A 118583-nucleotide genomic window follows, 5' to 3' on the forward strand; every position below is an offset into this window, starting at 1 on the left:
ATAAACCAAACAGTATACCTCACCCCTCAAATGAGAACCAAGTTAATGTCTCATTACTGACACATAGCCCACATTCTAAATGACAAATTGAGAGATCATCAATTTCTCAAAGGTTTTAACACGTCTCTCACATTGCCATGATCTCAGGTGATTTCCATGAAAAAAATATCCCCACTTCCTATTTAGCACAATCCTCCATGGGAAACTGACAGCATTCTTATCTGGAGCTTATTGATCCAGACACAAGTACAAACCAATGAATGTCACCAAATGCTTAAGAAGAAATGCTTTATTCAGGAGCAGATAGTTAAGAAACAGCAGTCCCACTTCTGTCTAGAAGAAGCATTGTATAGCCCATACCTCATTTCCAATGCCCTGAGAGTTGATAAGAGAAGTTTGTATTATCCAATCCCTTACCTGTGGTTTACTTGCAAATATACCCATTGTGTCCCTTCAGTGGTAGCTCCTCAGCAGTTTTCAGCAGGCAGTGATGGTTGAAGCAAATATACCGTCTTTAAACTCCGAAGTTGATGAGCAGGTGTTTTGCAATCTGACTTGTAGCTCCACCCCTGCTTAATTCTCAGAAATGAAGCAACCTCTTTCATCATATTATTATGCTAAGAGCAATGACCAAGTACATTAAAAGTCTAGCTTCAATGTAGAAGGCCAGCAAAATCGAGACGGATCCCTTAGCACTGGGCTATAAGGAAAAATGTGGCTGAAGGCAATTTTTTATGCCATTTTAAAGTTAAAATAAAATTGTAAAGTTAAAATAAAAGAATTCGCATACGTTTAATAATTATTACAATTTTCAGCTGCAATGTGCAATGCATTATATTTAAACAGAGTAAACAAATTACTTAAATAAGCTAAAACATAAACCACCTTCTGGCTTATATATCTCTTACACATTTTAAATCATTGATCATCCAGTTTTATAAGAGTCAAATATTCATAATTGCCTCTGAATCCTTCAGTGTTGGCAGCCACAAATTTATTTATTAGAGTGGTCTGGTAAATAACCTCTAAACCAATAGAATAAGCATAGTTTGTGTGAAAAAAAGCGAGTGAGGTGTGTGCACAAACGGTTCATTGTCAAACTGGTTCACGTTGAATCGGGCTGGTTCAGTGGCTCGAGAGCCGGACCAGGGCCAGTTTGGTCTGCAATCAAACCAGAACAAGCCTGGTTCAGTGCAAACTGGTTCAACATCGAAGAGCGGGGGGTGGGGGGGATCAGCAAGAAAGGTTGTCTTAGGTTCTTACCAGCTTGCCACCACTTCCCAGCACACCCCCAGCACACCCCAATCACCTTAGGAAATAGTTATTTAACCCATGCAGTGACATGATTCCAGCCTCCATGCATGCACGGAGAGCATGCAAATGGCCTCTGTGCATGCTCAGAGGCCAGAACCAGGCCACTGTGTGGGTGGCCTGTTTAAATAGCTATTTCTGGAGGCTATTGGGCTGTACTGGGGGGGGGGGCAGAGAGCTGCAGTGAGCAACAGAGAGCTGGTAAGAACCTTGAACAACCTTTCTTGCCACTGCCCCACCGCCCTTCGGTGGATTCCCCCACCCCTTTACTTGTAAAAGGAAATCCTCACTGGATTCACCTTTACAAGTATTGCCCCTCATACTGCCACACCGGTTCGACTGAACAGACTGGACTGGCTGGTCGGTTCAATCAAACTGCTTAAGGGAAATACAGTTCAGTTTGAATTTGAACCGAACCACATTTTTGGGTTCATGTACACCCCTAGAAGAAAGTCAAATTTTCACATGGAGAAAGCACAATCACGTAGAATATTCTGGAATTACAGAGCTGGGTTACATATATTTATCTAAGCACTAGGGTACCACCAGAAATGACATCATAGTGTTTGGAAATTCTTGCCACATGATGTGCATCCCATCATCAAGGCCAGCCTCATCAAGTACCTACCGATTCTTACACCCCAAGAGGGATCTGGTTGTTAACCCTTGGCCCTGCTGCTGCTTTTTGTGACTGTTACTGCTTGTTCACCTGCCCTCTCTGCAAGTGCAAGCAGTGTCAAGAATGAGAAGAAGGAGCATCCGCTTCCACTCACTTTGTCCTCTCTGAGCAATAATTCAGATTAGAGGGAGAGGATAAGCGAATGGGCAATAATGCAAGTACTGAGCAGCAGGAGAACCTACTCAGGGAGGAAATCCACTGAGCGCATCTTGCCCTGGGGTCCCCAAAAGTTCTTCATCAGACTGAATGTGAAGCAAAACAAAAGGAACAGAGCGGCTATGATTGATGTTAAGACCCCAAACCTGTGATTTATAACAGTCATAAGCTCATCCTGTACTCCATTTTGTTATAAGCTGCAGACCTCAAGGTAATAAATGGCACAGGTGGGGACGGGTGGCACACTACCCCTGACAATTCACCACCTGAGGCTGCTATCATCACAGTTTATTAGTAGACTGCTCATGAATTGTGCTTGATCCCCTTCTCATGGGAGAAGGGGATATCCTTCTTTCCCAGTTGCCAAAGACAAACACTCTTGCTCCCCAGATGGATACTTGGGTCAGCTTGGGTCAGTTTGGGCAGCAGGAGCATTTCCTCCCCATTAGACTCTTTCTCACCACATTGGGAACATTGGCTAAAATTCCAGGAGTGCTGATGTCAAGAGAGGCCTCTTCAAGAAATTGCCTATATTACCTTAGGCAAACCTACATCCTCTGGTTTGTAACCCTGTGTTACTGGTGAGTGAAGAGGACACAGTGTCTCTGTGTTTGACTGCTTGGAGGTCTTCAAAATCATGACTCATTTTTCAAGCCTCACCTGCAGAGGTGCTCTTATCCCTGGACTTCTGGGTTGGGGTCCAGGGCCTCCACACCCCCTGGGGGCCCCCAAATCTTCTTTAGGTGGTGTGGTAGCTGTGCTGCCAGCCCATGCTGCGCCGGATAGCTGAGAGTGACTATGACCTGCACCAGGTGGCCAAGCCTTTGTCTTTAGAGACAGAGAGAGGAGTGGGAGACAGAAATATGTGGGATGGGAATATGTTAATTTGTGTGTTAAAATGTTTCTTCGAATACATATTTGATTTCATAAAATATAGCTGTTTTATATTCTTACATTCTTGTGAGTTCAGTTGCTGTTTGTACCCTCAAGAACTCATGTGTTAAAAATACTGCATGTGTCACGGTGTGTGTGTGTGTGGGGGGGGTGATGCTTAACTTGCAGCTGGTGGGGCAGTGTGGGGGCCTCCAAAGAATTTTAGGTCCAGGCTCCAAAATTACCTAGGTTTACCTCAGTACCTATTCCTCACCTGAGCTCTAGCTCTCATTACTCTTGCCATTGGGATACCACTGGAAATAGCATCCCCATTACAAGCTCTCCAGACCATACACACACACACACACACCCCTAAAATGTTTAGATGTTCTTACTGTACAGCATGCAGGGGTGAAACAGCAAATATTCTTGCCCCACCAGCAACTGTCAGAGGCATGAAGCAGGGTCTAGGATATTTACTACATGATGGACAGTGCTGGTGTTGATAAATAAGAGAAGAATTTTGAAATGATTGGCATAGCTTCGAAATTAGAGCAGCATTAGAGCGGCATTTCTTGTATCTAAAGTTCTCTGAGCTGATGAATGGATCTATCCATCTGTCTGCACTCTTTCTCCAAGGAGCTCGAGGTCTTATAAATAGGGACATCTCATTTTTATCTTCACAACAGCTCTGTGAAGTAGGTTAGATTGAGAAAGAGATTGCAAGAGAGTATCACAAAGTGGCTTATGGCTCCATGGAAAATATAGAATGTCAGTTTGGTAGCTGACATTCTCCACATGGCGATGAAAACAGAAGTGGCCTGCAAAGATGCAAACAGACTGTGTTCCAGACTTTCCCTGCAGCCCCAATGATGGCTGGGGGAAGGGGTGGTTTTTGCTGCTTTCTCCTTCCTCAAGTTAGAGGTGGGGTTTTTAAAAATTTATTTCCAAGGATCTGTCCCTGAGGGTTGCAGGGAAAGACTGGAGTGCAGTTAAGTTCCAGTCTGTTTGCATAACTGCAGGGTGACTTTCATTTTTGTAGCCTTGAGGAAAATGTCAGTCGTGTTGTTGTTGTTGTTGTTGTTGTTATATACTGCTTTTCCACACACTCAAATCTTCACAGTCATTTAAAATGTTTTTTAAAAGACCTCACCAAAACCACATAAACAAGCACACCAAGGACACCACCAATGGCCACTGGAGTCACTGCTGGACTGAAGAAAGACAGTTGCTCTGCTCCTGCTAAATATAAGAAAGCCACCACTTTAGAAGGTGACTCTTTATCCAATTAGCCTCTTTATCCATTTAGCAGCCAATTTTACAATTATGGTCACCTTGGGTCAGAAAACATCAAGATCCAGTCCTGATAACCTTTTTGATGATGATGATGATGATGATGATGACGATGATGACAATGACAATGATGACACATTTACTGTAACTACAAGCAAACTGATCTCCTAAAGTATCTCATTCAAATCCCTCTGTGGATTAACAACAGTGAGATAATTAAATATATTTTAAAATTATCTATCATCTGTTAGGAATGTGCACAGACCCACGCAGGGGAGGCTCAAAGGTGGTGGGGGTGCTGCTTTAAGAGCGGGGGAGGGTGCACCTACCCCTACCACCACTTTCCCCCCACCGGTATCTGGTTTTTTTCAAAACTCATCGGGGTGGCAGCATACCTCCATGCTGCCCCGTTGCCCCTGTTGTTTGAATATGACCAGAAGTTTACATGCTGGCATGGGTGTGTGCACATCACACCTGCAGGCATGCATGTGCCAGCGCACGCAGGCACGTAGGAGATTTCTGGTTATATTCGAACAACAGGGGCAACAGGGCAGCATGGAGGTACGCTGCCACCCTGATGGGTTTTGGGGGGAAAGGATACCGGTGGGGGGAAAGCGGTGGTAGGGGTAAGTGCACCCTTCCCCACTCTTAAAGTTAGACTCTCTCACACACACACACACACACCATCTAACTGGTTCCATGCACATCCTTGTCATCTATATCTACCTACCTACCTCCCAACCTCCCACACAGATACATTAATAGTCAGTGGGGGCTGGTTTCAAGAATACTTTCAAACTGGTCCCGCTTCCATATGATTAAGATGCAAGTACATCATAAGAATGCACATCCTACCCCACCCCCACAGTGCATCATTCCATGATCACATGGGAGCACAATTCATCCAATCTGCCTCTCAACACATGCTCAAAATATTGCTTTAAAGAAGCCTTCAAACAAAGCTTGCATGGCTTGGTAACTTATAAGAATGTAAGAACAGCCCTGCTGGATCAGGCCCAAGGCCATCTACTCCAGCATCCTGTTTCACACAGTGGCCCACCAGATGCTGCTGGAAGCCACAGGCAGGAGTTGAGGGCATGCCCTCTCTCCCACTGTTACTCCCCTGCAACTGGTACTCAGAGGCATCCTGCCTTTGAGGCTGGAGGTGGCCTATAGCCCTCCAACTAGTAGCTGATGATAGACCTCTCCTCCATGAAGTTATCCAAACCCCTCTTAAAGCCATCCAGGTTGTTGGCTGTCACCACATCTCATGGCAGAGAATTCCACAAGTGGATTATGTGTTGTGTGAAAAAGTACTTCCGTTTGTTGGTCCTAGATTTCCCGGCAATCAATTTCATGGGATGACCCCTGATTCTAGTGTTATGTGAGAGGGAGAAGAATTTCTCTCTCTTGACTTTCTCCACACCATGCATGATTTCATAGACCTCTATCATGTCTCCCCGTAGTCATCTTTTTTCCTAATCTAAATAGCCCCAAGTGTTGTAGCCTTGCCTCATAAGAAAGGTGCTCTAGGCCCCTGATCATCTTGGTTGCCCTCTTCTGCACCTTTTCCAGTTCTACAATGTCCTTTTTTAGCTGTGGTGACCAGAATTGTATGCAGTACTCCAGGTGTGGCTGCACCATAGTTTTGTATAAGGGTATTATAATATTAGGGGATTATTTTCAATCCCCTTCCTAATGATCCCTAGCATGGAATTGACCAAGGTCACTTGTGTTTTCTCACAACAAGAAAACATAAAGCTAACTTCTTTCACTATACTACTGGTGTGCTTGGTGATCCCCACAGCTCCATCCCACACCACTATAGTCACCTAGGAATGTAGAAACCACATGGGCGGGGCAGGATCGCAAGGGGAGAACCATACAGGTTTTAGAGGCATTCTCATATGAGCCAGCCCTTCCCATCCGCTTCACACGCACTGCAGAGTGGGTGGAAAGGGAATGATGCTGCTCCAGTAATGCAATAATTGAACTGTGGAGAAATCTGGCCAGGGATATCAAGGCAAAGCGCTACATTTAAAAAAACCAAAAAAACATTATTATCCCTGCAAGTTATGGGAATTTGCTGACAAGGAATGTATAACTGGTATAAAGAACATATAAAAGGTATATATACACACACACACACACACACACACACACACACACACACACAGTGGTACCTCGACTTACGTAAATAATCCATTCCGAACACACGTTCGGAGGTCGAAATTTTCGTAAGTCGAGGAGCGCACCACAGAAGTCTCAAAACACTCGTAATTCGAGGAAGCTGCATCTAAACATTCGTAGGTCGAGTAAGCTGATTCTAAACCAGCAACTACTTCTGGTCTTTTTTGTCGCTCGTAACTCGAAAAAAACGTAAGTTGAGTAGTTCGTAGGTCGAGGGATTACTGTATATATATATATATATATATATATATATATATATATATATGCAACATATAATTGGTAATCTACAGGATATATATTATACAAAAGGAGCATATATTATATAAAAGGAACATATAATTGGTAATCTACAGGAAATCTTACTTAAGCGACAACCTTTAAGGATTTAGCCAGAAAAGTAAAAGTAGCACAAAGATTGTTGTCAAGGAACACAGTGAAGTCTGAAATATATCCAGTGCCAAGTCTTATCTTGCTTCTTCTAAGCTGGAGACACAGACAATGGGTTAAAAGCATCCTAAGGTTTTCTTCCTTTGGAGCAAGCAACCTTTCTTTGAAGCAGGGGCTGCAACATAATTATACCACATTGCAGTGGCAGCAACCATGGCGGTTAGCAGGGGGCCACTACAGAGGCCAGCGGGGGGCTGCGGCAGGTGAGGGGTGGCAGCAGGCCACCAAAAATACTGGGACACAGACAACATTGCTACTCTCTGGAGCAAGAACTCCTTCCTCTGAAGGAAGGGACCTTAGGATAAAATGCATTCATTTTTTAGAGAGAAGACAGAACAACAGAGACAGACACAGTTGCCATAGTGAACACACTCACCCGTTATCATTTATGTTCATAGGTTTGACTGGTTTGTACAGAGACAACAATGAGACAGAAATAAGAAGTGTGTGTGCTCCACAGGAAATGATTCCTCTGTCACACACCTCAGCATCCAAATTAGATAACCGATTATTGGGAAGCTGATTGTTAGGCATTAACAGGAGCGCTAAGTAATACAATAATGACTGGCTGATTGGCTGCGGAAATGTACTTATCTTTAAAAGATGAGGACATGGGATAAACAGTTCATCCTGTTTTCCTCTGTGAAAGGAAAGCCAACAACGCCAGTACTGCATGTATCAAAAAGCTCAGCATCATTCTCTTTTCTAATCTATTGTGATTGCTTTTCTGTGCAAAGGGGAGGAAAAGATCTGCTAGTGAGGGAGGAGAGGCTACATCATCTGGGGCTTTTTAGTTCAGATAAAAGATGACTAAAGGTCATGATAGAGGTCTATGATATTATGCATTGAGTAGAGAGAGTGAATAGAGGGAAATGGGCCTCCTGGACCTCACAGAAGCTTTAGATACTGTCAACCATGGTATCCTTCTGGGTCATCTCTCTGGGTTGGAACTTTGGAGCATGGTTATATGGTAGTTCCACTCCTACCTGGAAGGTTGTACTCAGAAAGTGATGCTGAGGGATGCGTGCTCCACCCCTGGGCTTTTGGCCTATGGAGTGCTACAGGGATCTATTCTGTCCCCAATGTGTTTAACATCTCCATGCCTCTGAGAGAGGTCATCCATGGGTGTGGGCTGCGGTGCCATCAATATGCTGATGATACCCAGCTCTACCCATCTTTTAAATCAGCAGACACCAGAGAGGCAGTGGATGCTCTGAACTGGGTCTTGGAGGTTGTTCTGGACTGGATGGGGCCAAACAGGCTGAAACAACCCAGATAAGATAGATGTGCTCTTGGTTGGTAAAACTGATCATTTGAGTAGCAAGATAAATCTGGTCTTGGACAGGGCACACTCCCTCTGAAAGACAAAGACCACAGCTTGGGGATGTTTCTGGACCCGACGCTGTCCTTAGAAGCACAGAAGGTGGCGGTGTGAAGAGGTGCTTTTCACCAGCTGCAGCTGGTATGCTACCTGCGACCCTATTTGGAGAAGTTGGACCTGACCTCAGTCACTCATGTTTTGGTAACATCCAGATTGGACTACTGCAATGTGCTCTATGTGGGGCTGCCCTTGAAGATCATTTGGAAGCTTTAGCTGGTCCAAAATGCTGTGGCAAGGATGCTCATAGGCACAAGTCACTTCATGAGTGTCACATCCATCCTGCAGCAGCTTCATTAGTTAACAGGTCAATTCCAGGCTAGATTCAAGGTTCTGGTCTTGACCTTTAAAACTCTACACAGCTTGGGGCTGGGGTACCTGTTGGACCATATTGGCCCATATGAACCTGCCAGGGCCCTCCACTCAGCATCTCAGGCCCTGCTCATGGCCCCGCCACTAGCAGAAATCCAGTTGGTGGGGACTAGAGTCAGGGCCTTTTTGGTTGTGGCCCCTCGGCTTTGGAACACCTTCCTCAAAGAGCTTCACCATGCTCCCTCCCTCAGTGCTTTTTAAAAAAAACAATTAAACACACATCTTTTTAATGAGGCTTTATAATGTTTTATCTGCTGCTTATATCTAGTAGGTTCTTCAATTTTTATAGTTCTCAGCTTTTAGCTCTTTATCAATAACTTTTAATTTTAAACTTTTTTTAAAATGTAATTTTAAATGTGGTTTTAGCCTGGTCTTTTAACTTGTTTAACTTTATTACGCTTTTATTTTACATTGTATTTATTTTATTAATGTTGTGAGCTGCCCAAGAGGTAGTGTACTGGAGTGGTGGGGTATAAATTAAATAAATAAATAAATAAATAAATAAATAAATAAATAAGTTTCTCTCTTACACACACAGCACTAGAACCAAGGTTCGTCCAATGAAACTTATTGCCAGGAAATTTGGGACCAACAAAAGGCAGTACTTGTCCCACTCAATACTTCTGGAATGCATTATTAATCTATGATTCTTTGCCATGTAATGTGGTGATGGCCAACAGCTTGGGTGGCTTTAATAGCAATAGCAATAGCACTTACATTTATATACCGCTCTATAGCCGGAGCTCTCTAAGCGGTTTACAATGATTTAGCATATTGCCCCCAACATTCTGGGTACTCATTTTACCGACCTCGGAAGGATGGAAGGCTGAGTCAACCTTGAGCCCCTGGTCAGGATCGAACTTGTAACCTTCTGGTTACAGGGTGGCAGTTTTACCACTACACCACCAGGGGCTCTTAAAGGGGGCTTACACAAATTCATCAAGGACAAGTCTATCAATGCCTACCAGCAAAGGCGTATCTAGGGAAAATAGCGCCTAGGGCAAGCACTGAAATTGCGCCCCCTGTCCAAATATCTGACACCCATCTTTCAGATAACTTTACCATAATATCAGCTGAAAAATACAAGTCAAGCTCCTTAATCTTTTAATATTTCAAAAACTTTTTAGCAGTGGATGTAGCTAGACCAAAAAATGCTGGAAAACTACAAATTTCAGGATGCTGGGGCTCATGAAATACCCAAATACTATGTGGAGGTGTACTTGGAAAACTAAACAGAAGTGCCTGTCTAATTCTCTACTATGCATTGTAGCATCACTATTACATAAGTTGTAAAAATAAATGGAGAATTTGACTTTTCCCAGATACTCTGAAAATAATTAAAGGATATGCAGAGTAAACTGTGTCACTGCTTGGAATATATTCTAGTCTTTCAGAAAGACAGTTAAAATGAGAGAAAGAGAGCAAGAAACTCCCAGTGGGCCTTAATATTAAGGATTTCACACTGATTCAAAGACAAATTCACCATTAATAGCCATATTAGCAAGACATCACATTTAACTCACTTATCACAAGAAGCAAAGTAAGAGCAAATGAATACAATCCTAGCTCATAAGCATCAGCTCAGTATTCACAAGCCCTGATTCTCTGTACATAGTGTAAATCTGAATATGTGTACAGTGACATATTATATATTATTAATTTTTTACCTGTAGCCCCTTCGGGGGGCTTCCTAAAGGCTGGGGGGGTGCAAAGTTTCCTCCTCCCCCCACTGGCCTCTAGGGCCTCGCAGGGACCATTTGAGCATGTGCAGTGGCCATTTTAAAAAATCTTTTTTTAAATGGCCACTGAAAACAAAATGGCCACCGCGCATGCTCAAATGGCCTCTGCAAGGCCTGGCATGACCTAGGGCCTCACAGAGGCCATTTGAGCATGCACAGTGGCCATTTTGTTTTTGGCAGCCTTTTTTGTTAAAAAAAATTAATTTTACAAAATGGCGCCCCCCTTCAAGTGGCGCCCAGGGCACGTGCCCTGCCTGCCCTACCCCTAGATACGCCCCTGCCTACCAGACTTGATGGCTATAGGCTGCTTCCATGTTTGGAGGCAGGGTGCCTATGAATACCAGTTGCAGGGAGAGCAACAACAGGAGAGAAAGCATGCCTTCATCTCTTGCCTGAGGCTTCCCAGAGGCATCTGGTGGGAGACTGTGTGAGAAAGGACGCTGGACTAGATAGGCCTTGGTCCTGATTCAGCAGGACTATTCTTACCATATGTTCTTATGATTAGGAAGGCCTATGCGAAACAGAGTAGTCCTTGACCAATCAACTGCCTGTCAATTCCCTATACTAGAAGCAAGGAGATGGAGTCAGAATGCTTAGTGACTCCCTTGAAGCAGAATACCAGCCAGAGATAATTTTAGATCTCAGCACAGGAGTTGTATAAGTAAACCCACTGCAGCATAAGAGGATATCTCAGACCTGGCAGATTTTTCAACAAAGCTGTCAAACAACTTTTGTTTGAAGCCATCAGAGAAAGCAGAATCTGCTACAACCACCTGAGGATCACTTTATCTGCTACTGTAAAAACAGAGGATTCTGCAGAGAGACCCAGCTTTACTCTAACATCTAAAGCCCCCTTATGTTGTACCGGATCCGGATGGAAACAAATTCCTAATGTTTAATATAAAGTGACCATGCTCTGGTTTACATGTGAGTGCTTCACTGCCCTGCCCCAAATAATCCCTGGGCTTAGCTTGCTCCCTTTATATTCTTGTCAATCTTTTTTCCTGTTGTATGCTACTAAGTACCACCGGAGGAAATCTTAAAAATTGGCCAATTCCAGGGCTGCCTGTGTGTGTGTGTGTGTGTGTGTGTGTGTGTGTGTCACTGGAAAATGGGAGGGGGTGTGATACCCGGGTGAGATGTGGTAGCAGTGCAGAGTTCCAGATCTGGCTGGCTGGCCGGCCAGTGCTGGTGGGGGTGGAGGGTGGGGCTGCTGGTTGCAGACAGCAGTGCTGGTGGGGGTAAATAACCACAACTGCATCTGTCTCTTTCTTCCTGCTTCCATCGCTGTGTTTCTCTTTCTTTCTGTTTTTTCACACCTGCCATGTCTGTAAATGAAGGGCAGGAGAGAGAGAGAGAGAGAGAGAGAGAGAGAGAGAGAGAGAGAGCGCACTAGCTAAAGCCTGACAGAAAGAGAGGGAGACACAGCTGGGGCCGTTGGCACCCATCAACTCCACCTGCACTGGCAGCCACTGTCTTCCTCTTCCTCTTCCTCCTCTTTGGGCTGGTCTAGGGCAGAGCTAGGAGGATTGGTGTGAGGCTCGGGTTCTTGCCTCAGTATGCCACCCGCTAAGGATGGCAGCACAATCCCTAGAATGATAGACACATAAAATATGTCAACTATTGGCTCTCCTACAAAGCAAACTCTGAGTGGTAGCTTTTATATCTTTGTGGAAATTTAAACAGAAAATTCCATAATGCCAATTTCATATTAGAAAATTTAGTTAAAGATGCAGCCCTTAAGTGCTCTGACTTCATAGTAAGTCCCAATGGACACAGAATATGTCTAGACAGAAAAATGTTTATTTCCATGGGGGGTGTTGCTGGCTGTATATGTGCCATTTCATATTTTTCTACCACAAATAGCCCTCTAATCCATGGAAAAAGTAAAACAATAACAAATTGTTTTTGCTGTGTTGAACGCACAAGTAGCTCCTGTGTGCATTAGAGTTCAGCATGTGGACACTTAAGAACGAGTTTCCAAGGGAGATGTAGGTGGAGTAACAACCTTCTCTGGGTGGAGAGGGATAATTTTTAACTTATTTTCCTTAAGGAAAGTAAACTTATGAAATCATCCAGCATTGTGTGTGTGTATGTGTGTGTGTCCGTCCATGTCTGTCTGTGTCTTTCAGTGTATTCCCCACCCCCATCAACTTTGCAATGCCTGGACCAATATGAACCAAATTGGATATAGTTGTATCAACACATAGGGACATTTCAATGGCGTAGTTTGTGTTGATGTCATCCATCCCAATTCAAGATGGTGGACACATTAATGTATGAGGCACAAGTGGTCTAACTTGTGAACCACCTAACTAATTGCTAGAAGTATCTAGCAATTAACTAATTGCTAGAGCCACCTAACTAATGCCTAGAAGTATCCAGATCCTCTCTTACAGAAGGGGGGGTTGGCTTTGAAGGAATTGGGTGGGGTGTACCGGCCCATTCCCGAGCCAGGGTGTGTCGCCCAGTAGGGTGCTGGGTAGGACTTCAGAGTTCTGACCTGCTTCTATTGGCCCGCACTGTTCTCTAAGGGTGATTAATCACCTGGTGTTCCAGTCTGCCATGCCTTGTGTAATAGTTAACAAAGTTGTGGCCCTTTTCTTCCATACTAAGTCTACGTGTCTTCTTGAGCTGGGGTCTGCGGACAATGTTTAATTTTTGTTTTAAAATGTTTTTAAAGTGTTAGTTGTTGTGTTGTTGTTTTTAATTTGTTCTAGCTTTTCATTGTTTTATAAGTTTGTTTTAATTGTAAACCGCCCTGAGCCATTTTGGAAGGGCAGTATATAAATCAAATAAATAAATAAATAAATAAATAATTTGAACCAAATTTGCTACAGGTGTAGGGACACATAGGGATAGCTCACAATTGTAGTTTGTAATGATATAATCCACCCTGATTCAAGCTGGCAGACACATAAATAAAAGCCTTTTGGAAGGGTGGTATAAATTTTTTTAATAATAAATAAATAAATAAATAGTTGAGGCACAACTTGTGGGCCACCTAAACTATATAAAAGACAGGAAGGGGCGCCTTGGAGGTGGAGTTGCACTGAATGTTTAAGAAGGGGATACCAATCAGGCAACACAGAACTGTCCACTGATGAGCCACAGCTCAAGGAATCAGCATGGAGTGATTCAGAGACCCTGAGACAGAGCCTCATTCCCCAGATTGAACACAGGAACTTCCAGGTGAACCCCAGTTAGAAGATTCACCAGAGGAGATGAGGAGCACTTCATCTTGCCTGCCACCAGGAACCCCTGAACCAGCAGAACCAGACCCAACACAAACCCCAGAATCAAGCCCTGGGGCTAAGGCGCCCAGCGAAAGAGCAAGAGAGGCAAGCCAGAGTCCAGCAGTGAGGGGGCTAGTGCCAGCCTGGATTGCACAACAGTTGAAATGCACAAGGAGACAAGAAAAGTGCTCAAAGGCAGTAAAACAAACTGAAGTGTGTATACAGCCCACACTCACTCTGGATTAAAGTGTGGAAATCCATTGATCCTGACACAAAAACCACTCTAGTCTCACAGTGCCATTTACTTCTGAATAAACATGTTTAGGATTGTACCAAAATATCCTTTAGTCAACTTTTTAAATTGAGCTTTACCCACAGATCTTCTTGTTCCAGTGAAGAAAACAAATGAAACCCCTTGGAACTGAATTAAATGATCAGTCTTACAGCGTTAGGCATCTTTTCATTATGCCCCCTTAGACAATTGCTCCTGGAAAAACAGTTTAGCCACTTTGCTTTCTTCCATACATTGGTTGACATCCTGACTAATGAAGCCCGGGAACATATTTTTGGGTGGCACAGGCAGCTATAGATGGAAGAGATCATTTTCCCTTTGTCTGGATCTTTATTCTGGAATGCAACACTTTTACACCAATGCATTGTCAGGATGTCAACCATTACATTTTAATCCACAAATTGAAAGTACACTATGAACTTCCACCTTAACTAGTAAGATATCTATTTCAGACATAGGAACAGTGGCTTACATTCACAGCAGCATTTGGAGGATGCAGAAGAAGCTGTGTCTTCACAAAGAGAGTGAGGTGGGCGGAGGGAGAGTTATTTTCATTACTCTTCCCTGCCTCTGCAAGGCTGTGCAAGGACACAGCCTCTTGCTATGTCCTCCAAACAATGCTCTTGATGTCAGCCAGTAGGAATTAACATGATTATGGTGTTTTTTTAAAGAATTTTGGAAAGTAACATATTTTTCAATATTTCAGGGTTTCTTGGGGATGAATCTAAATGGTCCTGATGGTTGTGTGATTTAATGCATTTTTAATTGAAAACATTCCTACAATTTCTTGCCCTCTCTTTAGCAGAAGATATGCAAAATAAATCAGAAAGTTGATACCATTTTTAAGATTGTATTTATTAGCACTATTGAGTGATACAAAGTGTTTTAGTCGACCATTCATCTGGTTTCTCATCAATTAATGGGTTACACCAATATATTTGCTTTTTTCTCAAACCATATGTGTCATCATATATTTTCATTTTACTATGAAAAGTGTTTTGAGAACTTTTTTGTTGTAATAATAAGTAATATTCATAGCAATAATAATAATAGTTTTGATGTCATTGCAGAAATGCATATCTTCTTTCAAGTGTAAGATAACTACCACTCATTTTAGAAAGAGATTTGTATAATCTTTACTATTTTATTTGTCATACAATAAAGAATCTAGAATATTTCCTACTGCAGAATTCCACCTGAATATTCATATTTAAAATACATAGTGATAATTGATTTCAGTGAGCATTGCCCATTTAAATGTCTATTATTCTAGTTACCAGGCAGAATGCCACGTCCCTTGATGCAACAGTTGGATTGACTATGCAGTACTTTATACTCATGGAACTGCTTTTCTCTGTGTGTAAATTCACAATGTATGTTTCTATGCACAGGCGAAAAGGGCAGATCAAAAGATTCCATGTGCATAGGTCATTGACTACTGCATGAGGGTAAGCTAACCAAGAGATGCAAGTCTGGATTCGCTGGCTAACATTTTGATTAATGCTGTGTATGTGCAGCTAAAAAAAAACACATGCATGATGTGATAGCATCCCTATTTCTGAAACATGGGGACTCATGTGTCAGAGGAGCAAATTTGCTCCCCTTCCCCATCAGTGTGATCTTCAGGGCATAACTTTGTGCAGCACAGAGCACTTCCAGGAAAATGGGAGAAAATCGCCCCTCTGCATGAGCTGCCCTGCTTCTGAAGCAGGGATGTTATTGCTGCACACATGTCTTTTCTAACTGCACACACACAGCATTAGTCAGGAAGTCAGTCATTGACTCATATACAGAGGTGCACCTAGGTAATTTTGGAACCTGGACCTAAAGGCCTTTGGAGGCCCCCCTCTGCAAGTTAAGTATCATTTTTTAACATGCCGGTTCTTGAGGGCACAAACCACACCACCCAGGACAGACTAAAGATGATTTGGGGACCCTCAGGGGGTGTGGAGGCCCTGGACTTCGGCTCGAAGGTCCAGGGGTAAGCGTGCCCCTGCTCATATATGCAAAGCATTTACATTCACCTCTTTGGCTTCTCCAAATAAAGGCATGTGAAATTCAGGCCCAAATCTTGTGAAAGGGGAAGTGTGCATTATGCATTTATTTATTTCCTTTGTATTGTGTCCTCCTAGGGTCATAGCTAGGGAGAAGGGGCCTATGTTCACCCCTCTCCCTGGAGGCCCCTCGGCGTGAAGGAGATAATGAAGGTAATAGGAAGGGGTGGAACTGGGGGGCCCTCAGTAGCTGGGGGGCCCAGATTCTTTGAACCCATCCACACAATTATAGATACACCCCTGTGTTGTCCTTCCAATTGGCCCAAAGTGATATACATGGGGAGTATATCCTCACAACAACATCATGATGTAGGTTGGCTATGAGAAAGTGAATGGTCCACTACCCAATGGGCTTCTATGGCTGAACAGGATTTTGAACCCAAGTGTTTCAAGTTCAAGCTAAACTCTCTAAACCCTAACTAGTGCCACCACAGGTGGTTTTCCTCCACATTTTACTAGCTATGCATAATACCATGTCATATGGAATTATTGATCAGGCCCAGTGTAGTTTTATCCTGAAATTCAAAATCTCTATTAACTTTAAATATGAATGGGAAGAAAAAGCCACTGGGCTGGTTTGCATGAGCACCAGCCCACGCAGATGAAGAGGGCAGCAACATGCCAAGAATGAACTCGCCCTGACATCACCATTTGGATGAACAGCTCTCACATGTGATTGAAGGACACCCTGACAGTGTCAGAATGTCCCTCAGTGACATCAGGGTGGGCGGGGTCTCAGAACATCCCTGCCCTCTTCACATGCTTAAGTTGGTGTTCATGCAACTGTTTTGCATCAAATTCAGCATAAAGAGGGGGAGCTGCCTTATCTATGTGGCTCACCCAGCAGAGTGTTCTCCAAATTCAGTCCCAATAATTAATCAGGTAAGTAATTTTAAATTTCAATTAAAACTTTTATTTATTAGTCTACCATTTAGTCCCTTAAAACGTGCAGCCTAGTGATTGTGACTTCTGCTGTTTCTTCCGTTCGACAACTGCCCGCATGGCTTCAAGAATCTTGTCTTTGTTGTTCAGGATGTTGTAATCAGTCATTTTCACCAATCTGTCAAAATTCTCTTCTGAGAAGGCGATTTGACTTGTGGAAAATGGAGAAAAATAACCAGAGACATCTATATTGCCTCCTTCCATATCTGCGGGACTGCGTTCTACACCTGCAGGAAATATAACACAGTTTGTTCACTGATCAGGCTTTAACCTAGGATATTACAATAGAGTTGTCCCAGTCACATGAACTTGACAAGGATAATATATTTTTAGCATTGCTTCAAAATTGATCTCTGAGCCTTGGTAGCGACTTATGACCTAGAAAGTGACCAGAAGACTTCTCTAGGAGTATATAAAACTCAGTATGAAATCATACCAAAATCTACAAGGCATAGACTCCTTAGAGCCTATTTAGCTGAAAGCACTGCTTTGATACAAGGCATTGGGGAAAATCAAAAGCAGCAGAATAGGTCTCTTATTCCACAGACCTCTGGAACTCATGGGAAAGTTTAGGGTGATGTTCTTGCTTTATGCAGCATACTGGAAATTTCAGGAGCAATGTTCATATGCAATGTTCTTGCACACACCACCACCACCACCACCACCACCACCACCCCACACACCCCTTAATGTCACTGAACAGTCAGAATGTATCTTCTCACTTCACACAAGGCACTCGGGAAGAATGGAAAACAAAGTGAGAGACTGTGCTTCCCCAAAGTCCTCTGCAATACACAATGGATGAGAAATGGATGAACTGGAGAGCATTCATAGTGAGGGCTTCTTCCAGAGATCACTGGGCCATTCTCCCATGTCATATGGAATTATTGATTCCATCTGTTCAGTACCTGCAAGTACTGATGAGGAGTATTACTGGGGTCTGACTGAAAATTCTGCTTTTGGGGGGAATAATTGTTTTTCACAGCTTACCAGGTGCTTTGTATTTTTTGAAGGTATCATTTGTCAATGGGAAAAAGAGCACTATTGGAGCAGCAACATCATCTTGATCTTCAAACACGTAGCACTCCTTCAGGTTTTTCCTGTCTTCTTCACTGAGCTCTGTTTTGGGAAAGGGGATTTCCAGCTCAGAGACATATGCTGCAAATTGGTCCAGATTCTGGATAATTAAATCATCACAAAACAAACTGTTCAAGTCAAATAAAAGACAAAACCAATAACCTATCAACACATTTTTGTGTAGCATTATTTATGTTGTGTAGCATTTTTTCGGGGCGAGGGGTTCCTTGTTTTCTCTGGAGCAGGTACTTTTCTTTTTTTAACTCTTTCCCTGCTTAGCATACCATCTGCTCCAGACACCAGTGCAGTGGCTGCCTCCCCTCTGTCCTCTTTCCCTCCCTCCCTTGTTTCTGACCTATTTCCCCCCGCACATTTTTCCCCACCAGCTTTTTATTTGGTTTTATTCAATGTTTCTTTTAATTTGTTTGTGTGGGTGGGTAGCTGGAAGGCTGCCCATTCTGCCCTCCCCCAGGCCCCAGCTAAGTGTGCTGCCAGCCGGCCACTGGTCAGGTAAGGGTGGTGTTGTTTTTTCCTGACCAGGGACTGGGGCAGAAGAGTCTTCAGGACAATGAGGGTTAACAACGAGGGTTAAGTGGTTTCCTTTTTGGAGTCCCCTTTGTCCTTAGTTTCCACTAAATAGGGCCTCCTTTCTTGTTTGGGTTGGGGGAGGTATTTTTTTTCTGTGCTTTTCTTTGCAGGTTGTTTCTTCTTTTTGTAGGTCTCCCTTAGTTGCCCCCCATTGTATTTGTATTATGTTGTTGTGGGGGGAGTAGGTGGGCAGGTGCATGATTAATTTAGGGTGTTTTTTTGTTTGTTTGTTTGTTTGTTTACCTCTCTAATTTATTTATTTTTTAAAAAAAAATCTTTAAAAAAAAAAGAAAGCCCACACCCACAGGGGTCATGTCTGAGTACAGTGTGGCGAGCAAGGCTCGCAGCAGGGTGGCAGGCAGAGACAGGAGGGGTCCCCAAGCTGGTGCGGGAGGCTGGGGTTGGGGGCAGAGAAGACGCTGGCATGGGATCCCACAGGTCCCCATTGGTGAGTTCTTTACCCAGATGAGGTGCTAGTGTGAAGGCTCTTCTATGCAGAGGAGCCTTCTGCCACTGAGCCAGTGGGTCCACCGATGGGTGCACCGCCAGTGCTGCCACCCTGTGGAGAGCCCAGCAGTGGGGGGGGCTCTCCTGCCAGGGAAGCTGCTTCCATGGCAGGGGTGGAGGGGCTTGACAGCTGGCAATGCAGCCAGATTTCCCCTCCATCTTGTAGCCCCACCCCCAATGCTCCTCTCTCCACTCAGTGATGCCCAGGTAATGGTGGAGTCCAGTTCTGGGTCCACCCAGTCTGGCTCCAAGGAGGAAGAGTCTGTTGCCAAGGTGGAGGTGCAGCTGAAGCTAGGCACTTCTTCCAATGCACAGGGTGGAAAGGAGGTGGGTGACAATGGCGGGAGACCACCAGCAGCCCACCTAGAGCTGCCAAAAGAGGCCAAGAGGCCCAAGAAGGCATTAAGAATGTCTGAGGCCAACCAGAGCAGCATTGTTTGGCGGCCTTTTGAAATCCCTCAAGATGACCCAATCGCTGCTCACTGTGTTCACTGCAGGGTACAGGTCAGTCGGGGGAAGAATGCTAAGCATCTGGGGATGACCTCCATGTGATGAGAAATGCGACAGCATCACCCGGATCTCCTTGACTCTGCTGACAGCGCTAGCACACCTAGTGTGCCTGTGACTAGCGCTGACCAGGGCTGTAAAAAGGCTTCCTTGAAGCAGGGCACGCTGCCAGTCAAGCGGTGGACATAGTCATCAGGCAAGAAATGTCCTGGTCATGTGGCCACACGTCTCCTCACCTGCCTCATAGGGGAGATGATGGTAATGGACGACCAACCTTTTCAGGTGGTTGAGAACCCCGGCTTCTGCCAGATTATTCAGATGCTTGCGTCCAACTACAAGACTGCCTCAAGAACCACGATCAGCTAGAATGTGGTTCCCTCCCTGTATGCAAGATGCAGGGAGCTCATGTCAGCCATGCTGACACAGCATGCATTTCACCACTGATCTGTGGAACAGTGTGAGTGGAATACGTGCTGCTCTCCTGGCCCTAACTGCTCATAGGCGGGGCCCGGAGAGAGAGGGGATCTCCAGTGGTGCTGCCTCTGTTTCCAGAGCATTCCACACTGCATTTCAGCTCAGGTGGGTTGTCTTGAACTTGGAGAAATTGGATGTCAAGCACACCAAAGAGGATGTCAAGCACACCACACTCGGCAGACAAATGGAAGAGTGGATAGGTGGGTTGCCACACCTCACCCGGGGCTTCATTGTAACAAACAATGGCTCCAATGTCACCACAGCAGTAAAGCCAGTGTTGGAGTGTGTGAACATCCGCTGCATGGCACAAATGCTCCACCTGGCTGTCAAGGAGGCAAAGGCATCCAGGGAACAGGGTGAGCCCATCCAGGGAGCTGTTGCTGCCACGGCAGCCCTTGTGGACAAGGCCTGCAAGATAGCAGCTCACTTCCACCGGAGTGAGAAGTCCAGGTGCTTGCTCTGCAAGTGACAGCATGAGCATGGCCTTCCTCACCCCCGCGGATGTAGCTACCTGGTGGAACTCCACCTTCCTCTTGCTCCAGCACCTGTTGGAGCAGGAGGTGGCCTTAGATGAGGAACAAGGCCTTGGGCGTTTGCAACCTCTCCAACCCGGAATGGAAGCTTTAAAAAAAAAAAAACCATGAATCTCACCAACTTGGGGCTTCAGTTGTGGCACAATGTGCCTAGCCCCCAAACCCACTTGGGTGCCCAAGCACCCCCCAGGGGGGCAGATGGGGCACCCTCAAATCCCCATTATTCCCTATGGAAAAAAATGCAAAAAATGTTTTTAAAAAATCTCCCCCCAAAATCATTCAAAATCACTGGAGTATCCGATTGATTTGGGGTTTTGTGGGTGGTAGGCACCTAGCCCGTTTTTGTGCCCCTTGGTGCTCTGCATAGGGAATAACGGGCCAGATCGAATCCCCATTATACCCTATGTAGAACCTTTTAGAACCAGTTCAATTTGGGCTCGAATTCAAACTGAATCAGGGGGATGGGGGTCGAGCAAAACCAAAACTGAACCTACCCACCCTGGTTTGAATTGGGTTCAAATTCAAACCAAAGAGGCCAAGCTGATTTTGTGCACACCCCTACTATTGAGTTAGTGCCTGCCCATGATATTCACACAATCACATTCCAGGTAGCACTCAAAATCTTGATGGCCACAATATCTGTTGGGATTTTTCCAAAGACATTGTCTCCATTATTTGTATTTGTATCATGCTTCTTTGTTTGACTGTGTCTATGTACTGGCTTGTGGGTGGTGTCACAATGTTTGTTGTCTCCTCCTCACTCGCTGTTTTGAATTTCAAACTGAGAGGTTCTGTCTCTCACTGCATAAGAGACTGTTTATTGTTTTCTTGCCCTATGTTTAGTTAGTAATAAATATCAAACACTTGTTTCTCAGTTAAAGTAAGCTTCCTGTTCAATTACTTACAGTAGATAAGTAATTTCTCTGCAACAATATCTAGGGAAAGATACTACCATTTCCAATCAACAATATATTCCAGGTTATGTATACCCTGGCCTTAAAAAGAAAAAGAAAAGAAAAAATATGTGCAAAGATAAGCCAAAGTCTGCAGTAAAAAGGCTAGGTTTGCAAACTATTTGAAAAATGGGCAAAGTATTATCTTTTCTGATATCAGTTCAAATATCAGAAAACTGCACTGGAGCTGATAAAAGAATGGCAGGGATAGTTTGATACTTACCCAGGTCTGTGATCCTCCACTGTAATTTAAATGTAGTATAATGTCCACTTTCCTCTGAGGTCTCAGAAGGGGTGGAAAGCTGGTATTGATGAAAAATCCACTATCTACTACAGACAGAGCCGTCTCCACTGTTTCCATGAGTCTGTTAGGTTGAGAATCCAGCACACTATCTGAAAAGGAAACACAATTCAGATCAGATTTGTATAAGGACAAGTCCTTGAATTATATAAGGACAAGTTACTAAAGGAGTAACGCTCTGCTTCCTCCCAAATTTCCTTTATTACTACTAAGCAATAGTAAAAAGTCTGAAAGTGGGGTACAAAACACACATTTAGAGGAGACTGTCCTTTCAATTCCTTCATGGGCAGCGTGCAACTGTGTTACTGTCACGGTCTCTAGATATTGTATTAGGAACCACATGGGCTGAGGCTGGGATTCAGCCTAGTGAGCTGCTGTGGAGCAGAAGATTCATAGCTCTTTTCCAACTTAAAGAGCAGAGATGTACAGCATCAATCCCTGTCTTCAGCAGGCAGTATATAATCTCTGCATTTACCATGTTTGGTATAAAACTAGAAGACTGGTCTTCTGTCTTTGCATGGCAAATAAGCAGAACTTTCTGCTTGCTGTACTTCGGACTCCTTTCTCCCCCATTCCTCCAGCTGATCTCAAGACTGGTGAGCAAAAGAACACATCTACTGTAGGTCTGGCTACTCACAACCACAGTCTGAATTGAGAGTTGCCCTCGACTAATCCAGAAACAGCCCAGCACGCATCTTTTGAAATATAATTAACTTCAATCTTTAACTGATTAATCAGATAGCAAAATCAATTTTTAAAAGTTCAACTGACTCAAAAGGTGCTACAATTAATCAGGCAGCAGATTTTTTAAAAAGAAAATGTATTGTTTTTAATGCAAAAACTTGCAAAAGCTAGAGAAGGCAAGCACCACCTTGTTTGACATGTCAGTCACTGTTTTTACTCATATGCACATATATTCAATTTCTTTATTTAGCGGGGGGTGGGGGAGCAACTGGTCCTATCCAGGCTCAATATAGTACCCCTCAGTAGCTATTGCTGGTATCTATCTTATGTTTCTTTTTAGATTGTGAGCCCTTTGGGGACAGGGAGGGATCCATCTTTATTTCTTTTTTTATCTATGTAAACTGCTTTGGAAAGTTGTTGAAAAGTGGTATATACAGCAAATATTTGTAGTAGTATTTGCAGTGGAGAAGTAACTTGCCTCGGGAGCCAGAGGTTGCTGGTTCAAATCCCTGCTGTTTCCCAGACTGTGGGAAACACCTATATCGGGCAGCAGTGATATAGGAAGATGCTGGAAGGCATCATCTCATACTGTACGAGAGATGGCAATGGCAAACCCCTCCTCTATTCTACCAAAGACAACCACAGAGCTTTGTGGTTGCCAAGAGTTAACACTGACTAGACAGCACAACTTTACCTTTACTTATTTGTAGTAGTAATTGACTAAAACTCATAAGATCTATTGACTTTCTTTAATTGGGTGACATCATAAAATCATTTACACAGAAGGAGTGCTGTGGTTATCCCCCAACAAAATAGTTCTAGTCCACCGTCCAACTCTACCTGTTTAATATCACCTATTAGAGATGTGCACAAACTGAATTTTTGAATTTGTTCCTAACTCAAATCAATTTCCAAAAATTTGTTTTGAATTAGAATCAAATTAGAATCTGGTCCAAAAATCTGAATTGAATTCAAATTTATTCAATCCTGTTTGGCTGCCTTTTTGACCAATCAGTTGGCCTGAATGGGTTTTTAATGGTACTAAACTGCTCTCGAATAGAATTCAAATCAAATTTAAGAAATTTGAATTGAAATCAAATTTCCCTTTTAAGGGATGATTCAAATTTGAATCACCCAGATTTGAGTTGAATTGATTTGTATTTGAATTAATTTGCACAGCCCTGTTTAATAGGTGCCCTTTCTCCAGGCTATACAGAATTCATAACGAATGCAGGTATTTACCTTCTAACTGTATACTATCCATTTTATCTAAAGGAAAACCATTTGAAGTGAAATGAATATGATATATTCACTAGCAGATGCTGTTTTTCAGCACTGAGAATGTTGGAAGATATTGTGTGAACAATAAAGATGTACACATGTCATTCAAATGTGGAAAAACTCTCTGGACCGAAGAAAGTTTTAAGGCAAAAAAGAATGTGGAACAATGCAGTTGCACAACCAATGTAATGGCATCCATGCAAATTGATGTACTGTAGCAAAAACAGTTACAAAGTCTACATTTTGCCACAGCTATTTTGCATGTTATTTGACATAGGTTTTCCAGCTGCTTTGACCCTCTCCTTATCGGAAATGTGTATTCTGAAATTAATCTTCCAGAATGCCTTTGGTGGAGCAAGCTGCCAGTAGAAATGATGTTCTGCTAGGCTGCTTTGTGTCGCACAATGAACTCCTAATTCACTTAATATAAAATAAGACTGTTTGCTGCTGTCAAATATGGAAGGTTACATCCTTATCAGGTTTGTGGCCTGAGCAGGCTAGACTCTGGTCATAAGCATGTGTTCTTTCTGATAGTTGACAGCACCCTAAACAGCTAACAAAACACCAACACCACAAATCTAAGTTTATTACTGTGCCTTTCCATGCAGAAAATGCCTCACTCCCCAAGTAGTCATCATGCAGCTGGAAGCCTTTCAGGAAGTTGGGATACTCTGCCATTGTTGGGCGCCCTGTTAAGACATCTCGGAGAGTAGAGGAAAGCTGGCCTTGGGGCACAACCAGGTGAGTTTTTATATCAAGGGGTGAAGGTAGAAGAGAGTCATCTGCATAAAGACAGAAATAATGGTTAAAGGCCCTTGCCTATATGTGCTCTTGCTCATGGGTCCCAGCAACAAGCCATAGGAATGTTGAATAACTCAGTCACATCCTTTGCTTGCAGGTCCTAGTTTCTGTCCTAGCATCTTCTCAAGATCTCAGGAAGCAAGGCTGGGGAAGACTTTTTTGAGACTTTGGAGAGCCATTGCCGGTCAGAATAGTTAATACTGGATGATGTCATGATACCAATGATCTGACTCAGTAGAAGGCAACTTTGTAAGTGGCAATACATTTAACAGTTAGCAATGGATATTAGCTCTAGACATTAAAATGTGTGTGTGTGTGTGTGTGTGTGTGTGTGTGTGTGTGTGTGTGTGTATAAATTTAAAGACACCTACGCAAGCTGTAACCACTGTGGGTACAAAATGAAACGTGCATTTTGACTGTAATCACTGCTACTGATAAATAAAAATGAATATGAAACAAGATCTCCAAGTTCCAGCTTCTGAAAATGTTTGTTTTATTGTTGTTCAATTTCTATACTGCTTTTCATTAAAACTAGCTGATCTGGCACAGAGCATTGCACCTCTAGTTCACTGCCACCGCCGCTTTCTCCCCCCACCCCTCTTGCCCCCGCTTTTTTGCCTGCCCATCGTCCTCCCCCCCACCGCCTTCTTCTTACCCGTCCATCACCCCATCTTTTTCTTTTGCACCACTTGCCCTGCCACCGCCATTTACTGGCTGTCTGCCGGCCAGCCAACTACCAGTCACAGACACTCGGCTGCCTGCCTGCCACCCAGTTGCAGCTTCCCGCTCACCACCCAGTCGCAGTCGGCCAGTCACAGGTGCCAGCCCACCTGCTGCCCAGTCGCAGCCACTCGGCCGCCACCATTTTCTTCGGCCAGGCGCCACAACCACTGCAGCCACCATTTTCTTCCCTCCCCCCCCATCCCATGGCTATCTGGTAGCTCTCAGAACTCTCACGAAAGCTGCCATGCATGGGATAAGCCATTCTCTTAGTTGTACGCATCGGGTACATCTAAGAGAATTAAATATATAGAAGATAATCTTGGTTGCCACATGTAGTCTGAATATGCAGTGAAGGTAAGAGCCCTCCATTATTGTGAGATAGATATGAAGACAATTTTGTCTCTCGCTATACTTGTCAAGGTAGCTGGGAGAATTTTGTCTATAAAATATACTGTAGTATATGCTTTCCACTCTTCATGGGTCAGTGTGTCTTCTCAATCAGCTTGGGTATGTTCTTTTTTATATGATCATACAAGATTACATTGGAACTAGCTAATTAATCTAACAAACAAGGACCATCATGGCATAATTTTAATAACAAACCAAGAAAGGAAATACGGGGATGCGGGGGGTGGCAGGGTAGCATTACCAATGTCTTGTATTCTGTCTCTTGTCCAGTTATGCCAGAAGTCTTCTGAGCTATTGGCCATATTCCAGAAAAACATAAAATCAAATGAAAATATGCTGCTCCACGTCCCTATAAAATAGAAGATTTTGGAAGACAACAGATTGTTTCACTGTTGAGCTGAAACCCACTGCATATCTGCATTCATTCATTATTATATTTACAGTATATACTGCCCCATCCAGATGGTTCTGGGCATTGCACAACAACAAAGATAAAACCCACAAAGTGATTATTTTAAAAACCATCAATACAAATGAATCTTAAAAACAGTTTAAAACCAATAACAATTAAAACATTTGAAACAGTTTTAAAACCCTGGAAGTTCATACCAAACAGATATGTTTTATGGGCTCTCTTGAAGGCCAACAATGAGCTCAAACTACGGATTTCTGCTGGAAGCACATTCCACAGCCCAGGAGCAGCTACATAGAAAGCCCACATATGAGTCAACACCAGATGTATCAGTGGTAACTGGAGACGACGGACCTCCTTAAAAGACCTTAATGTGCAGTAGGGATCATGCAGAAAAAAGTGCTCTCTAAGGTAACCTGGATCCAAGCCATTCAGGGCTTTAAAGCTAATATCCGGGTAGGGATGTGCGAACCGGTTCGTATCCAAACCGGTTCCGGTTCGGAGGTTCGGATCCAACAGAACCACCCCCGGTTTGGTTCGGATCCGAACCGAACCGGGGGTGGTTCGTTTTGAACTGGTTTGGACTGGTTTGGATCTCAAAAAGTAGCTAGGATGGTAGCTGGCACCCAGGGGTACCTGTCACCCAAACCCCAAAGCAATCGGACACTCGTACAATTTTTTATGAATTTTTGAAAAATATTTTTATTTTTTCTCATAGGATATAATGGGACTCGAACCAGGCCATTATTACTTATTGTGTAGCAGCCATGGGTGCCAACAACCATGCAAACCCTGAAGCAATCAGACACCCCTATGATTTTTTTATGAATATTTGAAATATTTTTAATTATTTTTCACATAGAGTATAATGGGACCCGAACCAGTCAATATCCCCTATTGTGGAGCACCTAGGGGCACAAAGGCGGGGTGGGTGGTAGACAGACAGGGCTGCCTACCACCCAAAAAATCCCAAGGCAATTGGACACTCCTCTGATTATTGGTGAATTGTTAAATTATTTTTAAATTCCTCATAGAGAATAATGAGGATTGCAGCAAATGTATAGCTTCACGTCGGGGGGAAAGGGGTGTCGTAGAGTGGATTGTGGTGGGTGGTAGTTCCTAGGGTGGGCAAGGAATCTACCTGAATTATTTGAAAGGAATTGGGCAAAGGGGTGATTTTTGGTTAATTGTTGAAGTTTTGTTTACGTGTCTTTAAGGTTTTCCCCCATTAGATATAATGAAGGGTGTATCACTTCACGTCGGGGGGAAAGGGGTGGCCTAGAGCAGTGTGGGGTTGGTGGTAGTGCCGGTTAGGGGCAAGGAAGCTACCTGAATTTTTCCAAAGGATTTGGGCAGAGGGCTGATTTTTGGTTAATTGTTTTGGTTAATTGTCTCTTGTTTCTGAGGTATTGAGTGTGGATTCTATGATAGCAAATGAGATTTTCAATGAGACACCATGAATCCACTCTAATATGCTATCATAGAATCCACACTCAATACCTCAGAAACAAGAGAACCCTGTACCCCATGGGTTAGAAACCCATGGGGGTGGTTGGCACCCTATGTGCACTACACCACCACTCGCTCTGGACCACCCCAGCACCCCGCAAGTGCACTTATGGGGCTGCTGAAAGCTCCATTATAACTTATTATGAGGAAAAACCTTAAAGATGTGTAAACTTCAACAATTAACCAAAAATCAGCCCTCTGCCCAAATCCTTTGGGCAGGATTTGGTTCGGTTCGGATCCGAACTGAACCGGGCAAACCGGTTTTGTGCACATCCCTATATCCGGGACTTTGAATTTTGCCTGGAAACATATCGGCAGCCAGTGCAACTTCTTTAAAATAGGCATAATATATGGTCTCTCCGAGTTACCCTGAGACCAATCTGGCTGCTGCATTTTGAAATAAGTGAAGTTTCGAACTACATAAAAAGGCAGTCCCATGTAGAGTGCATTGCAATAGTCAAGCCTGGAGATTACCAGCTGATGCACCACTGTTTTGAGATCATTCTCTTCAAGGAATGGATGCAGCTGTTGGATCAGCCAAAGCTGATAGAAAGCACTCCTGGCTAGGGGTGTGCAAAAAGGTTCGAATCCGAACCAGTTCATAAACTGATTAGGTTCAAAGGTTTGGGGTCAAGCTGAACCACCTGTGGTTCAGCTCGACCCCGGACCGCACACACCCTCCCCTGGTTCGGGGTATTTAAAAAAATGTTTTAAAAAAACTTATCCCCTCCGGGGGACTTCTCTGAGGTGGCAGGGGGGGTCCATGGAGCTTCCAGCTCCCCTTCCTTTATGCAAAAAAATGACCCAGTTCGGGTGGTCTTCTGGGCCTATTACCTGGCACGGTGGCCATTTTGGAGGCTGCGACACATGCACAGTGGGCCCCTGTGTGGCTGGTTCATGACCCAGGCTATGCAGGGTCCCACTGCGCATGCATGGCAGTCTCCAAAATGGCCGCTGTACCAGGGAATAGGCCAGGAAAGATCCGAAGACTGCCTGAACTTGGCGATTTTTGCATCAAGGAAGACTGGCAGGAGGGGACCCTCCACGGACCCCTCACCACTGCCTCATAGAAGTCCCCCAGGTAGATAAGTATTAAAAAAGAATTTTGTTTAAAAGAAGTTCCACAAACCCACCCAAACCAAACCAAACAGGGGGGTTCGATGGGGGGCAAAACCAAACTGATCGAGTCTGGTTTAGGACTGGTCTGAACTTGAACCAAACCTGGCCAGGTGATTTTGTGCATACCCCTACTCCTGGCCATAGCCTCCACCTGGGATACCATGGTGAGGCCTGGATCCAAGAGTACTCCCAAGCTGCATACCTGTTTCTTCCAGGGGAGTATATCCCTGTCTGGCACAGGAAGATCTAATTCACTCCTCATAGTCCAATCTTCTACAATGAGCACCTCTGTCTTGCTTGAATTCTGTTTCAATTTGTTATCCCTCATCCAGCCCATTACTCCCTGTAGGCAGGCATTTAGGGAATGAATGCCATTTCCACCGGAGGAGGAGGAGGAGGAAAAATAGATTTGGGTGTGATCAGCATACTGATAACACCCTGCACCAAATCTCCTGATGACCTCATCCAGCAGTTTCATGTAGATATTAAAAAGCATTGGTGACAGAATGGAGCCCTGAGAGACTCCATATAACAGCTCCTGTTTTGAGGAACAACTGTCACCAAGCTCCACCATCTGGAATCTACCCAAGAGATAGGAGCATAACCACTGCAAAGCAATACCCCCTATCCCCAACTCCCCCATGTAATCCAGAAGGATACTATGTTTGATGGTGTCAAATGCTGCAGAGAGATCCAGAAGAATCAGCAGAGTCACACTCCCTCTGTCAATTCCCCGGTAAAAGTCATCCATCAGGCCGACCAAGGCTGTCTCAAATCCATAACTAGCTCTAAAGCCACTTTGAAATGGGTCTAGACAATGTTTTCTCCAAAACAGCTTGGAGCTGGTTGGCTACCACTCTCTCAATCACCTTGCCAAACCACAGGAGATTGGAGATTGGCCTGTAACTATCCATTATATAAGGGATCCAGGAAAGGTTTCTTAAGAAGCAGTCTAACCATTGCCTCTTTCAAACAAGGAGGCATCCTACCCTCCCTCAGTGATGCATTTATGATATTAACTAGGCGACCTCCAACAATCTCCCTGCTTGATAGAAACAGCCAAGTCAGGCAAGGATGGGGATGTGAGTGCACCCTCCCCCGCCCTTAAAGAGGCACCCCAGTCAGCTTTGAACCGCCTAGCAGTGGTTCCGTGCACTTCCCTAGGTAAGGATCCAGAAAACAAGTGGTAGGCTGCACCGCCCCAAGCAGTCTGTCCACATCCTCAGGAATCTCAGATTGAAACTGATCCAAACTCATACTGCAAGAGGGATTGCTGGACATCCCCTTCATAGACTTTGCAGAAATAGTGGAGTCCAAATCAGCCTGGATACAGGAAATTTTATCTGCAGAGAACCCATTAAAAGAGTTACAGCAGAACAAGGTCTCCGGGGAAGAGAAGGAGCAGAAATTAAACTCCTCACAACCCAGGATAGTTCTGCTGAACACGAACCTGCAGACACAATGTGTGCAAACCTCCTTTTTTTGGCCGCACACAGTGCATGCATCCTGCTGTGTAAAATACAGCCTCGTTCAGGCAAACATATTGTTTTATGCTTCTCTTTAATAAACTGCGGCAAAATTCGGCACAATCTTTATAGATTAAGTTTTCTTTGGAGGAAAACAACACTCATGATGCCTTCATAATATATTTCTTTACAAATGTAGTGGTTGAGCAATGACTACTGAAACAAACATGCATGTAGTATCAGTTTCATGGCAGCTTGATCTGGTCACCCTAGGCATAGTGCCATGTCTAGCTGTTTGGAACAGAAACTAAACAGTGCCCATTGCATAACAGCACAGTATAGCTCACAAGAACAATGTTACCAGTCTTGAGTCTAAATTGCCATCAGACACTTCATTTCAGTATGTGATGGTTTCAGCAAGATGTGGTATACATATTTCAGGGCACCATCTGTCCCTGTAGTAGCTATGCTGGTGAATGGTGAAACAAGAAAAATAAAACATGAGAAAACAAAAATAGTTTAGTAAATAGTTGAGACAAAAAGAGAACTACAAGTAAAAATTATGGGTGGTTGGAATTTTGTCACATGATCTCAACCTATCCCTACTTAGCTTAAAAAACAAACAAACCCCACTTCCTTACTAAGTGACTCCTTTTCCACAGTTAATACATTCACCTTGCATGAAGCAGATCCGAGATTCTGGGAGCTTCTTCATCCGTCGTCCCATGAAGTACTCACTACCAAAATCCTCTGAACGAATGAATGCTCCATATTTAAAGCTTCCTACCTCATAAGGTGTGAATTCCAGCCATTCTGTCAGTGCAACAAAAGGGAGTTTTAATCTGGATCAGAGATTCAGTCAAACTGACTAGACGATACAGAACTTGAAACTTGACCAGACCATAGGAACAGGATACCAACAGGAGACAAGAGAAGCTGCAACCTCGCAGCCAGAGGCTGCTCTTAACACCGTCAGAGGCTTCCTCCACTGCCACTGCTCCCGGGAATGGGGCGCGGGGGAGAGTGATTATGAATGTTCTTATCTACCTCTGGAAAAGCTAGCCGGCCTGAGGGTCATGCAGCCCTATGGGACATAGATTTGGAAGGCACGGGGATTTTCAGGAGGCACAGAAGATTGCCCCAGATCTCACACACAAGACCCCAGCACCCACAAAGGTAGCAGCAGTGGGGAAGCCTCTGGCTGCAAAAAGATAGACCCCTCCTTGAGTCCTTGTATCATTGCTCTGGATGTCAGCCACTGTTCTTAATTTTCTCTGGCAGTAGTCACCCTTGCCTAATAAATGGAGATCAGTTGCAGCGGAGGAGCTGCTGCTTTCAAAAGATAACCATTACGGTTGGGTTAATCTGATGGAGCAGGAGCATTTCCTTTCTCCTCTCCAGAAGCACAGAGTGAGATAATGGTAAGCCAGTGCTGACTGTTCCACTCTCTAATGGAAGGAAACCCCATCCCATCATCAGAATTCCACACAGAGCTCCAAACCATGTATTTTTCATTTGTGAACTGAACATTGAGCTAGACACCACTCCTCCAGTCAAGCCCCTCTCTCTGAACCTCAATACAATCTCAATTATTAATTTAGAATAGCAATTTTACCTCTAAAATCTTGAGCACTGTAGTTGCTTTTGAGGTTGATACCCAGATAAATGGGGAAAGGATTCTGACCCTCAGTCACAGCCGCTTGCTGATCTGAAAGTATATGATTGTCTTTCTGCCAGATGAAAGACAAAAATAATTATGGTAAATATTTAAGGTTCACTCATTTGAAGTTCCGCTGACATTTAAGATCTGAGTGTGTGAGTGTGAGTGTAAGTGTGAGTGTGTATACGCACATGCACAGAAACATACCCAGATCTCTTCAGATCTTAGATTTCAACTGAACATTAAATGAGCGAACATTTAATATTAAATACTAGCTGACCCGAGTGCCGCCGCCGCGGCCGGGCCGAGTGCCGCCGCCGCAGCTGGGTCGGGCCGCCCCCCACCCCGCCGCACCACCACTACCGCGCTGTCGGGCGGGCTGGGGCCCACCGCCGCCTGGCCCGCCGCCGAGTGCCGTGGCTGAGTGTCACCGCCGCGGCCGGGCCGAGTGCTGAGTCCCGCTGCCGCAGCTGGGCCAAGTGCCGAGTTCCGCCGCCGCGGCCGGGTCGGGCCGCCCCCACCCCGACCCGCCGCACCACCACCACCGTGCTGTCGGGCAGGCCGGGCCGCCCCCGCCGCCTCACATCTGCGGCTGGGCTGGGGCCCGCTGCCGCTTGGCCCGCCGCAGCCGCCTGGCCTGCAGCGCAGCCAGGCCCGCCGCCTCGCCTCCACAGCCGGGCCCAGCCAGGCCCGCCGCCTCGCCTCCGCGGCTGGGCCCGCCTGGCTCCCCGGCCATGGCCACCGCCACCGCTGTTCTCCTGGGTGCGCCAGCCAATCAGGCGCCCCACAGCCCAGCCAATCAGCTGGGCTGCCGGGATGCATTTTTCCCTGGCACACCCAGGAGAATTAAATATATAGATGGCATGCATGTATGCATAGATCATGGTGTATAATGGAATTTTATAATAAAGGACCTTCCAAATCCACATTGAATTTTGCTTTAGGTGAAATCTGGTAGCTTATAGATGCTGCAGTGGCCTGCAATGTAGACTGCATGGCCCATGACAATGTAACTCAGTCACTTGTGATGTGGATGGATGGAAACAGGCAGAGGAGCTCAGAATCACTCATGTACATGAACTGTATATGCATAAATGTAGCCTGTGGCCATACCTGTGGCCACACATGAACATAAGAACACTGCTGGATCAGATGGAGGATCCACCTAGTTCAGCATCCTGCTTACCAGTAGTGGCCAACCAAATCATTCCAGGAAGCTCACAAGTAAAGCCTAAAGACATTAGCCCTTTTCTACTGTTGCTGTTGTTCCTCAGCTACTGCTGCTCATAGGACATGAGCCAGCTAGGGTGGTCGGTACCATCCGAGGGGATGGATGCTTATTGTGATTTTTGACAAAGTCTAAACCCCTAGAGATGGAAAGGCGATAGCATTTCAGTACTTCCAGCTTTCAGTGCTTTATCATGTTTTTATTATCCTGGCCACTGGGCCTGCAGCAGTCAAATTTGCAGTGGTGTTTTAAAAAATCAGAACATTTTTTTTTAAAAAAAGAGATATAGGAGGTTGTTTTACATATAACAATATGTGAAAATTAAGTCTATAGATAAAAATAAAAAATAATAAAAAAGAGGGTTGGCCCATTTTAGTCCTGCCTGTTCTGCAGCAACAAGACCTTTCTGTAGCTGCTGCTTCCCTTTAACTTCTCAGCAAAGACTAGATTTTCTCTCCCTCCTCAGATTAAATGGTGAAGGCAGGAAGGGAACCTGACCACTGGACTCGAATGTGTCAAACTGTAGTTCTAAAGAAAAAAGCATGCTTCCTTTTAGTTCTTAGATGATGTACACATGTATTGCAGCTGGCTAGGAGTGTGCACAAAACCGCCTGGTGAAGTTCGGTTCAAGTTCGAACCATACCCAAATCAACTGATGCTGCTGTGCTGCCACCCTTTTCCTGTAGGCAGCTCAGGGGAGGAGCAAGTGGAGAAACCAGAGCCAGGGAAAGCACAGCCGCCGGCTGGTGGAAAGTGCCACGTGTTGTTTATCCGTCTGGACACAGCATGGGTTCAGCGCGCATGGTGGCTGTTGCGCTGGTGGAGGAGAGCTAGAATACTCCTCACAAGCAGACCAGCCCCCCTGTTGTATTGTTTTTATGCCTGTTTTTATTGTCGTTTTATTGTATGTTTTTAACTTTTGTAAACCGCCTTGGGGTTGTCTTTTAACGAAAGGCGGTATATAAATGCAAAAATAAATAAATATTTCCTCTCTCCCAGCCTCGAGTCAGTTTGAGAGTGAGACTCGGTAGTGAGCAGCCCAGCCCCCAAGCTCCCTCCCTCCCAGCCCCAGCTGAGTCAGCTGCAGGTAGTGTGAGGACAGTGACTTGGCAGCATTTCTCTCTCCCTTCTCAACTCTCTAGTGGCCAGGCAGAGTGGGTGATGCCGACGGCATGCCTGCCCTGTGGGCGGGTGAGGTCAATTCAATTCAAATTCACAGGGGGTGCAAGTGGAACCTTGCATCCTCCCCCCCCCCCCGATCCGCCCCTGCCATCCATGGTTTTTTCCATTTCTCCTGTAAAGCAGCGCTAGGATAAATATCCTCCAATCATTTTCTACCAATCCTTTAGTGGTCGGGTTGGGGGAAGGATGTGGTGGAAATTTGGTACTTTTCATGGGGACCCTAATGAGCATGGTGAAAATGTTCAAGGTGGTACATGAGGAAGAAGATATAACTCAGCATTGTCTTAAAATATTTCTTTAAATTTGAAAAAGCTATGCCAGCAGCAGCACTTCAAATGTCAATATTCTTCTCAGTGACTGGCTACTGTTGGCCACAGTTTTTTCTGCCAGAATGCCCTGGTGTGTTATGGGGGTGGTGGGATGGTGGCCATCAGGAGCTGGCTTCCAGGAAGAGCAGCAAAATTTAAAGTGCTACTGACACAGCTTTTTCAAGTTTAAAGAAATATTCAAAATAAAGTTAAGGTAAAAGGTAAACAACGCTACTTCCCCAAACCCCCTACTTTGAAATTTGACACCATACTTTGGTTGGGCTCCCAGAAAATATACAGAAATTTTTCTACTACCCCAACCTCAAACACTGATGTCCCCAAACACCGAAACTAGTCCTGAGGAATCACTGCAGGTCATACTACTGTAAGGCCATATGAGCTGGTGGCCACCAGCACATATTGTGGCAGTAAATTCCACAAACTAATCATACATTATGTGAGAAAATGTATTTTCTCCACACTTCTTTCAAATCACCTTTCTTCAAATCATCTTGGCTGTGCTCTAAATATCTGTCTCCTTTTAGCCCTCTCAGATAGCATGCTTCAAAATGAAAAACACAGCCATTACCTTATCATGTATCATGGACTCAATGACAAGCCCCCACAGGTCTATAAATGAAGTATTGTATCCTTCTTTGGTTCTTTGTTCCAGTTCATTATAATAATATTTCAAACGATCCTTGGAAAAGCAGCTAAACTTGGATTTGGTAACTTGCTTCCGGGCCTCATTAATGGGTTCCTCCAGATATTTTTGTGACCAGTCAGCATCTTCATATAATTTTGCCATAGTCCTGAAGAAACAAAAATATAAGAAAATGATAATAGAGATATGCAACAAAAAAGTATCAATGATCACCTGTAATTCCTGCTTTATTATTTTCTCCAATGAAAGAAGCAGATAGAGGCAGACAACCATATAAAGCTTTATATATTATTTTCAAACTGTCTTGCAATAGCATGTTGAAATATATATAGTGAGAAGGGCAAGCAAGAGATATTAAATGAAAAACAAATCTTCCTTACCATGTGGTGCCAGATAAACCCGTGATGTATGTGATGCAGTCTAACAGATTCAGTTTCTGCAGACCCAGGAGGCTTCCATACATTGCCGTGAATGACCTGGTTCCTCCACCTGTTGTCATGATTGCCACTACAGGCACCTGTTTAGCACACAAAGATATGGAGGCAATGGTAAATGTCAGAGTTCCCACCCCTTGACTATGTCACCTCCCTCTTCTCTGGCCGGGATCCCCACTGACTAGGGAGGTGCACAGAACGGGGCAGGGGTGGTTTGAAGGCAGGTGTGTGTGTAAGAATTTAAGGGCGGATATGGGTGCACTTACCACTCCATCCCCTTTCCCCCTGCCGGCTCTCTGTTATTCAAGGCTCCTTTGGAGCGGCAGCATACCTCCCTGACGCCCCGTCCTCTCTTTGCCCGGAAGTGCCCAGAAGTACCTGGCGCGTATGAGCAAGGCATGCATGTGCACACACCCAGTACGTGCACACACACCAGGTACTTTCCAGCAAAGAGGGGATGAGGTGGCAGGGAGGTATGCTGCTTCCCCAAAGGAGCTTTGAATAATGGAGCGCCAGTGGGGGGGGGGAGTGGAGGTAGGGGTAAGTGCACCATACACCACCCTTAAAGTCCAACCCCCCCCACTTCGAACCAGCCAAACAACCGGTTGTTCAAACCAGTTTGGAGGCCCTTAAAAAGGCCTCCGAACAGGTTCATGAACATCCCTACCAGGGACCCACTCCCCATCCAGCTTCCAACAGCCATCCCCTCCACAGTTGCGTAAGACACAAGGGGCAATGACTGGGAGAACCCAGAAGAAGAGCCAAAGCTGCCGTGCATGCCCAGTTGAACATGCAGGGTTGCTAATAAAGAACAGTGGGGGGTGGAGACTGGGAGTCCTTGTGAGAACAGAGGCAAAGGGGAATCTTGCGAGGATGCAGAGTAGGAGGAGGATATATGAGAGTGAGGCTAAGGAGGAGATTGGCTTGGGCAGCAGATAGTTAATACCTGAGGCACAGGAACAGCCAAGAGAAGTGAGCCCACGAAGAGGAGGAGGAGGGGAAGGATGATGTGATTACCTCCCCTTTCACTACTGAGGCCTTTTCAGGGGGTAAAAAAGAAGACAGAAAGCATGACATAGGTCCCACTCTTTTACAGTATACTAATGAACACTATCCCAAAAGAACAATTTTATGAAAGAAAATGATTGAACGGATGTTTTCTATTACTAGCACTGACAACTAACAGTTTGGGCCCTGGATACCTGAGGGACCACCTGCTCCCAAAAGTCGCTGCCCACGATGAGGTCATTGGGGGGCAGGGCTCTGCTCCGGGTGCTGACAATGAGGGAGGCTTGGCTGTCATGCATGCAGGACAGGGCCTTATCAGTTGTTGCCCCCAGATTTTGGAATGATCTCCCAGTGGCCATCCGCTCCTCAATCACAGTTTTTAGAAAGTGTGTGAAATCTTGGCTTTTTACCTAGGCTTTTATATGATTGTTCCTATTGCTGCTGATTTGCATCTTATGGTTATATTGTGCTTGTTTTTTAATCTTTTAATCAGTTCTGTATTTTTATATTCTAGCTGATATTTTAATTGTGTAATTTTTGTAGTCTTGTTCTAACTTTTGTGCGAACCGCCCTGAGATTGTTTTAACGAAAGATGATATATACATTTAAACATTTAGAAAATAAACTTCTGATTGTAGGCATTGGTCCAATTACATTGAGGCAGCAGCCCATGGGATCATGTATGTAGGGCCCAGTTCCAGAGCAAGAAGATGGCTTATCCTCTCCCACTTCCTCTTCCATTGCCTATAATGGAAGTACCTCCAGTGACTGGTGTCTATCTTATGTTTATTTTAGATTGTGAGCCATTTGCGGACAGGGATCCATCTTATTTATTTATTATTTCTCTGTGTAAACCACCCTGAGCCATTTTTGGAAGGGCGGTATAGAAATCGAATAAATTGTTATTATTGTTATTATTATTATTATTATTAATAATAATAATAATAAACAACACTGCTAAACACTGTCCATATATTCAGTAGCGATATAGCAATCGAGTTTGGACTAGACAAGTGTTTTGCATTAATAATGAACAGAGGAAAAATAACAAAAACAGAAGGAATAGAACTGCCCAATGGAAGCAACATCAAGAACCTGGAAAAGAAAGAACATTACAAATACTTGGGCATTCTCCGGGCTGATAACATCGCACACACTGAAGTTAAAAGAAAAATTGGAAGTGAATACATCAGGAGAGTTAGAAAAATCCCAAAGTCCAAACTCAATGGCGGGAACACCATACAAGCCATAAACACCTGGACTATACCTATTATCAGATACACTGCAGGAATAATAGACTGGACCCAAGCAGAGCTAGAGATACTAGATCGTAAGACTAGGAAAATAATGACCATCAATCATGCTCTGCACCCTCGCAGTGATGTAGATACGCTATACCTCCCTCACAGCTCAGGTGGAAGAGGAATGCTGCAAGTCCATCAAAGAGTAAAGGAGGAGAAAAGAGGCCTTGAAGAATATATCAAGGACAGTGGAGAAGATTAACTTAAAATGGTCAATAATGCGAAACTATTCAACACCAATGAAAAGAAGCAGGCCTACAAGAAAGAACAAGTCAAGAAACAAGCAGAAAAATGGATAAATAAACCACTGCATGGTCAATATTTGCACAATATAACTGGAAAATCAGACATCACCAAGACCTGGCAATGGCTTAAGAATGGCAACTTGAAGAAAGAAACAGAGGGTTTAATATTGGCTGCACAAGAACAGGCACTAAGAACAAATGCAGTAAGAGCAAAAGTTGAAAAATCAACAACAAACAGCAAGTGCCACCTTTGTAAAGAAGCAGATGAAACAGTGGACCACCTAATCAGCTGTTGTAAAAAGATCGCACAGACTGACTACAAACAAAGGCATGACAAGGTAGCAGGGATGATACACTGGAACATCTGCAAAAAATACAAGCTACCTGTAGCCAAAAATTGGTGGGACCATACAATTGAAAAGGTTGTAGAAAATGAAGATTTAAAAATATTATGGGACTTCCGACTACAAACAGACAAACATCTACCACACAATACACAAGATATAACTGTAGTCGAGAAGAAAGAAAAACAAGTTAAAATAATCGATAGAGCAATACCAGGTGATAGCAGAATAGAAGAAAAAGAAATCGAACAAATAACAAAATACAAAGATCTACAAATTGAAACCGTACCCTAACCTACCTCACAGGGTTGTTGTGAGGATAAACATAACAACATATACTGCTCTGGGCTCCTTGGAGGAAGAGTGGGATCGAAATGTGATAGATAGATAGATAGATAGATAGATAGATAGATAGATAGATAGATAGATAGGCAGGCTGTGGCAGAAGAAGACCCAAATAATCCCAGTAGTAATTGGCGCCCTAGGTGCAATTCCAAAACACCTTGAAGAGCACCTCAACACCATAGGGATCAAAATCACCATCAGCCAATTACAAAAAGCAACTTTACTGGGAACAGCCTATTTTCTGCGATGATATCTATAACAACAACAATCATATTGATAATGGGTTGTCCTTGGGAAGGGCTCGATGTCTGGATAAAACAAACCAATCAATAAGACCTGTCTGACTGTGTAAGCAAGAAATAATAACAACATAAAAAGTACTTCTGTGTCATACAAAGGTCTTATTCTGGATAAACCTGGATACCTTTGTCACCAGTTGTGCCCCACTCTATATATCACAAGTCCTCATAGACCACCAGACCTGAAATAGGGGCTAATGCACAACTAACACTATTTCTTTATAATAGGGTGATTTTCTAAGCTTTTCTTACAGAGATTATTGTGGCAAACTATTGCTGACCTTCTCCTCATACTTTAAGCACAATGGCTGGGATCCAGCTCAGGGATGAAAGCAGGAATAGACTTCAAAAGATACAATGAGAACAAGTCCAAATGCATTTTGATTCAGAAGACTAATCTTGAGAAGCTTGATAAGACTGAGTCAGATGCTCCTTTTAAAAAAAGAGTCTTCTGGCTCAAAACATTGGTTGGTTGGTTGGTTGGTTGGTTAAGTGCCGTCAAGTTGGTGTCAACTCTTAGTGACCATATAGATAGATTCTCTCCAGGATGCTCTGTCTTCTTAATATATTGTTTTCAGTGCACATTGCGGGGTGTGGTGGGGTTCTCCTCTCTCTTTCATTTCTGTTCTCCTTTCCTTCCTGAGATCTAAACCTAATAGTCCACCTTGCATGGGTAGAAAACAGCACAAGGGAGAGGGCAATATTTTCTTCTGGTATCAGCCTATTGTACCTCATGGGGTGCCAGCCAGTCTTCAAAGGGTGAGAAGCCCTCACCTAATAAAATCAGAACTTGTATTCTGGAACTCATTCTTCAGCTCTCCCAGACAGTGCATCATTGTGTGACCTTGCATGATGCTTTGGGTCCTGCACATAAATTATTGGTACCTCATAAATTACACACATAAATTATTGGTACCTCATCACAGGACATTGTGCACTAGTCCATAAAATGCAGCTAGCAGACCATTCTAGTCTTACAGAGGAAAGAGGACCAGGGAACAAGGAGGATCCTGCCGTACCTACCTCATCATCCTGTAGCTCTGCATTTAGTTGGAGCACCTTCTTCACAGCAGCAGCAACATATTTCCTTCTCTTGCTTAGGAAATTTTGCTCCTCGACACACAAGTCAGATGACAAGCGTACATCTAGACCTCTCTGCCTGCAACACAGTACTTTAGCGTGTCTCAGAATTTCCAGTTAACATGAGCAGCTGGGGCTCTTGCTCAGAGCTCAACGTCAGAGCAGAGCATGCATGTAAAAAAATAAACTTTTTCCCCCTACTATGCAAGGACCAAAATTGTTCTTCATTGTGTATTCCAAAAGCTAATGTGGCCCATGTACACATAATGCATTTTAGTGCAAACCAAGATGATTTTTTTTTTAAGTTCAGCCAATCAAATTTAAGTTTTAAACTTAGGTGCTAATGTTGAAGTTTGCCTAGGGGACCAAAACCGCTGGTTTTGCCTTTTATATGTTGGGCCTTAACCAGTATTTGTCTTAGCCATTTTTGCACCTAAAGCACCAAGTCAAAATTACAGGCCTCACCTACCTACCTCTGACTAGTACTCTTTAAACACACACACTCAAAGAGATGAAGGCTAGATATAGGAAAACGTCATCTCACATGTCCATGTTACTTTATGGCAAACAGGGGTGGCCCTTCCATGAGGCAAGGTGAGGCAGTCATCTCAAGCAGCAGTTGACTGGGACACCAGCAGGGCGGTAAGATGTTCCCTTGCTTCACTGCCTCACCTATCTACCTCTGCTGCCCACCAGCATGGGAGAAATGGTATAGCCACTGCTCAGCAAAGAGCACTCAGAGATAGCCCTCCTTTTGTTTCTTCACAGTTGTGGCAACCACCACCACTGCCACCTGACTCTACATGCACCCTTCTCCACCTTCTCATCCTCTGCTTCCCTTGCACATGGTGGGACTGGTTATGAAAAGGGGGAGAAAATGGAAGATAAGTAGACTCCAGTACTCTACTCTCCTTTCCGCATTTCCTCTTCCAGTTCCTCCCCCTTTTCATAACCAGCCCAGCAGCATGTGAAGGAGGAAAGGAGGAAGGAGATAACTGAGTCAGGCAGTGGTGGCAGCTATAACCACTGTGGAGGAGAGGACGCGGCAAAGGTGAGAGCTTTGGAGAGGATGCACATGCAAGGGGGATGGCATTTAATGTTCTGGCTCAGGTGCACTGAGGTCCTGGCCATTACTGATGGCAAGGCCAGTCCTGTTCAGGCACCCAAGTTAATCAGGATGGAAGGCACTCATCAAAGCTTACTCAAGATGATTAAGGGGCATCTTTACCATAGCAAGGAACCCTCTTTGCTTGTTTGCTGGCCAACCACATTGAATGTACAAGGCTCTCAGAAATGAAGCTGTAGACCTGGCATGGGGGAGTAGTTGTGAACTGGATGTCTTGGATGCAGAGGCTGGGAAGGAGGATGTTGCTGTGCTGTTGGTTCTTTAGAGGGTGACATCCTGCACTGATTCTACCTTAGGAAAAGCATTGTTTTGGCTGAATGCTAATACCAACCCATTCCTTCTCAATTTGCAAAATGTGTAAATAAGCTGGTCAGATAAAGATAAAAAATCTCCAGTGTCCTCTCATTTGAGAGAAACTGATCCAGGAAATGCTCCCTTGAGTTTTTCTTTAGGGGAAGAAAAAGCAACATAGTTAACCAATAACTACACACCGCTGACTATTTAAGGGAGAGGAAAGGATGTGTGCATACAGAAGCCTTAACTGCTGCAAACAATTACAGTGTGATCTACAAACTTGCTTTGCAGTAATGAACCTCACTTCACTGTGCCTAACCTAATCCCCTGAGCTTAGATAACTTTGGGTATTTCCAAGATCAAGAGACCATATTGTTGCTAGCAATGCTTTTCTGCTGGCTCCCAGGAGCCCCCTCACTTGTGTTTGAGTCTCTAGGCTTGGAGATCTCACTCTTGACATGCTTAGGAGCCTCACATCATCATGAGCTCTCAGTTTATGGCACATGGGGACAGGTCACGTAGTTGACTGTAGGCCAGTCACCCCTAGATTTGTCTAATAACAAGCAAATTGGAAAGGGGAGCAGATGCATGCCCTCCCTATACTGGGACACCCTAAGTAGACCCCAGAAGTTAACTCAAGCAGGTTAACTTCCAGACAAGTCCACTCTGCACTCGGAGTGAACACGCCTCAGCCCCTCCCTTCCTTTTGCAAAGTATAGCAGCAAGCTAAAGCACCAATTAATTCAGCAGGAAGAATGCAGATAAGGCTCATGAGGTAAATCTCCCTCCTCACAAAAGAGGTTGAGTCAGAGATAAGGACCTAGAGATGCACCCATTAAAAGTACTGATTGGATTATTGGACTCTCTGTCCATGCACTCTCTTCTCATGTCTATGCACTCTATTTTCATGATAAACAGCTTTGGCATGCCTCGGCAATTCCCACATTGTTACACCCAGGAAGAGTGATCAGCAACAATGGAATCCTTGCCAGTTTTTACCCAACACACCTATTCAACATAAAATGTCAATTGGAATGTCCCCCCAGGACGTGTTGGGGTATCAAAGCCCAATTCCATGATCCAGTTTCTCTTTGCATACCTTGGAATCACCAGCTGCTTGGGTGATTTCCTGTTCACAGGCCACCACGCAAGGCTGTGTTCAGTTCTCCGTGCCATCCTTCAGATCGGCTTTCTTGCCTAGCCTGATCTGCCCAGTCTTCCTCACCAAAATAGGAAGCTGACTCCACGGAGGAAGCATCCTCATGGATTCATCTCTAGCAACTAACCCCTCCAACCTTCTCGCCTCTGCCTCTGACCGAGCTGTCCCTGAGGGACAAGGTCCTTTGGTTGTTCCAGGAGCCCCAAGGTCTCTTCATCCAGATCAGGTGATATGAACATTTGACCCTCACTGGCCAAACTCTATCCCTATTCCCTTTTCTTAAATCCAACCACCTCCATCTCTAAAAAGCCTCTTTCTCTTGCCTGCCTGGGAATTTAAACAATTAGGACGTTAAGCTAAAATGCCTCTTTGCAGTTAAACGTATTTTTAATAGTAATGTTGCTTTAACCACACATTTCTTTCCGCTGTACCCCTCCCTCCAATAAAGACTTTCTTTTGATTTTCAAACTTAAATCTTGCCTCAGTCCAGTCATTTCCTGGGCCCACAACTTTGCACAAATTTAATCTGACATGGACCTGTCCTCTTTGAGCTAATTTCCCCACGCAAGCCCAAACACAAATTTAGGGTGTACACCAATCACCCCCAGGACAATTTCATTAACAGTACTGCCCACATACTTTGCAACAAGCAACAACAGCACTTTCATCCACTCCCATCCAAGAGGGCAGTCACAGAAACTTTTGAGGCACAAGTGGGCTAACTTGTCAACCACCTAACCGATTTAAACCAAATTTGCTACAGCTGTAGGGACACATAGGAATGCCCAAATGGCATGGTGTGTGATGATGTCATCCATTCCAATTCAAGATGGCGGCCACATGAACATCTGAGGCGCAAGCAAGCTAATTTGTGGACTGTCTAACCAATTTAAACCAAATTAGGTACAATTGCAGTGAGTGACACACAGGGACACCTCAACAGCACAGTGTCATACACACTGATTCAAGATGGCAGACACGTAAACTTCGGAGGGTAAAGTGGGCTAACTTGTGAACCACTTAACCAATTTCAATCAAATTTTGTACAGCTGTAGTAATACATAAGGACACCTCAGTGGTGTAGTTTGTGATGATGTCATTCACATTGATTCAAGATGGTGGACGCAAGTGGGCTAACTTGCATCCTAAACAGTGTAGATTGTGACAATGTCATCCAACCCAGTTCAAGATAGTTGACGTGAGAACTTTTAATGTGTAAGTGCACTAACCTGAGGACTGTCTAACTGATTTGAACCAAATTTGGTACAGTTGTGAGTGACACACATAGACACCTCAATAGTGTAGTTTGTAATGATGTGATCCACCCCGATCCAAGATGGTGAATGCATGAATATTTGAGGTGCAAGAGATCTGACTTGTGGACCTTGATCTGAACTGAATTTAGTCCAGTTGTAGAGACAGTGAAAGGAAGGTAGGCTGATTAGTTTTTACTAGAACAAGTTTCAATTCTGTTTGTTGTCATTGTTTCCGTATATGCCCCTGTTTGGGTATCATTTCTTCTTATACTTGCTTTTTTCTTTCTTCTTCCTGGATTAGTCACATTGGCAATCCCAGTCATCAGTTATCATGTAGTAAATAGGAAGATGCCACAACACATCTACGTATAGCAAGTCAGGCTATGTGACAACATAACTGAAGGCAAATTAAGTTAATTTCACATGTATGAAATTAATTTGCATTGCAAATTAAGTACAGCTTTGGGCAGTGTTTCCTGGATCAGTCAGAAGGGTGATTGCCACAAATCAGGGAATAATGAATGTAACGATGTCACAGTACTATGTAGCCAATCACATTTGGCATTACTTAATATTACAAAAAAATATTATCAGAAGAGAAGGGCACTTCTTATTGTTGCCAAAGCTGTTCCTGAAATACAGTGGCCAACATGATGAACAGTGTGTCAGTGATGGTACAAACCATGCAAGACTGCTACAGACCCATAAGGCAGCCCCAATGCTATGGAGAATGATCATTTGTGCTACCACATTTTTCCCCACTCGCTGCAATGGGAATAACTGCAGTAGTGCTGCTTGTGCAACCACTGATTCCCAACGGGAATGATAGAACACTGCACATCATGTCAGCCAATAAGTTAACTTTCTCAAGAACAGAGCCAGATCATTATGGCTCTGGGGACAAAGAGGGGAGCAAGCTGTACAAAATGCTACTCTTGTATAATCACAAAATAGTCTTTCCAAGTCACATTTTCTGAACCACATTTTCCTGAATAGCAAAAAGAGAATTGTCTGGGTTTAGAAGAAATTAGTACAGAAAAGTAATACTTTACCAGTCTCTTGCCTTCACATGCAAATCAAATGTTTTGTCCTGGAAATCAAGAGAATAAGTAAAACTGCAGAAATATAATGAACTATTCCACCCTTTCAGACTCACAGCAGGATAAGCAGCCCAGTGCTATTACTGAACACCTTTAGCTGCTATAGAAAGTCCAAGAGTTTATGCTGAATGAAATGCTCTCCATGATTGACATTTGAGTCAATTGACTCTCCTAGGCCTGTTTATCACAGCATTCTTCCCCTTCCTACTAGAGCAGAGCAGTACAGTAGTCTTGATTTGACAAAAACTTTGATTTTTATAATTATTATTCTCCACTCGGCAATTTTTTTAATTCAGTGTAAGATTTTTGTCTGAAAGGTAAAGGACTCACCTCTCCTATGCTTATTTTCTCATGTATGGGAAGCTCAGTCAACGGCAAAGTCACAGAAGCATTACTTCTTGCCCTCTCTGTGCATGAAGTCAACTAAATATTTTAAACAATAAAGAGTTATGGAGATGTAGCACAAAAGAATAATTTCTACATTACGCAAATATTGATTGCCATTAATCCATACATTATAAAGTTAAAATGAAATTTGTGAGAATCTGAAATTTAGCAAAACTTCAGAATACAAATTGTGAATTTTGAGATGTTCATATTTTTTATTGGAATTTTTACTTTGAAACATGATTAAAAGTGAATCTGACAAAAACATTGTTGCAAAATGCAGTCTTTGTTTCTATATCTAAATTAAATTCCTTTTTTAAAAATCAGTTTAAAAAACAAGTCTGAAATAGGAGAACTTGCATGCCCCACATTTGTTTCAGGCAGCCAACCAACTACTGATGCAAAGTTATCAATGGTACCTTTGACCATAGTGTCTTCTTTGGCAGTATGACCTCTAGACATGATTGATTATTCTTGATACAGTGAAACTCAATGGAATTTCTGTTGCTAAGGCTGCTGTCAGGAGCCATCGAAATCTTCTGTGTTTCCTCATAGGAACCCTTGATTGTAAGTATCAGATCCCCTTCTATGTAGAGAAAAATGCACAAAGGGAATGTTAAAAATAGCCACTCCATTAATGAAGATTGAAACAATCTTCAGTTGTTTCAAAAAAGCTTTTTCTGACATGCAGCCAAGTCCAGTTACATAAACTCCCAGGAGACAATGATGGAACTACACATAACATGTGAGATTGAGGTGCTCATTTTTTAAAAAATGACATCTCTGTGCTGAGTACTCCCCCTCTCTCTTGGATCATAATTCAGACTGTAAAAACCATGTCATGGCTCAATTCCTTTACACTTTCCTGGTCGGGCCTGGTGGCAGAATAGGAAATCTAATTGTGAGGGGACTTCTTTCCCCATCCTTTCTCCCTTAGCACCTGGAGCATTAGCATCCCAGATAAAAACATATCCTACCAGGTATGAAAGGTATGTGCATATACAGTTTTGCACATATCCTCTGAAAATAGTCAAAAGCAGAAACCAGAAAAATCTTGATAGATAGGATTATATATCTTTCACATGATTCTGAAATAACAGTTCAAAGCAATCTATACATTACAAATCGATGATTCCTCACGTGTATATTCTTGCTTCAGCTTCCCAATATCCACTTGAACCTCCAGACATGAAATTTCTCGTGACTGTAAGAACAATGAGACATAAAGAACACAACGATCCATTTACCAAATACATATCAACATGCAGCACACGTTCTAGCCTGTTATTCTAAATTAGTATACGAAATCCAGGTATCCCTTTCAACTCCTTGGCTCCCCCAGTTAAAGTCCATAGTATAGCTGTTTCTCTAGCTTCCTGCCACTTCACCAGGTGTGCAGTGAGATATTTTTCATTGGGGGACAAAGACAACTCTTGGAGGGAGAGGAGGGTTGGGGAGGGAGGGGGAAGATCACCATAAAGGAGGTTTCTAACCAAAAACACACACCTTATGGAGGAAGAATTATAATTTCCCCCAATTATCCCTGTCCCATTTCACCCCTTGTTGATACACCCCTACACTCCTTCCTTTCTTCCCATGCCATTATAGATCCTTGTCCCAACCTTTTGTACTGACTGTTCATCATCCCTCAGTTCCCTATCTCTGATTCCTCTTGTTCTCAGCCAGGCCTGGGTAAAGGTGTTGTTTACACCTGCGTTAAGGTGCTATCACTATTCAGCCACAGCATAGCATTCCTCTAGTGGTTGTTGCTGGTATCTACCTTATGTTTCTTTTTAGACTGTGAGCTCTTTTGAGACAATGAACGATCTTATTTATTTTCATATAAACTACTTTGAGAATTTTGGTTGAAAAGCAGTATATACTGTAAGTGTGTGTAGTAGTAGTTTGCATGAATCAGTGTCTCCACATGGGATATATATTGGTGCTGGCTTCAAAAAGTGCTACCACCATCATGGATTCAGGCTGGTCACATGCATAGCACCCACATGGGGATTCCTGCAAATGGAACCTCCACAGCACCCCAGCCTAGATGTGAACTACATTGGGATTGTCTCATGTGTGAACTGGCCTGTAATGATGTCCAACTTTTTACCCTATTATATGACATCTCCAACAATGGTGTATATTGGATGTTATAGAAACAGCCATGGGGGTTATCACAAAAATCATCCAGTTTGTTACATCCAGCTCTCTGATGATTAAACCAGCTTGATTAATGGTCACTGATTACCCTACTTTTCATATGATTGTAGATACTCAAGCCATATGAGGATGTGATCCATACATGGTTATGCATCCTGCATCAATCTAAAATAGCATTGTTGATCATTTCTAATCATCTCGTTATCTGTAATTGTTTTTCTTGGAGATTTCTGCCAGGATTGAATACTATAAGATAGCCAGAAGCATATGAAGTGCTCCCATCTAAAAGATGTGTACCATGTGGAAGAAGAGGAATAGATCAGTGAAGGCTAGGGGGAAATAGTAAAAGGCATTGGAAGGAATAGCAGCTTGGCACAAACTTTTTCCCATATTCACAAGCAAATGTCATCCACTGCCGTTCACATAGACTCATTGTACACCAACAGCATATAGGCCCCTTTACTTAGTGCAGGACAGGGTGGCTTACATTTTGCAAATGAAAGTCATTTTAGGAAAGAAGTCTGAAAATGAATCATAATTACCACTAGTGTTCCATTTGTAATGATGTTTTCGGGACGATGTGGACTGAAAAAGAAAATAAAAAATGCCAATATCATATTCTCTTATTTTCTAGGGCACTCTTGAGGAGCAAAATATCTTATAGTAGCAATCTATCTCATTGCCACAGTAGTCACTGTCTTGTTAGATGGAATTGTTAACTACAGCAACCTATTTTGCAGATGGGAAATTAAGGAGGAGGAAAAACTACATTGTGGGCAACTGTGAACATGAGAGGACATGTGAGGACTATAGTTCTTGATATGAAGCTACAGAATCAAGACAGGTACTGGAAATAGCATAGCTTTCCCCCTAACCTCAAATATATCGGCATAGGTCAGACTGCTAATGTTAATTTTTTTTAATGCAGGGGTTCCCAACCTTTTTAAACAAGTGTACCCCTTCTGTCACAAGTTCTATAGGCCTTTTGCAGACCTATTTATAGTTCAGGTTTTATAGACCATTTATAGACCTATTTATAAAAAAAGAGATTTTTGCATTTAAATATTACAGTTATGAGAGAGGCTACTCCAGTTAGGGGTGTGCACAGAACCGGCTGGTCCAGTTCAGTTCGAGTCCAGACTGGACCCAGACAGAACCGCCCCCTCCCTGGTTCGGTCCGGTCCGGGGGGGGTTCATGAACATCGTTGTTTTTTTAAAAAAGTTTTTTTTAACTTACCCTCTTTGGGGGAGTTGTTGGAGGCGGTGGGGGGGGGTCCACAGAGGTTCCCCCTCATCTACTGGCCCCCCTTCATGCTCATACTGGCCAGCCAGCTCTTCAGTCGGTTCGGGCCCTCCCCCTCCAGCACGGTGGCCATTTTGGAAACCAATTGTGCAGGTGCGGCAGCCTCCAAAATGGCCACCGTGCCAGAGGGTGAAGGCCCGAATGGGCCGAAGAGCTGGCTGGATGGCCGGTATGGGCATGAAGGGACACCCTCCCCCCCGAACATTTTTCGAACCCTGGTCCGGCTCTGAGCTGGCCCGGGGGGTTCAGCTCCAGATCAAGCCGAACCAGGCCTGGTCCGGCTTGAGGGCAGACCCTCGAACTGGCACAGTTCAATGGTGAAGCAGCTCAACCTCAAGCCGGTTCGCACATCCCTAGCTGGAGCCATGACACAGCCATCTTCTGGGGCTCCCCTGGCCTCCAAGCTACTCAATGGGAGGTGGGTGGACATCCCAGCCATGCAGGTGGGACGAAGCATGGTAAAGCCGGTGATCTTCGGAGACCAGGGGTACAGCGTGCAAGAGTGGCTTGTGTAACCCCCTACTGTGCTCCAAAGAATGCCTTGAAGAAGCACTTCAACTACCGCACAGCAGCGTCCGAATGGCAGTTGAACACGCTTTTGGGAGAGGGCCTGCCCTCTCGATGGCAGGCCCTGTACAGCCTGCTGGACATGGAGGAGGACCTGCTGCCCAGCGTGCTCATGGCCTGCTGCATGCTGCCCAACATCTGTGAGTCCATGAGCAAAGTCCTGCTTGAGGAGCCAGGGATGCTGGCAGGTGGAGTGGATGTTGGTGAGGGAGGCAGCAGCGGAGACCCGGCACCCCTTGCTGCAGGTTTGCAGCCCCTCAGAATCGCTGCAACTTCAAGGGTGGCATGGGCAGTGAGCGGCCTTCGCAAGACATGCCTGGCAACATCTACCCCGGTAGCACAAATTGGAATTAAGAATTTTAGCTCCAGCAAGTGCTAAATACAGTTACTTTAGTGCTAACTGCAGTTAAAGTGTACATGTGAACCAGGCCATTGTTTTGTGCTACTGTTTTTGACTGTTTGTAGTACTGTATTTGTACTTTTAAAATGTTTGTAAGCATGATATGGTTCATTTCAAAGCAATTGCTTTGCATCTGCTTGTTACTCCCATAACTTTTACCCTGGCTGAAAAGGAAAAGATTACACACAGGGGCAGAGCTCTAATTGTGCACACAAGTTCTTCCATCCTGTTCTGCATGCAGAAATAAATGTGTGGTAGCTTTTCCCTTGGTGTCCATGCTTTCTTGGAAATATTGCCATAGATTTGCTCTCCAGGAATTGAAAAGCTCTGTAGTCTTGCCAGTAAGACAGGAATCTGAGCCACACAGCAGCAGTGGTGGAATGGGACAGTTGTCCCAATAGAGCCTTCCCCCTTATACTTTATTGCTTCTTCCTCTCCAACCATCTCTATTTGTTCTCAGACTGGAAGCTTGCAGGCAGGGCCCGTTTTCATGGGAATCGGAGTTTGAGGGCTCAGCCACACCTAGCCCTCAGACTAACCATCCACTGCCACCAAAAAGACTGTTAAACCTGTGTGACTACTTAGGCTTAAAGTCTCTAAAACCTCTCTCACAGAAAAAAACAAGACCAAAATCTAGTTGTGTTGGGGAAATGGAAGGTAGGCATGAAGTGGGACTAAAGTAACTGACAGAGACACCAGAAGATATATTAAACACAAGAACAGGCTTACTTGTGTTTAAAGGTTTCCAGTACAAGAACAGTCGATGCAAGATTATTCTCTGTAGCTGAGTGTAACAGAGCAGGAACTGTGGCTTGTAAAGTTTATTTAACAAAGTTACTAAGGTTTAACTACTTAACTATTACCAATACCAAATTGTAAACAGTCCTACTCTGAGTGAAAGATTAGCCTATCAGAAAAATAAGTCTCAAACATATGGTACGAAATGCAAACTAACCAATCAGCCTGCAGAACTGATGATTGACACAAACATTCTAAATTCTACCCCAAGCCACACAGATATACATATATACTACATCAGTAGCCAGAACAAAGACAATGTCTATAGACATGAGTCCCAACACTCTCCTCTCACTCTTCCTCCCACCCCCAGCTGTGGCACTGTCTCCCTTTTATTCAGTTCTAAAGGGATACCTTGGCCAATGAGAGAGTTTATCATCTCAGGCAGCTAGAATCTTCTTTCTCTGCCTGGACACTTTCCAGATAAGAAGCGTTACACCTTTAGAAAATAGGGATGTGCAAATCACCCAAATCAGCTAGATTCAGGTACTAATTGATTTGTACCTGAATCTAGCTGAATTGGGTGATTTGGAGACAAAACAAATCACCCCCGTGGTGGTCCACTGGATAGATTCAGATCCAAATCGAATCATGCCTGATACGATTTGAATTGATTCGAGATTCGGATACCTCCTATTAATTTCCCCAGAATCCCAGCTTTCATTTTAAAAAAAAGCTAAGCTCTAGCCCATGTAGAAGTAGAGGTATGGAGCAAAATGTGGTCACTATTTTTCAAGTGTTTGGATTCTTTGGTGTATAACAACATTCCTTCAATGAATCCCTATGAGGATTCATTACACACCTTCATTTCTTCTATTCATTTTGACAGTCTCTTGGACAGTGGAACATAGGAAGCTGCCATATACTGAGTCAGACCATTGGTCTATCTAGCTCAGTATTGTCTTCACAGACTGGCAGCAGCTTCTCCAAGGTTGCAGGCAGGAATATCTTTTAACCCTATCTTGTAGATGCCAGGGAGGGAACTTGGAACCTTCTGATGCTCTTCTCAGAGCGACTCTATCTCCTGAGGAGAATATCTTACAGTGCTCACACTTCTAGTCTCCCATTCATTTGTAACTAGGGTGGACACTGCTTAGTTAAGGGGACAAGTCATGCTTGCTACTACAAGACCAGATCTCTTCCCATGACAGTGCCAACTATCAACTGCCATGTGCCAACTACACCCCGCTCCCAACTGCAAGGCAGTGGGGTACTACTCAGTTTATGTTCTAGGATTTTTTCAAGTGTTTAGGCTCTTTGGTGTCTAATAACCTTTCCTCATAATGAATCCCTATGAGGATTAATTACACACCAAAGAGTCTAAACACCTCAAAAATTCCTAAAATAAAAACTGAGTACCCAGCGGCTTGGGGGGGGATAGTTGGAAAATGCGATACCACTAATTCCCCACCCCCACCTGCAAAGCAGTGGGGTAAAAATGAACAGAAGAAATGAAGGTGTGTAATGAAGACGCCAAGGAATCTAAACTCTTCAAAAATACCTTTAAAATATATGTAGTACGTGTGTGTGTGTGTGTGTGTGTGTGTGTGTACGCGCGCACATGGGGGGACAGTTGACAGTGACTATCACTGTCCAGTGATAGTCAAAATGAACAGAAGAAATGAAGGTGTGCAATTAATCCTCATAGGGATTCATTATGAGGAAAAATTATACACCAAATAATCTGAAAACTTGAAAAATAATGGCCACACATTTTGCTCCATAACTCCACTTCTACACGGGCTAGAGCATAGCTGCTTCTTCTTTTTTTAACAAAAAAAAAGTAAAGCTGGAGATCTGTCTTAGGGTTAGGATATGGCAACATCAAATCCCCATTATTTCCTATGGTGGGAATGTTCAAAATCAGTAAAAACTAAAAAGAAATTCATTACAAATCAACCAAGTGTCCCACTGCCTTGAAATTTGGGTGGAAGGTCGCACCCAAGGGGAACTACCTAACATCCAAATTTGGTGCCCCAGGACCTTGTTAGGTAGTCTGAATCAAGCCAGATCCAAATCCAAATTGAATCAAAGCAAATACAAATCGAATCTAAGGTGATTTGGGGGTGTAGATTTGGACATAAAACAAGTCAGGGGTGATTTGTTTGGGTCACAATTGAATAAAAAAAATCAATTTGTGCACATCCCTAGTAGAAAGTGGTGTAAGCTGTGATGGCTTGTGGTGCCGTATTCAAACCGCAGTCAACATCATGTTAATGATCTGTGGTAAGCTGGCAGCCATTAATATATTTCCATCCATTGCAATGTGTTTTCTCAGGAGGGACAGTGCATATGTTCTACTTAAAACATGTTCTCCGTTCCCTCCTCCTGCCCCATTTTGGCCAATGGAGTTGCAGAGGGGGATGACGTGATGAGGGTTTTTTTTAAAAAATTCTCTAGGTGGTTTTGCATAAAACCACCATCAGGGGGAGCACCACGGTACAAACTACAATTCCTTGATTGCCTCTCTATATAAAGGAAATAGAAAGGGGATTGTGCCATTGTGCAAGAACCTGAATGATTTTTTAAAAAAAAGAATTCATATACGGAAATCAGCTTTAGATATCAACAAATCCTCAAACTACGGAATGAGCCCACCATACCACATTGCCTTGAGAACAGTTTGCAGGCTTGCTGGTAAATGATTCCGTTCACTGGGTTTCCTTGCAGTAAACAAGGGGTAGGGGGAGTCAGTTGCTTTGCAATAAACAAATGGGGTTGCACAGAAGTAAATGATTCAGTTCAATGGGCTTCCTCTTAAGTGACCGTTCTCTCTCCCTGCCCTGGACTGTCCCACTGCCTTGTAGGAAACAAATGGGATTGCACAGAAGTAAATGATTTAGTTCAGTGGGCTTCCTCTTCAGTAAAGACGAAAGAAAGGGTGAAGGCTGGATTCAGAAATCCACTCAACTGCACTAGTATGAGCCTCCGGCCAAAGTAGCAAATTAAAAGAGGATTGCACAAGAACCTCAGTGGAAAAATAAAAAAAGGATTAATATGCGGAAAGAGGCTTTACATAGCAACACCTCATCAAACCGCAGAATGAGCCCTCCACACCACACCACACCACACTAGAATGGGGAAACAGTGGGGCAGCCCTCCAAAAAATAAATGTGATCAAAAACAAAAGCAGGAAGTAAATCAAAATCAGTTTGCAGTGCACTGCTGAGCAAGAACTCAAGTGGAAAAAATAAATACATATATTTAAAGGGGGCTCTAAAAATCAACAAATCATCACACTGCCATTTGAACCATCCACACCACACCACATCGCAACACACAAACAACCGGGCAAGCCTCCCACAATGGGAAAATACAGCTTTTTGTGTGTGTGACACACTATTTGACGTTATAGGGCTGTAACACAGCAATAAAACCTGAAAGAAGGCATCGGAAATGTGAATGGCACAGGGACTGCAATATTGAAACACATGTAGTTCAGAAGCACACTCAAGGGACACGTCATGACACTGTGGTAGTGTGCAATCTGGACAGCGCCCTGGAGACAACCAACAATAACAGTTCACAACTTTCCCTCCAAAACTCTGCAGCTGACAACTTTTACCTGCAAAGCTGCTTGTCAGAACGTTTTTGTCCCTTCAGAACTTAGAATGGACACAGAGCAAGGCAAGTACAAAACAAATTACAAACCATAAAACAAAGTGGGAAGGGATCATTCCTCCACACAGAGGGACATAGATTACAGAATCATCATTTTGCTTTGACGGGAGAGGATTGCTGGAAAATACCATTTACTTATGACTAAAACCTTTCCTGTAGGTGAGATGGTCCAAGGAAAGTGCAATATTTCATTTTTTTAAAATGAAATGAAAGCAAATGAAAGTTTTTCCATTGTCAGAGTGCTGGACATAACATATTAATTTAAAGGGGGCGAAGCTGAATGGGAGAGAAGAAGAGGGAAACAGTGTGGTCAATGGAGGAAGGGGAAGTGCTGAAGGGGTGGGGCCAAAGAGGGCTTAGTGTGGGTCATTGGCTCTGTGCCAGTGGCCCATAGAAATCTGGAGCCAGCCCTAGGATGGGCTCAGTCAATAATTAACTTAGTGATAGTCATCGTGAAGTCCTCTTCAGATATTATAAAAGTGTGAACACTCTGCTAGTACAGCATCTCAAGAATGCATCCTGGAGCCCAGCCTCTCCACTGTCCAGAGTGGCAATTTGTCTGAAGAGACAAATGTTGTACTCATGGTCAGATGCTCCCCATGACCAGGAACTGGAGCACCCAGTGGAGACTTCTGAATGTGCCGGCACAGGGCCTAGGTTTCAGATTGGATTCCTGGAATGCTCCACACATGTACAGCACTCACAATTGTTAAAACATCTGAAGAAGGCTTGAGAATGGGTTTTTAGTGGGCGGGGTGGACAATACTAGTGTTAAAACAGAATTCAATATTATAGACCATTTATTTAATTAAAAAACCAAACATACAATAAAATTTCAAGTTTATAGTCATATTTAATATATATATATATTGTACATTTATTTACATTTCTATACTTTTCCCCCTTTATTTTTATTTTCACACAGACTTCTTGTTGGTCTAGGAAAACATAAATGTGCTCAAATCCAGTTCTGTTGGAAAGACAGGGAGCAAGAAAAAGTCAATTTAATCATCTCCTACTCCACAGACAGCACATCCAGATGGTGCTTTATTTGAGGACCTCAGGGTAGGGGTGATCGCTCAGTGATGCAGGGCATTCTTTGCATGCAGAAGACTCAAGATCCAATCTCTGGCATCTCCAGGTAAGGCTAGGAAAGGCCCCTGTCTGAAATCCTGGGAAGTCACTCACATTCAGTATAGACAATACTGATCTATATGGACGAAGGTTCTGATTCAGTATCAGGCAGCTTGCTATTTTCTGAGTGTTTATTCAGTGCATCAGTCCTCATGAGCTGGGTACACGCTGGTTCCAATTCCACATGCACAGAAAAGATGGCCATAGTATCTCCTGTATTCGGACCAATTTGGACTCCACTATTTCTGCAAGGTCTATGGAGGAGGTGTCCAGCGATCCCTCTTGCAGTATTAGATTGGATCAGTTTCAATCTGTGACTCCTAAGGATATGGACAAGCTGCTTGTGGTGGTGTGGCCTACCACCTGTTCTCTGGATCCTTGCCTGACTTGGCTGCTTCTATCTAGCAGGGAGATTGTTGGAAGTGGCCTAGTTAATATCATAAATACATCACTGAGGGAGGGTAGAGTGCCTCCTTGTCTGAAGGAGGCAATGGTTAGACCGCTTCTTAAGAAGCCTCCCCTAGATTCCTCAGTGATGGATAGTTACAGGCCAATCTCCCTTGGTTGCTCAAGGTGATTGAGAGGGTGGTGGCCAACCAGCTCCATGCAGTTTTGGAGGAAAATGATTATCTAGACCCATTTCAAACTGGCTTTAGAGCTGGCTATGGGGTTGAGACAGCCTTGGTCAGCCTGATGGATGACCTTTACTGTGGAACCGACAGAGGGAGTTTGACTCTGCTGGTTCTTCTGGATCTCTCGGTGGAATTTGATACCATCGACCATGGTATCCTTCTGGATTGCCTGAGGGAGTTGGGGATAGGGGGCACTGCTTTGCAATGGTTCCGCTTCTATCTCTCTGCTAGATTTCAGATGGTGGAGCTTGGTGACAGTTGTTGCGCAAAACAGGAACTGTTATATAGAGTCCCTCAGGGCTCCATATCTACATGAAATGACTGGGTGAGGTCATCAGGAGATTTGGTGCTGGGTGTTATTGGTATGCTGATTACACCCAAATCTATTTCTGCTTTTCATCTTCAAGAAATGGCACTCATTCTCAAAATGCCTGCCTCCAGGCAGTAATGGGCTGGATGAGGGATAACAAATTGAATCTGAATACAAGCAAGATGGAGGTGCTCATTGTGGGGGCTCAGAATCTGAGGGGTGAGTTAGATCTTCCTTGCTGGATGGGGTTACACTCCCCCAGAAGGAGAAGTGTGCAGCTTGGGAGTATTCCTGGACCTAGTCCTCAGCCTGGTATCTCAGGTGGAGGCCATGGCCAGGAGTGCTTTCTATCAGCTATGGCTGATTTGACCGCTGCACCTATTCCTTGAAGAGGATGACCTCAAAACAGTGGTGCATCAGCTGGACCTCCCAGCTTGATTATTGCAATGTGCTCTACATGGGGCTGCCTTTGTACGTAGTTCGGAAACTTCAGTTAGTTCAGAATGTAGCAGCCAAATTGGTCTCTGGGGCAATCCGGAGAGATCATATTATGCCTGTCTTAAAACAGTTACACTGGCTGCCAATATGTTTCCGGGCAAAATACAAAGTGCTGGTTATTGCCTTTAAAGCCCTGAATGGCTTAGGTCCGAGTTATCTTAGAAAGCGCCTTTTTCTGCATGATCCCCACCGCATGTTAAGGTCATCTGAGGAGGTCTGTTTCCAGTTACCACTGGTTCCTCTAGTGGTGACTCAGAGGTGGGACTTCTCTGTAGCTGCTCCTGGGCTGTGGAATGCACTCCCAGCAGAAATCCGTAATTTGAGTTCATTAAGGTCTTTCAGGAGAGCCCTTAAAACCTATCTGTTTGGCCTGACCTTCCAGGCTTTTTAAGCTACTGTAAACTATTTTAAATTATTTCAAATGGTTGTCCTGGATTTCCAGGGTTTTTTTTAGCTGTTTGAATGTTTAATTGGTTTTATTCTGTCTTTATAGTTTTGATTTTAATTGTTAACTGGTTTTAATTGTTTTTATCCTGTTGTAAACTGCCCTGAGCCATTTTGGAAGAGTGGTAAAGAAATTGAATGAATGAATGAATGAATAAATAGTAGGCTCAGCATGGGCTACAATGTTTCCATAACAGAACTCCATCTTCTATGTCTTATTACCTATTTTTTCAGTGAACTTCACTGCCTTTTGGTTTGTTTCAGAGGCATCAAACTAAGCAGGACAGCTTCTTGTGCAGCCAAGCGTTAAACATTACTTAGGTACTTTAGAAATGTGAGGTACAATTTCATTTTCCAGGATCCACAAGAAATTTTTGAGCTTCAGGGCCTCCATTAGAATCCAGGAGGCTTGGGGATATGGACACTGCGTAACCACTTGACCCAGCGAGATCCTAATGCAAGAATACCAGAAGGAGGAGCAGGAGCAGCACGAGCAGGACGTCCAACTTGTCTTTGGACCCTATAAGCGGACGAGAGAGCGAGAGAGAGAGAGAGAATACTGATATTCATGAAATACAACAGGAGAACATATGAACACAAAACATGCCCATCAACTACCTGAATAAAAGAATAAAGAACTCACCTCCTTAACCACTGCCTGCTGGGCATCAGTTGTCACCCTTAAGCAGAATTGGCCTACGTATGCTGATGGTGGCAAAAGCATTCTGTGAACTAGCCTGATCATCTGTTCCATATGGTCAGAACCAATGCATCTGGTTTAGTGATGTTGCCAAAGTTTGTATTTACCTGGTTTGGAATACAGAGGTGCTCTTTTCCCCAGACTTTGGGGACCAGGTCCATGGCCTCACAGCCCCTGCTATCTCTTGGGGGCCTCCAAATCACCCACCCAGCCCCAGTGTGCCTGCCTTCATCTCCTCCCAGCTTGGTGTCACATCTGGGGCCAGATGGGGCTGAGTGCTACTCAGCTGAGTCACACTTTCTCTCTCCGACTCAGAAGCAGAGCATCTGCTCACGGTTCACCTGCCTTGAGTTGACATAGTATACTTCGACTTCCAAGAAGCTTTTGACAAAGATCCCCACCAAAGGCTCTTGAATAAACTTTCCAATCCAATATTGACTGATGGGCACCAGTACTGGCAACATTCTTCATATATTGATAAATCCACCCATATCCCAGAAGACTGGGGTATGGCAATTATTGCCCCAATCTTTTAAAAAAGGGCAAAGGAAAGATCCTGCCAACTACCACCCGATCAGCCTTTTGAATGTGGTCAGCACGTTTTACACAAAGCACCTATTTGTGAAATTCTATGACAGAAGATAACAATATTCCAGCTGAAAAACAAGCAGGTTTTAGGCCAGGAAGATCTACAATAGATCAATGGATGATGCTTTTGCATCATCTAGAGGAGAAATACGCACATGGTTTTAAAAATCCCTTTGTAGATCTAAAGTCTGCTTTTGATTTCATCCCTAGAGAGGTTATGGAAGAAACTATTGCTAATTAATATTGAAAAACATTTCCTATTGCTGATATATAAGCTGCATAGTAACACCAAACTGAGAGTTAGATGTGGCATTCAGGGCCAATTAACCAATTCAATCCCTACAATACGAGGAGTCAAACAAGGATGTGTGCTTGCCCCATTACTATTTCATTGCTATATCAACTCAGTAGTATAATATCTTGATTTAAAAAAAGAGTTCCACCTGCCTAAATTAGCACATAGGCATGTCTCACTACTTTTGTACGCCAGTGATATGGTTATTCTGTCACAGTCTGTGGTAGGGCTAAGAAGAGCCCTAAAATCCTTTGCACAATTCTGTGAGGATGAAAAGCTGCTGATAAACTATCAAAAGATAAAAATAATGACCTTTGCCAGGAGAGTTGAGGACAATAGTTGGTATATTAATGGCAACAAAATAGACCAGGTACACTGTTTTAACTATCTAGGAATAACCTTCCATTCATCTGGTCAGAGAGATGTACACTCAGATAGTGAAGACAAGTAGCACAGAGGAGTGCTTTGGATATTCTATCCTACTATCATACCAAAGGAGGGTGATATGCCCCCAGGGTCTTTAAATTATTTGAGGCAAAAGTAGTGGCGTAGCTGTATATGATGCACAGTTGGGCCCTTACTTTAACCTTGCCCTGATAGAGATTGTACAATCTAAGTTTCTAAGACCAATTATGCCAATCCCTAGATGCATCTCTAATACAGCATTAAGATTGGAATTAGGAGTCATGAGAGTGGAAACTTGAATGTGGATTACCATCCTTAACTATTGGCTACGGGTGGTATTCTCACCAATGGGACTGGCCCCACTGATGCTTGAAGATTTCCAATCACAGTGAAAGTCAGTTGTTAAACTAAAGGTAGCTTTTTATGGCTTTTCCCCTGAAGCACTGCAATCCATGGGTTATGAAAAAGCAAAAAAAGGCTGTAAAGAACATTAGCTATGGAATGGCAACAGGAGATTGGCCCCAAAACGACTTAAATCATGGAGACTTGCTTTTAGCACCAAGCCAGCTGATTATTGTCAAGCCCTAATAACTTCCAAATATCATAGAGCATTTGTGCGGGTTCGCTTTGATGTATTGACCTCAGCGGTCATACATGGTAGATATGGCAGGATTCCTTATTCTGACCATTACTATCCATGTAATACACAGGGCATAGAGGATGTGGGTCATGTTTTATTATACTGCTATTTTGTAGGCATGCACTTCGGCCACTTCCTGGACGAGGCTGACCGGGGCTGCAGGGAGGTACTCAGCAGCCCTGCACCAGCCATTTTGGGGAGAGCGCCAGTGGAGGAAAAGTGGCGGGGATGGTAAGTGCACCCTCCCTGCCCCTTAAAGCCCCCCACCACATTTCTACCCTTTAGATCTCCTGGAATGGCTTGCCATAGGGCTTTGATATTGGGCACAGATGTAGCGGCAGGTTGAGCAGGCTTTGAATCTTGAATTTGAAATTGATTTTTAATAATTTTTCCGATATTGCAGTATAGCTGCCAAAAAAAAAAGTTTCACACCTAGCAGTGTAGGAGCTAGCTGTAAACATCTGAATAAATGTTTGCAAAAATAAATATAGAATCTCTCCACCACCACCACCCCCCCGCCTGTGCACACAAAATGTGATATGTGCTGTGTAGGCCATCAGTGCAGAGTTTCTTGTTCAAAATACCTTCTAAAAATACAAACAATATATAAATCCACCTTTCCCTGAGCGTGTTCTGGTGTAAAAAAAAAATAGAGCATTGCAGATTATCTGGTGGTGAACAAGCGGGCAGTGGAGGTAGGTGGGCTTCAAAAGGCTTTTAGGTCTAGGATCCAAAATTACATAGGTGCACCATTGTTGGAATACAAACTTCTCCAGCTTGTAATGCTTGGCTGCATTCCATAACTCCAGTTCAGAAAGTAAACCAAGCTTCTGGGCATGGCAGATCAACAAGAAGCACCTGGTAGGGATATCAAGCACCCTAGGGCTTCTTGCACTTGAGATGTTGCTGGAAAAGCTTACATATAGCTTTATTCAGATATTAGCCCTATTCAGATGTTATTGCAGAGCACTGTTATGTGATTGGGAGGTGCAAGTGCTCAAGCCACCCAATCACGGAAGTACCTGCCATCATGGATGCAGCATTCATCTCTTCAGACAAACATCACTAACTTGAAGAGGTGTGCTGCCATGAATGAATGACGGGAATGGGGCAGGACTCCTGGCCCCATTTTACATGCTGTACTTGTGTACAGTGCTTTGCAATAACAACTGAATAGGGCTACTACACTGTATGAGTGTCCATACATCTGTACACTCATGTTTTTGTGTGAAAGACTGTACTTGTGTCCAAGTACAGTGAACCCAAGGGAACCCGAGGACAGGCTCATCAAATTCATGGTACAAATAGGAAACTGTACCTGTTATTCACACATAATGTTATGTGTGAATTATGTTATTATTATTATTTTATTATTATTTATTCGATTTCTATACCGCCCTTCCAAAAATGGCTCAGGGCGGTTTACACAGAGAAATAATATAAATAAATAGGATGGATCCCTGTCCCCAAAGGGCTCACAATCTAAAAAGAAACGTAAGACAGACACCAGCAACAGTCACTGGAAGTACTGTGCTGGGGGTGGGTAGGGCCAGTTACTCTCCCCCGGCTAAATAAAGAGAATCACCACATTAAAAGGTGCCTCTTTGCCAAGTTGCCAAGTTAACATTATGATTATGTTATTCACATTATGAATTCACATAATGTGTGAATAACTTGTGTACAGATCTGTACCTGTGTACACTGTACTTTCATTGTATGAGTATCCATCATAATGAACATAATGTTTGTTTTTATGTTTTTTAAACTTGTTGTGCACTGCCCAGAGCCTTTGGATGGGGTGGTCTAGAAATGTAATAAACAAACAAACAGTGTCTGAATAGGGCTAGATTGTACAAACATTGAATATGACATTTGAATAGGGCTTCTGTCATAGGTTCATGAAGGCTGCTAATATATCTACATAGGTACCTCAGAAAACTACATATTGAAGAATTCCTGGTGCATATAATGTAGCCATATTAGTGTCCTAGGGACCAGGGAGGAATGGAGGCCTCTCAGAGAGACACATGTTGATCTTGTTGCTGCCTAGAAAGGGTTGGGATTGCATGGTAAGGATTGGGTGAAGGGAAGCATATAGATAGAACTATGGGGCGCATGTACGGGATTGGTAGGGTCACGAAGTAGTTTTGGGGAGCTCATTGGGGTGAACATTTGGGCCCCATTGCATTCCAAATGAAGTAATTAGCATGATGGTTTTCAAATTTTGAAATTAAACTAGAAGTGGAAATGAGTTTATGATACCATTTCTGAATTGAGCTGAAAGAAATTCACCCATCACTGATTTGATTCATGGACCATGCCAATGCAATGGTACCAACAGCAAAGACTTAGGTTTATATTGGCAGAAAGGAATAGAGCTGTATTAGGCCTAATACCGTAAGCAATTCTAATGTGCATCAGGACATATACATAACGTATAACAACCAAAGTACCAGTGTCATATTTGTGGAAATAAATAATTTTATCTCTGTTAAACCAAACTCCTCTTTGTGTTTAATACATATCTACATAAGAACAAACTAAATAAAACATTGCATCATATTAAATATAATAAGACCATTCACATGACCAAAGTGGGCTAGGCTGTGGGGGAGGCAGGATCCTACCTGTCTTTCCCCAGATGATCAGAGCCTCTTCTGGGCTCCGCCACCTGCACACCCACATGACCAGCATGGTGGCAGACTCCCAAAATGGGATGGGGAGGAGGAAGTCCTCCTGAATCCCACAATGTACCATGCAGGCAGCAGAGAGGCAGCCCTAGGCAATGCAGCAGCATGCCTCTCCCTGGTCCTGCATTCCCTCTGGACTCTCTTGTAAACCAGCTCCCAGAACTGCAGAAGAGGCTCCTATCATCCACATGATCAAAAGCTGAGGTAGGACAGCAGATGTCTCTGTCCTACCTTGGTTAAAGAATGGGTCCAGAAGCTAGGCTACCCACTTTGGTAGGTGCTGGGTAGCAGAGGTTTCTGTGGCTCCAGACAAATCTCTGTACCAGGCTTAACCTTCTCCTAACCTCAAAGGGCTAGTTGTGAGGACAACCTCAGCCACTATATTAAAAATACAGTAATATCCATAAGTCGTACTATGAAGAAAAAGCCTTTGTTAACACTGCCCAAAAGCCTGTAAATCAAAATTAAGTTTAACTTTTGCATTAATTGAATATTGTGTAGCCATCCATGATTTGCACATTTGGTTATTGAGAGAGAGAGAGAGAGAGAGAGAGAGAGAGAGAGAGAGAGAGAGAGAGAGAGAGAGTCGTTCTTAGAGCAAAAAATATCAGTCTCTAATTTCTTAGGTTCCTGTGTCCAAATTCAAATATAAGAAAAAGCCAGGAGCAATTTTCTCTTGCACAGCATTCTATAGTGTCAAATGGGCTCAAGTGTTTCTTTTCTCTCTCAGGTATAGATGGAACACATTTGTGGTAAAGCATTCAGGCCAATAGTCCCAAACTGAATTTATTGCAAATCTTCACAATTGTAATACCCAACTCCAGCTTTTAGAACATTCTGAAATTGTCAGAACCAATGGAATCGCTATGCTAGTTGCTCAGCCTAGGAGCCCACGGTGATTCAAGGGATGAAGACTGGTTGTGAATGGTTGTATGCAGGCCTTCAGTAAGAACAAAGACTGAGAAAGAGCAAAGATGTGACTCTACAGCCACACTGTCTTCTTCTCATATGTGTGGAGCATAATCATTTTTCTTGTATTCATTTGGTATAAACTTGGTTTTTGTTTGTTATTTATTTATTATATTTGTACACCTCCCCAAACTTCCATCTCTGGGTGGTTTATAACACAAAACAAATTAAATCAGAAATTAAAATCTTAAAACAATTTAAAACCACAAGTCTAGTTAAAAAGCTTAGGTGAATAAGAGGCTGTTCTTACAATCAGCCAAAACCAGGCTAAGAGAGCCAAGCCCGGTCTTGGCTGATCAGCAACATGGTGGCAGCAAATCCACTGAAGAGGCCAGCCTCTTAAATGGAGTTAAGGGAGCAAGTGCCTTAAATGGCATTAAGGGAGCAAGTGCTCCCTTAGCCCGGTTTTTTAAATCATCTGCCAGCACCAGCTCCCAGCCAGTGCCAGAGGGATATCCACAATGCAATGCACACTTGTGCAGCACATTATAGGATTTCCAAGGGCTGGGGTGATGCATCCCAGCCCTCAACCCTCTGCGCTGCTGGGGAAAGCCAGTGTCCTTGTGGGCGTGTAATGCCAACACGGGTGGGACAATCGTCTGAGGGGGAGGTAAGTTTTTACAGCCTTGCTCCCTGCATGTCCCAAGCTCTTTCTCACTAATTGTGAGAAAGGGCTCTAAATGTGTCTTTAGAGACTTCTTAAAAGTTTTCAGAAATAGGGAAGCTCTTAATCAGTGATCTATTATTTGAGTTTCAAATTTTCAAAATCTGCCATATTTTGAGTTATGGGGGCTTTTTTGTCAGCTTTAGTTTCGGGCCTCACTCCCCTTGCTTCCCCACAGTGGCCCTTTACTGAGGCAAAGTGAGGCCCCTTGCCTCAGGCACTGCAGTACCTTGAGCCACGCATTGCTTCCCATCACGTGCCCATTATGCAGCCGAACAAATGATGAAAGAGTAACCTCACATCATCCTGGCTGTTATATTTGCTCGACAACCCAACTGCAACAGCTTCCTTTCTTAAACAGGCTCACCTTCAAAAATAGCCTCCAAATCTCCCAGATACCAACAGAATTTTGAGCAGCCTCACCAGCGGATCATCACAACCTCAGTTTACCCACTAGCATCTGTGCTCCACACACATCAGTCAAATATTCAGCACAAGACATCAAGCATTCCACTGCCTACCCCTTTTAGGGCTAGACAGCTCGCTGGAGATCTCCCTCTACCCTACTGGAGACCTCCCTCTACCTTACACTAGGCTCCATGAATGCTCCATCTGCCTCCATGTGCATGCTTTCTTGCACAGATATGGTACTATGTACACCAGTTATTTTTCTAATCATTCTAGTTTCTCTGTAACATCAAGAGTTGTACTCACATGGTTTGTAGTGTGAACTCTACATCCAGTTCTTCATTTGTCTGGAAATACAGGAGGGATAAAGAATTAAACCCTGTGCAAAACTATGATCCCTTCCCAGATATTCATGAATGATATTTTATTTCTTGACACTTAACCCACTTCCCACCTCATAGTGTACAAAATGTACAACATGAAGCCAAATCCTCAATTTTACTACCATTATTAGCATGGGATGCAGAAGGATCATTTTCAGTGTTAGCATCTGTGCCAACACTGCTATTTGGCCACAATGCCTAATATCCATTCTAAAAAGCACTGCTACCATTAGGGTTGTCACCCATTTATGACAATTCTTCTTGATTTCAAAAGCTCTGTCCTAATACATGGAGAGCTTATTACAGAAACTGCCCCTTTTTGTTGTGGTGGTTATTACTCGTATAAAATGAAGTCTCATTCAATGCAGAATTGTGCATCTGAACCCACTTTAATGAGTGCTGCATTCAGTTCCAGAAATATATGCATGAAAACAGAGGGTTCTGGAAGCAACAAATATCAAGAACGCATAGCAATATAATGCACACGGCAGTATTGGTTTGTTTATCATATCCACTGTGAGTGAATGCAATGATCATTAAGCATCTGTGACCTTTTTTACAACTCTGTATTTAACACTGAATGATGTGACTGGACAACCAATCATGAGTGTATTGAAATGTCAACAAACTCCTTAATATCCTGCTCATTTTGCACTGCCAACAAGGCAAATGGCTTGGCAACTGCCGATTTCCCTGTTTACAAGGTAGTAGCAACTAAGTCCCATTTCAGTCTACTTCATTTCACACTTTATAAACTAGCTTCTCTTTCCAAAACTGTATAGGCAACCATTTGGTTGGCTCCTTCAGATTCATCACAAGCTTTTCATTTTGCTTTTTTAAAAACAATACAATAATACAGTGACAAACCCTCCTCAATCTATCTATGCCAAAACTATTGAGATGTTCCACCATCTTTTCATTATTGTCATGATGGTGATGATGATGATTGTAGTCTAGCATGCAGTGCCTAAGAAGCAGCAGTAGGGGGCAGGTTAGCAGTAGGGGGCAGAACAAACAAAGAGGTGTGTGTGTGTGTGTGTGTGTGTGTGTGTGTGTGTGTGTGTGTGAGTGTGTGTGTGAGAGAGAGAGAGAGAGAGAGCGCTGGTGAGACAGTTCCTGTAACTGATCCGGAACAGCAGATATCAGTGTTTTGTTTAACGTATCAGTTGTGACTGAAGTTTTGAGGGGATTTTGTGGGGAACCTCTTCTGTAGCCTTCTTCCACTGTTCTCTCCTGAATAGCTCTTTCATATCTCCCCTCTCAGCTTCTCTTTCTCACAGCTACAGTTAAACAGCTACGCCTGGTTACCTCAGTAGCCTGCCCGGACCCCCTATTGCTTTCTCCTAAGCATTGCTACAGGCTACATTATTTTTGTAGCAGGAGGAGGAGGAAGCATGTGTGCCCAGGAGGTGGCAAATACAGACAGAAACAGAGGAGAGATCATATGCTCTGAAAAAGTCACACGATACAATAAATGGCACTTTTTAACCATACATTTCTGCAATTACTTCACGACTCACTTGTGGATCCAATTTGAAGCTCACACGACTTGTTTGTTCAATACGCAGTTTAGCGACATCAAAGCAAAGTGAGAAGAGCTCATCATCTTTGGTAATGTAATCTTCATCCCAGATTTTCATTTGTATTATATTCTAGGAACACAATATATTCTGGTAAGTATTTTGAGTCTCAGAGGATTTTTTTAAAAAGGAAAGTATTTGGGGTTTAGGTGCACAAGGAAAATAAATAAGAAAGCCTAAAAGAATTATTCCATTTGCTAAGCAGGGTCCATCTTGGTTTGCATTCGGATGGGTGACTACATGTGAGTGCTGCAAGATATTCTGCTTAGGGGATAGGGATATAGCTCTTTGGAAGAGCATCTGCATGCTTGCTTGCAGAAGGTCCCAGGTTCACTCTCTGGCATCTCCAGGTGGAGCTGGGAGAGAGTCATGCTTGAATCCTTGGAAAGCAGCTGTTAGTCAGTGGAGACAATACAGAGCTAGATGGACCAATGGTCTGACTCAGTATGCGGCAGCTTCATATGTTTCTATGCCTTGAAATATATATTGATGCCTGTGCACATGAGCAGCCAAGCCCAGGCTTGGGAAGCCACTGCCTGGATTGAGCCCGATCTCAGCGCTGCCTTGGCCCCAAGCCTGGGTTTTTTATCTGGTCTTTAACCGGGTTTAGAGGGTGCGGGCAATCCCTCCACCCCGGGACTGGGGTCGTGTATGTGCTCAGGCTGCCTGCAGCCTAAGCACACACAGAGTTGGGCGCCTAGAGCACCTGACTCACGGGGGAATCCCCCAATGCTCCATGCTGCTCACCCCATGCATTGTGGGATCTCTGGATTGGAAGCTGGGTCTCATTTTCCCAGCCTCTGGAGATCCACGCTGCTGAATCATGTGGGAGCACAAGCCATGCTCCACATAATGAACTCCTCATCGTCTGGGGGGAAGGTAGGTTCGACCCTTCTCCCCGCCCCCCGGCTGCCCTCCCACCATGGTGGCAGTTGTGAGAATAGCCTTAACATGTCCAGCTTTCTGGCACCCAAATTCCAAACTCTTTGTCTAGAATACAAAGATGTTCCAACATGCCCAGTGGGATAGCTGACTTCCCCCCCGCCTAAGAAACACAAGCCCAAAGCATTCCTGGGCAAAGGAAACTACTAGTTTTCATGGATGCAACTAAGTGGCATAAAAATTGAAGCTAAGTCCAGACTAGTATCTATCTATCTATCTATGGAAGAGATTTTTTCAGCACTACATCTGATTGCCTCCTCTACCTCAACAAAGCAGAAACTTGCCTACAGCTAAGTGGCAGTTACTGTAATACTGCCATACAGTGTGAGGCACTGTTATAAAGCTTAAGGACCTAGTCACTCTCACCCATATTTTGATGACTCCCAGATTAGACTACAGGAATGGAGTTTCTATGCAAGATTGCCCTTCAATATGGTTTGGAAACTACAATAGTGCCAAATGCCTCTGCCTGCCTACAGCTTCAGGTTAGCAAGAACACATTAAACCTGCTCAAAAACAACTGCTTTGGTTACTAGTTTCTTTCTAGACCCGATTCAAAGTGCTGGCTGTGACCCTCCAAGGTCTGGAGCTCAGCTCAGGCATCTGAAGGGCACTTTCTTCCATATGATCCTGCATCATGCTTTTATAGTCAGTCGATGGGGCATTGCTCCCTGTTCCATTCTTGCAGATAGTAGGGCTGTCATCTACCAGGAGTAGGTTATTTTTGGTGGTAAATCCTGAAGCCCCAGAACAATTTTCCCCAGGAGCTTTCCCAGAAGGTGACTTTACTTTGGGAGGGTGGATGTGCGTTCACATATTGGCCAGATTTACCCCCAAAGTCCATGCAATAGAGAACATTCCATGCATGATTTGGGTTTTTCCCTGCATATTGGAGCTTAGCTCAATTAATGTCCGAGGTTAAAAAAAAAAATCCACTTTTTGCATTGGATTTATTATTATTATTATTATTTTTGCAAATTCAGACTTGCAGTAAAGGTTCACAGGAAACCCTCAGTAAAGCCTGCCATTTGGAAAAGCTCCAGGAAGTTTTAGAAACAGGAGGTGTTTTTATTCCACCAGGCATTTGGAAAATAGCAGGAGATGGCTCTTTTATGATTGCCCTTATGTAATTATAAATTGTGGGCTAATATTATTTCGATTTGTTGGATTTTTTTTTAAGCACCTTGTGCACATTGCTATTGAAAGACAGTCTAGAAATGTTGGCTGACATCCACATGAAAGTTGTGCAACAATGAGGGAAAGGAGATTTTGGATAACGTCCCCTCCTCTCAGCAGCCCATGTTGCCTCCCAAAAATATGTCCCAGAGGGTCCCAAAACCTTCAGAGACATATTTTGGGAGGGAAAGTGGGCTGCAGAGGAAAGGAAAGATTGATGAAAATCACCCCCTTCCCCATCACACACTTGCAACATTAGTCTGAATGTCATTATTTAGCAATAATCAATATTACCTTCAGTAATTTAGGTGAGTGTTCCAGCCATATTCCACACACACAGGTCCCCTTCCTTTTCCCCCCTCTCTTCCATCACTATAACTTACTTGGCTCCTGAACAAACCTTCAAGCAACTATTTGCCTCACAAGATGCCATTTGCTAGAGTGGATGGGGAATGGCATGCATTCCTTTTATTTGTTGCTAGAGCCTTTCTCGAATTGTCTCACAGCAACAAGAACTTAACTCTGGTCTTACCTTTACACGACTGTCAATCCTATAGCAGAAGGCATGATTCCACACTGGATCTTTACAGTTGGGGATAGTTTTGGTCCGGGCTATTTCACTTGAAGCAGTTGGAAGCCATAGAGTCACATAGCAATCAGACTCAGTCACTATAATGAAAATAAATTATAATTAGCCATCTTCTAACACTGAGGCAATTAGAGCATTATATAGATTTGTGGGAACATGGGAACTGCCTATACTGACTGACAGTAGTTTCCCCAAGGTTTCAGGCAGGAGTCTTTCCCAGTCTTGCCTGGAGATGCCAGGGATTGAAACTGGGACCTTCTGCATGCAAAAGGAGATGTTCTACCACTGAGCTTTGGCCCCACTTCCAAAGGCGAAATACACAATTCTCCCAGTCAGGCACTGACTAGACCCACTTAGCTTCAGCAAGGTAGCTGTATCATGTGTCCTTAGCCCATGCTCTGGGACCCTAGTGGGATGTACAGTATGTATAAGGAGAAAATGGGGGTGCTGTGTTTGCTATATGAACAAGAGCCACTGGGAAGCACCATACAGGGAGACTCAACTGGACAGGATAAGAAATATTCTCCCTTCATCATGGAGTCCAGACTCTATACATTCTACATGAACTACCAGTCCAGAACATCAAACAGGAATAGTTATACTGGCACAGTCGTGCCAGTATAGTTAAGCTGGAGAGTGTTTTCAACTTCCCACCATTATAAGCCCTGGACATTCTATTGCTTATAAAATCAAAACTATTTGTCCGATCTGCCTGGCCATCAGCACACATTCGCTAACTTACAAGAGACACTGCCCCTGCCAATTTGGTGAAGATCTGTTGGAAGATGGTTTGATCAGGGCTGCTCAAATTTGGCCTTCCTGCAGATGTTGGCCTACAACTCACATAATCCCTGGCTATTGGCCACCGAGGCTGGGGATTATAGGAGTTGTAATCCAAAAACAGCTGCGGGGGGGGGGGCTAAATTGAGCAGGCCTGGCTTAGAACAGTTTGAAGTTTTTTTCCTCTTTTGAACCGGTTTTTTTAAGAGTTGGTGACATTTTTTTCAGACTGAGGAAATGGTACCCAATGATTTTGTAGTCTATTTGCATAGTTTCAGCCTTAAGACTGCATGACAGAAAAGTGGTTTTTGACATTTCCCTGGGACCCAATCAATGGTGATTTCAGAACTGATCCTCAAAGATGCATTTTAAGAGGCAGAAAAAATATTTATTTGTTTGATTTTATTTCTATACTGCCCTTCCAAAAATGGCTTAGGGCGGTTTACACAGAATAATAAATAAATAAATAAGACGGCTCCCTGTCCCCAGAGGGCTCACAATCTAAAAAGAAACGTAAGATAGACACCAGCAACAGTCACTGGAGGTACTATGCTGGGGGTGGATAGGGCCAGTTGAAAATGAATCTTTAGTGCTAACAGAGTGAGTGTGTGGTAGCAAGTTTGAGGTTACAGTGCCCACAGTGCTACTCACAATAAACATGGCGGCTGACTCACCACACTGCCCCACAGCTAGTGCTCAGATTGTGGCTGTGTATGTGCAGATAGCAGCTGGCTTTCCCACCAGCTGCTGCCTGCTGCCACCACTCCTGCCTGATGCTCCACCCCACTGTCTAATCAGATTCCCCTTTTAAAAACACCTGGACATTCATTAATCCAAAAACTTTCCAATTAAAATGAGAGTTAGAGGCTGTTCTCACGAGCGGCCAAGACCAGGCCCAGGCTTGGCTACCTGTGAGAATGGCCAGGATCTGTGCAGATCCAAGCAGTGCCTTGGCGGCAACCCTACCAAAGAAGCCCCCCAGTTAGCCGATGTTAAGGGCGAGCTTATGCCCTTCACCCTAGCTGCTCAAGTGTCAGCACCGGCTGCTTGCAGCCAGCACTGAGATACTGTGGAGCTCCTGCCCAGTGCTGGGGGGATCCCCACAACTCACTGTGCACTCGTGTGGTGCATTGTGGGATTTCCAGGGGCTGGGATGATGCATCCCGGCCCCTGCATATCCGCACTGTCCATGGCAGCTGCGGACCATCTGGGTGCACATTTCATGTGCCCAGCAATCACCCACCCTCAAGCCCTCTCACTTGATGTGAGAAAGGGTTCTTAAGCTGCTTTACGTTTTCACTCATGCTCTAAAAAGAATGAAAATTGCAAGTTGAGGTGCCCATCTTAACTTCCACACTGTAAGCTGTAAAGACTTTGTACAGTCTAATTTATTACAATGGCTTTAGAATTCCAACAGGCAGAAATTCATCAGAGGCATCTCTAGGAAGTGATTAGGGAAACAGCACCTATTAAATATCTACCTGGATGCATCCCTCCCCAGCCCAAAGACCAAGGCAAAGTGTGGGTGTATGGGGCCTCATTTCTAAAGCCATCATCATATACCAGACTGTACAAAGCCTTTACAGCTTTTATGGTGAGAGGTTAAGGGGCTACTTGCTGGCTCCCCACCGTCAACAAATCATCCAACTGCTCAGTGGGGCTGCTAGTTGAATTGGGGCTTTGTCATTATCATTGGCCTTCAGGGGCCGCCTTGAGGGCTGGGCGTGTTGGTGGGGGGCTGCTGGGCCAGGCCTTGGACAGTGCTGTACTTGGGGGGGTTTAAAGGTAATTTTATAACAATCCCTTATTACTTTATAGGAGTAGATTGTCTCAACTGGTTTGTTTGTTTGTTTGTTTGTTTGGCTGTTATGCTGGTCAAAGACCGAAATAAAGACTATGCTATGCTACTTGTGTTCTCTGTGGTTTCTGGGTGCATATATTTGGTCTGGACTCAAGGCATGGGCCATGCCTCCTAAGAAAGCATTGGGTAAGAATGGGGGATGCCCCATGAAGAATCCAAGGCGGCGATCCCCTCAGTTGTCTTCCTCCAAAGATGAGGGGGATATGGCACAAATTGGTGTGCTGAACCAATAGACAAAAGCGCTTGAGGACTTGGAAGTAGTTTTATCATTGGACAGGACTCTTATCTGCATGTGGCACACCATCCAAGGGGCTGACCCACACACACACCCCACACACAGGGGATTAAAAGATTGTGGAAGAGTCTCAACAGCAAGAGCCCCCCAAGGAAAGAGGGGGGAGAACAAGGAAGAAGAAACAGCTAAAGATCGAAAACCTACCCCCCACCCCCCACTGAGGCAGTGACGGGTGATTTGTTTACTGTGAGTACCAAGAACAGGTTCACAGTCCTAGCCACAGAAGTCCCCATCCTGACCCCCTCAGCCAAGCCAGCACCCCAGATACCAAACAACCCACCAAACAACCCACCAAACAACTGTGAGGGACGGAGCAGGCCCTTGACCTATGTATCCTTGGTTCATGCTGCCTTTTGGAGGCTGGGGCTATTGCCCCTTTTGGGCTGCATCATCATCATCACCCCTGGGCTGCTGGGGCCTTCCTGGGCTTCCCTGGTGGGCCTATGTCCACACTGGTATCAGCTGAACAGGTTTGGAAAGGGGTAGCTCCTCAGGGTACCACTGCAACACCAACAGGGGCTGAGGGTGGATATCCCATGGGTGTGGTCCCATCACCACAGCATTCGCCCTATGAGGCTCTGGGTCTCCCGTTTGCGGATCACTTGCTACCAGCCACAAAGGAGAAATTGAAGGGCTAATTTGTAGGTATATGGATATCATTCATCATGCCATCATGGATTTTGCGGGCACCTCCTGGGCCCTTTATGATGAACATTTTAGGATGAGGTCCGCCCTAGACCCTGCCCTCCCATGGGACACCCCACTGAATGAGCTGTGATTACTCATCACGCCCCCATCCCATCCAGTTGATGGCAACAGGGCTGATAGTGGCCATCTTTTGCCCAAGGCACCAGGCTCCTCCAGTGAGTTGGACATTCCATTGGCCAAAAGGTAAGACTGAGGAACCCGCTATGCAACTGTCTTTTTGGGGCACTCAGTTGGACACTGTTGCGGGATACAGCCGCCTCCTCAAGGGTACGCTTAGGGTGCTTTGAGAGCTCATTGGGGCTCTGGAGTCTGTCAAGAAAACCACACTTAGGGAGCTCCAAGTGGTGACTGACCACCTGAATTTTGCAGGTGGGCAGTAGCTCTGGGATGGGCCATTTTAAGGTGACTGTTGATGCTTAGCTGGAATCTCATAAGAACAGCCCGGCTGGATCAGGCCCAAGGCCCATCTAGTCCACCATCCTGTTTCCCACAGTGGCCCACCAGATGCTGCTGGAAGCCACAGGCAGGAGTTGAGGGCATGCCCTCTCTCCTGCCATTACTCCCCTGCAACTGGTTCTCAGAGCCATCCGGCCTTTTGAGCCTGGAGGTGGCCCACAGCCCTCCGACTAGTAGCCATTGATGGACCTCTCCTCCATGAAGTCATCCAAACCCCTCTTAAGGCCATCCAGGTTGTTGGCTGTCACCACATCCTGTGGCAGAGAGTTCCACAAGTGGATCACGCGTTGTGTGAAAAAGTACTTCCGTTTGTTGGTCCTAGACCTCCTGCCAATCAATTTCATGGAGTGACCCCTGGTTCTAGAGTTGTGTGAGAGGGAGAAGAATTTCTCTCTCTCCAAATTCTCTAAACCATGCATGGTTTTATAGACCTCTATCATGTCTCCCCGCAGTCGTCTTTTTTCTAAACTAAAAAGCCCCAGGTGTTGTAGCCTTGCCTCATAAGAAAGGTGCTCTAGGCCCCTGATCATCTTGGTTGCCCTCTTCTGCACCTTTTCCTATCTCGCTGCCTCATCACAGGGTATGGGTTACTAAGGGCATGCACCGACACTCTATTCAAACTGTGCAGGTACACTGGAGCGCCTCGCAGTTCTCAAGGGCCGCTGGACAGGACAGTCAGGCTCAGCAGCCGCTCCCACTCCACCCACCTCTGCTACACGGGGGCTGCTCAGCTCACCACCACCCCCAGCTGTGCACATGGCGGCTAGAATTATTTTAAAGACTGGTGTTTCGGCCTTGTTGCAGCAGCGGGTGGGAGGGAGGAGAGAAATTTTTCACCGGGGCCCAGACCTGTTCTCGGTGGCCCTGGGTGTAAAGGCTCCATGTCTGTTATGTAGTTGAAATAAAGCTCCTAGAAAAGACAGGCTTGTCTCAGCTCTCAGTATAATACACGGTGCCAGAAGATAAATGTAACCCAAGAGCTTATTAACATGATTGTTTGTTGGGTATCTTTTCTTACTATATCATGGGGGGAAATGTTAGAAATGTAGCAGTTTTTTTCCATCCAGTACTGTACAGCGCGCTCAGACAAGACCACTTTGCCTCAAAAATGAAAGGGAAAGTCAGCTTTTAGAAACATTGCCCACTCCTTTAAAGATGGTTTTGTGAATTGTTAACAATCGTTAACAATTTGTTAACCCTAAACTAGTCAATAAATCCAAACCAACACAGGATAATCAATACTGCCCAAGCTTGCCAAAACTGCATTGTGCTCAAATATTATTATGCACAGCATAACATTTTCTGCAAAGGTAAACCTTCTTAACATAGGTGGAGTTGCCTCTCTTGAAAACATTACAGCTGCCTTGCATGTAGTCGTGGTTTCCTAATCCACCACATGTTCTCTAGCAAACGTATTGCTCTGCTCCGTCATCATTTGTCAAGGGTTAAGGATTTTGTAACCTCACGTGTATGAGCAAATGCCTTTTGCATAGTGTTGATCTTGTTCATGTTGTGACTTGTAATTAATCACAATGTCACCATCTAAGTCCGCAATAATTACAGCTGACTTAATACCTGTAGTAATTTCCCAACAGATCATATGCTCATTTCCCCAATGGCTTTGAAAGACATATGCATATAATACCTGGGAAAGAAATTCCCTCCTCGTGTTCTAAACATACTTCAGTATGAATTGTTTACTTCTTACACAATCAATATTTCTCAATGACAAATGCATAAGCAGAAGCAAACTGGCCACCCAGTGACCTCCCCAAGGTCAAGGGAATGCAGCATCAATCCTCTATATGTAATGCCATTTCAGTTAGTAACTTTTGTGCCAAAAGTAACGATTTCTCACCTAATTGTGCCAAAATTCATAAAGACCAAAGAATTCCCAATTTTACCAGCTATGTTTGTGATGTGTGAAATACATAGATAAAATACCTAGATAAAATCAGGTAAAGTAGTATGGGCTGGATTCTGTCTTTAAAGCCAATGTGGGGTTGAGGAAATCTGACACACATATCTTTATATCAAGCAAAGCATTTGTGCCTGTTAAGACATCAGAATTTATCAAGATGCATGGTTTAGCCACTTTAAACTCAGCTCTGTTTGTGCATCTTTAAAATGTGAAGAGATAACGGTATTGTTGGGAACAACCTTCAAGCACAAATAAGTGTGGTATGAATTACACGCTTTGTCTTTTGTACTCTAAAAGAAAAGAAAAAGTGAGACAGGATGAAAACTCCTTGTGTCAACTAGGAATTTGTCAGCTGACCTTGGTTAAATCAGATAATTGTCTTCCTGTATGATGCTCAGCAGCTTTCATGCCATTTTTAGATACTAACATGATTCAATTGGACCCTGTGCTGCTGTGGCACTTACAACAGGTTCCCCATGTAGGAAATTATTTTGAAAAGCAGCAAAATAATAAAGTGTAACCTTCTTTCATATTCTTGTCATGGAAGAAAGCAACATATGTTTCATAGAAAATGTTGGCATATTTATATGAAGCACGTAAGAGGCACCACAAAGTGTGATGCAGTAATTGGGATATGCATTATGTCTCTAATAGCCTTGAAGCATTATGCCTGTTTGGCAACATACCTACTACCTTTGGACTCTAATGTGAAAGGGAGCAGAAGGAATCATACGTGCCCAAATACCTTTAATTGAACATTCACCTTTTTTGCAGCTGTACCACATTGCTAGCTTATGTTCAGTTTGTGATTAACAGCAATTCAAAGGAACTTTTCTTTCCTACTACTGCCAAGCCAATATTTCCCATCCTATAACTGTGCATTTTATCTATCTATCTATCTATCTGCCTAAATGTAGAACTGTGCATTTGTCTCTGCTGAATCTCATTTTCATAATTTCAGCACAGTGTTCTATTCTGTCATGGTAATTTTAAGTTTTGGGTTTGTTTGTTTGTTTAGGTGTTGGCAAATGTCATCTATAAATTTGATGAGGATTCCCTCCATTTCTTAATCTAAGCCATTGATTAAAATGTTGAAGGGGACTGGATTCTGAACATAGGCCTGTAGCACCCTACTCAAAACCTCCTTCCAGTTCGATAAGGAGCCATTGTTAAGCATTATTTGAGTAGTTCCACTTTACATTTTTTGATGTCATTTCTGTTGTATTCTATCTAATAATCTGTTATGTTTTGTTGATTAGAAGTTTGTCCCAGTTGGGATCCTGTAGAGAGTGTGAGGGTGGGGTCAGAAAGAAAAGAGAGGAAAAGGAGGAGAAAAATGGAATTGTTTCTGAATAATGCTTAGTTATTCAAACATAAGATTTCTTTGTATTTATGAGGGAAGCAGCTATAAAACAATGTCTTTGCTCATGTCAAATTATATGAAATGTTCTGACTTATCTAACCTATTGTGAGTTCCCAAATGAACCATAAACCTTTTTGTCTGATCTGATCACACATAAGCAGCTGCCATGTGCTTGGAAAACATAGGCTGCATTCCGACTTATCAGTTAACCATAGTTAAGCATGGCCAAGATTTCAATTTGAAACTCCAAATTGCACTGCAGACGTTCACCAAACCATGGGCCCGCCATACACCAGTTGCAGGAAAAAGGAGCTCCTCCTGCTGCCTGGCTGCTGAAGCACATCCCAGCAAGCGACATGGGCCCAACTTTGGACAAAGCATCAGCATGTCAGCGAAGCATCTGTGATTGCCCACTATCTAATGGGGGGGGGTGTCCTTTGCATTCAGCTAGCTTCCTCGGGCCAATGACAGCTTTAAAAAGGAAAGAAGGAAAGGAAAGGAATGGAAAGAAAAAGCAAGCTTCTGCATTGCTGCATCCACGAAGTGCAGAGATGGAGGAGGAGAGGGAATGGGCAGTGGGGGGCAGATCATGACATGCAAGGATCATTTTCTCATGTACTTCTGTTATGAAGCGATGGTCCACTGTTTTTCCCCCAAAGAGACAATGTTTCAGAGAGAGGAAGTGGAGAGGAGAGCAATCCTAGAGAAGCTTCCCTTGGTCATTCGTCTTCCCCCCTCCACGGCTGCCCCCCAAAATCATTTCCCCTCCCCCTCCAAGGGGGATATGATTGCATTCTCTGCTGCACCAAAGCCCCCCAAAACTGCTGCTTGCCCTCCCCACCTTCCACATCCAAAATCCCAAACCCGCTCATCGCACTCTGCATCCCCACCTCCCTCCCCATCCCTCCACTGCCCAGGTGAGAGAGGGGGTGCTCTGCACTTCTAGTTGAAAAATACAGTGGTTTGAGAAAGAATGGTTTCACTTTACTGGGAAACAAAAGAAAACACTTTACAGTGGCTTGAAGCTGGGAGTAGCAGGAGGGTTGGCTCTTTAAGGTCCCCTGCACATGTCACTATTGACAGGCCTGAGAGAGGCAGGGTGGTGTGGTGCTCCGGCCGATACATGGCCAACGAAAATTGTGGCATGAATATAGCAGCCAGGTCCCTAGGCAGGTTTGCCCCACCACAGACCTGCCCAGGTTTGGAAATCAGCACAAAACTGCAGTTATGGCAGCTCCCAGAGCCAGACATAATGCTTTGGCAGCCAAACCAGAGGTCTTGGTGGCGAACCTTTGTGCAAACCGAAGGTTCATTTGGAGTTTGGCAAGGCAAACCAGAGGTAGCTTTTTACGCTTTACTGTGGTTTCGTACACCTGTACGTAACCTCTGCCCCAATCAAATGCAGTTATCCATTATGTTTGAACTGGCCCATACAAGAATGAGAATGAGAGGTGTATATGGTCTGTATGGTTTTTTCATTGCTGAGTTCAAAACATACATCCATTGGCACCATAGACAATATTATGTTAGGATGACTTCTAAGTGTTAGGATGACTTCTTTGCTCTGCTGAGCTGAAAGATTATGGAATCTGACAGTCCTATGGCTAATGCATTTTATTGTCTACAAATACAATAAATTATGCTCTTCAGATACTTTTTGTTCATTTTTGCCTAGAATAAGCTTTAAGAAAAATGTTTTGCCTAGAATAAGCTTTAAGAGAAATGTTATTATGAGAGCAGCCATAGGGGAAATGGAAACAACATTTGTAGACCTCTAATCAGCAGACTTGATGACGACAACAATTCATGAGCTCCATTTGACCCATAGGCCCCCATTTCTGTGAGACAAACATTATTTTCTAGAAGCATGGAATTAATGTTAACAGAGATACTCACAGGTATCTGCCTTGTGGATATTTCTGGCTCTCATTACTCGTACTGTGAGGAGTCTGAAAGGAGTTTCATTTCTTTGCTAGTACAAGAAACAACATCAACATCAGTGTTTGTACAAGCGTTTTTACATACATACACATATACAAATGAGACTGAGAATGAACAATACAGCATGCAGGGTGAGTCTTTGTCTGTAGAAGTTGACAATTTCTTCGTTACTCCAAGTAAGTTGTAAACAAACCCTGTTTATATTGCATATTTTAGAAAACAGTTTGAAAAAGGGATAAGCAAAAATAGGAATAGGAATATGCCAATTCAAAAATAGGAATAGGCATATACCAATTCATAGGAACATAGGAAGCTGCCATATACTGAGTCAGACCATTGGTCTATCTAGCTCAGTATTGTCTTCACAGACTGGCAGTGGTTTCTCTGAGGTTGCAGGCAGGAATCTCTCTCAGCCCTATCTGGGAGATGCCAGGAAGGGAACTTGGAAACTTTCGCTCTTCCCAGAGCGGCTCTATCCCCTGATGGGAGTATCTTATAGTGCACATACTTCTAGTCTCCCATTCATATGCAACCAGGGCAGACCCTGCTTAGCTAAGGGGACAAGTCATACTTGCTACCACAAGACCAGCTCTCCTCATTCAGAATTCTGAGGTCCTTTTATGTAGCAATAGGATGCATGCATGCTACTGCAGATAAGATTGTTGCCATTAAAGAGATAATCAGAGGAGTGTTGACTTTGAAAACACTGGTGGCACATGAGGTGGAAAAAATAGCATCAGTCCTCCTCCAGACCGGTGATCAGTGCTGTCAGAGTGCCAGTTATCCCTCTGGCAATGTATGTAGCCCTGATCCAGAAAGGGGCACATGCATGCAGCCCTGGCCACAGAATGCAAGGAGATTTTTCCCTCTGTATTTCCCTTTTGTAGAGTGCACAGCAAATTTCCCCATCAGATCAGACCAATTATCTCTAACTATTAAGCAAATAGCTGCACTGGTAGCTGCTGCAAGCCAACCATTAGGAGTAAGCAGATAACTTTCTGAGTGAATAAAACAAGCTGTTATGATATAAATGGCAGTGAGTAAAGGTCAAGTGCTAAAATTTAACCAGTACAAACAAAAAATATTTAAGTGGCTAGTGGCGCAGCAGGGAAATGACTTGACTAGCAAGCCAGAGGTTGCTGGTTCGAATCCCCACTGGTATGTTCCCCAGACTATGGGAAACACCTATATCGGGCAGCAACAATATAGGAAGATACTGAAAGGCATCATCTCATACTGCGCAGGAGATGGCAATGGTAAACCCTTCCTGTATTCTACCAAAGACAAACATAGGGCTCTGTGGTTGCCAGGAATTGAAACTGATGGCACATTTTACCTCTACTGGGGAAATTACTCAGAGTAGTCCCATTGAAATTAAAAGGACACTAAAGGTAAAGTGTGCCGTCAAGTCAATTTCGACTCCTGGCGACCACAGAGCTCTGTGTTTTTCTTTGGTAGAATACAGGAAGGGTTTACCATTGCCTCTTCCCATGCAGTATGAAATGATACCTTTCAGCATCTTCCTACATTGCTGCTGCCCGATATAGTAGCAGTGGAGATTTGAAATGGCAGTCTTCTGCTTGTTAATCAAGCATTTCCCCGCTGTGCCATTAAGCAATGTCTAAGTTGTCATTTTTTCCTTTTAATTCCCATGGGAATACTTTGAGTAATTTTACATATGTCAGCCAGTGGCTAATATTCTCTACAGTACTCTGGCAACAGGAGGAGAGCTGTAGGTCTGCAAGGCGCCTTCAGCACCCCTGCACTGAAGACATCTTGTGCTGTGGACCAGGCATGGAGGGGGAACAGTTTTTGTGTCTGTCCTCCATCCAAAAGCCCTTTCCACTTGTATGAATATATTCCTGAGGGCATCCTCAGGAGCATATTTATACAAGCGGAAAGGGCTTCTGGAGGGAGGAGAGAGACACGCCCATTGCTCCCCCTCCCCTTCCACTTTCATGCCCATTCCATTGAGCAAGAAACTTCCAGCGCAGAGACACTGGAGGCTCCTTGTGGACTCATGTCTCTCCTTCCTGTCACCAGAGGGCTGTGGAGAATGTGAGCCAGTTTTTTTAAGCAATGGTTCTGCTGGCATCTCATTGACATCATCAAGACTCACAAATGTGCAACTGGGCTGTGCACAGATGAATCACAAATACATCCTCATTCAAGAGGTTCGCTTCAGCTTATTGTTCTGTTGCTGCATAGAAGAAGGACTGTGGGCTGGGTCACACAAGTATTTTTACATATTGAGCTAGTCACACAATATTGGTGTGGTCCAGTTCGAATCCCCGTGGGTATGTTTCCCATACTATGTTTCCCATACTATGGGAAACACCTATATCAGGCAGCAGTGATATAGGAAGATGCTGAAAGGCATCATCTCATACTGTGTGGGAGATGGCAATGGTAAGGTTAAGGTAAAGTGTGCCATTGAGTCAGTGTCAACTCCTGGCAACCACAGAGCCCTGCAGTTGTCTTTGGTAGAATACAGGAGTAGTTTACCATTGCCATCTCCCGTGCAGTATGAGACGATGCCTTTCAGCATCTTCCTATATCGCTGCTTCGTGATATATAGGGATTCAATCCGGCAACCTCTGGCTTGCTAATCAAGTAATTTCCTTGCTGTGCCATTAGGTGGCTAACCCCTCCTGTATTCTACCAAAGACAACCACAGGGCTCTGTGGTCACCAGGAACATAGGAAGCTGCCATATACTGAGTCAGACCATTGGTCTGTCTAGCTCAGTATTGTCTTCACAGACAAGCAGTGGCTTCTTCAAGGTTGCAGGCAGGAATCTCTCTCAGCTCTATCTGGGAGATGCCAGGGAGGGAACTTGGAACCTTTTGCTCTTCCCACAGTGGCTCCATCCCCTGAGAGGGATATCTTACAGTGCTCACACTTCTAGTCTCCCATTCAAATGCAACCAGGGTGGACCCTGCTTAGCTAAGGTGGCAAGTCATGCTTGCTACCACAAGACCAGCTCTCCTCTCCTGGAAAGGTGTCAACACCAACCTGATGGCACACTTTACCTTTGAACTTTAAAGTGCAATGGCCCTGTGAAATCTGTGTGGTGATTATAACTCAGCACATCCGGGAATGTGTTAGGAAATTGAGATGAGGCAGGCTTCATCATGTTGATATCACAACTGAGTCACTACATCATGTCCAATTTGGGAGAGGAAAGCAACATGTGGAAATGACTAGGTGACTATGTCATAACAGCTCTGTACCAATACATTGACTGTTGGTGCATACTGCTAATATGAGATTGTGGGGAGAACGCAGGGATGCCAGCATCAGTCTGACCAACATGGCATACAGCTGAGTGTGTTGCTGCCATGACGGAACAGAAGGAGGCAGGGCCCAGGATACATGAGAAATTAAGGGTGTGCAAAACCGGTTTGAATCAAACTGGGTTCCATTTGAACCAACCTGGTCTGATTAGTTTGTGCTTGAACCAAACCAGCCTCAAAAAATGGTGGCTGGTCTGAGTTTGAACTGAACCAGGCCCCATCCATTACAGACCAGTTCAAACCAGTTTGAGGGGCTATGCTTGTAAATAGGGAATCTTGCCTTTATTATTTATTACATTTATACCCAACTCTTCCTTTAAGAGACTTCTAAGGGCAGCCAGGGGTGGGGGTGGCAAGAGGGCACCTTACCAGCAGCGGCAGCTCATCTAAACTCCAGCACTCCCCCCACCAGCAGTGTGATCTGCATGGCAGCAATGTGGTTATGGCCTCCACACATGCACAGAGGCCAGAACTGCACCACCACCACATGAGCGCTGGGGTTTAGAGAGCTGCGGGCGATGGTAATGTGTCCTCTCATCACCTCCCCCATCCCCGACTGCCCTCAAAAGCCTTTTCAAGGCAGAATTCCCCTTTGCTTGTAAAAGGGAATCCTGAGGATTCCCCTTGACAAGCATAGCCCTTCAGACCATTGGACTGGGTCAGACCAGGTCGACCCATTTCGACTAAATGGACCAGACCGCCAGTCAATTCCAAGTGCGATTTGAATTCAGTCTGAATTCAAACCAAATCACTAGAAACTGTTCAATGCATACCCCTATGAGAAGTAGCAAGATGCCAATTCATCCTTCCACTGAACCTTTCTTGCTATGAACTAGGGCAGGGCTGTACAACTTCAGCTCTCCTGTAGATGCTGGACTACAAATCCCACCATCCCTGACTATTGGCCATTGTGACTTGGGATTATGGACCTGTAGCTGGAGGGTCAAAGTTGTGCAGCCCTGAAGTAGGCTATTCCCAAGACCTCCTTCAAGACACTCAGGGAAGGGGCAGAGCTTGGCAAATGTGAAGGATGAAAGAAAACTGGGCAATCCAAAGGAACAGGGCCTAGGAGGTTAGTCACCACAGCCCCTTAAATGAAGCTCACCCAAGAGCTCACCAAAAGTGATCAGCAAGGGAACTGGACAGCTATACCCCTCTTTCTTGGTCTGTGGTTAGGAGTGCTAGTGGAGAGCATGTCAGAGGAAGCTGGAGATCACAAGGCGGCATGTGTACATTAGGTCTGTGTGAACAGGTATGTATTCAGTTCAGTATTCTGAGCATATACTCTTAAAGAGTTTGAATCAATATTCAGAGAATATACTTTTCAACTATTTAGGATTCCTTCTCAATTTGGATTTAGTAATTAGGATCTGAATTTTCCATTTGTCCAAATATTTGTCCATGTGATATGACAGAGAACCAATAAAATTCCTACACTGTGTTCATTTCTTTACAGAAATGAAGGGGTAGAAGCCGCTTAAGTGGGCATTAAGCCAGCAACATTTCAGATAAATAGGTACAAGGGATTTGGTTTTGGTTTTTTTTTTAAACTTTAAAGTTTTGGAGGGAAAAAAGCTTATAATGTATTTTTGTTATTCAGCAATGGGATAAGAATAGCAGGGAATTGGTAGGCCTTTCTGAGGGCATTATTCAAGAGGCATGGCAACTTGCAGAAGGCTCTTTGACTATGAAAATGGAGCTTGATATATTCTTGCCTACATTGTAGGGAAGGGAAGAGGCTGAGGAAAGTAATTGGCCACTTAATATGTCAGTTTCAAAAGACTCTTTCTCCTCTCCCTATTTTCCATATATAGAAGTTCACCTTATTTGCTCTCTTTTGTCAGTGTCATTGTTTGCCACTGAAGAACTGCAAGAAAAAACCTCTGACTATCCGAATCTCTCCAAATGAATTCAGACATTGCTGATTCAGAGAGATATATGGGGGCTATGGGCGCCTTCAGATGTCACGGGGAACCTGAGGCAAACTCACCTCAGGTTCGCCCCCCGTGACATCCGAATGATTGGAACTGCAGTTCCCAGACACAGCTATAGTTCCGATTCTTCCCCCAAACCTGGGAATGAACCCTCAGTTGGAAGTAAGATATACTTAGCAAACCATGGCTCCAACATGTCATCCAGTTTGGGCAGCTTGCACAAACTGGAGTTCAGGGGAGGAAGCTCCTCCCTCTCTCAAGCACAGTTGGCTGCTGCAGTTGTCCTCCTTGTGTTGGAGGAAGCCAGCACAGCCCCCTTTGCAGTCTCCCAGACAGCAAATGACAATCGCCTTGGAGCACACCAGGGGAATGGAGGCAAACTACAGGTCCATTGGACCTGTGGTTTGCAGTTATGTCCGAAGGCAGCATATATTGCAAGGCCTTGTGCCCTTGCAAGGGCTTTATGCCACATACATAAATTTGAATGTAACCCAGTAACTACAGGTACAGTCCCTACACAGAAATACCTAGATGGATAAATTGTGCCTCTAAGTGAGCATGTCACAGCCATGAACTCAACACAGGACAGATTTTCTCCTGAGGAGATTGCCACTGAGCATGAACTCCCCCTTAAGCTTGATTGCTCCCAATATTTTAAAGTCTATCACAAATGCACCTTTCAGTGATACCTGCTAGGAAACATTAAAATACAAGGAGGAAAGCTGGTCTTGTGATAGCAAGCATACATTGTCCCCTTTGCTAAGCAGGGTCCACCCTGGTTTGCATATGAATGGGAGACTACATGTGATCATCTGCATGCAGAAGGTTCTCCAAGTCCACCCCAACCCCAAACAGCATCTCCAAGATAAGGTTGAGAGAGACTCCTGCCTGCAACCTGGGAGATGCCGTTGCCGGTCTCTGTAGACAATACTGAGCTAGATGGACCAATGGTCTGACTCAGTATAAGGCAGTTTCCTATATCCCTGTGTAAAGCACACTAACCCAAGGAACCCACAATGCAATGTGACAAGCACACCAGGCAGGGGCGGGGGAAGCTAGCATGTTCCAGTATTATGCAATACTGTTTTTAAAGCTTTTATCCTGCTTTCCATTTAAGTTAATAAGACACCTTACAAAAATGGTTTAAACACAATAAAACCAATTCCAACATCCAATTAAAACATAACACATGATAAAAATAGAAGGTGGCAGTGAAAAATCAGCTGGGTAGTGCAGGGGCAGGGAGCCTTGAATCAAACTAGAAGACATGAGAAAATGAATCATTGCATGTCCATCATTTTGTTGTTTTTATAAATGGTAGCCATAACCCCCTGAATATGAATCAGGGCCATAGCAAAAGCGAGTGGGGTTTACCTCTCTTAATGCTCCCCTACATAAGCAATCTCCCTTAAGCAGGAAATAATATCACAGGGAGAAGGAGGGCTTAAAATCTTTATCCCTGATGTACTAGTTTAATTTTAGATGAGGGAAATGATCAAAAATGGTATCCACCAAATGCAGTCTGAAGTGTTACAGCTCATTCTATGACCTGAAGATTTCTGTCCCCTCTTTTTGCTACATGTATAATCCTGGCTAGGGTGGAAACCAAAATTTATCCAAAGTGAAATCTGAATAGTAATTTCAGGGTTACTCTCAAGGTGAAACATCAGAAACATTTCTGACAGTCTCTCCACATCCCTGATCCAGGCCTTGGACACTTTGCCACTAATTTGCCTATGCCTGTGCCTCCCTTGAAGCATGTTCAGTGGAACATGAGTCCTGATGTGCCAGGGCAACATCTCAGGTCAACTTATAATGGTCAGTAGCTTGTAGTGTTACACTGGTATTAGGATGACTCTTCCGTTCTTGAATGCTTCTTTACCCTTGTATTGCATTCAGTAATGAACTATAAGCTGCATTACTTTTTCACAACCTTTGAAAAAGGAAGAACTCACAGTGGGAGGCATTCCTCCATTTCCTTTCTGCATCAAGAAATCTGTCATTTAGCCCCTGGGCTGAACTATTCTGCTGCCAAGCCTCTTGGCAAGATCCTATTCAAAAATATGACAATCTGGTCATATCCTTTTGCTTCACGGCTTGCATCCTGTGCAACGTAATGCAGGAGGTTGAGCACTACCAATGCCATTGTGTGTGTCTAAAAACACTGCTGGTGATGTTGTGGAACAAGGCTATTCTTCTGTGACTTAAAATAGCACAAGCAGAGGGGCATGATACAATGTCCATTTAAAGTCATGGATGTCAATATGTGCAACTGGACTTGCATATAAATTTTAAGTCGCAGTGGAACACCAACACTGGTAAGTCACAAGTGGAACACCACCACCACGCAGCAGTGTGGGTGATGCTGAACAACCCACACTATGGTATGTAGAATGTAAACCACACATTTGGCCAAAATCATTCTACCACATAGCAATGTTTCTGAAAGCTGTTCCAAAATCCACATACGCCAGTTAACAGAAATACTATAGATATCAGACAAAGAAATGCCACCTCCATCTGTGACCAACAGTCCTTCAGACTATCATTCTGGATTTGTTCTCTCATATGTCCAAGCTAATTCTTGGATGATACCAAAGAGGAAAAATTGTTCATAATCTTCATTATTCCTGTATAATTAATTAACCAATCAATCAAACAAAGTAAATAAATACCCATAAGGATTACTATACCCACATACACTCATATTTCCATGAAAAGAGTCAAGAAAGAAAGATAAAGAAAGAAGAGATACACTGAGAGAGAGAAAATAAACTGAGAAAAATAAATCAGAATAAAATAAGGGACCTAGTACATGGGCACAAAACAACAGTAAGCAACAAGATGAATGAATGGTTTTTAAAAGTATCCATAAAGCACATATTGCATTTGCAGTTAAACTAGTAGATGGTAATGTGACAACATTCTGGCACTTTTTCATCTTTCAGCTCTCCCCAGTACCCTTTGGACTACAACTTGGGTTTAGCACTGGATAGCATCTAATGATGCTCACCCCATTTAGTACATACCAGTCTTGCCAGATGTTCTGGGTTGTTGGCTAAGCCCTAAAGAAAGAAGCAATAATATATTTAGATAATATATTTAGGGAAACCATTCAATGTTATAAGTCAACATCTGCAAACACACCTACCCTTACCCAAATGCACAAACACTATACCAATCTCCCACACATTGTTGGTTTTTGTTGTTGTTTTGGTGGGGAGTGGGGGCAGGTTGGTAGGGATTTGGTTCTAGCTCTCTGGCTTTAAGTACCACTGGGGTAAAAAGCTTTCTCTGCAATCCACATCCAAAAGACAAACTCTCCCAGATTTAGTACTTGTGGACCTGCCAAGTTGTCAAAACACATTTTCTTACATGTAAAGATGGGTCACAGTGGGCTTCTAAACTGGATGCTCACCAACTCAACTAATATTATTTAGTTCATGGAATTTTCTTACCTCAGGTGAACTTAAATTTGTTCCCATAGTGGTTTCTGCTGCATGAAACGCAGCTGCTTGCAGTGGGAGTGATACAATCCACAACTGACAAGTGTTTCCTGCCTGAAGTAAATGAGCAGGTGTTTTATGAAATGACTCATGACCCCACCCCTTGCTGAATTCCAAAGAAGTAAATAGTCCCCTCCCCTTTCTCCACAGTCTATTGGAGCTAACCATGAAGACATTTACATTCCTATTGTTGCAACTTAAGTGACTGGGCTACTATGACCCATGCTTGGTCAACCCAGAACATCCTTTTCATCATGCCTTTGGTGTACTAGGTCTTTAAAGCATAGGTATCTGGAGATAAGTTGGCAGCTTCAATGACTGAATTCCTATGGGAGGCTCATTGGTCTGGGAGTTCCAGACTAAATATTACCATGATATAATTGTACTGTACTGTACATACACACAGGACTGCCAATGAAGTTAACTTAAGAACATAAGAACAGCCTTGCTGGATCAAGCCCAAGGCCTGTTTCAACATCCTGTTTCACACAGTGGCTCACCAGATGCCACTGGGAGCCTACAGGCAGGAGTTGAGAGCATGCTGCTCCTGCTGTTACTCCCTTGCAACTGGTATTCAGAGGTATCCTGCCTCTGGCACTGGAGGTGGCCTGTAGCCCTCAGACAAGTAGCCATTGATAGACCTCTTCTCCATGAAGTTATCCAAACCCCTATTAAAGCCATCCAGGTTGTTGGCTGTCGCAGGTGCTGCCCGTGAACACACGGGTGGGGGGGGGGGCGGTTGACAGCTTCTTTAAGTGTAAACTGAGTAGGTGCTCCACCCGCCACCCCACCCCACCCCCACCCCAGAGGCGCATTCACAGGCCATGCCTGGGCTGTCACCACATCTTCTGGCAGATAATTCCACAAGTTGCTTATGCATTGTGTGAAAAAGTACTTCCATTTGCTGGTCCTAAATTTCCTGGCAATCAATTTCATGGGATGAACCATCAATTTCATGGGATGGCCCATGGTTCTAGTGTTATGTGATAAGGGGGGAAAAATATCTCTATCCATTTTCTCCATACTATGCATGATTTTATAGAGCACTAGTATATCTCCCCACAGTCATCTTTTTTCTAAACTAAAAAGCCCCAGCTGCTATCATTGAGTGGTACATCCCAACCATCCCAACTCTATGGGGAAAATGGGGGTGGGGGTCAGAAATGGCTAGGAAGAGAGTTCTGAAATTTGGCACTCAGGTAGTGGAGGATGGCAGGACTCTGTGTATTGAGTTTCAAGTAAATGGTCAATCCATTGATTGTTACTGAACTTTTAATATTAAGCTGAAAATGCACCAAATAACATCACATTCGGGATTCACTGGGTATATATATATTTCCAAGGGATAGACCAATTTACTTGAAATTCAACACATAAGAGCCCTGTGTCCTCCACTACCTGTGTGCCAATTTTCAAAGCTTCCTACTGAGCCATTACTGTGTTCTGAATTTTCTCTCCCTTTTTGGTTTGAGAAGGTGCTCTTGTGCACCAACGCTATTGCAAATGGCAGAAAACAATACAGAAATCCATTTGAAGTAGCGGGATTGTGCAAGAGCACCTTCTCAAACCCAGTTTCAAGTTTTGTCCCAGAACCCACTCCAACCTCATTGTGCCCCTGGCACTCAGTTAGGCTATTCTCACGATCTGCTAAAATCGGGCTAGGGGAGCCTAGCCCGATTTTAGCATACCATGAGAAGCAACGGGCTTGCAGCTGAGCCCGGTTGCCAGAAAGTGGGTAACCCACTTGGAAGCCCTCCCCTAAGCCCAGGTTAGTGGACTTTACGATCATGTGTTGCCGTGCTGTGGCAACTCACGAGGAGACCCTCGACGGGGAGGCTAAAAAGCAGCCTCCCGGCTTGGGAGTTTCTTCAGCATGCTCTGCGCACTTGTGCAGAGCATGCTGGAACTTCCAGGGGCCACGTGGCCCCTGATCCCTGCAGCCCCCACTGGCTCTGTGATGGAGCCGGAAGTCGTGTGGGGAGCCAGTCAGGCCACCCAAGGCTGCAGCCTGCTCATGTGTGGGGAGAGCGGGCTAAGCCCGCTCTCCCATTAACCCTCTCGAGGCGGATCTCACTGATCATGAGACTGGCCTCAGTATCTGTATCTGTTTGTTAAAAGTATACTACCATCATAATCATTATTAAAAGGATTGTATGGACATCTAGACACTTCTTTTAATTTTTAGGGTAAGGAGGAACTAGAAGTTGAATTCACAATGGAGAGCAGGTGAGAACAATTTGCAGTTTGCTAAGTATATAATTAGCAACATTGCTAAGCTAAAACACACATGATAGATCAGGAGCTTGCTTTGTAGACCTGTTAAACTTGTAAAATTGTTTCTATATCTAATTGGGTATTGAAGAAAATACTAAGAACCGCCTAAAGAAGCACGGTTTGTTTACCAGGCTTGCTTAGCTTTGGCCCTCCTGCAGATGTTGGCCTACAACCCCCATAATTCCTGGCTATTGGCCACTGTGGCTGGGGATTATGGGAGTTGTAGTCCAAAAATAGCTGGTGGGGGGCAAAGTTGAGCAGGCCTGGTTTAGACTCACACAAGAGAGTACTGTGATGCCAGTATCACAAACTATGCCACTGAGGAGTCTCTGAGCTGGGTCTCATGATCAGTGAGACCCGGTTTGGAAGGGTGCGCAGGGAGAGTGGGCTAAGCCCGCTCTCCCCACACACGAGCAGAGCAGGAGCCTTGGGCAGCTGGATTGGCCACCCACACAATTTCCGGCTCCGTGACGGAGCCGGTGGGAGCCACGCAGCCGGTCGGGGTCTACTCGTGAGTAACTGGGCACGGAGCTGCACCAGGGCTACTCACAATCTTTAAAACCAGGTTTGCGGAGTGCTCATCTTCGATCTTCTATAACAACAGAACCCCTAAATCCAAACACTCTTAGTTGTTATTCTAGCCTTATAAATGAATTGCAACGTTTTCTGCAACCAGATAAAACAAGCCCATATATGAGATATGGTTCTCAGAGATGGTATGATCAGGACTGTATTTTGGCCAAAAAAAAAAAAGCACTGGTTAAGAGTTTCAATTTATATAGGGCTAACCCAGAGGCTAACAAAGCCCAAAAAATTCTATAACTGAAGAAAAATTATAAAATGCTAATAAGACAAAAGAAGGAAGATGCAAGGAAGGAAGACTGGGACCGGTTATACGCTGCCTCTAAAATGAAGGACTCCAGAATTTTCTGGAGAATAGTGTCAGCTAGCTCTAAGGGGTCTCCCTTACAACGGGGGGAGGGGGGGAGATATTCCTGCAGATATTTGGTTGCAGCATTTTAAGTCCTTATATGCTTTAAGCCAGCAGCAGGCCTCCCCCTGGTATCCTCCCCCCGGGAGGATATCTAGATATCCTCCCCCTCTGGCCGCTGCTTACAGTTCAAGAAACTACTAGTCTGATAACTCAATTAAAACTGGGTAAAGCACCCGGTTTGGATTTGATACCAGGGAAGTTATTAAAGGCAGAAGTTGATTGGTGGGCACCGGTCTTAGCCAGTATTTTTACATATATAGATCAGGATGTGCAAATCCCAGAAGAATGGAATGCGGCCATTATTGTTCCAGTATTCAAAAGTGGTCAGTGCTCCAATCCTGCAAATTATCGTCCAATAAGTTTAAGTATAATAAGTAAAATGTATGCAAGACATCTATGACAAAAGCTTATTGAGTGGGCAGAGCAGAATAATGTTCTTAGAGAGGAACAGGCCGGCTTTTGACCGGGTCGTTTCACACTGGACCAGGCCTTGGTTTTGCGTCACCTCATGGAAAAATATACCAGTAATAATGCCTCCTTATATGCAGCATTTATCGACTTCCAAGCAGCCTTTGACTCAATTCATAGATCTCGTTTATGGAGTAAACTGGCCAAAACTTCAATAGACCCTCACCTACTCTCACTCATTTACATGCTGTATGAAAATACTTTGGTGAGAGTTAAGTGCGATACTATTGGCCATTTATCTGATCCAGTTTCCACACAGAGGAGGGTTAAACAAGGTTGTATTTTAGCCCTCTTTCTTTTCAACTTTTATATTAATTTTTTAATCCCCCTCCTGGATACAGCCCTGATGTTCATCAACCAAAGTTAGCAGGTAGACCTACTTCCATACTGCTCTACGCCGATGATGCAGTTATATTATCTACAACACTCATCAGCATGCGAAGAGAATGAATCTCTTATCATTGATACCCAAAAGTTTAAACTCATGGTATTTGGTAAGAGATAGAAAAATCATAAATGGGTAATAAAAGGCACCAGGGTTCAACAGGTTAAAACTTATAAATATTTAGGTATTGTTTTTTATTCTAGAGGGTCGTGGAAACCGCATTTTGAGTATGTGGCAGCAAGTGCCCAAAGGAGTGCAACTGCAGTTAAAAAAAAATTATATACTAAAGGTGGATATTATATTCCGGCAGCCCTCAAGGTGCTCCAGGCCAAAATATTAGCCCAAATGTTATACGGGATTCAGATCTTCCCTACAGGTAACTTTTCTATATTGGAAGTTGTTCAGGCGGACTTCCTTCAGGCTATTTTTCATCTTCCTAAATGTGTTTCTAATGCCGCCTTACGCCTTGAATTTGGAGTGATTAGAGTTGAAGCTCAGGCATGGTTATATCTGATTACTTTTTGGCTTTAACTCAATGCCCGCCCCTTGGGCCTTGGGCCATTAGTGTTGGAAGATGAATTCCAGTCATCCTGGTGAAATAACTCACAGGTCATCTTTGGTAAGTGTGGGTTCTCATGGCAATATCTGTCATCTTTAACACCTGATGTTGCTAAAAAGATAGTCAAGCAAAGAGTGCTAGATATGGAGAAACAAAGAGACCTAAGCTTGATTACTGCAAAGAACACCTTAGGCAGTTTTTCGAACTACCCCCAGCCTGCAGGATATTTGATACACCTGACCACTTTAAGTCATAGAAGAACTTTCTCACAGGCACGCTTTAATGAGTTACCTTCTGCGGTGTTAGAAGGGAGGTTTAAGGAAATTCCCTTAAGGAATCGGTTATGCCCTTGTGGCGCCAGAGTTGTTGAATCGGTAGCGCACGTCCTTTTACACTGTGCCTTTTATAGGACTATTCATCCTATATGGATAGAACCTCTTTTAAAAGATAAACCGGATTATTCTGATGATTATTACATTTCTTATTTTTTAATGGATTGCCAAGCGGAGATCACAGAGAGGATTGCAAGATTTTGTGCTGCAGCATGTAAAATGAGACGAGATAAACTTAGCTGTGTATGACCTTACCATCCTTGTAACTCAGTTTTATGTAATTTATTCTTTTGATGTTGTATATTTTTACTGTATTATATTGTTTTTATTCCTTTTTGTTCATTTTTTTGTCATGGACCATAATAAATTTGATTTTTTTTAAAAATGTCGGAGTTTCCTACCCTCCTCCATGAGACAGGGTTGTTTACCCAGTCAAACGGTGGTGTGCCAAGAGAAGCTCCAGTCGCCAGGACAACCCCAGTAATTACCCTTCAGGAGTTAGGAAGGGCTCAGAGAGGCAGGCAACAGCTGCTGGGATAGGCGGGTGCAGCCCAAGAGGCAGCAGAATGGTGGAGATGGAATAGCGATGATATCAGCTCCACAGCTGCAAGCAGGCGTAAAAATGCTGATGAAGTGGGTGGAGTTGGAGAACAAGTCTCCTTTGGAGGTCAGATATTGGGTGGCCAATCCACTTGCCTGGCCGGGGACAAAGGGGCAAGCTGGAAGCAGGGAGGAGTGTCCTAAATGTAGAGCTTTATTTAAGGCAGGGGCTGCTGAAGATGAGATGATCAGCAGGTATGGGGTTTGTTGATCTGTGGACTCCTGGAGCAGAACACAGACCTTTGCTCCTGCTGATAGGCGTAGGAGTGGAGTGAATATACTTCCCTCCTCCCCCAACTCTGAGGCAATGCCCATGCCTATAATTTAGTGCGAGAGAGTGGGAAGGTTAATTAGAGAATTCCTCCTCCCTAAACATGGACAAGCAAGAAACCACAGACATATCCCACTATCTCCTGCTTATCCATCTCACCTGCTCTGTCATGACAGGGTACAGGATTCAGACTAACTCTGTACTCAGTGAGTCACTGCATACCTAACCCATATATAAACCACTGACATGGAAGCTATGAACTCAAATGATAGCCCCTTGCAATGAGGCCTATATCTCTCTGATCTCATGACATGCATATTTAGAGAACACAGATGTGAATCCTGGTAATAGGAACTATGTTCTTCTTTACACAGGAAGGGAGCACTTTATACAAACAACCTGCTGACCTGGGCACATAGATGAGAAGAACACTTTAATAACATTTCTCTTCTTGAAATCCTTCCAGGTATTCTGCTTCAGGAGGACACCATGCACGAGCATCCATTCCATAACCCCAGCAAAAATAATGCATATTAGGGATGTACACAAATTGATTTTTTAAATTTGTTTTGTGCCCCAAACAAATCACCCCTGATTTGTTTTGTATCCAAATCTACGCCCTCCAAATCACCCCAGATTTGATTTTTTTTTGCTTTGATTTGATTTGGATTCAGACTGATTTGGACCACTTAACAAGGTCCTAGGGGTACCAAATTTGGGTGGTGGATAGGGCCCCATGAGTGCCACCTGCCAGCCAAATTTCAAGGCAGTGGGACACTTGGTTGATTTTTAAGGAATTATTTTTAGTTTTTACTTATTGTGAATATTTCCACCATAGGAAACAATGGGGATTTGACGTTGCCATTTCCTAACCCTTAAATGGATCCCCAGCTTTTATTTTAAAAAAGGTAAGCTCTAGCCCTTGTAGAAGTGGAGTTATGGAGCAAAATGTGCAGTCATTATTTTTCAAGTGTTTGGATTCTTTGGTGTATAATTTCCCTCATAATGAATCCCTATGAGGATTCATTGCACACTTTCATTTGTTCTGTTCCTTTTGACTGTCACTGGACATTGCCAACTGTCAACTGCCATGTGTCAACTACACCCCCCCCCACACACACACACACAGCTGCAAGGCAGTGGGGTACTCATTTTAATTTTTAGTAATATTGAAATGTTTAGATACTTTGGTGTCTAATAACTTTCCCCCATAATGAATCCTTATGAGGATTCATTTTACGCCTTCATTTCTTCTGCTCATTTTGATGATTGAACAGTGCCAACTGTCAACTGCCATGTTTCAACTACACTCCATCCACCCACTCCACACACTAGGGTACTCAGTTTATTTCTGAGGTATTTTTGAAGTGTTTAGATTCTTTGGTGTCTTCATTACACACCTTTATTTCTTTTGTTCACTTTGACCCCACTGCTTTGCAGGTGGGGGTGGGGAAATAGTGGCATCTCATGTTCCAACTATCCCGCATCCCAAAAGCCACTGGTTACTACGTTTATATTTTAGGAATTTTTGAGGTATTTAGACTCTTTGGTGTGTAATGAATCCTCTTAGGGATTCATTATGAGGATAGGTTATTAGACACCAAAGAGCCTAAACACTTGAGAAAAAAAACCCTACAACATAAACTGAGTAGTACCCCACTGCCTTGCTGTGTAGTTGGCACATGGCAGCTGACAGTCGGCATTGTTGAAAAGACAGTCGAAATGACTAGAAGAAATGAAGGTGTGTAATGAATCTTCATAGGGATTCACTGAGGTAAAGAAATTATACACCAAAGTTATTGGTGTATAGTTATTATACAGCTTCTCTGGGGGAGGGCAGGATGCCTCCTTGCCTTAAGGAGGCAATTATTAGACCACTTCTGAAGAAACCTGTCTTGGATTCCTCAGAGTTGAGCAACTATTGGCCTGTCTCCAACCTTCCATGGCTGGGCAAAGTAACTGAATGGGTGGTGGCCTCCCAACTCCAGGCAGTCTTAGATGAAACCGATTGTCTATACCTGATTCAGACCGGCTTTTGGGTGGGCTATGAGGTGGAGACTGCCTTGGTCAGCCTGATGGATGATCTCCAATTGGGAATTGACAGAGGAAGTGTGACACTGTTAGTCCTTTTGGACCTCGGATCTCTAGGTGGTTTTTGATACTATCGACCATAGTATACTTCTGGAGCGTCTGAGGGGGTTGGGGGTGGAGTTCCACTCTTATCTCTCGGGCAGATTCCAAATGGTGTCCCTTGGGGACTGTAGTTCTTCAAAAACTGAACTTCAGTATGGTGTCCCTCAGGGCTCCATATTGCCTCCGATGTTGTTTAACATCTACATGAAACCTTACTCGGAGAGAACACCAGGAGATTTGGAGCAGGGTGCTATCAGTATGCTGACAACACCCAAATCTTTTTCTCCATGTCAACATCATCAGGAGAAGGCATAATCTCCCTAAATGCCTTCCTGGAGGCAGTGATGGGCTGGATGAGAGATAACAAACTGAGACTGAATCCAGATAAGACGGAGGTCCCAGAGAGAGTAATGAAGTTGTAGTACCTGATCTGCTTAGCACTGATGTGGCTGAAATATGCTCTACCAATTCTGAATCTAATATCCCAGCTATGGGGCTCTTGGAGTTTCCTGAGTTTACCAGCCACTCCCCTTCGGCCTTAAGGGCAGGGAGGTCTATGGAGGGAAAATCTTCACAGTTTAATGCTATGCTAGAGCCCAGGACTTCCCTGGCAGCTGTTTCAACTGCAGAGTCAAATTTACAAACGTTGATTTTGTCGTCAGAAACCCTGACTCATCTGTTACAGAAGTACTCCTCTATAATGGCCAGATTAGAGGACATTAATGTGCAGATTACCTTCTCACAGAAACTGCTTTGCCCAAGGGATCCCCCTGATAAGCAGGTGGCTCATGATCTAACTCAAGCAGGGGTTTAAAAGTATTTCAATTGCCCCTTGGATAAGTCTGATTTGTATACTGGTTTGGAGGGGGGCTTTGTCTTTCAACCTTGCCAATGTGAGCTTATTATCATGCAAGAACCATTCAGTTGCCATCGATGGGTCTCTGAAGCTTAAATTTAAAAGTCCTTGGCTCAATTCCTGGCCTTTGAGGTGGACTCTGTAGATCTTAAGACCTTCAGGAAACAGCCTTCAAGGGATCCGTATGTGTTGAAACTATCTCTAACCTTTGAACATGACTTAATCCCCGCCTCTCTTACAAGAATGCGGCGCCTCCTGAGTAGGTGGAAAATCTATTTTAAGCAAGTACTTTCTGACCATGTGATGGAGTCCCCCTCGGAGAAGTACCAAACGCGAATTAAGTGGCGCCAGAGCTCTTGGAGAAAGAGGTCTGAGTTACCCTTGGAAGTCTCTGATAAACAAACGCAGGTCTATCCAACAGATTTGGCACCAGGGAGGGAGCTCACTTTGGAACAGGGTCAGGATCGAAGCCATGATTTTGGGTGTGGGTTTGACTCTACCTGGTTTACCCTCTCTCAGGCTAAGTGCTCTCAGAGAACCAAAGGACTCTTGACTGCTGTGCAGATGCACACCCCCCGTAGATCTGAATGGGCAGCTGGGACTATCCCAGCCCCCAGCCCTCCCTGTGTGGCATGGGTCACGGAACCAGCTTGTGACTTTGAACATTTGCCTGTGATGTTATCCGACTCTTTGTGGATCACTTTGTCGCAGGCAGATTGTACTATTGGCTGCATAGAGGCATTGGAGAGGACCGGAGCGTGTTCCATCTCTCCAATTTTAAATTCATCGAAATTCTCTCCTGTTAATAAAACGCTTGGGGTGCCCTTGACATTGAGTGAGGAGTTGTTTCAGCCTGGGAGTCTGCCGGAGGGGTCTCTGATTGGGGAGTCTTGCCTGGATTCTGGTCCTGCTACATTTCCTAGATCTGGAATTCCTATGGCTCAACAAGCAGAGGGCCCTTATTTGATTTCTTCCCTTTGCTGTGGAGTGGAATAGCCCCCTAGTAAGCCGTTGCTTGGAGAGACTTTGGATTTTGACTCGAACATAGTGAATCTTTGTAGGCTGGTGCTCTTGGAGAATGGTCAGTTGCTGGGAAATAATTTGCAGGTCATGCTGACAGACTTCGCTTCGGGCATGCATTTCACTTCGGCAACTGCTCTGCTTGATACTAATTATCCAAGGATGTTTTCAAGAGCAGTAGACTCCCCATCTAGACCTTGACTACATAAGGATCTTCATGATTTGTTGTGCTGTACCTGGAATGTGGCAGGGTGGCTCAGTAAGTCATCTGACTGGGCCTTAGTTGGTTTTTTGTCTAAGCTGGATATCTTATTTTTGCAAGAGACTTGGGCAGTTGAGGATATTGCTTTAGAGGGATTTCAGGTAGTGTGTAACCATGCCACCTTGAGTGAGAAAGGGGGTAGGGCGAAAGGTGGTCTGACTGTTATGGCGGCGACCTCCCTTCAGTTTACCACAACTTCTCTCCCTCCTTTCAAGCAATGGGTCTTGGCTGTTCTTCTGGAGTTTAAGTCTTCCCAGATAATTTTGTTTAATATATTTATCTCCCTCCCCTTTGCAGGTACTCACAAAAAAGAGCTCTTTGGGTAAAATTGCAATCGTATCTCGAGAGATGTTTAGTAATGTATCCCCGAGCTTCCATTCTTTTAGGTGGAGATCTGAATGTTAGAATGGGTCAAGATGATAATGCCTTATTTAGGGCTTTTAATGTTGCTCTGCCAGCTGAGCTTGACCCTTCTACTTTTCCTTTAAGATATGCCAAGGATGGGAAATGCAATTTGGACGGTTTATTTTTGGCTCAGTTGGCCCTCCAACTTAATTTAATTATCTTGAATGGGGTTGTTCCTGAAGACCGTCCAGCTGAGTTCACCTTTTTCTCAGGACGGGACATATCTTCTATTGATTATTGGCTTGCTTCTCACAACTTATTCAGCTGGGTGAGGCAGTTGATAGTACTGCCATGCCCCAATAGTGATCATTTTCCTGTAATTCTAATGTTAATGATTCCTCTCGGTAGGTTTTTCCCAAGGATAATTCTTCTGTTGCTGTTAGATCCAACTCGGACAGCATCCGGGTTAGTTACAATGCTAGATGGGCCTCCACCATTTCTATTTTATTGAACTCAGTGGAGATGTTGAGAACTCAGGAGATGATTCTGGGGGCTGCTGGGGGCGCACAGGCTCTTGAATGGTATGGAGAGCTCTTGCCCTCATAAGCCCAGGTCTAGAGTATGGTTTGATCATGATTGTTGGATTGCCAGAAAGAACCTGGTTGCAGTTTATAGGGCATTCCAGCAGGATCCCATAGGGGTTACACCAGAACGTTTAGTGGTAGAAAAAAAGAAGTATAAAGCTATTCTTAAAAATAAAAAAAAGATGAGGTTTTCAGGTCCTCATGGAAGGTTCTCCTAGAGGCAGCCAAAGGATCTAACCCAATTTCCTTCTGGCGCATTGTGAATAATCATCCGCACTCTTACATAGCCGGGCTGTATGTCAGATCCCTATGAATGAATGGGTGTCCCATTTTAGTGCCTTATACAACTCTGAGATGTTCTCTTCGACTCCGGTGAAGTTGGAGCTTGGCTCCCTTCTGGTTTGGCCCTTGATTATGACCGCCAAGATTGAGAGCCTTATAGGAGATCTGAAGGAGGGCAAGGCTCCAGGGTCCGATTATATCTTTTCTGAAATTATCAAAGCAAATGCTGAGTGGTGGACTCCTTTGTTGGCTGCCTTGTTTACTCATAGCGATGCCACAAGGTGGCTCCCGAAAGAATGGGGGACAGCTATCACCGTGCCCATCTTTAAGAAGTGAGAGAGGAATATTCCCTCTGATTATAGACCTATCTCACTTTTAAGCATTGTAAGCAAGCTGTATGCTAAACATCTCTTAGTTAAATTGCAAGCCTGGTTAGATGAGCATGCCATCTTAGGGGAAGAGCAGGCTGGATTTAGATCTGGGCACTCTACCCTCAATCAGGTATTAATTCTCCGGCACCTAATTGAAAAATATGGAAGCATGCCCGGGTCCTCTTTTGGGGGAGCCTTTATCGATTTGACTCTATACCTAGATGTCTTCTGTGGGAGAAGCTGGGGCAAACCAACATCAATAAGTGGCTGCTTTTTTTGATACAACAGCTTCATGAAAATTCAAATATTAGAATAAGACCTCATACTAAAGGAGCTTTATCTCAGTTGATTTCTACTTGTAAAGGAGTCAGACAAGGTTGCATTTTAGCTCCTATGCTATTTAATATTTTTATTAATGATCTTGCCTCTGGTTTATGGGACTCTAGTTTTCACTCTCCATCTATTGTAGGAGTAAGCATTCCTCTACTTTTATTTGCAGATGCCACTGCTATTATGGCTAGATCACCAGCTGGCCTCAGAAGAACTTTGAGACATCTGGCCCTCTATTGTAGAACTAACCAGCTCTCCATTAACTATCAGAAGTAGAAAGGTTATGGTATTTGCAAGAAGATCCAAACCATTATGATGGTTGATAGAGAATCATCAGCTTGAGCAGGTTTATACATATAAATATCTGGGAGTGGTTTTGCATGCCAGAGGGACCTGGAAGGCTCATATAGAATACGTTACACTGATGGCTCAGAGACCTTCTCCAACTATACAGAGGTTTTTTTATACTGGAGGAGGGGAGATCATACCGGCAGCTCTCAAGCTGCTTGCGTCCAAAGCTAGGAGTCAGTTACTGTATGGCACGCAGTTGGGCCCCTATCCTTCTTTTAAACCTGTGGAAGCTGTGCAAAATAAATTTCTTAGGACAATACTAAAAGCACCAAGATGTGCTCATTCTGTAACATTGAGATTTGAACTGGGTTTTTTGAGAATTGAGGCTAGAGCCTGGATGTTGATCCTAGCATTTTGGCTTAGGATAAACTTCTTTCCTCAAGGATGGATTTTGGCGATTTTGGCTAATAGTTTTCAATCTTCTTGGGCCCAGGCAATCCATGCTACAATTCTTTCAGTGGAATTCTCCATGGATTATCTGGTTTTGTTGAGCCATAATCAAGCTCTACAGGCTCTGAAGCAGAGAATCCTAGATACTGAAAAGCAACACAAGCTTTCTATGATCCCAAAATGTTTGAGAAGGAGGCTGGGTTTATGCACTGCCTGTCAGGGGTCCCACTACTTATCTGTATACCCTAGAGAACCTGCGCTATTGAGATCTTTCTTTAGAGCAAGGTATGGCCAGCTCCCATTGGCTGTGCTGGCGGGGAGAATAAAGAGTATACCTAGGGAAGATAAAATCTGCCCTTGTGGTTATAGGGAGATTGAAACTATCCAACATGTATTGCTCCGTTGTCTGTTTGTGCGTGTGCAGGCCATTTGTGTGTGTGCAGCAGCCATTTTTAAAAAGAAAAACTTCTAAAATGGCTGCCGCACATGTTCAAATGGCCTCTGCGAGGCCCTGGGCCATGCCAGGCCTTGCAGAGGCCATTTGCACATGCACAGCAGCAGGCAAAATGGCCACCTCGCCTACTTATGGAGGCCTGAACAGGCCAGAAACTACAGTAAAATGGGCCGCAGAGGTGATTACCAAAGTCAGTGGAGGGAGGGGGAACCTTTGCGGACCCCCAGGTGCCTTTAGGAAGCCACCTGAAGGGGCTAGAGGTAATTTGGGGAGTGGGATTAAAAAAAATATTCATGAATGCCCTCCATGAACCAAACTGAACCGGGGGGGAGCGGTTTAGAAGGAGAGGCAGACCAAACTGGTCCAGTCAGGTTCAAGTGCAGTTCGCACTCGAACTGAACCGGGCCAGCCAGTTCCATGCACACACCTAACTCCCTGGTGTCCCAGGTTGAGGCAGTGGCCAGAGGTGCCTTTTATCAGCTTTACATGATATGCCAGCTGTGTCCACTTCTTGAGATAAATGACCTCAGAACAGTAGCACATCTGCTGGTCACCTCCAGACTTGACTACTGCAATGCACTCTATGTGGGGCTGGCTTTGTACTTGGTCCAGAAACTGCAGTTAGTCCGGAATGCGGCAGCCAGGTTGGTCTCTGGGTCATCTTGGAGAGACCATATCACTCTTATCTTAAAACATCTACACTGGCTTCCAGTACGTTTCCGGGCAGAGTACAAGGTTTTGGTTATAACCTATAAAGCCCTAAACAGCTTGGGCCCTGGGTATTTAAGAGAACATCTTCTTTGCTATGAACCACACCACCCATTGAGATCATCTGGAGAGGTTCATCTGCAGTTGCCACCATCTCGTCTGGTGGCTAATCAGGGATCGGCCTTCTCCATTGCTGCCCCAAGGCTTTGGAACACACTTCCTGCTGAAATAAGAGCCTCCCCATCTGTTACAACTTTTTAAAAGGCAGTCAGGATGCATTTGTTCACCCAGACTTTTAATAAGATGTTGTTTTAATTGTGTTTTAATAGTTTTAACATTTTAAATTTTAATTGTTGTAATCTATTAATCTTTTTATTGGTTGTTTTAATTGTCTTGTAAACTGCCCAGAGAACTTGCGTTTTGGGTGGTATAAAAATGTGTTAAACAAATAATAATATATATAAATAAATAAAGAATCCAAACAGTTGAAAAATAGTGACCATACATTTTGCTCCATTCCTCCTCTTCTACAAGGGCTAGAGCTTAACTTAAAAAAAAAAAGAAATCTGGGAATCTGGGGGAATTAATAGGAGGGATCCAAATCTCGAATCAATTCAAATCGAATCAGGCGCAATTCGATTTGTACTCAAATCTAGCCAATGGACCACAGGGGTGATTTATTTTGTCTCCAAATCACTCGAATCAGCTAGATTCGGGTACAAATCGATTTGTACCCGAATCAATTTGCACAACCCTAATGCATATTCCTTTGGCAACAGGTAAGCAAGGGAACAGTAAAACTGTGCCTCAGGGCATGAATGGTGCAAATGTCTTACTCCTATTTCAGTATTGTCAGCTATGACTTGACTAAATTGTGTTGGCTAACCATTCCCTCCTCCTTCAACAGCTAAGAGCAGTGTCTTCCACACAGGAATGTTGTACATGTGTCCACTAAATGAAGAAGTGGAGCTCACTCTGTACACATCTACTCATCCTGGATATGCTGTGAGCATAGACCAGTAATAGGCCAAGGGTTTAATTTACATGAATTAGTAATATTCATGGCTGACATGATGATGAAAATTTATTTATTTATTTATTTATTTATTTTTGCATTTTTATCCCGCCTTTCGTTAAAAGATAGCCCCAAGGCGGTTTACAAAAGTTAAAAACATACAATAAAAACACAATTAAAACATCATGCTAAAAGTATAAAAACATATAAAAACAGGCATAAAACAATACAACAAATAAAAACACCCAGAAGCAGCAGTAAAAATGATTATGTAAAAGCCTGGGTAAAAAGCCAAGTCTTTACAAGCTTTCTAAAAGCCGTGATGGAGTCCGAGGAATGAATGGCCACTGGGAGAGCATTCCAGAGTCTGGGGGCAGCAACAGAGAAGGCCCTGTCCCGAGTGCATGACAGCCGGGCCTCTCTCATTGTCGGCACCCGGAGCAGGGCCCCCTCAGATGTCCTCGTCAAGTGGGCAGCAACCCTTGGGAGCAGGCGGTCCCTCAAATACCCCGGGCCCAAACCGTTTAGGGCTTTAAAGGTCAAAACCAGCACCTTGAATTGGACCCGGAAACGAACCGGTAGCCAGTGCAGCTCTTTCAAAATGGGGGTGATATGTTCCCAACGGGCAGCTCCGGATAAAACCCTCGCTGCCACGTTTTGCACTAGCTGCAGTTTCCAGATATTCTTCAAGGGCAGCCCCACGTAGAGCGCGTTACAGCAATCCAGCCGCGACGTGACTAAGGCGTGGGTAACCGTGGCCAGATCTGCCTTCTCGAGAAAGGGATGCAGCTGGCACACCAGCCAAAGCCGTGCGAAGGCACCCCTGGCCACCGCCTCCACCTGAGCTTCCAAAAGCAGAGCCGGGTCCAGTAGTACCCCCAAGCTGCGTACTTGCTCCTTCAAGGGGAGTGCAACCCCATCCAGAACCGGTAAAATCTCCTCATCCCGATTGGCTCTCCTACTGACCAACAGTACCGCTGTCTTATCCGGATTCAATTTCAGTTTGTTAGCCCACATCCAACCCATCACGGCCTCCAGCCCCCGGTTCAGGACATCCACCACCTCCCTAGGATCAGATGACAAGGAGAGATAGAGCTGAGTGTCATCCGCATATTGCTGACAACTCAGTCCAAATTTACTCAAAGTAGTCCCATTGAAATTAAAAGGACAAGTTAGACAATGCCTAATCAGGCAATGCCTAATTAACAATATGTATATACAATTTTTCCACACACACAAATGTTCATGAAGAGGTTTACATAGATGCATGCCCAGGATTATGCAGACTACAAGGAGAGCTTTTGGCATGACCATCAGCAGTGCCCAGTGGGATGCCAACTATTTCTCTGTGAGGTTGCCAACCTACTTATTCCAGACAGGCCGCTTCAGCTTTACAGACTCCATGGCTGACAGTTACTGTATACAACAGGTGCAGCCAGATCTTAACCGCACCTGCTCCTGTGCCGCCTTACAAAGCACAGGAGCTCTGTGGGGTAGTATGGTTAGCAGCAACTTCATGCTTTCTTTCTTTCTTTAACCTACCACTACATAGAAAGCTGCCTTACACTAAGTCAAACCACTGCTCCATCGAGCTCAGTATTGTTTGCTCTGATTGACTGTGACCCTCCAGGATTTCAGACAGAGGCCTTTCCCAGTCCTACCTGAATATACTGGGAATTGAACCTGAGACTTTCTAAATAAAAAACAGATGTTCTGCCACTGAGTTATAGTCCTGTCTGTTGATGCTGTTCAATAAAAGCTTTCACTTTGTCACAGTTATTATGAAGTTGTCAAGGGTTAGTGGTCAGAGATCCCTTCCCTTCCTTCACCCATCCCCAGTTCTCTCTTAGCTTTTGACCTCAGGCTAGGACCTAGAAGGGGAGGGAGGCACATCTGTAACTGCACCGCTTTCTGACAGGAGCACTTTTAGGCACGGACTTGGGGGCCTACTCTCTTAGAGGGCTGCATGATTTTCCCCAAGGGAAAAGAGGGTCTCTTCTATATTTCTGGAATGACTTGGCCTAGAGTTCTGAAATTTGGCACACATGTAGGGCATATTATCAGGACTCTGTGTATTGTTTATGAAGCCGATCAGTAAATCTGTTGGGATTTAAATTTTTAAAGTTCAAAAAAAAGTTCTATAAGTGGCTTGTTTCGTGGCTGAAAATTACAAAAACTTCTGGAACTGAACCTCCCCTCCACTCTTGCTGCCCCCATCATTCCACTCCCATGTGGACGAATCTGCTCCTTGTCTTCATTTTTTTAAAAAAAGGTTGAACACCCTTTCACCTCCTTTTATCTTTCCAGAAAGAATAGCTGTACTTAGATTTCCAAAATTAGAATCAGATGTAGGAAACATTATCAGGACTCTTGTGTATTGATTTCGTCAGTTAGTCAATTTGTTGATTTTTAATGATTTTTTGAATTTAAAAAAACTTCCAAAAAGTCAAAGTCCTATAAGTGGCTTGTTTCATGGCAGAAAATTACAAAACATTCTAGACCTAAAGCCCACACCCATCAATTTACCCCTTTGTGAAGGAATGTGCCCTTTGCCTTCAAAAAAAAGTGCAGCATGCCCATTACTTTTCCAGAATGGCTGGGCTTAGAATTCTGGAACTGGGCACATATGTAGCCCAAGATGACACATATGTAGCCCCTCTGTGTATTTTTATTTCAAGGAAATTGGTCAGTCCTGTGATATTTAATCTCTACCCATAGAGTAAGTAAAAGTGGAACTAACTGTTACATCTAAATAAACAAACTTTTTTTTTACACAAATGCACAACAATGCTCAATTTGGTTTGTGATCCAAAATGTCTGCATGAGAACTGTGAAGGGGCATGTGTTGTGGAGAAAATTTGTTTTCTATATGAAAGCACTATATGTCCAAGTTGGTTTTGTGTTTGATCTGTGGAGCAAAGGATACGTGTTGTGTTCCATTTCATTTGTGAATGGTCAAGAAGCTGTGTGAATCCATTTTGGCTTGCATACTATGCAATGCATGGTTGTGTGTGTGTGTTGTTTTTTGTTTTAGCAAATGCACTCTGGCCCAGATCTCTGAGATTTTGGTGAATGATCAAGAAGATGTATGGATCCTTTTGGAGGTTGTGTAGTCCTTTTTCTATGCACTCTGGCCCAGACCTGTAGGTTTGTGGTGAAATGTATATATATATGGAAAGGGTACTTATTTTGCATGGGGTGGGGGTGGGGTAAGCTTATTATGTCCAGGGTCCAAAATTACCTAGCTGCACCCTGGGGCTGCTCTGTGGAATATGCAGGGCCAGATTCTGAAATGCTGAGGCCCTAAGCTATGTCAAGCTTAAAAGGCTCCTTAACATTACCCAAAAAAAGGTCAGAGGTCTCACCCTGGCATGTCCCACTCACACATACCCTTGCCACACTGCTCTCAGTTACAGCAATGTTTGAAGAAGTGAATGCTGCCTGTAACCATGATGGTGGGTATTATCTAATCTGGGCCCGGGTCTAATAAAATTTTGATATCATTTATACTTCTGCACAGATTTATAAACTCAGTATGATAAATAATTGTATAGCCATATACTGTAAGTAGACTTTTGTCTTATCAGAATGATAATGTCTGTTTTAGAGTCTCTTTTTCCTTTCTCTATTTTTCAACTAATTATGTAAAAGTTTAAATATAGTCATGTTTTGATATTCAGAGGCCCCGCATAATGTGATGCTCTAAGTTATAGCTTACTTCGCTTGTGCCTAAATCTAGCACTGGGAATATACAGTGTGCATCCTGCCTGTCTTCCTCTTTTGTGTGGCATATCTATAGCTGCTCGGTCATGTAAAAAAAAGTGAGCTTGTCCTTAATTTTTCCATTCCTCTCTCTTGCCTGGCTCCTATCTGCCTTTCTGTGTGGTAAACTAGCAGGTTTTTTCCTTGCCTGGGTGCACTTGGGCTTGTCCCAGTTCTTCCTCTGGCAGTAAGGTGTTTTCCTACAGATGAGTGTTGTTGTTCCAAAGAGTCTCTCTTCAACCTTTGCCCAGGAGAGACCTGTGGGTTCATTGCAGATATCTTCCCCCTCCCAAGGGAGCTATCTTCCTTCCCTTTGTGTTGCATCATCAAAAAGCATTTTGTAACGTTGTGAGTGGTATAAGAGGATTTCAAAACTTCCTCTTCAGTAGCACTCTACTGGCTCTCACCTTTTGCTGTCTGCACCACAGTAGCTCACCAACAAAAGGGACTGCAGAATCCTTGCATCAGAAGAGTTGCACTGTGTGTGTGGTCTGTGTGTGTGTGTGTGTGTGTGTGTGTGTGGTCTGGTATGTGGATGCCATGGAGATATGTCCCCCATACCATTTACAAACTGGCGTCTTCCATGCCTGGCCCACATGGGGCCCATTAATCCCCATGCTGATTAGCCTGGCCCATGGGGATTAATGGGCCCCATGGGCCAGGCTAATGGGGGATAATGGCCCCACATGGGGATAATCAGCATGCTGCTGTGATTGGTGCACCTTCGTGGTATAACCATGGTCACTAGGGGAGAACTTCTCTGATGTCCTCCCTCCAACCCGCATTCTTGTTTTCTCCTCCTTTCTTATGCTGGACTGTATACTGTATAGGAGCCTATGATAGGCCAGCAAAAGCAGGATGCTGATCTAATTAGCATATAGGGTATCCAGTGTATCCTTTACTTATTTTTTGAGACTGTTTTGAGGGCATACATACTTAAAAGGTCATTCTTTCTCTACAGGGAATCTTGGGAGCTGTACTTGTGTGAAGAGCAGTATGGCTGTCTTACAGATAATTATCACCAAAGTACAATTATTTGGGGGAGGTCCTGACAATTAAATTGTTTAAAAAAAACCCAAGCTGATATACATTTATTGTGAAGGTATGTCTTACACTTTCACTAAATTTAATTAACTTATTAATTAAAAACATATATATATACCACCCCAAACTATAACATAAATATATGTTATCTGGAAGTGATATTTGGAGAAAGTCTAAATAAAACAGAACATTTGGTGAGAATATCCACTTGAAGACCAGTGAATCAGACATAATACAAAGAGCTACCAGCCTTGTTGTGAAAGAACATGAAATAATTATTTCAGACACCAGATTTTAAAGGTTATGCACATTTCTTCATTCTTTTTCTCTGTATGACACTAAAAGGAATTGGCTGCCATCAAAGAAAGGAGGGTGTCATTTTTGACCTCACTAGATACAAAAATGTCTTAAGGCCAGTATGGATAAGCAGTAGCCTTTTATTGTGAAAATGTAGCACAAGAATTCAGATTCTTCCCCTCAGTATGAGATTTAGGACCAGTTTGGAATCTCATTCATTTTTCATGCCAAGGAAGGAGAGGATATTAAACACATGCAGTCTGGGGTAATTAATCATATGTCTTCTCCTTTTTGACAGCTAGCTGGGATGGTGATACTATCACATGCGCATGAAAGAAACATGACTGAACATGAAATCAAGAAGCAGACTCTCACTGAAATATCTCACAGCAGTATTGCACCTTGTGGCCACAGTTAATTGCTGACTGAATTCAATGATAATTTGATACTACCAAAGCTGTATTTCCCCTTAATCAGACTAGGAATGTGCACCAAACCAGTTTTCCTGGTTCAGTTTGAATCTTAACTGGATTCTAACCAGACCGGACTGGCTTGGTACTCGGAACTTTCCTTTTGTGTTGCCATACCAAGCTCTTTTGTTCCTGCTCAGAGCTAGGTTCTAATTCTTTAACCCTCAGAGCTGTCCCAGGTTTGTATCAGTCCCGGATTCCTGCCTCAGTGGAGACCCCGGCTCAGCCTAGAATGAGAGAAGCCCATACTTCAGTCAGTTCTAAAAGAAAAGCTCACGTGCAGTTCTTTCCAATATGTGACTTCCATATATGCCCAGACACAGCACATATTATTTTAAGGGACACTGACTAGAAATTACGTTATTTATTGTATAAGCAACACTAGAGGGGGGTTAATCAAAAACATATGACAACTGAATATTGAGAATGCAAAAATAATCTGATACCTATTTAATAAAATAACAGTGCATAAAGAAGTGTTGCCCAAATGTCACCTCTTCTCTTTGTTATTGGGAAGTGCTTCCTGGTAAGTTAGGAACATATCTTGATCTGAAAGTTAGAAATATATAAATATGCCTTATACTGCGTCAGATCATTGGTCCATTTAGCTCAGTACTGACCAGTAGCAGCTCTCCAAGGTTTCAGGCAGCAGTCCTTCCCAATCCTATCTGGAGATGCTTCCAGACTGAATCTGGAGCCTTGTGTGTGCAAAGCAGATGCTCTACCATGAGCTACAGCCCCATCCCCAATGTTGTTCAAAGTTGTTGAACAACACTTCTATACAGACATGGTTCCTACACTTGCGAGCCATCACCTAGTCCTGGCTGAGATAGTGTATTATTATTTTTAAACTTGTTTTTCTTTATTAAAGCACATATACCTTTTTGATTAAAAATAATATTTTTTTGTGATCTGCATGATGCTTCAGATCACCAACAAAAGGTTGTGCACGCTTTTCTGTATCAAGGAGTGCTGCCTTTTGTAGCATCATAGTATGGACTGGGTGCGGTTGTGCTACAGTGAGAGCTGAAGCCACATCCACCAATCTCCTCCCAGCCATACAGTTACGGTTATAAGATATGTGAGTCTCTTTGGGTTCTGATTAGGAGTCTTTGGCATGGTATGTACACCACAATTCACACGACACGAGCCACCTGACACAATTAGTTCATGTTGTCTGGAGTTCCGGGAGCCCTCGGCTGACAGCTGCTCTGAAACATTTTAGCTCCACTTTTTAACCAGGCATTTAGCCAAGGTCAAATGAACCACAGGTGTGCACCATTATGTGCATGATTGCCACTGGGATAAAAGGCTCCCCCCACCCCCGGCTCGCCTCTATTTCTGGCAGCAAGCTGGGGGAGGGGTGCCGCTGCATGGAGTGTGGCGGCTGCTCTAATGAGAGTGGCCACCACACTCGTGACATGTGGCACTCTGCTATGCAGGAGGGGGACGTCCTCCCACTCCCAGATACTGCCATTGCCACACCGCTGCTCATGTGGATGTGAGGCGCAGCGGAAGCTCCTGCCTTCCCCGCAGCCCTTAGCAGCAGCTGCCGTAGGTCATGAGCACAACTTTCACAAGTCTGTCTTGGTCTGAAGCTCTTCACCACAGCCTGCGTTGTTCTTTAATGAGGGCTGATTCACACTTGCACATTCAGCACCCCATGATATCATATAGTTAGATAGTACCAATCTATATGCTAAAAACTAAATTAACAAATCGGGAAAACTTTTAGAACCAATTCACATTGGTAGGTTGATAGCACAGAAGTCTCTAATGTCCTCACTTGAAGGCCCACAGCTGCCCACGTGTACTTTGTCCACTGAACAAATTGTCTAAGATGATGTGAGGTGTCGGAAAAGTTCTGTTCTCTGGTATAAGTCTTGAAACTTGTATTGTAGAACATATTTATTTTTTAATCAAAGGCTTTTGCTGATCAGCACCTTCAGTTGTTGCACCAGTAGGATTCAGCTCCAGAGTTTAGCAAAGCAGCCCCTATGGTGCTGCGCTTCATCATGTCCCTGAGCAAGTCTTGGGTGGGTCACTATCCCTCTCAGACACCCACTCCCAGTCAGGCCTAGCCCAAGCGCCACCAGTGCCTAAGAGAGCTTGTGAGCTGCTGCTCCCATCCCCATACTCATGGCATACTATCCCCTGCCCAAGTGGATCTTTTTCCTCCTTTCCCCCACAGAGCCCAATTCCTGTGATGTGCAAACAGAGGAATTTTCTTACCCTCCATCAGTATGATCCCTTATATTCCTCTCCCACCACCCCTACCCAAGCAAACCCCCCTTCTCCGCTTTCCTCCATAGAGTCCATTCTCTCCCATCACACAGAACCTTCCCTTCTTCTCCCACAATGCAGACCTAATCCTCCGCAACTCACAGCCCCTTCTCGCCATCATCAAGTTTCTTTCTCTTATCCTTAATTTCCATCTGAACACTCCCTTCGTCTCCTTCTTACCTTGTGGTGGCAGCAGCATTTGCAAGTGCTGCTACTCCTTTTGCTGATCTCCCTTCTCCCCCTGCCTTTTGAGAAGACCCTCATTGAGGTACTGAGGTGTGTGTACACTTGCCACTCTTCCATTCCCCACTCCCTGCCTTTTCAAAAGGTAGGGAGAGTGCAGAGACTAGCCATGGCAGGGCAGACAGGATGAAGGTCGGTGCAGTGAGGCAATGCCAGCTTGGTGGTGGCCAGGGTGCCACCTCTACTTCACCCAATCAACCTGAGACTGCTGAATCACCACAGCTGTTGGCTGGGTCTGCCCTGCTCCCAACGTATCTGCATTCCACGGTATGTGAATGAAATGAAATGAAGATTTAAAACACCTTGGTGCACTTGGGGTGCCATAGTATAATAACAAATAATATCGTCATAATATTAATAATAATAGCTTCCACATGTGTAATACTGGCCAGTTGCAAAGATGCAACCCTACAGTAGGGATGTGCAAAATGTTTCGGGTACAGAACGATCTAAACCCAAATCAGGCCATTTTGGGAGATTTGTGCACAAAACAAATCGCCCGATTCAAAAGTTTTGTTGACAAAACAGATCGCCCGGATTTCAGACAGTGTTGTTTTTTCAGACCTCCATTTTGTGGTGATCTCTGTCTGTAGTCTCTATTTTGTGTTTGACTTTGATTTGAATTTCCCGCCCTTCCAGCCTTCAGATTGGTAAGGAAAAGCAAGGGCTGATCTGCTGGCAATTGTCTCCTTGTTCCCGATTGGCTCTTTTGGCTCTGCAAGTGCTAAATGAGCCTGCATTGGCCAGGGGAAGGATGAAGAAGCGGCAAGGTGGGAGGGAGTTCAAGGATAGATTTTCAGAGGGATTTAAAGAGGCAGCAGCAACCATTCTGCCTCATGGGAGAGAGAGAGAGAGAGAGAGAGAGAGCTTTGCTTTTTGCTTTGCCAAGTTGCTTTGTCTTGCTGCCTATTGTTCTGCCTTGCCAGCCTGTCTTGCTTGCCCAGTACCACCCAGTCTGCCAGTGCCTGTGCCATCCTGGGGTGGATTATCTTCTACATTAGTTGCTTTTTGTAGAAAAAGAGAGAATTCTAGAGAAGAAAATAGAATTCCGATTTTTTCACCCCTTCCTGCTGCTGAAAGAATCACTGTCTGCCTGTGTCAGTCACCAGCCCCAGAGCACCTGCAGCCACTGGCCACCTGGCCGGCCAGCCACCCTCTTCCCAAAAATTTTTTTTCCAGGCTTTTGCTCTAGCCCCTACCCCCACCTCCCATCCCATCTGGACTGAAGAAGACAGAGTAGAGAGAGACCAGACCACAGAAGTGGAATATTGGATGCAACATGGGTGAAGCCTTCAACTGAGTGAGTACCCATTTATTTTAACACACACACACAAACACACACCATACAAACAGACACACACCCCTCTGGAATTGTGTATTCTTGGGAGTTTTTTCCTGTTTGGAGGGAGGTTTGGGGTTGCAACTGAATTTAAAACTTTGTGCACTATTTAGAAAAAGTTTAAATAGGGATTCTGTCAGTGGGAGGGATCTAGTACTAGTAGGTGGTTAGAAGGGTAGCAAAGCCTTGTGGGTTTTTGTTTTTTTTTTTAAATCTGTCTTGTTTTTTTCCCATTCCAAAGAACCTTTTTGCATTTTTAAAAAACAGAAGCCTGTCCTCCAGCCCTCTGTGCCCATAATATAGATCAGTATTAATATTCTCTGCCCAGCAGCCTACAGGCTCTGAGTGGGCACATGCTCTAGCCTCCTCCCTGTGCCCATTTACCACCCACCCCACCCCCAACTGCAGCCTTAAACAAAGAAAGCCTTCAGCCACCACCCCAGTCCAGCAGCCCTTTATTATTTGTATATTTATTTATTTATTTATTTTTACATTACATTTTATATCCCGCTCTTCCTCCAAGGAGCCCAGAGCGGTGTATTACATACTTGAGTTTCTCTTTCACAACAACCCTGTGAAGTAGGCTAGGCTGAGAGAGAAATGACTGGCCCAGAGTCACCCAGCAAGTATCATGGCTGAATGGGGATTTGAACTTGGGTCTCCCTGGTTCTAGTCCAGCACTCTAACCACTACAGCACACTGGCTCTGTTCCCTGCCCTGCAGCTTACAGGCTCTGAGTGGGCACACACTCCAGCCTCCTCACTGCACATTTAGTTTCACCCCCGCCCCAACTGCAGCCTTTAAAGAAAGCATCAGCAGCACATAATTCATTGGCACTGGGTGTTTGGGGGGGCACACTCTGCTGAACTCAGCCCAGCCCCTGTTCTTGGACCTTCTCCCACTTGAGTATTCCCTTCTCTGAGACACTCATCCCACGTCTGCCCCTTGCACCCCAATACTTTTTTAAACGTTTTTTTTTTTTTAATTCAGGGTTTTAAAAAGAAACCGCAAAAGAGATGGCTGGGAGGGGCGGAAGAATGCCAGGTAGGGGGAGGGCTTTTCTTGCTGGTCATTTGGGGGGGCAGCAACATGGGCCTATTCCCTGAGTCACCCCTGCCCCTGCTTTGGTATGCAGGCTGGACTTCTCTCATCTGCTTGGCCCTACACTGGGGCCTGCAGCCGGGCAGCAGTTAGGGGGGTGGGCCTCCCCTGCCAGGGAAGAGGTTCTTGCTGTGGCAGATGTGGAGGTGGTGCAGGTGGAGCTGGCCACCAGTCCAGCCAGAACCACCTTGCTGCTCTCCCCACTGGTCCCTGTGGGGGGTGGGGGCCCCAAGGTTGTGTCTGAGGAGGCCCAGGAGGAAGCCCCTGTGTTTCCTGTCCCTGGGACTTCCCAGGCCAGCTCTGAGGGCAGTGGTGGTGGCATGCCTCAGAAGGAACCAGCACAAGCGCCACTACCCAAGCGACCCCGTGTCACAAGAGAGTCCAGCAGTGTGGTGTGGCATTACTTTGAGCTTTGCCCTGATGATCCCAGCCATGCTGCCTGCATCCACTGCATGGCACTTGATAGCAGGGGCAAGGACCCTAAGCACTTCAGCACGTCAGGTCTGCTGTTGCACCTGCAGCGGCAGCACCCGGGGATCCAAATCTCTGCTGGCAGCAGCGCTAGGCCAAGTGCCTCCTCTAGCACTAGCAGAAAGCAGCCAGTGGCTCCTGCTCCTAGGCAAGAAAAACTGACTGAACAGTGGGTGCAGACTCTGAGGAAGCAGTCTGATTGCCCAAAACCATATCTGATTACCCATTGTGGAGATGATAGCTTTGGACGATCAGCCTTTTAATATTGTGGAGAATGTCAGCTTCCGCCATCTGCTCCAGCTGCTTGCCCCAGAGTACAAAATCCCCTCACTCACCACCTTCAGTAGGAGGGTGGTGCCCTCCCTGTACTGTGCATGCAGGGAGGCTGTGTTGGCCCAGATGCATTCAGCTCCAGTGTGCACTTCCCTGTGGATCTCTGGACAAGCCACAGCGGGCTGCACACTGTCTTCATGTCCCTGACAGCCCACTGGTGGGGGCAAGGAGGTGAGGGGACATCTGGCTCTGCTGGAACTGTATCCAGCTCCTTCCATGCAGGCAAGTCTTCTTGGGCAATGTTGCACGTGGAGGCGATGAACACAGACCACAGGTCAGATGAGTTGTCAGCAATCATGGACCGACAGGTGGCGACTTGGCTAGCCAGGGAGCCAAACCTCTGCTGAGACTTCACGGTCACCAACAACACAGCCAACATTAGTAAGGTGGCCAGGCAGGTTCAATTTGTGCACATCGCTTGCACTGCACACACTTTGAACCTGGAGGTGCAGAATGCACTTGGGCTTAAGGAAGCAAAGTCCAAGCACCAGCAGAGGTTAGGTTTAGTTCCCACCCCAGAACTTACTGCTTCCATGGCCACTCTTGTGGACCAGTGCTACAAGATTGTGGGCCACTTCCACCGGAGCAAAAAGGCAAGGCACTTGCTCAAGGCCAGGCACCTTGACCTGGGCCTGCCTGAACACCTGATCCCCCAGGGTGTTCCTACCCGGTGGAACTCCACATTTCTCTTGCTCCAGCACCTGCAGGAGCAAGAAGGAGCCATCCACAGCCTGGCAAGGCATAGTGGCTTGGATGTGCGTGACCACTGCGGACTGGAAGCTCATTTCCAAGCTGGTCTTAGTACTCGAGCTGTTTTATGCTGCCACAAACAGCTCGTGTACTGAGGCAGCTATGCTGAGCCGGGCTTTGCTGAACTGGGCTTCTCCTCGTGAAGATCATGGGTGATCTCCAGGCCACTCTGACCACTGGGGACACAGTCACGCTGCAGGTCGGCTGAGGACTGGGGTAGTGGAATGGCTCACGACACGCTTGGGTGCATCTGCATGGCAGGTGCAGAAGAGCAGAGCTGTCACCCCTGACCAGCCTCTGAAGGGCAGAGCTGTCTGATATGCCCAAAACCATATCTGATTACCTGGGCCATTGGGGAGATGATGGCTTTGGACGATCAGCAGGATGCCTCCTTGTCTTAAGGAGGCAATCACTGGATTTCTTCTAAAGAAGCCTGCATTAGATCCCTCAGAGTTGAGCAATTATAGGCCTGTTTCCAACCTCCCATGGCTGGGCAAGGTAATTGAGAGGCTGGTGGCCTCTCAGCTCCAGGCGGTCTTCAAGGAAACTGATTATCTAGACCCATTTAAAACTGGTTTCCGGGTGGTCTGTGGGGGTGGAGACTGCCTTGTTTGGCCTGATGGATTATCTCCAATTGGGAATCGACAGAGGAAGTGTTACTCTGTTGGTCTTTTTGGATCTCTTGGCAGTGTTCGATACTATCAACCATAGTATCCTTCTGGTACATCTGAGGGTGTTGGGGGTGGGAGGCACTGTTTTACAGTGGTTCTGCTCCTACCTCTTGGATAGATTCCAGATGGTGTCGATTGGAAATTGTTGCTCTTCGAAATCTGAGCTTAAGTATGGTGTCCCTAAAAACCAATGCTGGTGTCTTGCCAGGGGGACAGGATAAGCCTCCTGCTCCCTGCAGCCATGCTGAGCAGTCTGTTCTGTTCTACCTGCAGGAGCCGGCAGAAGGCCAGGAGACGGAGCTGTGCCAGTTTTGGGCAATGCATTGCCATGTATGGCTGGACTTGGCAACTGTTGCTGGGTGGTTCCTCTCATGCCCGCCAACCAATGTTTCGAGTGAGAGGTTGTTCTCCATGGCCGGGGACATGGTGGCCCCTCTACACTCACATCTGGATGCTGAGTTGGTAGAGCAGCTGATGTTCTTGAAGGTCAACCTCCCCCTGCTGGGCTACACCTAGCTGGCCATGGAGGGTGAGTAACTCACGTCACACCCCCTATGCAGCACCTCCCATGCCATGGCAGCTCATCTCGACTAAGATGTGTCACAGTCTCTGCCCCTTACTGCTGCTGACACATCCAGACACACACACAGGCACTACCTCACTGCCAACCTGAGAATGATGAGATGGGGCACTGCTGCTATGCTGGCACTCAGGGCTAAGACAAGTGAGTGCTCCCTGCATCAGGGAGGGGTTCTCCCAGATGTTACTGAGAGAGACTACAACTCCCATTCCCCACTGTTGCAATGGCTAGCCACCATCGAGACTAGGGACAATGGGAGTTGTAGTCACTCTCAGCAGCATACATCTGTGGATCCTTCCCTCTTGCAGGAGTACCTGTTTGCCCAGTCCTGAGGGCTGGAAGGAGAAGCGGCACACCATCCATCACAGAGGCAGGCTGCTGTGTGTGCAGGCACAGAAACGTTTCTGGGATGCTATGTCTCACACATGCTTACGTCGAACTACACACACACACACACACACACAAACACGGGGAGCACACTGTCACGGAGGGTTTGCTTTGCTTCTCTTTAATGTTGAATAGTGTTTGTTTGATTTGTTTCAACCATGCATGGCACCACGAGGCCCATGACAGAGGCGGGTGGCGCATCTTGGCCTGGCACCACTAGGGCCCAGCACCACCACCCATCCACAGAGGCTATGGTTGGAGGAGGAGGCAGGAGGGAGGGTTTTGGAAGATACATGCTGATATGAAAGAATTGTTTTCATTGACTATTTTGAATTGATGCCGAAATGAAAATGATGAATGTCAATGTGACACAAATATGATGCTGATGCTGATGCGATGACGATGAGTTGTTGTTCATGCATTTGTGTTTTGTAATGTGGCTTCACTTGTCTATTTAATGTTTGTTGTCTGAGACTTTGCTTTGTTTTTTTCCACCCATGGGAGGACTGTGACTGAAGCAGCAGCACATACACATGCACCCACCTCCCCCTACCCCCCAGCCATAGCCAAGGATGAGCTTACTGCTGGTGCCCTCACAAATGTCTGTCACACAGACTTAGAGAGCACATAGCACTCTGAGGCCATGGGCAAAATTTTAACCCTAAACCCACTAACCTTTTGGCATAGCACGCATGCACGCACAGGTATACTATGCTTCCCCCCTACATAATCTCAAGTCTAGCAGTATATATATTATGCAATTCAAATGCCTTGGATGGTTTGTTGTTGTGCGTGTATTTTGGGGGCCTCGTGGATGGGCACAGGACAGGATCTGTGTGTGTGTGTGTGTGGATTTCTTTGCAATAAAGACTGGGTCATATTGTGACTTCTAGCATCATCCGCGTTTTTATTCAAACTAGATTGGTTGCATCTATGATAGGTTATGCTGCTGGTGCCACAGGCTCCAATCTGTTGCAGAAATGTCAAAGAAATGTGCCAAAAAAAAAATTGTGTGCCATGGTTGTCATCATCACTCTACTTGTGTAGGTGGGAGCGGGGCCAAAGTTCGCTGTTTCACAAACAGAATGTTGTTTTGCATCCTTACTTAACCTGCTTTTATGGCTGGGTGCCACAAATGTAGCTGTGTCTGTCTGTTGCTTGTGGATGAAAAATGCTTGGGGGAGGGAGGACAGGGCACATTTGATGCTGTTGTTGGCCCTAATCTGCTGCATCTGTGATATCACACTTGCTTGCTTGTTGCTGGCTGCTGCTGCTGCTGCTGCTACCCTGCATTGGGAGGGGTCGTGTGGGGCAGCGCATTTCATTGTTGTTGTTCGACACTGTTGTGTGTAGATCAATTGCATTTCTGTTGCGGGGGGGATGGTGGGACACAGTAGATGTGGTGAATGACACAGTGGATGTGCGTGACCTTTGGAAACCTTGTTCTTTGCAAAGCTCTGTTGTTGTCGATGATGTGTGCTGCATCCACCCTATGGGACAATGGGGACAGACAGTGCCCATTTCTGCCTTTGGGTGCCTCCTAGGAGTGCCACAGTGGGTTGGTTGGTAGTGCCCCAATGGGTGCCTGCTACCACCCAGACTTGAAAGGAACTGGGCAAAGGGTTGATTCTTAAAGAATTTGTAAAATTTGCACATCTTTGGGACAGATTCAGGGAAGAAAAGGGGGCTTCAGGGGATAAGAGTGGGTCAGGTGGTAGTGCCCCAATGGGTTCCTGCTACCACCCAGATTCCAAAGGAATTAGGGAAAGGGCTGATTTTTAAAGAATTTGTGGAGTTTGTGCTTTAAGCTTTTCCCTCATAGGGAATACTGTGGGTTTCAGCATAGTGCACATAGGGTGCCAACCACCCCCATACCCACAAGCCCATGAGGTACTGGGTATTGTTGTTTCTGAGGTATTCTGAGTGTAGATTCTCTAGTAGTGATATTCCTGGACCGGTCCGGAGGCCATTCTACAGGCCTCCGGACCAATCCGGATATGGGCGGTTCGGGTTCGGGTGGATTGGGGTGGGAGGGTTCCTTTAAGGGTGGGGGAGGGTTTCCTTATCCCTTCCGCTGCTTTCCCCCCTCCGGTGCACGTATTTTCTTTAGTAATCGCGGTGGCAGGATACCTCCCTGCCGCCCCTTCCCCCGCTTGCTGGAATCCCCATTATTCCCTATGGGAA

General features: G+C 44.4%; 1 protein-coding gene across 3 annotated transcripts; it reads right to left on the reverse strand.

The window, feature by feature from the left end:
- Positions 1 to 16910: 16910 nt before the first annotated feature.
- On the reverse strand, positions 16911 to 87771 carry LOC128339410 (cytosolic phospholipase A2 epsilon-like). Of its 3 annotated transcripts, none has more exons than XM_053283289.1 (22): positions 87637 to 87771; positions 87208 to 87243; positions 78905 to 78980; positions 69568 to 69704; positions 66858 to 66989; positions 65261 to 65301; positions 48431 to 48473; positions 46866 to 46929; positions 46145 to 46311; positions 45669 to 45761; positions 45291 to 45328; positions 40343 to 40482; positions 36728 to 36819; positions 35728 to 35864; positions 35273 to 35495; positions 31921 to 32035; positions 30981 to 31118; positions 26041 to 26148; positions 24488 to 24649; positions 21825 to 21994; positions 17953 to 18139; positions 16911 to 17189 (listed from the first exon to the last, which is right to left on the reverse strand). In XM_053283289.1, the coding sequence occupies exons 1-22, from the start codon at positions 87661 to 87663 to the stop codon at positions 16960 to 16962; spliced, it is 2556 nt and encodes an 851-aa protein (XP_053139264.1). In that variant the 5' UTR covers positions 87664 to 87771; the 3' UTR covers positions 16911 to 16959. The 3 variants fall into 3 exon arrangements, with proteins under 3 accessions (XP_053139264.1, XP_053139263.1, XP_053139265.1); XM_053283288.1 differs by having other exon boundaries at positions 24464 to 24649; XM_053283290.1 differs by lacking the exon at positions 36728 to 36819 and having other exon boundaries at positions 24464 to 24649; positions 40347 to 40482.
- Between the last annotated feature and the right edge of the window lie 30812 nt (positions 87772 to 118583).

Source organism: Hemicordylus capensis, chromosome 1 (assembly GCF_027244095.1).
Source record: "Hemicordylus capensis ecotype Gifberg chromosome 1, rHemCap1.1.pri, whole genome shotgun sequence".
In the NCBI taxonomy this organism is placed as follows: Eukaryota; Metazoa; Chordata; class Lepidosauria; order Squamata; family Cordylidae; genus Hemicordylus; species Hemicordylus capensis.

What these genes read in the sequence shown, in the direction of transcription:
- LOC128339410 (XM_053283288.1), bottom strand. Translation starts at nt 87,663, where the DNA reads ATGGGAACAAATTTAAGTTCACCTGAG. An exon ending in AGAAGACACTATGGTCAAAG is followed by an intron (nt 45,762 to 46,144) that starts GTACCATTGATA and finishes TAAAATATTTAG; the next exon opens with TTGACTTCATGCACAGAGAG. An exon ending in TCGGATCTGCTTCATGCAAG is followed by an intron (nt 26,149 to 30,980) that starts GTGAATGTATTA and finishes TCTATTTTATAG; the next exon opens with GGACGTGGAGCAGCATATTT.